This window comes from Lytechinus variegatus, chromosome 1, assembly GCF_018143015.1.
Source record: "Lytechinus variegatus isolate NC3 chromosome 1, Lvar_3.0, whole genome shotgun sequence".
Lineage (NCBI taxonomy): Eukaryota > Metazoa > Echinodermata > Echinoidea > Temnopleuroida > Toxopneustidae > Lytechinus > Lytechinus variegatus.
The window spans coordinates 22,062,662-22,170,532 of record NC_054740.1 but is presented as its reverse complement, the minus strand read 5'-3'; the positions used below and the strand labels follow the sequence as shown (position 1 = coordinate 22,170,532).

At 35.0% G+C, this 107,871-nt stretch overlaps 2 protein-coding genes and 1 non-coding gene across 7 annotated transcripts; all 3 read left to right on the top strand.

Moving 5' to 3' along the window:
- The first annotated feature begins 24,515 nt into the window (after positions 1 to 24,515).
- Positions 24,516 to 84,207, top strand: LOC121409286 (probable phospholipid-transporting ATPase IA). 5 transcript variants are annotated; one of them, XM_041601229.1, is made up of 36 exons: positions 24,516 to 24,711; positions 39,945 to 40,086; positions 42,789 to 42,888; positions 45,002 to 45,100; positions 46,520 to 46,565; positions 48,097 to 48,137; positions 51,331 to 51,404; positions 52,047 to 52,250; positions 53,693 to 53,804; positions 54,227 to 54,283; positions 55,201 to 55,309; positions 55,870 to 55,997; positions 56,468 to 56,634; positions 58,970 to 59,030; positions 59,726 to 59,834; positions 60,314 to 60,396; positions 62,861 to 62,910; positions 63,840 to 63,909; positions 64,208 to 64,292; positions 65,007 to 65,059; positions 65,637 to 65,771; positions 67,143 to 67,233; positions 67,697 to 67,851; positions 68,558 to 68,640; positions 69,513 to 69,807; positions 70,549 to 70,623; positions 71,469 to 71,591; positions 72,366 to 72,506; positions 73,064 to 73,120; positions 73,742 to 73,849; positions 74,142 to 74,230; positions 75,753 to 75,854; positions 78,954 to 78,995; positions 82,084 to 82,175; positions 82,583 to 82,626; positions 83,045 to 84,207. In XM_041601229.1, the coding sequence occupies exons 1-36, from the start codon at positions 24,687 to 24,689 to the stop codon at positions 83,120 to 83,122; spliced, it is 3,525 nt and encodes a 1,174-aa protein (XP_041457163.1). In that variant the 5' UTR covers positions 24,516 to 24,686; the 3' UTR covers positions 83,123 to 84,207. The 5 variants fall into 5 exon arrangements, with proteins under 5 accessions (XP_041457163.1, XP_041457128.1, XP_041457145.1 ...); XM_041601194.1 differs by lacking the exon at positions 24,516 to 24,711 and adding an exon at positions 35,902 to 37,162; XM_041601211.1 differs by lacking the exons at positions 24,516 to 24,711; positions 78,954 to 78,995 and adding exons at positions 35,902 to 37,162; positions 77,142 to 77,156.
- Positions 84,208 to 91,631: 7,424 nt separating this feature from the next.
- Positions 91,632 to 104,286, top strand: LOC121429771 (medium-chain acyl-CoA ligase ACSF2, mitochondrial-like). Its single transcript, XM_041626991.1, has 13 exons — positions 91,632 to 91,838; positions 92,855 to 93,068; positions 93,735 to 93,917; positions 94,461 to 94,582; positions 95,035 to 95,206; positions 95,870 to 95,968; positions 96,594 to 96,733; positions 97,248 to 97,419; positions 98,073 to 98,180; positions 99,981 to 100,132; positions 100,305 to 100,446; positions 101,116 to 101,226; positions 104,021 to 104,286. Exons 1-13 carry the CDS (start codon positions 91,735 to 91,737, stop codon positions 104,153 to 104,155), a joined length of 1,854 nt encoding a protein of 617 aa, XP_041482925.1. The 5' UTR covers positions 91,632 to 91,734; the 3' UTR covers positions 104,156 to 104,286.
- Positions 99,484 to 99,555, top strand: TRNAW-CCA. The gene has a single exon. It is a non-coding gene; the product is annotated as a tRNA-Trp (tRNA).
- Positions 104,287 to 107,871: the final 3,585 nt, after the last annotated feature.

The window sequence follows — 107,871 nt, the reverse complement described above, 5'->3', positions numbered from 1 at the left end:
CATATTTTCCCCGATCGGCCACTCGAATATGATATTTGCCGGGATTTTTGGTTTCTTTAAAGGGGTAGTCCTATTAGTCACTTCTTAGCTTTATTCTTATGAATAAACATAAATATATAATACCATAATCCTTATTTATATAATGCGAGCTATTTTTTTTGGAATCTTATGTACTTTTTTCTAAAAGTTTTGAACATTCTGGGCAATCCTGAAAAAAAAAGATGTGTATGCAAGTAAATAATTATTACAAACGTGAAGCGCGAGCAGAAATGAACTGATGGAAAAGGTACTGTTAAGGACTTGCTTGCAGTTAGCCATGAAGACGTTACATATTTTTAAAAATGAAATAATGCGAGCGCGAAGCGCGAACTGAATTTTTTTTTACATTTTTACCTATAAGGAATGGAAATTCTAAGCACTTTTTGTAACTTAACAGAATAGGTATATAACTAAACGATTGGTGCGAGCGCAAAGCGTGAGCAAAAAAATCGAGATTTAGACCTACTGAACAAGACACTCTATTTAAGTTTTGTAAATCATGAAAAGGATGAGGAAGTGGGGATCTTCCTTACATTAATAATGCGAGCGCAGGGCGCGAGCGGAAAATTTTTAAATACGTTTTGAGCTGATCGAAAACGTATCTGTTATGGACTGCTTGAACTTAGCCATGAAGACGTTACAAATTTCAACATTCAAATATTGCGAGCGCGAAGCGCGAGCTGAAAATTTTTGACATTTCTACCTGAATAATGGAAATTTTGGGCACTTTTTGTAATCGTGGAAAAGATAAGACAAAACTGAACATTATTTATCCAAGCGCGAAGCGCGAGCGGAAAAATTCTGGACGCTCTTCATGAAAAGGTTAAGCTATTGGAATTTTTCATACATTAATGATGCGAGCACAAAGCGCGAGCAGACAATTTTTATATTGTTATCTGAAACTGGATAATTATTTAAATGGAGAACAAGCTGCGTATCTGAATAAACGTGTCTTTCAGATATCGACCTAGAATTTAAGTATTCTAATACCTTTTTTTACCATAAAAATCAATAAAGTGAGCACAAAGCGCGAGCTAAAAATATATGATATTCAGATCTGAAAAGGGGTCACTTTAAGCTCTGTATTGCAAGCACTTTGTGGAAAAATTGTGAGGTGAAAAAGGATCACAGTTAAAACAGAGCTGATTTATTTCATTCTTGTTACTTTGAGTTTTGACATAGGACCGGGATATTCTATAAGGACATTATGTCATCATAAGAAAATGATGACTATCTTCCTAAGCATGAGAGCGCGAAATCTATTAACATTATGGCCTGAAAACTGGACATTCAAAGCACTTTTGTACTTATGCATAAGATGCATGAGTTTAATATCTATCAATGCGAGCGCAAATCGCGAGCAGAAATTTGTGATTAATTGTCATCAAATGGTGATTTTAAGTAGTTTGTTTTAGAATTAATATTGAGATATACATAACTCACTAATCAAAATGCAAGCGTGCAGCGCTAGCTGATACGTTTTGACAGTCTGACCTAAATAGGGATATTTTGAGAACTTCATGGAATACAGGAAAATAATAGGTACCTGACAAATTACATTTTAAGAGCGCGCAGCGCAAGCAGAAATTGTTAATATTCAGACCATAAAACAGAAATTTTTACACTTTTAAAAAATCAATTTGTAAATTAATGAAAGTTCAATTTCCCAGCTGAAATATGTTTTGTATATTGACTTAAGAATTTGATATTTTAAGGTCCATATTGAGCAAGATATCACCTAAAAGGCAATGCGAGCGCAAAGCGCGAGCGAAAATTTTATATCCCGACATGAAAGATTAAAAAAAAATATTTTCCAAGTCTTCCCCTTATCCTATTTTATTCACTCATCTTCCTCCTCTTATGCTTGCCTTCCTTCTTTTCTCCTCTCTTTTCCCTTTTTCTTTTTTTCTTTCTTTTCCCCTTTTTTCTTCTTTTTTTTGCTCCGCCAATAGGGGGGGGGGGGGCCCGGGCCCCTCGGCCCCCCCCCTGGATCCACCTATGGGTGAGTGAGTTTGAGCTTGAGAGGAGAGCGGTGAATGAGATGGAGAAAGAGAAGTGCTGTGTAAAAAGACGGAGGAGCTAGAGATGCGATCGTGAATTTACATAACATCACAAATATAATCTCTATTGCATGTATACCCGAACTATATTCACACTCGAGAATCTAATAACGAAATGCATTAATAACTTACACTGACATTTCAAAATCTCTTTATAACGTCATCTGATTTTTAAGGAAGGGGTTGCAATAGCTATACTTTTTTAGGCTTACGCTTGAAATATAGACATTTGACATCAATAAAGCGTGGGTGAATCAGGAATTTCCATGCACTATTTGACATGTTTGAAGATCAGGAAGGAAAGTGCCTGACATAGAGCCAACACCTATTCTGTATAGAAGGCTTCCAGTTATAACTCGAATGGAGATGGGGTAATGGGGGTAATGTCCAACCACCCCCACCCCCCCCCCCCTCAGGGGTTTTTGCAGCTGAGATTTTTTTCAGTGCTGTGCTTGCTTCGTGATATTCTATATTCAACTCAAGCCTGTTGCACATCTTAAATATTAAACAAAGTTCGTAAATTTCCAGTTACTTAGAACGACGTAATATTCATTTTTCAGCTCGATGAAGAAAGCAATATTAAGTCTATGGATACTTTCTTGATCAATAAAAGTTGAGCATAGCTTTTCAATCGACACCTAAGAGATTTTTTTTTACCACAGTTACTGTGGAAGTCCACTCCAAAAAATAATAGTTCATTTTGATAAATAGAGAAATATCAAAGAAGCATAGCGCTGCAAAAAATAAGAAAGTCGTGACATCTTAAAGTTTTGATCAATTTTACAAAACATTTAACAGCACAGGCCTGCAGTATGCAATGGGAGAAACAATGACGTCACCTAACCCACTTTTTTGTATGAAGTATCTTACAATTTTCGTCGGATATTACCCACACATCGGTGCCAGGTAAAAATGGCACAGAGGAAAAAATGGCAGAGGTAATAATGGCAAAGGTAAAAATGGCAGAAGTAAAAATGGCAGAGGAAAAAATGGCAGAGGTAAAAATGGCAGAGGTTAAATGGCAGAGGTAATAATGGCAAAGGTAAAAATGGCAGAGGTAAAAATGGCAGAGGTAATAATGGCAGAGGTAAAAATAGCAGAGGCAAAAATTACAGAGGTAAAGATCATGACATGCTAGATCAGCAAGGAAAAGAGCCTTTTTCCAGTTAATATCAGTCATAATTATTCACCTTGAATGGACTCCTATCGACAAAATGAGTATTATGAACAAATGAAATTTTTTGATTTTTTTCTTCATCATTTTAGGTCTATACTATATCGTTAATATGATTAAATTCAAACATCTTCAAGTAAAAATTATTTCAATTAGTGAATAATGAAATGATACATCTTGGCCAGGTCGTAAATTAGAACAGCACTTCATCCCATACATACTAAACGAATTGTAATATAAACACATCTGTGATGTCATATACTAGCAAGTACCCTGTATTTTATGCACCAAAATGTCTACTTTACAATTTTTTTAATCAGTGGTTCATGATTGCTAAAAAAAATCTTTCCGGGGCAGATGTGAAATTATTTGTATGGTAATATACTTAAGATACGATTAAAACCATTTTCATTTTTTTGGGAAAATGACATTTCATTGATATTTTTTTAATTACACCATATATGGGGAAACTGCTCACAAATGACGTCCCAATTAACATTTTAAAGCTTCTTTAATCTTTGATGGGTTCCCTAAAACCGTCACCAATATCATTTTAATAAACTTTATGTCAATGTGAATTTTCCCTGTAATGAATTAAGTATAATATTTGGAATCCAAAGTGTTCTTCAAATTAGAATATTAAAAGAGCGATTTGACATGAGAAGGTCATGCATGTAAGTCAAAGAATACCAACTCAAGTGTTTTCATTTTTACCTCAGCTATTTTTACCTCAGCCATTATTACTGCTGCTATTTATTCCTCTGCCATATTTACCTCTGCCATTTTTACACTCTAAAAACAAATCAGTCAAAAATGACTAGTTAATAGGGTCAGCTGGGAGCAACTGTTATTCCAGTCATATTTGACTATTTTCTAGTCATATTTTACTAGAACAGAGTTATTTCTGACTAGAATTTATGTCAGAAATGTAAATATCAGTGATTGCCATATCAGTTGCTCCCATGCAGCTGACTACTGGTCTAGTCAATTTGACTGATTTGTTTTAAGAGTGTACCTTTGCCATTTTACCTCTGCCATTTTTACCTTTGGCATTTTTACCTCTGCCCTTTTTACCTTTGGCATTTTTACCTCTGCCATTTTTATCTCTGCCATTTTTACCTCTGCCATTTTTATCTCTGCCATTTTTACCTCTGCCATTTTTATCTCTGCCATTTTTACCTCTGCCATTTTTACACCGAGCCCAAACATCATGTGGAAATGCTATTTTGCAATAGTGTTTTCACCTGCAACCACCTGTGTTGTGCAAAATATAGTAATAATGTAGCTTTTTAGTGAAAATAAGCAATTTTTCTCAGTCTTGTAACTGAAAGGGCTACCCTGTTAAAATAAAACTACAAATAAAAATAAAACAAATAAAGCAGAAGTGACTATATACATTTTTTTTAGATCGACTCGGAAGCGAAATGTTTTAGCAAATTTGCTTTCATATCTTGAATGTATTTCGCCTGAGACTATTCTATCTGAGTTTCCCGAAAAACTAATTTGTAATTTCCATTATAAGGTATTATGATATGGTGATTATAAGCATAGCAATATGATTAAATCATTTTTTTTGTCACAGGCCCATTACATTGGAATAAACTACCCGAACACCTGCGATTCATAGAAAACATTAAACAGTTCAAACGGGAAATTGCTACATGGGAAAATACCTTTAATATGTAATAGGGACTAATGGTGGAATCTATTCTATTTTTTCTCCTCATTTTGTACATATTTTACCTCTTTTCATGTGTATATATTATTTTCGTTTAGTTTTAAGTAACATCTGTACAGTATATCATATTTCATTTGTTCTGTTATTTTCTATAGTTAATTATGCTTATTTCATTTCATTTTTTCAATATTAGTATTTATGCTCTATTCTTTGTTTATATTTGAATATGTTACCATGTTTTATATTTGTGTTTGTTCACGAAGGGCCTCAACGAAAACCAGCTTGTTGCTGATTGACCTACCCTTCTTTTAAATATTTGAAATAAATAAATAAATAAATAAAATTGAAAAGTACAATTTATTGTAAAAAATGACAGAGGCGTTCTTTTTTATAAGAAGTGAACACTTTTAAGCCTAGATTTTAGATTTAGATTTATTCATTTTCCGTTCACAAAGCACAACAATGCCTAATGAGCAATCGAATAATTAATGACAGGGGAATCAGAGACAGAAAGTGCCAGCTTATAATGGGAAACTATTCCTAAGGCTCATTTTAACCATCGATTCTAGGACATTCTAAAAAAAATACTGGCATATCAGTGATCTGCCATTTTAAATTTTGATTATACCCTCTCCCACTCTTTTTCTATTTAAATCTCTCTCTATTTTTTTTTTGCTCTTTTGTTCTTACCTTTTCTTTTTTCTTACTCATCTTTACTTTTCTCAATTTCTTTCTCATTTTCTTTCTTTCTTCATTTCTTTCTTTCTTTCTCTTTCTTTCTTCCTTGCTTTCATTTTTTCTTTCTTTATCATACCTGCATGCCAAGGGCGGATCCAGCTTTCGCCAATAGGGGGGGGGCCGAAAAATATTTTGATCAACATTTTTTTGATTGGCCGCTACAATCTGGCTTCTTTTTTTTTTTTTTTTTTGGTTTTTCAGGGGGTAGTCCAAACTAAAGACTGAAGTTTTAAGTATATGTTAGTATTTATTGCTATAAACAATATAATGTATCTCATTTGGTCTTAATATATAATGCGAGCGAGAAGCGCGAGCTAAAAATCTTTGATATTTTATGTCTTTAGAACTGAAGATTCAGAGCAGTTTTTATAATCATGAACAAAGATAAGTATCCGACTAAACAATGCGAAGCGCGAGCCGAAATTTTATCATATAGTAACGTGAAAAGTGACTCAATTAGGACTGTTTTTATAGTGATGAATGAAGAGGATACAAGTATCACCAATTAAATAATGAGAGTGCGAAGCGCGAGTTCAAAATTTCTGATATTCCGACCTGAAAATAAGGAACAGTGTAAGCGCGTTTTTATTTAAATAAACAAGCTGTGTGTCTCAAACAATTAAATGCGAGCACGAAGCATGAGCTTAATTTTTTGATATACTGACATGATAAAGGAGCATTTTTACAAATTTTGGTAAGAATTTCCAAAGAGCATAGGTTTCTCACAAATCAAACAATGCGAGCGCGCAGGGCGAGCTGAACATTTTGATACACATTAACAATTTGTGTAAATCAAACAAAATAATGAAAGCTTGATGTGCGAGCTAAAAAATTGTGTGCAAATTTATATCAGAACTGAATATATTGTATATATATTGGTTATATATTAGTGTCATTTAACCCTCTTGAATGGGATTCATTACACAGGCAATGCGAGCGCGAAGCGCGAGCGAAAAATTTTATATAAAGTCTATTTTCCAATTCTTCCCCCCCTCACCTTTTTGGGGGTATCCTTTCGAGGTCGGGCCGGTCGTTACGAGGCTGTAAATTACACATCATGGGTAAAATACCTCTTTCTCACCTTTCTTTCTGTTTTTCGTAGTTTCTATCAAAGTAAAGAGTACACTTTTTTCTGCAGGTTGTCAACAAATAGGGGGGGGGGGGGGCGGGGCCGGCTCGGCCCCCTCCTGGATCCGCGCCTGCATGCATTGATTTGCGAATTATGTTTTTAAATGTCTTTAAGATTGTTATAATTCGTTCATAATATGGACTGCATTTTAATCTTCTCTCTTTTTATCAGCAGCTAATCGAGGACTCAGTCTGATGATCCACAGCACTGACTGGTGTTCTTTTGTTTGCATAGGCGGCGGAAGCGGGGGGACAGGTCCCCCCTAAAAATATGATCCCCTCTAAATGTTTTGTTGATAGGCCTAACCTTTTTTTTTTGCTTGTCAATTTTGCTTCCTGCGCCCCCCTAAATTCACGTGGACCCCCCTGAAATGTTTGTGGCCCCCCTCCTAAAATTTAGGTTGATGACCTTTTTTTTTTGGGGGGGGGGCTTGTCAAATTGTTTACTTATCTCATTATGTAGACAAGTAGCCTATTATTTTGACTTGACAATACAAAATATCTCGCAATGTTACATATTGCATCGCATATAATGGCATGATATATCTTGCCATCTATTTTTTTTTAAAGCAGGCATTTCTGCATTTATTCATAAATCAAAATTACAAATTTATAGCAATGATATAAACTCAAACATACATAATGATCAAGTTACAAAGGTGACAATTGTATAGTAGTTAAGTAGATATAGACATAATTCATGTTAACAATAACAAATAATTTAAATGCAGAGGCCAGCTATCGTAAGCTGAAAGCTTGAAATAATAGCAGCCATGGGGAAAATAGAAGGCTACATGTATGAAAACCATAATAAAAATACCGGGTCTTTATTATTTAAAGGACAAGTCCACCCCATCAAAAATTGTTTTTAATAAAGAGAGAAAATTCCAACAAGCACAACACTGAAAATTTCATCAAACTCTGAGGTAAAATAAGAAAGTTCTGGCAGTTTCAAGTTTCGCTTAATTTCTCAAAACAGTTCTATGCACATCCTGTTCGGTATGCAAATGAGGGGACCAATGACATCACCCACTCACTTTTCTTTTGTAAATGGAAAAAAAAAATTCCCGTCATTGTCATATGAAACAATGTTTTATTCCCCCCATCCGCGCCATATGCAGCTAGTACCACTGAGTACATGCACAGAGCAGACGCACCGACAAAATTCCGCGCGCCAGCACCGTCCGCGATCCACCAACCTGAAGCGAGCGGACATACTCAGCAGACACTTTGATATCGCGATATCACAGATTGTCCAATTTCCGCCGATGTGAACACACGGCGATTTCCCGTTCTAATCACGTGTAGTCTCTCTTTCGCAGACCCTTATTTCTATTTTCAATTGAAGTTGTCTCTTAACCCTTATAATACCAATATTGTTAGTTGCTACCTTTTTTTCTTTTATTAAAGATTCAAACATCCAACCAAACATGGCTTGTCGGCGAAATACCGGCAGGAAGAAGAAACATTTTGCCGTGAAAGAAGAAGCAATAAGTGGATGCCCGAACTTTTGGGAACTCTTCATGATTTAAGATTGATTTGTTTAGAGAATTACCAAAAAGTAGTTTCATCTTTGCATACTCGAATGAAAGCATCGTAGTAAGATTATTAATTTTAGTACTGAGGCTGGTAGCATTAAAAAAAATATGCCGTTAATGGGGAAATGTGTTGAAATCTCAACCCTTATAATATTAATATGTAAATGCGGATAAGCAGGATTTTCTTTTACTGTTATTTGGTAGATAAGAGAAGTTTAAAAAATGTATTGAATATGATGTGCTATTGAAATATTTATGTAATACGAATTAATTGGACCTACCCAGGAAAATGATATGAATAATGGAAGGCCCAATTACCACCCCTTCTAATCCATTTTTGCTACCTGATTTCAGTCCATTAATTTTACCAAAGACATTTTAAAATTGTGATTATGCTTGTGATTGTAATTGCAATAAAACTAATAAGCAATAATAAAGTAACGTGACCTCATAATTTTAATTGTCCGGTATAGTTGCACAATTTTCATAGGCGGATCTAAGGGGCGAGGAAACCCGAGGCCCCCCCCCCCCGAAAAAAAACAAAACAGGAAAAGAAAGAAAAAAAGAAAAGAAGGGGAAAGAAAGGAGGGAAGAAAGAAGGAGAAAAGAGAAGGAGACGAGTGAACAAGACACTGGCGTAAATCCCGGGGGATGGGGGATATACCCCCCCCCCCCACTTTTCGAGGAGGGGGGGGGTGGCTTGTACAAACATCCCCCACTTTTTACGAAAGAAAATGAAAAAAAAATCACAAGAGATTGTTGCTTTATTGGTAAAAATCCTTCCTAAAATACCGCTTAACAAATAAAACAATATTATTGAATCATAAAATGCAAATAAAGAGCCAGTTCACCATTTCCAAACGAAATACTTATGCCCTTATTATAACATTGAAGAGAAGCCCTCGTTTCTTCCGTTTCATCAATGTTGGGGTCTTTGGGAAGGGATTAAGATGGAGAGTCATTTTTTTTAATGTAATCTCTAATAAAACCATTGAACCATCATGGGGTAAGAAAAATAATAATATTGGAGGGGTATTTGCCATATGGACATACAGTGGCGTAACTACGGGGGGCACATACCCCCCCCCCCTCTCCATCGGCTGAACTCCAAAAAAGGGGGAAATGAGAAGAGGGAGAAAGGAAGAGAAACGTAGTGGGAAAGAAAAAAATATTATTCATTATAATGTTATATTACATTATATTATAATTATGTGATGTTACATTACATAAGAAACATTTTTATCATAACTTTATGAAACATAATTTGCCCAGGGCCTACGTCTCCATTGTTCCTGGTGCTCGCATTGTCTGTTTAACGAGATATATAATCCTGAAGTACTAAAACATCCCGTTTTCAAGTCAATATAAACCAAATATATTTCCTAGCACTTGAGTTATCATTGTTTTATGTAGTGACATATGCTTCTTTTACATGACTCAAAAAGTGATTGCCCCATATTAAGATCTTCGTACATATGAAACATTTCCTGTCCCTGATTACGTTCGCATTAGTGGATTGGTGAGATATATCTGCTCTTCATGAATTTCTAAAATCAGTCCTTAAAATGTCCCTTCTTCTGATCTGAATATAAAAAATTGTCTAAATTTTCAGCTCGCGCTTCGCGCTCGCAATATCTGATTAGTGAGATGCGTATGATAATCATGATTGCAATGACTACAAAAAGTGTTTCATGTGTTCAGAATAGAATTACATCTGATGTAATTCTAATAAAATCAGCAAGCGCTTGGCACTCGCATTAGATGACTATGGTGAGATATGCATACTCTTAATGGATTTCTAAAATATATTCCTTAAAATCTCGCTGTTTGGGGTCAAAATATTTCAGCTCACGCTTCGCGCTCGCTTTATTTAACAAGACAGGTACCTATCGTGATGACCAAATTTGATTATAATGTCCCTTTTTAGGTGTGAATATAAAAAATTCAGCTCGCGCTTCGCGCTCGCATTATTTGATCAGTGAGATACATATCCGTTTAATGACATTGTCCTTAAAATTTCTCAATTAGGTCAGTATAACTGTCAAATGAGCGCCCTTCGCGCGCTCACTCAGTGAATCAAATATATTGCTGGTGCCCCCACAATGCCGTGACCCACGGTACACCACTGTGGACATATTAATGACAATTCCTTGCATATCTAAATACATGATTGCAAAAAATGTAAACAAGTTTCACTCGCGCTCGCATGGCCTGTTCGTTGAGATACATATCTTGCTAAATAGGCTGATATAATTGCTTTATCTGGTTTTGAAGTCAATATACGAAACATATTTCATCTTGGACATCGAGCTTTTATTAATTTGTTTAATTTACAATTGAATTTTGTCAAGAGTGCTCTGTAAAATGTCCTTTTTATGATGTGAATTTCATTTGCAACTTTTTGTGCTGTGTCCTGGTATTATTTGATTTGCCAAGTAGGCCTACATAATTGTCTTAGTTTATTTCAAAATATTATTTATATCAATTCTTTAACAAACTTCTTCAAATCACTTTTATTACGTTTATCAAAAGAAAATCATCTCGCAACTTGCGCTCGCGTTAATAGTTAGAAATATATCAACTCATGAATCTATTCATAATTTAAAAAGTGCTTAAAGCATCCAGTTGACCTGCCTCATAATAACTATCAACAAATTTCACTCAATCATAAGGCTTATTACATTTTCATTCATAAAATGTACATGAATGTCTAATAACTAAATTGTCCCCTCTTCAGAAAGGAATATCGACGCTTCGCGCTTAGAAAGGGAAAAGGAAGATAGTCATCATTTTCATAATGATGACCAAAATAATGTCCTTACGGCTAGGCCGTCCAGATCCTAGGTTTAAATAAATATAGAGATATCAGCTCGCGTTCCGCACTTGCTCCATTAACAATGATTAAGGGCTCTATCCACATACATTTAACAATTTGCAATTTCCCTACACAGTGCTTTAAATAGTGCTTAAATTCACCCTTTTCATACCGGAATATCAAATATTTTCCGCTCGCACTTTGGGCTTACAATATTTATTTTTATGGGGAAAAAATAAAATGTATGCAGAATTACCAGATGCTTTCTAACTCTAAAACACGCGCACACTAATGTCTTGTGATTTGAGTTACGCAGCTTCATTATTTATTCAAAACGTGCTAAAATAATATGCCGTTGGCGCTCGCATTAATGTTTGAACATCCCTTTTTATGATTTAACAAACATGAAGAAAGCGTCCCATTTTTAGATCTTAAATCACAAATTTTTCGCGCTCGCATCAATAATTAATAAAAACTCGATGTCCAAGATGAAATATGTTTCGTATATTGACTTCAAATCACAAATTTTTCGCGCTCGCATCAATAATTGTTGTATTTTTTGTTTTTTTTTTACCTAATTTACCGTTTATTTCTAAAATTGCTTAGAATGTCAATCTTTTAAGTCACAATGTCAAAAAAATTGAACTACAAGTTGAAAGATGTATCGTCTTATGACTAAGTGCAAATCGTCCTTCACAGGTTATTTTTCGATCAAGCCAGAACCCATATTAAAATAATGCCTGCTTGCGCTTCGCGCTCACAGTAATCATCTTTGTACATACGCATGTTCTTCAGGTTCGCAAACATTGCCCAATTATTATATTCAATTTTGAGAACAACAATCATGAAGGTCACAAAATAAATCAGCTCGTGCTTCGTGCTCTCACTTTTTAAATAGGGCTATGATATTATTACATGTTTTTTCAAGTTGTTTTTTAAGAACAAAGCTAAGAAATTACTCTTATGACATCGGCGTTTTGCCCCCCCCCCCAAAGAAAATGGGGAGAAAAGAAAAGGAATAAGTAAAAAAATATAGGCCTATAATTTTTCAAATGTTACTTCAAAGTCACACAAACGTTGATTTTGTGATTGGAATGTCAAAATCTCGCTGCGCCCGCTCACAACTTTTTATCAAATTTAGGCAATATTCCATGTTGAACCCCCTCAAAATTTTTAGCTCATTACGCTACTAAGAAAACACCTTCCAAAAAGCAAACAAAAATCAAATTTGAGGGGCAGATCAGGGAAAATAATTTTATGGGTAAAAAAATCCAAACATGCTCCTGCCTTTTTATGATGGTATTTCACGTTTCCACTCAAATACCATTTTTTAAATTTTTTTACACGATTGTGGTATTTTGCTCCTTGTATTTTAATTTCCGTAGTGGCTCCTTTGTGGAATACCGCCGTCTACGTAGGGTCCTCATATTTAGGAAGCACGCGTCTAATGGGATCCAGGAATTTCGGGAATCCCCTTTAGACCCGTACCTAATGACGTAATGGTTGGAAAAATCAACACTGGATAAGACAGTAATGGACGCCTGACAATTAACCCCTGGATTAAAAATTTTTGTGCCACCTGTATCGCTTTGGATTGATTAGAACTTGGTATTCCTGGAGTTTGAGCCTCTTTAAAGGTGACTGAACTTATTGGGGGCACTTTGAAAATGGCATAAAACCCACATTTCGGCTTGATTATGGCTCGAGTGCCGCAATTTGCATGGGTCTTTAATGGACGCCTGACAATTAACCCCTGGATTAAAAATTTTTGTGCCACCTGTATCGCTTTGGATTGATTAGAACTTGGTATTCCTGGAGTTTGAGCCTCTTTAAAGGTGACTGAACTTATTGGGGGCACTTTGAAAATGGCATAAAACCCACATTTCGGCTTGATTATGGCTCGAGTGCCGCAATTTGCATGGGTCTTTAATGGACGCCTGACAATTAACCCCTGGATTAAAAATTTTTGTGCCACCTGTATCGCTTTGGATTAATTAGAACTTGGTATTCCTGGAGTTTGAGCCTCTTTAAAGGTGACTGAACTTATTGGGGGCACTTTGAAAATGGCATAAAACCCACATTTCGGCTTGATTATGGCTCGAGTGCCGCAATTTGCATGGGTCTTTAATGGACGCCTGACAATTAACCCCTGGATTTAAAAATTTTTGTGCCACCTGTATCGCTTTGGATTGATTAGAACTTGGTATTCCTGGAGTTTGAGCCTCTTTAAAGGTGAGCCATAATCGAGCCATAATCTGGACGAAATGGGGGTTTTATGCCATTTTCAAAGTGCCCCCAATAAGTTCAGTCACCTTTAAAGAGACTCAAACTCCAGGAATACCAAGTTCTAATCAATCCAAAGCGATACAGGTGGCACAAAAATTTTTAATCCAGGGGTTAATTGTCAGGCGTCCATTAAAGACCCATGTTAATTGCGGCACTCGAGCCATAATCTGGACGAAATGGGGGTTTTATGCCATTTTCAAAGTGCCCCCAATAAGTTCAGTCACCTTTAAAGAGACTCAAACTCCAGGAATACCAAGTTCTAATCAATCCAAAGCGATACAGGTGGCACAAAAATTTTTAGTCCAGGGGTTAATTGTCAGGCGTCCATTAAAGACCCATGTTAATTGCGGCACTCGAGCCATAATCTGGACGAAATGGGGGTTTTATGCCATTTTCAAAGTGCCCCCAATAAGTTCAGTCACCTTTAAAGAGACTCAAACTCCAGGAATACCAAGTTCTAATCAATCCAAAGCGATACAGGTGGCACAAAAATTTTTAATCCAGGGGTTAATTGTCAGGCGTCCATTAAAGACCCATGTTAATTGCGGCACTCGAGCCATAATCTGGACGAAATGGGGGTTTTATGCCATTTTCAAAGTGCCCCCAATAAGTTCAGTCACCTTTAAAGAGACTCAAACTCCAGGAATACCAAGTTCTAATCAATCCAAAGCGATACAGGTGGCACAAAAATTTTTAATCCAGGGGTTAATTGTCAGGCGTCCATTAAAGACCCATGTTAATTGCGGCACTCGAGCCATAATCTGGACGAAATGGGGGTTTTATGCCATTTTCAAAGTGCCCCCAATAAGTTCAGTCACCTTTAAAGAGACTCAAACTCCAGGAATACCAAGTTCTAATCAATCCAAAGCGATACAGGTGGCACAAAAATTTTTAATCCAGGGGTTAATTGTCAGGCGTCCATTAAAGACCCATGTTAATTGCGGCACTCGAGCCATAATCTGGACGAAATGGGGGTTTTATGCCATTTTCAAAGTGCCCCCAATAAGTTCAGTCACCTTTAAAGAGACTCAAACTCCAGGAATACCAAGTTCTAATCAATCCAAAGCGATACAGGTGGCACAAAAATTTTTAATCCAGGGGTTAATTGTCAGGCGTCCATTAAAGACCCATGTTAATTGCGGCACTCGAGCCATAATCTGGACGAAATGGGGGTTTTATGCCATTTTCAAAGTGCCCCCAATAAGTTCAGTCACCTTTAAAGAGACTCAAACTCCAGGAATACCAAGTTCTAATCAATCCAAAGCGATACAGGTGGCACAAAAATTTTTAATCCAGGGGTTAATTGTCAGGCGTCCATTAAAGACCCATGTTAATTGCGGCACTCGAGCCATAATCTGGACGAAATGGGGGTTTTATGCCATTTTCAAAGTGCCCCCAATAAGTTCAGTCACCTTTAAAGAGACTCAAACTCCAGGAATACCAAGTTCTAATCAATCCAAAGCGATACAGGTGGCACAAAAATTTTTAATCCAGGGGTTAATTGTCAGGCGTCCATTAAAGACCCATGTTAATTGCGGCACTCGAGCCATAATCTGGACGAAATGGGGGTTTTATGCCATTTTCAAAGTGCCCCCAATAAGTTCAGTCACCTTTAAAGAGACTCAAACTCCAGGAATACCAAGTTCTAATCAATCCAAAGCGATACAGGTGGCACAAAAATTTTTAATCCAGGGGTTAATTGTCAGGCGTCCATTAAAGACCCATGTTAATTGCGGCACTCGAGCCATAATCTGGACGAAATGGGGGTTTTATGCCATTTTCAAAGTGCCCCCAATAAGTTCAGTCACCTTTAAAGAGACTCAAACTCCAGGAATACCAAGTTCTAATCAATCCAAAGCGATACAGGTGGCACAAAAATTTTTAATCCAGGGGTTAATTGTCAGGCGTCCATTAAAGACCCATGTTAATTGCGGCACTCGAGCCATAATCTGGACGAAATGGGGGTTTTATGCCATTTTCAAAGTGCCCCCAATAAGTTCAGTCACCTTTAAAGAGACTCAAACTCCAGGAATACCAAGTTCTAATCAATCCAAAGCGATACAGGTGGCACAAAAATTTTTAATCCAGGGGTTAATTGTCAGGCGTCCATTAAAGACCCATGTTAATTGCGGCACTCGAGCCATAATCTGGACGAAATGGGGGTTTTATGCCATTTTCAAAGTGCCCCCAATAAGTTCAGTCACCTTTAAAGAGACTCAAACTCCAGGAATACCAAGTTCTAATCAATCCAAAGCGATACAGGTGGCACAAAAATTTTTAATCCAGGGGTTAATTGTCAGGCGTCCATTAAAGACCCATGTTAATTGCGGCACTCGAGCCATAATCTGGACGAAATGGGGGTTTTATGCCATTTTCAAAGTGCCCCCAATAAGTTCAGTCACCTTTAAAGAGACTCAAACTCCAGGAATACCAAGTTCTAATCAATCCAAAGCGATACAGGTGGCACAAAAATTTTTAATCCAGGGGTTAATTGTCAGGCGTCCATTAAAGACCCATGTTAATTGCGGCACTCGAGCCATAATCTGGACGAAATGGGGGTTTTATGCCATTTTCAAAGTGCCCCCAATAAGTTCAGTCACCTTTAAAGAGACTCAAACTCCAGGAATACCAAGTTCTAATCAATCCAAAGCGATACAGGTGGCACAAAAATTTTTAATCCAGGGGTTAATTGTCAGGCGTCCATTAAAGACCCATGTTAATTGCGGCACTCGAGCCATAATCTGGACGAAATGGGGGTTTTATGCCATTTTCAAAGTGCCCCCAATAAGTTCAGTCACCTTTAAAGAGACTCAAACTCCAGGAATACCAAGTTCTAATCAATCCAAAGCGATACAGGTGGCACAAAAATTTTTAATCCAGGGGTTAATTGTCAGGCGTCCATTAAAGACCCATGTTAATTGCGGCACTCGAGCCATAATCTGGACGAAATGGGGGTTTTATGCCATTTTCAAAGTGCCCCCAATAAGTTCAGTCACCTTTAAAGAGACTCAAACTCCAGGAATACCAAGTTCTAATCAATCCAAAGCGATACAGGTGGCACAAAAATTTTTAATCCAGGGGTTAATTGTCAGGCGTCCATTAAAGACCCATGTTAATTGCGGCACTCGAGCCATAATCTGGACGAAATGGGGGTTTTATGCCATTTTCAAAGTGCCCCCAATAAGTTCAGTCACCTTTAAAGAGACTCAAACTCCAGGAATACCAAGTTCTAATCAATCCAAAGCGATACAGGTGGCACAAAAATTTTTAATCCAGGGGTTAATTGTCAGGCGTCCATTAAAGACCCATGTTAATTGCGGCACTCGAGCCATAATCTGGACGAAATGGGGGTTTTATGCCATTTTCAAAGTGCCCCCAATAAGTTCAGTCACCTTTAAAGAGACTCAAACTCCAGGAATACCAAGTTCTAATCAATCCAAAGCGATACAGGTGGCACAAAAATTTTTAATCCAGGGGTTAATTGTCAGGCGTCCATTAAAGACCCATGTTAATTGCGGCACTCGAGCCATAATCTGGACGAAATGGGGGTTTTATGCCATTTTCAAAGTGCCCCCAATAAGTTCAGTCACCTTTAAAGAGACTCAAACTCCAGGAATACCAAGTTCTAATCAATCCAAAGCGATACAGGTGGCACAAAAATTTTTAATCCAGGGGTTAATTGTCAGGCGTCCATTAAAGACCCATGTTAATTGCGGCACTCGAGCCATAATCTGGACGAAATGGGGGTTTTATGCCATTTTCAAAGTGCCCCCAATAAGTTCAGTCACCTTTAAAGAGACTCAAACTCCAGGAATACCAAGTTCTAATCAATCCAAAGCGATACAGGTGGCACAAAAATTTTTAATCCAGGGGTTAATTGTCAGGCGTCCATTAAAGACCCATGTTAATTGCGGCACTCGAGCCATAATCTGGACGAAATGGGGGTTTTATGCCATTTTCAAAGTGCCCCCAATAAGTTCAGTCACCTTTAAAGAGACTCAAACTCCAGGAATACCAAGTTCTAATCAATCCAAAGCGATACAGGTGGCACAAAAATTTTTAATCCAGGGGTTAATTGTCAGGCGTCCATTAAAGACCCATGTTAATTGCGGCACTCGAGCCATAATCTGGACGAAATGGGGGTTTTATGCCATTTTCAAAGTGCCCCCAATAAGTTCAGTCACCTTTAAAGAGACTCAAACTCCAGGAATACCAAGTTCTAATCAATCCAAAGCGATACAGGTGGCACAAAAATTTTTAATCCAGGGGTTAATTGTCAGGCGTCCATTAAAGACCCATGTTAATTGCGGCACTCGAGCCATAATCTGGACGAAATGGGGGTTTTATGCCATTTTCAAAGTGCCCCCAATAAGTTCAGTCACCTTTAAAGAGACTCAAACTCCAGGAATACCAAGTTCTAATCAATCCAAAGCGATACAGGTGGCACAAAAATTTTTAATCCAGGGGTTAATTGTCAGGCGTCCATTAAAGACCCATGTTAATTGCGGCACTCGAGCCATAATCTGGACGAAATGGGGGTTTTATGCCATTTTCAAAGTGCCCCCAATAAGTTCAGTCACCTTTAAAGAGACTCAAACTCCAGGAATACCAAGTTCTAATCAATCCAAAGCGATACAGGTGGCACAAAAATTTTTAGTCCAGGGGTTAATTGTCAGGCGTCCATTAAAGACCCATGTTAATTGCGGCACTCGAGCCATAATCTGGACGAAATGGGGGTTTTATGCCATTTTCAAAGTGCCCCCAATAAGTTCAGTCACCTTTAAAGAGACTCAAACTCCAGGAATACCAAGTTCTAATCAATCCAAAGCGATACAGGTGGCACAAAAATTTTTAATCCAGGGGTTAATTGTCAGGCGTCCATTAAAGACCCATGTTAATTGCGGCACTCGAGCCATAATCTGGACGAAATGGGGGTTTTATGCCATTTTCAAAGTGCCCCCAATAAGTTCAGTCACCTTTAAAGAGACTCAAACTCCAGGAATACCAAGTTCTAATCAATCCAAAGCGATACAGGTGGCACAAAAATTTTTAATCCAGGGGTTAATTGTCAGGCGTCCATTAAAGACCCATGTTAATTGCGGCACTCGAGCCATAATCTGGACGAAATGGGGGTTTTATGCCATTTTCAAAGTGCCCCCAATAAGTTCAGTCACCTTTAAAGAGACTCAAACTCCAGGAATACCAAGTTCTAATCAATCCAAAGCGATACAGGTGGCACAAAAATTTTTAGTCCAGGGGTTAATTGTCAGGCGTCCATTAAAGACCCATGTTAATTGCGGCACTCGAGCCATAATCTGGACGAAATGGGGGTTTTATGCCATTTTCAAAGTGCCCCCAATAAGTTCAGTCACCTTTAAAGAGACTCAAACTCCAGGAATACCAAGTTCTAATCAATCCAAAGCGATACAGGTGGCACAAAAATTTTTAATCCAGGGGTTAATTGTCAGGCGTCCATTAAAGACCCATGTTAATTGCGGCACTCGAGCCATAATCTGGACGAAATGGGGGTTTTATGCCATTTTCAAAGTGCCCCCAATAAGTTCAGTCACCTTTAAAGAGACTCAAACTCCAGGAATACCAAGTTCTAATCAATCCAAAGCGATACAGGTGGCACAAAAATTTTTAATCCAGGGGTTAATTGTCAGGCGTCCATTAAAGACCCATGTTAATTGCGGCACTCGAGCCATAATCTGGACGAAATGGGGGTTTTATGCCATTTTCAAAGTGCCCCCAATAAGTTCAGTCACCTTTAAAGAGACTCAAACTCCAGGAATACCAAGTTCTAATCAATCCAAAGCGATACAGGTGGCACAAAAATTTTTAATCCAGGGGTTAATTGTCAGGCGTCCATTAAAGACCCATGTTAATTGCGGCACTCGAGCCATAATCTGGACGAAATGGGGGTTTTATGCCATTTTCAAAGTGCCCCCAATAAGTTCAGTCACCTTTAAAGAGACTCAAACTCCAGGAATACCAAGTTCTAATCAATCCAAAGCGATACAGGTGGCACAAAAATTTTTAGTCCAGGGGTTAATTGTCAGGCGTCCATTAAAGACCCATGTTAATTGCGGCACTCGAGCCATAATCTGGACGAAATGGGGGTTTTATGCCATTTTCAAAGTGCCCCCAATAAGTTCAGTCACCTTTAAAGAGACTCAAACTCCAGGAATACCAAGTTCTAATCAATCCAAAGCGATACAGGTGGCACAAAAATTTTTAATCCAGGGGTTAATTGTCAGGCGTCCATTAAAGACCCATGTTAATTGCGGCACTCGAGCCATAATCTGGACGAAATGGGGGTTTTATGCCATTTTCAAAGTGCCCCCAATAAGTTCAGTCACCTTTAAAGAGACTCAAACTCCAGGAATACCAAGTTCTAATCAATCCAAAGCGATACAGGTGGCACAAAAATTTTTAATCCAGGGGTTAATTGTCAGGCGTCCATTAAAGACCCATGTTAATTGCGGCACTCGAGCCATAATCTGGACGAAATGGGGGTTTTATGCCATTTTCAAAGTGCCCCCAATAAGTTCAGTCACCTTTAAAGAGACTCAAACTCCAGGAATACCAAGTTCTAATCAATCCAAAGCGATACAGGTGGCACAAAAATTTTTAATCCAGGGGTTAATTGTCAGGCGTCCATTAAAGACCCATGTTAATTGCGGCACTCGAGCCATAATCTGGACGAAATGGGGGTTTTATGCCATTTTCAAAGTGCCCCAATAAGTTCAGTCACCTTTAAAGAGACTCAAACTCCAGGAATACCAAGTTCTAATCAATCCAAAGCGATACAGGTGGCACAAAAATTTTTAATCCAGGGGTTAATTGTCAGGCGTCCATTAAAGACCCATGTTAATTGCGGCACTCGAGCCATAATCTGGACGAAATGGGGGTTTTATGCCATTTTCAAAGTGCCCCCAATAAGTTCAGTCACCTTTAAAGAGACTCAAACTCCAGGAATACCAAGTTCTAATCAATCCAAAGCGATACAGGTGGCACAAAAATTTTTAATCCAGGGGTTAATTGTCAGGCGTCCATTAAAGACCCATGTTAATTGCGGCACTCGAGCCATAATCTGGACGAAATGGGGGTTTTATGCCATTTTCAAAGTGCCCCCAATAAGTTCAGTCACCTTTAAAGAGACTCAAACTCCAGGAATACCAAGTTCTAATCAATCCAAAGCGATACAGGTGGCACAAAAATTTTTAATCCAGGGGTTAATTGTCAGGCGTCCATTAAAGACCCATGTTAATTGCGGCACTCGAGCCATAATCTGGACGAAATGGGGGTTTTATGCCATTTTCAAAGTGCCCCCAATAAGTTCAGTCACCTTTAAAGAGACTCAAACTCCAGGAATACCAAGTTCTAATCAATCCAAAGCGATACAGGTGGCACAAAAATTTTTAATCCAGGGGTTAATTGTCAGGCGTCCATTAAAGACCCATGTTAATTGCGGCACTCGAGCCATAATCTGGACGAAATGGGGGTTTTATGCCATTTTCAAAGTGCCCCCAATAAGTTCAGTCACCTTTAAAGAGACTCAAACTCCAGGAATACCAAGTTCTAATCAATCCAAAGCGATACAGGTGGCACAAAAATTTTTAATCCAGGGGTTAATTGTCAGGCGTCCATTAAAGACCCATGTTAATTGCGGCACTCGAGCCATAATCTGGACGAAATGGGGGTTTTATGCCATTTTCAAAGTGCCCCCAATAAGTTCAGTCACCTTTAAAGAGACTCAAACTCCAGGAATACCAAGTTCTAATCAATCCAAAGCGATACAGGTGGCACAAAAATTTTTAATCCAGGGGTTAATTGTCAGGCGTCCATTACTGTCTTATCCAGTGTTGATTTTTCCAACCATTACGTCATTTTAGGTACGGGTCTAAAGGGGATTCCCGAAATTCCTGGATCCCATTACACGCGTGCTTCCTAATACACGTAATATGAGGACCCTACGTAGACGGCGGTATTCCACAATGTTGCCACTACGGAAATTAAAATACAAGGAGCAAAATACCACAATCGTGTAAAAAAGTAAAAAAAGGTATTGAGTGGAAACGTGAAATACCATCATAAAAATGCAGGAGCGTGTTATGATTTTTTTTCACCCATAAAATTATTTTCCCCGATCTGCCCCTCAAATTTGATTTTTGTTTGCTTTTTGGAAGGTGTTTTCTTAGTAGCGTAATGAGCTAAAAATTTTGAGGGGGTTCAACATGGAATATTGCCTAAATTTGATAAAAAGTTGCGAGCGGGCGTAGCGAGATAGCGAAATTTTGACATTTCAATCACAAAATCAAAGTTTGTGTGACTTTGAAGTAACATTTGAAAAATTATAGGCCTATATTTTTTACTTATTCCTTTTCTTTTCTCCCATTTACTTTTTTGGGGGGCCGCAAAACGCCGATATCATAAGAGTAATTTCTTAGCTTTGTTCTTAAAAAACAACTTGAAAAAACATGTAATAATCTCATAGCCCTATTTAAAAAGTGCGAGCACGAAGCACGAGCTGAACATTTTGTGACCTTCATGATTGTTGTTCTCAAAATTGAATATAATAATTGGGCAATGTTTGCGAACCTGAAGAACATGCGTATGTAGAAAGATAATTACTGTGAGCTCGAAGCGGAAGCAGACATTATTTTAATATGGGTTCTGGCTTGATCGAAAAATAACCTGTGAAGGACGATTTGCACTTAGTCATAAGAAGATACATCTTTCAACTTGTAGTTCAAATTTTTGACATTGTGACTTAAAAGATTGACATTCTAAGCAATTTTAGAAATAAACGGTTTAGAAATAAACGGATATGTATCTCACTGATCGAATAATGCGAGCGCGAAGCGCGAGCTGAATTTTTTATATTCACACCTAAAAAGGGACATTATAATCAAATTTGGTCATCACGATAGGTACCTGTCTTGTTAAATAAAGCGAGCGCGAAGCGTGAGCTGAAATTTTCGCATATTTTGACCCCAAACAGCGAGATTTTAAGGAATATATTTTAGAAATCCATTAAGAGTATGCATATCTCACCATAGTCATCTAATGCGAGTGCCAAGCGCTTGCTGATTTTATTAGAATTACATCTGAACACATCAAACACTTTTTGTAGTCATTGCAATCATGATTATCATACGCATCTCACTAATCAAATATTGCGAGCGCGAAGCGCGAGCTGAAAATTTAGACAATTTTTGATATTCAGATCAGAAGAAGGGACATTTTAAGGACTGATTTTAGAAATTCATGAAGAGCAGACATATCTCACCAATCCACTAATGCGAACGTAATCAGGGACAGGAAATGTTTCATATGTTCGAAGATCTTAACATGGGGCAATCACTTTTTGAGGATTATATATCTCGTTAAACAGACAATGCGAGCACCAGGAACAATGGAGAAGTAGGCCCTGGGCAAATTATGTTTCATAAAGTTATGATAAAAATGTTTTTTATGTAATGTAACATAACATAATTATAATATAATGTAAAATAACATTATAATGAATAATATTTTCTTCTTTCCCACTACGTTTCTCTTCCTTTCTCCCTCTTTTCTCATTTCCCCCTTTTTTGGAGTTCAGCCGATGGAGAGGGGGGGGGGTATGTGCCCCCGTAGTTACGCCACTGTATGTCCATATGGCAAATACCCCTCCAATATTATTATTTTTCTTACCCCATGATGGTTCAATGGTTTTATTAGAGATTACATTAAAAAAAATGACTCTCCATCTTAATCCCTTCCCAAAGACCCCAACATTGATGAAACGGAAGAAACGAGGGCTTCTCTTCAATGTTATAATAAGGGCATAAGTATTTCGTTTGGAAATGGTGAACTGGCTCTTTATTGGCATTTTATGATTCAATAATATTGTTTTATTTGTTAAGCGGTATTTTAGGAAGGATTTTTACCAATAAAGCAACAATCTCTTGTGATTTTTTTTTTTCATTTTCTTTCGTAAAAAGTGGGGGGATGTTTGTACAAGCCATCCCCCCTCCTCAAAAAGTGGTGGGGGGATATATCCCCCCATCCCCCCGGGATTTATGCCAGTGTCTTATTCACTCGTCTCCTTTTCTTTTCTCCTTCTTGCTTCCCTCCTTTCTTTCCCTTTCTTTCTTTTCCTGTTTTGTTTCTTTTTTTCGGGGGGGGGGGCGCCTCGGGTTTCCTCGCCCCTTAGATCCGCCTATGAAAATTGTGCAACTATTTCGGACAATTAAAGTTATGAGGTCACGTTACTTTATTATTGCTTATTAGTTTTATTGCAATTACAATCACAAGCATAATCACAATTTTAAAATGTCTTTGGTAAAATTAATGGACTGAAATCAGGTCGCAAAAATGGATTAGAAGGGGTGGTAATTGGGCCTTCCATTATTCATATCATTTTCCTGGGTAGGTCCAATTAATTCGTATTACATACATATTTCATTAGCACATCATATTCCATACATTTTTTAAAATTCTCTTATCTACCAAATAACAGTAAAAGAAAATTCTGCTTATCCGCATTAGTATTTATCAGTATTATAAGGGTTGAGATTTCAACACATTTCCCTATTAACGGCATATTTTTTTTAATGCTAACAGCCTCAGTACTAAAATTAATAATCTAACTACGATGCTTTCATTATTAGAGTATGCAAAGATGAAACTACTTTTTGGTAATTCTCTAAACAAATCAATCTTAAGTCATGAAGAGTTCCCAAAAGTTCGGGCATCCACTTATTGCTTCTTCTTTCACGGCAAAATGTTTCTTCTTCTTGCCGGTATTTCGCCGACAAGCCATGTTCGGTTGGATGTTTGAATCTGTAATAAAAGAAAAAAAAGGTAGCAACTAACAATATTGGTATTAAGAGACAACTTCAATTGAAAATAGAAATAAGGGTCTGCGAAAGAGAGACTACACGTGATTAGAACGGGAAATCGCCGTGTGTTCACATCGGCGGAAATTGGACAATCTGTGATATCGCGATATCAAAGTGTCTGCTGAGTCTGTCCGCTCGCTTCAGGTTGGTCGCGATCCGCTGTACAGTGCAGTACGCATAGCTAGCTAGCTAGCTGCGGTGGGCTTGTGTTTATTTTGCGAAAACAGGTTTGAAAATGTTATTATAGTAAAGTTTTAATGAAGTTGCGTACATAACATATGGAATATATGCAGAGGCTCCATCACACTTGATTTATCATCGAGAAGACCAAGGAAATAATGACAGATTTTTCCCGTTTAGAAGGTTAGTCTGTTACTTTGAAGCTCCTTGCTCTAAATTATTGTGCTGAGCGGGTGTGTCTGTGCATGTGAATGGAGCTGTAACCGACGTCGATCGTGTCAGGTCAGAGCTGAGCTAGAGGCAGTGGGATGATGGGCGGTACACACGGTGCGGTTCGTTGCTTGTGCTCTGCGGCCTCCGCCTCTGCAATGCATAGCCAGGCGGCTTCTTGAGAGTTAAAATCATTTACTGACGACGTAGGCTTACTCTCAATGAAGCCTGGGGCCTGTTCCTCCTCATTCACCTACAAAAGTTTGAAAGGGTTTTGCCGTTCTCCATGTAGATGAATGAGAAGGAAGACCTGGGGCGGTATTCTGACTCTGAGCTGAGGCTGAGGTAATTTTTATCTTTAAAATATTTTATTTTATCTCTTAAAATGAAATAGGTATTCTGAGATGACATTTTATCTCTCAGATAAAATTTTTAATTTTATCTTGCGTACAAATTTTATCTTGCGTATCTACAGATGATACGCAACAGAACAATGCATTGTGCAATGCCTGCGTATAGACATACTCATCGCGTATTTGGCCATTGCAACGCGGATGATTTGCTTGTGCCTATGTTACTTTGAAGGAAAAATCCGGGGGGGGGGGGGGGGGGGGGGCCACTTCCATTCACGAGTGGATACCATGCGCAACCATGAAGTCTCAAAAAGCACCCTAAACACGTAATTTCCATATTCTGAAAATGCACCCCTTAACAAGTATTGGCGTGTGAAACCATACCCTTAACAAGTACATGTATTGGAAACAAAACAATACTCTTGGCAATATTCCCTGAAATGAACCCCTAAACAAGTACAGGAATGTTTTATTGTTACGGGTCCTTCTGTTGTTGGCTTTACCTTTTTTGGTTTAGTACGACCCCACCTTCTGCACCTCGCGCAAATCGGACTCTAAACACGAAGTGTTGGGGCAAAAAGGACATCCTTTATAAAACATTTTAATTTTGTTTTATCATCCCCGCAAATTCGACCCTAAACACGTGATTTTCCTTGCGAAATAGATACCCTTTTTTCATTATTTTTGTGTTTTTGACACCCTTATCATGTTACGTACGTAACGTGCCCTATTGTGAAAAAGACATCCTGTTTACGTGTTTTTTGGTCGCGCATGGTATCCACTCGTCAATGTAAGTGGCCCCCCCGGGGAAAAAATAAAATAAACTTAAAAGAGGGTAGGGGCTATTTTATCTCCTCGATGTTGATTTCATCATTATTTCTACGTGAATTAACTCCAAGTCCAAATGTTGACATAAAAATGAAGAAAAATTACATATTGAGAATAACGCCTCAACGTTATTCCTGTACAATCAGAAAGTATTTCATAATAGTCAGGCAGCATATGTCATCTACTTCGAAAAATTGGCTAAGTCTGATTTTTCACTTTTATGTGATTGGTGACATCATATTAAGGAACAACTTCCAACTTGGTGACAAATTTCTAATGGTCATCTTGACCATGTGAGGGGTCAAAATTGGTTCAATAGGGGTCAATTTTTGGAATTGCCCCTTCTTCTATAAGTATAAGTACAGGCCACCGTCTGGCGTATTGTCGTACTGTTGTGCAGGTGCAATGTATGTACAGTGTCTTAAATAAGGGGTCTAAAATGGACTCAAGAGTGTGCAGCTAAAAAGACATCCGTAGAAAGTTAACGGAGCTGGATTTTCTGTACCTATCTTTTGAAACTTGGAAGAGAGGTACATGAGACGGCGACCTGTGGAAGAGCGTTCCATAGCCTGGTTGCGTCAGGAAAGTAGCTTTTTTGCAGTGTCTGTGTCCTAGCAAATGGTACTTGTAATTTCTGGTTATGACCTCTTTGTGAGGAATGGAGAGATGGGATCAGAGTAGCCTCCGGGATGGATATTAAGGAGTTCTTAATACAGAATATCATCGCAACCTTTGCCTGGGCTCTCCTTTCTTACAGGGATGGCCATTGCAGTTGTTGGAGCATTGAGGTGACACTGCTTGTTCTGCGGCGGTCATTGCAAACAAAGCGAGCATACCTTCTCTGTATCATTTCAAGCCTCATGACGTTAGGTTGAGTGAAAGGATCCCAGATGATACTTCCATATTCCATGACTGGTCTAAGTAGACCAGCCCCGATTGTGTTGAGTCATATATCAAATTGTTTGTCTGGCTATACTGAACAAAAAAGTGTACACAACCATATACTCTTGACCTCCCATTAAAAAGTTATGCCCGGAAATGTCAAGAGGTCAACAAACTTTCGTTACATTGTATATTATATGGCAAATTACACCAAAGGTGATAAAAAGCTAATATTTTCGTTTTTTTCTGTTTTGCATGTGTGTACTTTTTTTATTTTTTGTTTTAATAAGTTCATCTTCAGAAGTCGTTATACAGAAGATATTAAGGGTCAAGACAAGGTCAGGGAAAGGTCAAGAGGTCAACAAACTTTCATTGGTAGCCAAAATACACTATAAAAGCGGTTTGAATTTAGAAGTAGGATCTTCATTTTAAAAAGTCTCTAAGAAGACATTATCACGAATTTCCCAGAAAGCCAGTGAACACTTTTTGCGAGAGTGATCACGAATTTCCTTGTTGACCATAGTAGATTGCGAGACAAATGAATACCCTATAACGATTAAGACATCCAATAGATAAAAAGGGGGTAAAATGTGCTCATTTAGGAACAAAATAGATAAACAGTGATAGACGTCGAATAGTTTGAGTGTGGTATCATGGTTTATTGCAGGAATACCTTGAAACGACTTGACAAAACCTATAAAAATTGTACCATCTTCATGACATTATACATGTAAGTGCAACCAGCTCTTTCTGAGTTGCTTGATTTACATGTAGGAACTCAATTCAAGTTCTTTTCATTTCCAATTTACCAATCTTTGATATGTAAAGAAGCATTTCATCCATTTGCTTTGTACAGAATATTTTAATCAACAGAAAATATTGTAATGTACTGGGGTATATGTGTAATACTACATGTATGCTAATAAACACATCGATTGATCAGTGCTCCCAACTCCAAAGAAAGATGCCCAATATCTTATTTGACTTAACTTACGAATAAGATAATGAGGTTAGGATTGAGGATGATATGATAAGTTGGGCTCCAATGATTTTATTGTTCCTTGATTAATTGGAACGAGTGACGGTTATAATATTTCTAACAAAGAGGCAACATTTTTCAGGCATGCTCATTGTAGTCGTTAGTGTCCATTATGCTGATGTGATATATTCTGACCATTTCTGGAGCCAAAAAGGACTGCACAATATTTCTGATTGTGCTGTCATTAACATGGCTTTTAGGCCTACTATTTTATCAAGTGTTTATCAAGTTTTTTTTTTCCAGAGCATATAACGTGAATCTAAACTTAATACCTGTTCTCATGATAATGATATGCATACTGCATAGATGCTGATTGTTCTTTTGTCATTTTTTTTTCTCCTACTTTGTGAACTACCTGGATGTTGCCAGAAAGAATAATCACATCAAATTTCATTGAAGTAAACCACGGCCATGCCGCAGCGGGCGGAGGTGGTAGCGGCCCCCAGAAATTGTGAAAACTTGCATATTTTTTTTTACTGAAAGATACATAATAATTGACCAAAATTATGCACGAAATCTATAAATTTCCTTTACAATATGCAAAAGCGGCCCCGATGATTAGCTCAGAGCAGCACAACACCAGAATTGTGTAGCCCTTCTTGGCTCCATAGATCGAGTAATGGTCAAAATATATCACATCAGCATAATTGACATACACTTCTACAATATGCATGCCTGCATGATGTTGCCTCTTTGTCAGAAATAATATAACCGTCACACATTTTGAATTAATTAAGGAGCAATTGGAGGATATCATCTTCAATCCAAACCACATAATATTATTCTTAAGTTACACATGTAATCCAAATGAAATGTTATGCATCTTTCTTAGGAGCTGGGGCACTGGTCAATCGATGTTTATTCTGTTAACATAGTATTATACTTATACCCTACTACAATACAATAATTTCTGTTGATTGAAATATTCTGACAAAGCAATGAAGGAAATGTTTCTTTAAATATCAAAGACTAGTAAATTGAAAATGAATTGAACTTAAATTGATTTCCTTAAAAAAAGAAACTCGGAAAGAGCTGGTTGCACTTATTACATCATGAAGATGATAAGATTTTAAGGGCATAAGGGTTTGTCAAGTTGTTTCAAGGTATTCCTGCAATACCATGATACCACACTAAACGCATTCGACGTCTATCTCTGTTAATCTATTTTGTTCCTAAATAAGCATCTTAATTTATTTAATGTTATAGATACAGACTTTTCAAAATAATGAACCCATAAAAAATGAGACCTCTATGATTCTAGTCACTTTTAGTGTATTTTAGCTACATGTTAGCCTTTTGACCTTTCCCTAACCTTGTCTTGACCCTAATATCTTCTGGATAAGGATCTCTGAAAGTGAACTTATTAAAATCGAAAATAAAAAAAAGTACAAACATGAAAAAGAAAAGAAAGAACCCCCCGGAAAATAGCTTTCTTAACACCTTCAGTGTAATTTGTATATATATATATATATATATATATATATATATACAATGTAACGAAAGTTCGTTGACCTTTTGCTATTTCCGGTAATATCTTTTTTTACGGGAGGTCAAGAGTATATGACTGTGTACACTTTTTTGTTCAGTATAACCAGACAAACAATTTGATATTTAACTCGACACAATCGGGGCAATTCCAAAAATTGACCCCATTTTGACCCCTCACATGGTCAAGATGACCATTAGAAATTTGTCACCAAGTTGAAAGTTGATCCTTGTGATGTCACCAATCACATAAGAGTGAAAAATCAGACTTAGCCAATTTGTCGAAGTAGCCGGTAAATCATGACATATGCTGCATGACTATAAGACTTTTCTTGACTTATATTGTCTTTGAAATGATGCTTGAAAAGATGCGATGTAGACTTCGAAAAAAAGATTAGAGTATTGTAATTCTTGAAAGAGAAATCTCTGTAACAGACGCGCAAGCGTATTTGAAGTCAATAAATTGACGCAACCCACTCCTTTGCCACACCTGGCGGAATGGATTTCCATTGGTTGAGTGATGTGAGAGAGAGCGCGTTTCTAATTGGATATTGATTTAAAAATAGGTGTGTCTTACAGAGATAAAATGAAGATAAAATTGTTCTCAGAATACCAACTCGGAGAGATTTTTCTGATTTTAACGGAGATAAAATATTTTATTTTATCTGAGATAAAATGGATCTCAGAATACCACCCCTGGCTTTTTTTAGAGTAAGCCCCCCCCCCGGGGTGGGGGCACTCAGTATATTATGCATTGTGGGTATGTGCCGCGGAGGGGACCCCCACTTTTACACTCAAATTTCCGTTCCAAGGCATAGCATTTTTGTCTTATTGAGAAAAAGAACAAAGAAAGCCGCTCCAAGGCATAACATTTTCTTCTTATCGAGAAAAAAAAAGAAGAAAGAAATCCGCTCCAAAGCTTCCCATATTTTTCGTTACGCCGTTCTGGTCACATTGATCTCCTGCAGTTAGCTGCATTTTTGGTGAAAAGCGGCCGCAGAGCACTATCTGACCATCGCCTCTGCGCAAGCGCACCCCGTGGAGGCCGCGCAAGCTGCATTATGCACGCATTCCCGTTCCATGGGGATGCATACTCACTCGGCGATCCGTTCCAAGGACCCCTGTTTTCACAAACATTTGTAGTTCCGAAGGCCCCCGTTTTTTTGTCTCGCCCGCGGGACACCCCTACCACTTTATCGATTAAATCATTTTACTATTTCAAAATGAATGGTTTTGTGACGTTTAACAACAGTTTTTTATAGTTTATTAATATTTGTATTACAATTATCATTGAATGCATTATCCCACTTGTTTTGTGATGTCATTTCAACCTCTATGGTTGATTATGTAAGATTATAATTTTAAAATTTCTAAGCACTTTTGCATGTCATAGTCTACCCACGTGATGCCACTACGTCATTAAGAAAGAAGTTAGGACAGGTTTCGGAGGTGTCATAAATATTTAGTGAGGTTGTTGTACCCGATCTTGGTAAAGAGGGCTTCATGAAACGGTTAGCGGACAAGTAGCTCACTATCTCCGATTTAGTCAAGAAGTTAGACTTATGACGGTGTTGAGAAATGGGCCCCTGGCTACCTCTGCAGAGGCCATAGCCAGGACTGAGGAGGCTCCTGGACCTAGTGCAGGGCTCCACATAGCTTTGCCTTTGAGGACTCCATGATGATATTTTTAAAAATATATATACTTCATCATGGATCCTTGAACTAGACCAAAAACTTTGGTCTCTGTTACATGTAAGTGTTATGATTGGTTATTCCCACTCATTCAATGAACAAGGTTATTCTCAGTTACATCTCTATGTGTGCCAAAATAAGGTTGACAATATTTGGATTATTTTCTCTTTTTCTTTTGGACAAATGCTTGATTTTTTTACACTGTCAGTTTCCATTTCGGCTTTTCATTATATAACTTGATTCTGCAGATTATTTTTTCTATATTAAAACAAAGGTCACAGCTCATTAAATGTGTGAGTTGGTTTCTGCATGATAACTTGTGACATATTCAACAGATTAAAAAAAATTTGGATGTGTAGGTAGATGACACTGAAATACAGGCTAAGTTCAAATTCAGAGTCCGCAGGTCAAAGGCCACAGCTCATACGCAAGGTTGTTTTCCGCATGATAACTTTGGAAATATTCACCAGATATTAAAAATGTTTCATGTCTGGGAAGATGACACCAAAATACAGTCCAGGAGTCCAGGACTACAGTCAAGTCACATCAAATGACCTGACTGTAATATCTTCTGTCAGAGATTATTATGGAAAGGTTGAGTCTTAAGGTCAAAGGTCAAAATTTGTTCATTATGTATATGCATATTGGTTTCTGCATGATATTTAGTTCAATCAAATTGAATGAATTTCTGATCGCCTCAAGTGGGGACATCTGTGTCTTTTGGAGATGTCAAATTTCTATACTTTTGTTGTCTCATAGACTTTAGATTTCTGGTAGCTCTGTATAAAGATGATACCAAAGAAAAGTTGAAATTCCCATTAAAAAGTGAACAAAAATGGCAAAGAATTTTTTTTTTCAAAGGGGTTAGGTCCACAAAGAATATTTTGGAAAAGATTACTTAAGAAAACATGAAGACAGGTAGATTTCTTTAGTTTTATTCCCAATTTTATGTTCACATGGTATGGTATCATATGAAACTTTAGTTTCGCAAAAGAATATTGCAATATGGGAGAATAAGGAAATAATATTTTCTTGGAGTAAACCTACAACCTCTTTTTCAAATAAACTCCTCTAAAGAGCTCATTTGTCAAAAAGGGTTAGGTCCATTTTTCATAATTTTTTTGTTTTTTGTCTTAAAACCTATAGATTTTAGTCACTCTGAATATACCAAAGGAAATAAGAAATTCAAATTTAAGTGTCAATAAAAGTGGGGGAAAAAATCACTTTTTATTCAAAAGAGATTGGATTCATTTCAGTTTGCTTGCAAAAGGGGTTTAGGTCACATCCCCACTTGTTCTTTTGTACTTTATTATATGAAATTAGGTTTATTCAAAATTTTTCCTCCAAGAACTAGAAAAATTGGATTGACAACTTAAAGTGCATTACTGGTAGATATTTATTGTTGCAACTTATTTCATTATAAGGGAGACATATTATTCACACAAGTATGAAATAATGAAAAAGTTATGATTTTATGCAATAACATTAAGAAAACGGAAAGTTGGGATGTGACATGTGACATTATCAGCCCACCTAATTAATATTCATGATGACTGTTTTCACAAAATATTGCTAAACTTTAAACTTCAATAACTTTGTTTCTTATCTGATCATTTTGATGAAATTTTTGGCATTTTGCTCAGTGAATTCTACATGTACTCTACATGTATATCTTAAGATATAAATATTTTCAGCCCGGACCACGAATTCTGTAATGAAGGATGGGTGTACTTGTCTAAAAAAATATATATCGTGTCAGGATTGATTTTCAAACATCATCGTTGCAGAAGCTTTTATCACAATCGTAATAACACCTTACACTGTAGAATACAATTTTACATGACAAGGCATAGAAAATTACGTTTGATATTTATTCCCATCAATTTGAAGCTTGTTTGTGACTTTGTGCCCAACTCCGCATTCGAATTCATGAATAGAATATTATGTTGTCAATCGCGCCTGCGCAAATTGTTTCTTTATCTCGGAGATGTCCAGAGTACTTCCATATTCCAACATAACATAACTTCATTGCTGACATTGCCAATATTTTTACTATGGCTATAGAATGTTATTAAATCATACTAATTTGATAATAGTTTACATCCAATAATCATTCATATAAATTTAGAGCTCAATTTATCCTGAGTCTAAAGATGGATTATCAAACATATCATTATCAGGATTAATTCTCAAACATCGTCATGACTCATACTGGTATTCCACCAACTTTTATCACAACTGTTATAATCAGCATAGAATTCCAATTCAAATGACCATCCTGAGAAAATTACATATACCTAAAATTACATATGATATCTATTCCCATCAATTTGCAGCTCATTTTGGATCCAACTACATGTACATCTCCGCGGGGAACAGTCTCTGCTAGAATAGCACTTGTTGGGCGGCAAGCGCGTCTGTCGTTTCGGGAGAGTGAGAGTAGTATTAGGGGCTTTAGTGTGTGTGCGAGTCTGGACTGTGACTGTGAGTTGACCGAGAATCGTTCGGATAGACTTGTTTCTGTCTTCCATATTAGTATATTTCAAACGTAAGGCCTATATGTTGTCATCTGCAAATACCATTGTTTTAGATATTTTGGGAAGAATTCTGCTTGAATACCTTTTTTTAGGTCTTGTTTTGTGATCATGGAAAAAATGGATGATCTTTATTGCATGCTCTTCATCCGGCCACTTGTTCAATGCTTACCCTGGCCCTCAGCGCATATCAGTGCGGTCATGACGGAGCAAAAAAAAGTATTGACTAGATTTTCCCTCCTTCAAATTTCGATGCATCGATATTCGATCGAATTAGCAGTGTAGAAAATAATCTATATGAATAAGCCTAACCCAAGTTATCATGTTATGTACATGTAACATAACTGGCTCTCAGTGTTTACAGCGTGAACACAACCGAAAAACAGGCCATGTACACGTGCATCAAAAATTGACTTTCAAAATGGGCCTAGTTTACAAAATATCGGCTCCTGCTTTAAAAAAAACTTTACAAAAAATTGACAAAAATTTCACATTTTACATACACATCTTTAAATCTGTGAAATGGCCATCTATTTTCCATAATTCCTAGAAATTATTTTGATTTAGTTGAAAACTATCAGGAAAATAAAGAATATTCATCTCTTTTTTGACTCTGTCAATGTTACAATCGGTAAATATTATAGTCCCACATGTAGACTTCTATGGCGTTGCAAACATGAACTGAAAATGTTGTTGATCATTTGATTGTTTTACACTTGGTCAACACCATGAAAATCTTCCTATGTGACTACAATATTTACCTAGTTTAACATAAATCAGAGTCAGGAAATGGGTGAATATTCTTCTTTTTGGTAGTTTCCAACAAAATAAAAATTATTGCAAGGAATAACGGAAAATAGATGTCTATTTTATGAATGTGTAAAATATGAAATTTCAGCAACTTTTGGTGAAGTTTTTTTTTTATTTTTTAAGGAGCGCAATATTTTATTCTCCTTGCTTTTTTTTTTAGGAGTGCCGGCGCGGTCACGTTCCTTCCTCAAAATTGAAGCTCTGAGTCGATGATATCCCTCATTCACTATTTCTTTTGTCTTTTATTGTTTGAATTATACATGTACAATATTTCAATTTTTACTGATGTGACAATAAGGACCAACTTGACTGAACCATGACATGTAAAAACAATGGTAATACTACATGTACCTGTTCAGGGAGGAACAAAACTTTGTTTCACAACACAATGAGGAGAAAAATAGGATATTTCATATAATAAAATAAAAACAGAAACAGTGACATCATCAGTCATTATTTGCAGACAGACCAGGATACATGTACATTACTACATGTATTCAGTGAAATAATTGAAACCTCAAAATATCATAACTTTCTTATTTTACATCCAATTTCGATGAAATCTTCATTGTTATGCTTTTTGGATTTTTCTCTTTTTATTCAAATAAACATTTTGTTTGGGTGGACTTGTCCTTTAAACCTTCACCAATGTTTTTTTTATATATTTTCTGCTACTTTTACAACAAACTTTTCTTCAGGGTGAACTTCCCATATAAAACTGAAATTGTCATCAAAATCGATGTAAAATAAGAAAGTTTTGGACATTTTGAAGTTTTGCTTAATCTCACAAAATGTACATCCTGGTCGACATGTAAATGAGGAGACTGATGACGTCATCCAATCACTGTTTCTTTTTGTATTTTATTATATGAAATATTCTAATTTTCTCATTGTCAAGTGAAGCAACAATTAATTCCTCCCTGAACATTTAGCATTGCCTTAAATAATACGACATTTATACATGTATGTACAATATGGTGCAGTCCACTTGGTCCTTATTGTCAAATCTGTAAAAAATGAAATATTGTATAATTCAAACAAAAAACAAAAGAAATAGTGATTGAGGGATATCGTCTCCTCGGCTGTCTCATTTCCATGTAATTGAGTGTTGCATATCACTGTTTTGTGAAAAATAAGTGAAACTTTGAAATGTCAGTGTTATGCTCATTTTGTTTTTCTCTATTTATTCAAATCAACTTTTTTCTGGGGTGGACTTGACCTTTAAGGTTTGGCTTTATGTTGTCAGTTGAGCATAAACGGCGGCGGCGTGTGTGTGTTGGGGTCTCATGGTCTGTAGTGGCTGTCGATCGAATGACTTTCAGAGTTCAAGTTAAACAGCCCCCTCATGTAACCTGAGCCTACTTCACTCCAGTCAGGCATATAGAGTTAATACAGTATGTGTAGCAGCCACCCCCCCTCCCCCTCTCTCTCTCTCTGCAGGCAGAGTAGAGATGAATCATACCCAAACCATCCATGCCTCAACCATAGACCTAGTCGCTCCATGCCCAAACTATCCCTGCAGGGTCTCGGTGGTTAATTCACTGTACCTTGGTAGCGCTTGCAGCAGCGCTGCTATGTGGTAGTCACTCTACCAGTTTGTAGCAGAAAAGCCAGTTGGAAGGAAAGTACATGCCTATTGGATAGTGAGGATGGATGTAATGTCATGATTTAATTTGATGTCCATTGTCATGTATTGTGATCATCACTGATCAGAGAGGCCACAGATGCTGTCCGTTTTGCATTCATCACAGTACTTGACCTGTCTGGATTTATTGTGCTTATAAAGTGAATCTGATTCCAGAGGTGTGAAATACAGCAGGGGAACAAATGACAGATTTATTTCAGAGGAAAATTCACTCAATATTGCTTGATTTTTTTCAGATCAAGTTTACAATTTAATCCATATTTTCAATGTAATAGGTCACCCGGATATTCAGTAAACATTATAAAGGCATCTGGTTAATGCTGAATGGACGATCATCATCTACTGATGTATTGCTTCAAAGAGAGTTTGCATTAAAGCAATTTGAACAGAGTTGTGGACATTCTAAACTAATGCTACCTGGCTAGTTTCTAAATTGAGGATTTACTTTGATTAAATACATGTACATGTAGATGTCTCCAATCTTCTATCATTCTGTTGTATTTATTCTATCAAAGTGTAAATCCTGTTTGAAGGTAACAGATCTTGTGGATGATATTCATATAAATTCAATAAATGACGTCAACATTTGTATGCTACTGCATATTGTGAGGAAGGAGTGTCATACAGGAAAATAGGAATTAAATTCATTGGTTCTTGAAGCTTGAAGCCATCTGTTTAGAGGATCCAGTTGATTAAGATATGATGCTCTGCTGCACAGTCTGCCTCTAGCGTACCAATATCACCTCAGACACAAATCTACGTCAGACTGTGCACGTGTTTGTGCATTTTCTTCTTTTTGTGGCAATTCAGCGCAAGTCGTTTCTGTTCATAAGTAATATACAATCAGGGGAATATTTCATAAAACGATCAATGAATATTGTGAATATTGTTCTTTGAGCCAATCAGATGTAAGGATGTCTGTACATGTAGCTTATAACAATTAGATTGATGTGCCTTCTTTGAGAAATTTATTTTTGTAAATGCAGGAAATATATTTTATAATACATTTGAGGATTAAACACTTCATATGTGAATGTGAAACACAAAGAAACAGTTAACATTTTGGAATCAAGAAGGATTACAATGGGATCATTACAGGAAACAAACAAGTGTCTACCTGGACAAAACAATGCTCAAGAGAGTCAAGATGTTATTGGTAGGTTGGATTTAGGGTGTGTTTATGCTTCCATTGCAAGGACAGAATCAATGTTTTAAAACGTCGTTTCAGAATGCCGATCGTAAACATGGTTCTGGGAGTGCTGTTTATGCTTAATTTTTCAGAGGCAAAATCTCCAGTTGGCTTCGCATCGTAATTTTTGTTGAGCAGGAAAGCGAGGTCAAATTGGGTGCGCCCTTTTAAAATATGCATATCAAATTTTTCTGAATGAAATTTTAAAATTCAACATTTGGGCTTTCTTACCCCACCAAAGATAAGTTCATATTTAAAATTACCGTAAGTAACGGTCTATTAACTGCACCTTTTTCTCGGCGGGATACAAGCAAAAGTCAGGGGTGAGGTTTATACACGGTGATAGGTCTGAGTCGGCCTGAAAAAAAAAAACAAGTCCATTTCCCCCTGAACGAAGGTTATTCACAGGGAAATCGGTTTTGGTTTATTTTATAACTATAGCTAACATGATACATGTATTTGATGTCTGTTATGGTTCAGTGTGTATCTAGAGAAAATAAAACTGATAAAGAGAGATGAATATGTAGGATTAGAGAGATCATGGGCCTTTAGATAGAAATAATGTGTGAAGTACAATGTGCATTTATGGTAGTGCAATTGCTCACAGTCTTAACATGTACAGTGTCTGTTATTGATTGTACCTTGATTGGTGATTGAAATTGATGAGTATGGAAGAGAAACTAAATTGGAAGCTCTCGCTCAAGTTGCTTATTAATCAGGATATGGCGCAGAGAGAAAATTGTAACGTCCTGCTTTCTATCGTTGATTAACTCTCCTTCTTCTCTCTCTAGGAGGTATCTATGACTTGTTTTCTGGATACGAGACTGAGAGGGAATCTAAGATGAGTGTACCTATGATGTACTATTCTACATGCATACCTGTCCAGTGTGTATTTCACAGTTGAACTAAATTTTATTTAGTATACATGTAGGCCTGTATTAGGAAATTAAATGTCTACAAGTACAACATGAACTGTTACAGTAGGCCTACATGTACATGTAACTGGTGATGATGATCACCTGTTTTTATAGAAATGTAAAGCTTCAAGGATATTAGTGGTTTAAACCTTGAAGAATATCGAGCTTAACATACATATAATAATGGTGACTGCAATGATGATGATAATGATGATACGTACATGTACAAAGTAACAATGATGAAAGAAATTTATATATCTTTAAGGCTTAAATTACTTCGGCTGCCTCTTCTGACAGCAAGCTTTGATAGTGCATTCTAAATCTAGCATTGGATAACAATTCTCCTCACCTGGGTTGAGTGCAGCAGTGTGTAGACACATTACATCCTACACTGTACAGTCTATTACAATGCTGCAATCACAATCATACGGGATGGAAGCATTGGGAGCAACAATGATGGCAGTATCATGTTTGAAATTGATCCATTTAATAAATTTTTATAATTTTACCAATACATGTAGATCATGTTGCTCGGATCTTATTACAAACATCACAAGATATTACCACATAGCTGTTTCATACCAGTACAATTATTATCATTCATTTATGATGGAGGAGTAAATTATCATTTTACACTTTATAAGGAAGCATGCAATTGACAATGGAAATCTTCTACATGTAGATCTTCAAGACAGGACGTACATGTACATGTATTTTGGTATCATGCTCGGTGTCCGTCCGTCTGTCTGTTAACTTTTCCTTGTAAATGCGATAACTTCAGTTTTGATTAACCTAGGCTCATGTAATTTGGTGTGTATGATACTAGCATGGATCCCAAGAAGCTGATTGATTTTAAGGTCAAAAGGTCGAAGGTCAAGGTCACAGTGACATGTTTACATCTTACCCTTCTGCAGTCCTTGTAAACATGTTAACTTTTATTGAACTTAACCTAGGCTCATATAATTTGGTGTGTATGATACTAGCATGGATCCCAGGAAGCTTATTGATTTTGAGGTTAAAGGTAAAGGTCACAGTGACATTTTTTCATCTTCCCTTTTGAAGTCCTTGTAAACACAATTACCTAATATAGTTTGACTTAACCTAGGCTCATATTATTTGGTTGTATGATACTAGCATGGATCCCAGAAAGCCTATTGATTTTTAGGTCAGAAGGTCAAAGTTCAAGTCACCACCTTCCACTTCTACATGTATATAACTCCATTTTCCGTGTTACACGTGGGTTTATTACATGTATGTGCTGATCAGTAATTTTGCCTTGATCTACCCCGGTCAGAAAATACCAGGTAGTTTTGGCAGTATGAAAGCAAGTTATACATAATATCCCCCAAAACAAAATACCAGCTGTGTACTTTCTCTGAAGGGTGTATTCAGGTGATGTACATGTAAATGTTGGAATAATAATTGGGTATTGTTTAGCCTGATTTTTTTTCCTAATTTAAGATTAGATAGATTTAGATAGATAAATGGATTAGATAAATGGATTTTATTAAAAACATCATGTCTCGCAGTAAAAACTGAAATGAACATGAATTACAGATTAAAACAATTACAAAGACAAAAAGCAATATAAAGTATTAACATAGGAATTTAAATTAAAATTAAGGGGTCACTCTCGCAGTGCACTTAATTTCGGCAAGGAGGAATACATTTCCAGGCACCCCAAATGGGGTACCTGTAGGGATTCTTGTGATTGAGGTGGTTTGAAACCATCTATAGAGTCTGTTATTATTTTGGTGATGGAATCCATACAGTCTCTTCCCCTTTTTTATAGTAAGATGAATAAATCATTATTGTTTGTCTTTTTTTTTCAGAAATGGAAGACCGCTCCTCATTTCCTGGGAGTTCTGGTCCCCCTCTGACTCAGACTGACTGTGGGATAGCACAAGATCCCGATATACGTCTCATTAATATCAATCAAGTACAACCTATTAAATACTGCTCCAATGAAGTAGAGTAAGTATCAGAATGAGACCTACTCCATCAAATCTTCTCCACCCATCTCCTTCACTATCTCCTCCTACCTGTTTCAACCATTGCCATCATCTAGACAATTTTCATTGTAGGGACAGTGGTTTTCCATGAAACAAAAACTGGCCTCTTCCATTTATGAAACCAAAGAATATTTCCATTTTAAATTTGATCTAAAATGAAAATTCTGTTTTGTCAAAGTAGGAAGTGTGCACAAGATATGAATTCCATTTTGCAAAGGTAACTTCAGTGAATTTTGCACAAAAAGTAGGGAACCAAAATTGATTTTCCATTTTGATTACCGGTATTGAATGAAATTCACTGCCCTTTATACTGGGTGATTAATTAATGTTGAGTTTCTGATACGATCAGTCATAGTAGGCTGGCAGATAGTCTTGAAACATATCAAATTACATTCAGATATGGGAAATCTTTCAGCACATGGTTTTTAGTCTATTGATATCATTCTTTCTGCGATAACAGGAAATTAGTTTCCTGCATAAGAGTTCTTACTCCCTCCTACTTACTACAAAAATCTAATAATCCTAATGAAATTTAGCGTCATTTGGCTGACAAAATTTAAAGGACTTGACAAAACCATTCACAATCAAAGTTAGAAGATGTTTTTCATTACGATCTACACTGTTTAGGACCATACTCGAATGTGTTTGAAAGCATGAACAAATCAGTCCATTCCCTTTTATAATGTGATACAGAAAATAGACCATTCCCTTTTATGATGTGATACAGAAATTAAAATATTATCCAGTGATAGCAAAGACACTATTGTAGTTTGAAGTGATCTTTCAGTGCTTGTCATTCAAATGAAGACTGACACAGTTGACCATCACCCAGTTTCTTCATACAACTACAACTCAAACCCTTGATCTTGATCTTGACCTTTTACAAACTCCCACCTGACCTAGAATGACATAATGAAATGGATGTTATACACCAAACCTTCCCCTAAACACACCCTAATTACAGCGTCCTGTATCCGTAAGTCATTCATGTCATAGGAAGGCCTATGGGTCCGGTGAAGAATCATTAGGATTTCCTTTTGCTGATTTAGGTTTTGATTTGTGACGTGCCTCAGGTTTATCATGAACGTCATACCAAGCGGTCTTGAAAACCACATCGCGAGGTGGTTTGCTGAACTAGGTTGGAATAACGCTGAAAAATCACTTCCAAGACCGCTTTGAGTGTCCCTATTACACATTAAACTGGTTTCCACTAAACTAGTTTAAATAATGAAGTAGATGAGAAGAGGGTCAATAAAAATTATGATAATGGGAATAATAGGAATTTCTTCCAATCAGGTACCCATTCACCTCACCTGGGTTGACGCAGCAAAATATGGGTTAATTTCTTGCTGAAGGAAAACACAACATGGCTTGGAATTGGACTCCTGTCCCTCAGACGAGTGTCATGACTACTATCACGATGTCCCCTGAGCATGCAATTCATTCTTTGTTCAAATCAGTCGACAAGGGGTTTGATGTATGTAGTATTAAACAATCTGAGGAAGATTAAATGAATATGAAAATTAAAAAAAATGATATTTTGTACATCAAACATAATGTATGTACATGTAGAATAAATTGAGATATTGAACAGATCTATTCTTGGGTCTGACTAGATTTTTTGATCATATCTTGATCCATGTTTGATTGCAGTGTAGATGAGAGACCCTTGTCCATAGTAATCATTGAAGACGAGGTTTGATGAATATTTCATGCTTTCATCTCCTGATGGAGATGACTCTCAAATATACTGGCAGATTGACCTTTACGTTTAAACAACAATCACAATTTTAGGTAGGACTGAAAAAAAACCATTATAGGTTCTGTTTCCAGCTGGTCAAGAGAAGATATAAGGATAAAATAAGGATGAATTCTGGTTTAAGATGTGAAACTTAGACCTCAAACAAACGTTAAAACATTATAAATGAAAATACACATTTCAAAGCTGCTACATGTACATGGGAATTAGAATTCTGCCTTGCCAAAGGACGCTGGTCCTGCGGTTGGATTTGAACTCTTGACCTGGTGGTTAAAGGTCCAGAGAATGATCCACTGAGCCATCACACCTATAAAATGTATTGTAGTAATCTTACCATTGAAAGAAATAAATTAAAAATTGTGCAACTATTATTTATCCTTCTTGTAAAGCGATTTGAAGTGTGATGATTGAAAATATATTTTTGAATGTATCCATGCACATTTGCCTATTAATTGTCAATGGTCTAGTCTTGCCTGTGAAGTGGCAGGAGGGGGGGGGTGTTTTGTATTAAAGAAGGAATGGACCATTCATTTAATATTTCTTTATTTAATAATAATAATAATATAGGATATTTACATGTATATTGCGCACATTTCCACCTTGTTAGGTGCTCAAGGCACTCCTACATGTATATTACCCGGCTAAGCTAGGCGTTCATAGCGCACACAGCTTCTTAAGGAATTACTTCCTACTGGTAGATAAACTTGGTTTATTTTAATCTGCTTTATTAGATATGAATGTATTTTATTGTATTCTCTTTCCTGTATTTATTCATGAGCTCAACAAATTGATAAGAAAATGTGGTCATGCTGCATTATTTGCCCTCATACTTTTATAATACTGAATTTAAATAAATAAAAAGATATACATGTACTGTCTTTTTATTGTTTTCCTCTTTACTACAGCACTGGAAAGTATACCTTCATCACTTTCTTCCCAAAGTTTCTGTTTGAGCAATTCCGTCGCTATGCCAATGTCTTCTTCCTCTTCATTGCTTTACTACAGGTAAATTGAATCATGTTTAAAAGTGAATTGAATTTCAAGACAATAATGGGAAAAAAAAACATATAGGCCTACATGTATGTAGGGCCTACATGTATACAATTTTTTACAAATGAGGCATATTTGCCAATACAAGGGTTTGGAGAACTTAAGTCAGTCATCCTGAATTATTTTATCAAGGATGTTATAAAATTTCCCCTTCATTTGCCCCATCCAATTATCACCAGAGGTCAGTAATATCCACAGAACCGAAATCCCTCTCTACCTTTGCCAATTTGACGTCAAAACTGTCTTTCCATCACGTACAGGTGCAGTAATAATTCAGCTTGTCTCGCTGTAACTCGAGAAAACATGTTAAAGGATGTTATGGATCATTAGAAAACGGATTGGTGTTCTGCACAATTTAGTGTTTACTATGTTAGGGGAATGATTGGGGGAAAAACAGGAGCGGTGCCAATTTAAGGAGTGTGAATCAGTCATCAATCAAGAATTTAAAAAAACAAGGAATAATTGTAGGCCCCTTGGGCCCTTGCCAAGTTTGAGCCCTTTCCAATTTTGAGCAAGTCATGCACCACACGAGTGCTATTTATTGTGGAGAGTTTTTTATGATAATGCATTTCTATGTAGGCCTAAATATACATGTGATTAAATTTAAATTAAATTAGTTTCAGTTTCAAATTATTTCAGTCATTAAAATAATGAAAAATAAAAAACGATATAATATAAATAGTCCCAATTAAAAAGGAATATAAATTTAGAATATTTTCATCAATTGTACAATTGAGTGAATGCCTTTTGTCTGAAGCTGCTATGCTTACATATATGGTGACATACGTGTAGAGTACACTCTAGTGTACAGTGTACATGAAACAAAGTGAAAGAAAAAGGTGAGTGAAAGGGGAATTGATAAGGAAAGTCATTTGCTCAGTTCTTGACACTGATTCAGATATTAAAGTGGAAAGCAAAGTGAACTCCTGTTAAATTGAACATATGGTATTCCAATATTGATGATGAAAAGAGAGTTCATTAAATCTGGATTGATCTGACAGCACTTGTACATGAGATATACATTACACTCTGGACAGTGTGTTTATAATGCTCTTCTTGTACTGTTCTTTTTTCATTGTGCAGTGATAGGCCTACAATGAACATGAAGTGGCTTTTTGTCCTGTTTATAATTTTGTTCACAGTAGAATTGGAGTGTAAATTTATATTTGAAATTTGAACGTTATTACATGTATGATTTCAGCATTACATGAAGATAGCAAAAGCAACAATCAATTGAACACGGTGAAGCAAATTGGGGTACATGTATATTGTAGGTCACAGTCCAGGACTTTGTATTTACACCATTTTTTCTCTCTAATGTCATGTTCAAGTACATGTATGGTATTGTCTACTGTTCATATTGTCAGAAGCGTGTCTTTGAACTTCTGGTCCTTATCTTGCAATGAGTTGTGATAGTTTCTAATTAAAGGGATACTCCAGGCTGAAGATATTCATATAGAAATAAAGACAAAAAAAATCAGCATTTTGCTCTGAATTTTACTCTATATTTATTTAGATATAAATATTTTTTAGCCCAAAGTATCCCTTTAAGGGAGCACAAAGTTATTTTTTGTCCCGACGTGTTGCGGGCGGGACGATCCAGTTTTTTCCTGTCCAAAAGTTGACGAGGAAAAAACCTAGTATTGCGCCCCGCCGCGGTTGGGACGATACTCGCGAGCTGGCCGGGTCCTCGTCTGATTTGTGCTCACATGTAAAACTTAGAGGCCTGTATTCTTAAAACATGTTTACAAGACAATAAATCATGCAGATTTCAATCACTTTTCTTTTTTGCACCTTTAAACAAAAGCGCACATTCTATTAGTGTACGTGATGAAAAACATGTAGGCCCCCTATATAAAAAAATAAATCTGTATAGTCCATGGTACAATTGAAACCAAGTGAGATTGATTTGTGCAATTAAATGATAGGAATTTAGATCAGTCACAATTTGATTTAAAACTATTACAACTCTTTGTAAGATGGGGCCCTCATACATGTATGGAAATATATTCTATCAAAAATGATGTTTTGATTGCTAAAAATCTTCATCTTTTATTTTGTTTAACAGCAAATCCCGAGTGTATCCCCTACTGGCCATTATACTACCCTCCTCCCACTTATCTTCATTCTATTAGTATCAGCAGTCAAGGAGATCGTTGAAGATATCGTAAGTATATAAAACAACATATTTGTAATTTGATACTTAAAGCATGCTATCAACATTTCCTATACCTTTTCATGAAACAAAAACAATGGTATATTGCAATGAGAAAAATAATGATAATAATTGTTTTAAGCATCAGTTATGGTGCACTATAATTATATTCTTTCAGCTTTAGCTCCAGCTGCTAAAGGCACTTGGTGCATTCAAGGATTTAATCTTGCTTGACACAAAAGTAGTTGTGGAAAAAAAAATTCTGCTAGAATGTGAAATATTTTGGTACAAACATACAATATGTGGCTGATTTACCCACACAATATTTTATTGTAACTTAAAAATGTTTCTGTCAAAAATAATAATTGCACTGGCAATAATAATTTCCATTTTCATAATTGTACAAATCTGAATCGCTATATTTTATAAACCCTTAGAAGTAATCCCTCATTTCCCTCATCATGGCCCCAGTAATTGTCAGAATAATGATAGCTTGTCCATCATACCTGTCTTATCATCTGATCCTGATGATAAATCAATCATTACCTCAGTGCTTCAAGTAACCTTGCCTGGTATAGGTCAAAACCATCATCACCATCATCTAATAGATCCTTTTACTCCACTACATTCATACCACTCCCTCTTATAGTTGATATTAATTCATCACTGTCTTCATTGATTTAATTACCTTGAGATTATGTACATAGTTTTTGTGGCTCAACTTACCCCAGAAGGTGGCTCAAACTTACCCCATATATGGGGCAAGTTGTGCCATTTGACATCGTTTTTTTCAAAGGTCACGATGACTTTCAGTGTGGGGATAGAAAGTTATATATAGGTGGAAAATATTTCAGAAGAATTAAATTTCAAGGCAAGGTACTTATTTCGACAAGATTATTAATCGTATCAATTCTAACATGCAAAAAGCAAAAACTGTCACAACTTACCCCGCCTTCCCCTACATGTAGATGGTCCTTTTATTGTGTGAGCTTTATTGTAGGCCTACTATTAAGTGATGATCAAATTTCATGCAATGGATTGTAAAAAAAAATGTGGTTTCCTTTCTTCAACATGTAGAATGGTTTATAGATGATAGTTTGGGATTATTTTAGGGGTTCATGTACATGTATACAGGTAATAAATGATTCAAACAATTATAGGTAGTCACATTCAATTTCAAACTACAATAAAGATTGAAACCCTTCTCATGTATGTCCGCTAATTGATAAAACATTATTGTTGACACTTCATTTTGTGAATAAACCCTGATGATGTACAGTATGTCTATGACATTGGGTTTTATTTTCATTTGATTTTTTTTAGGTACTAGTCTCTTATTGTTTGTGCTATGAACAAGACAGTGAATTCTGATATCCCTTATTCAATTATTGATTAAATTCATAATGCTAATTTCCTTTCTTTTTCTTGCAGAAAAGACACAGAGCAGATGACGAAGTAAACAATAGGAAAGTTTTAGGTGAGTCTGCGCAAATTTTACCACTAATACTGTTGTTATTCCATATATTCCTTTATTTAATACCATTGTCTTTTTTTGCAACAAATAATTTCTTTTGTGGGACAAGGTCCATTCTGGTTTAGAATATTTAAACAAAAGCAGATACATTAAAGCTAATCATTTCTCTCTCTCTCTCACTCTGAATTGGCAATGCAAGAAAAAAAAGAAAGAAAATTACCGTTTGCAAAAGTAAATTGGGATTTTCTTCTCAAATTATATTTTTATACTCATCCATTTCTTTTTCCAAAGTGGGTAACAATTGAAAAATTGCATCCAATTTGCTTTGAAAAAATTAAAATCCCAGATAAATCTAGAGCTAAATTTGCATTACACAATATACACATTAATGTATAATTACAATGTATTAATGTATAATGTATACACATTACACAATATAATGTATTGTAAATGTAGCAATGTTGTAGACAATTCCATACTACGTGTATTCAGCGTATGGCTCCCAGACATAGTCGATTACTTTACAAGATCACCTGTAATATATCCAAAAAGTCATCTTGCTAAAATAGGTACAACAGCTGTGACTAGTCATCAGATAAGACCTAATCCTGACTTGCGGGTTGCTAGGCAACAACATCTACTAGAATGATGTCACGGTGAGAAGGGGGAGAGTCTGAAATTTCATTCTAATAATAGTAAAGGAATGAAATTTATAAATGAATGAGGGTAAGTGCCCAATTTGAGATCCATAGGATGATAATGCGCATCCAAGAATCTATACAACAGTGTATATGCATACATTGTTGTACAGATGTTTGGAAGCCGTTTATACCCCTTTCATAATCAGCTCTTTTTTGTTTCCCATTGAAGTTTATCAGCATGCATTCCTCACTTAAAAGCAGTAAACACTGATGATGTTTTTTTTTTAGTACAGGCTACAAGACCATTCTCTGGATGTTTTTAAAAGCATGAAATACCAGACTTCCTATTTAGAAAATAAACACTATTCTTTCATACTTGCTTCCTATCACTGGTAAATGTGTATGTAGCTCTTCCTGTACAGCAAGCTTGGATCATTAAGGATTTGCATTTCTTAATTTTCTGATAACATTATGGAGCATTTGACCTCTGATATCATTACATGAAGGCAACAAAACTTATAATATCCCATTCACGCCGCCAGGCCAAAGTGGTCAAACCAATTTTCTGCTTTACTGCACCACCTCTTCTCTACCTTGTAATGTGGAGAAGTTTACCGCTTTTAAAGATCAATGGAATTTTTCATCTGTGTATTTCATACTGCGCCTTAATACTGCCTTTCACTGCCTATTTGGTTTTATATTCGATTGGGAAGAATACTATGAAAGGGTGTATGATAAATGTTCATAAAATATTGAGGAAAACTTGGTGTCTGGTTTAATGCAATTTTAAAGATTCATAATCCTTGTGCACCATGAATGTCGTTTCCATCAAATATTTGCAATTTAAAAATTATTATAATTATTATTATTATTATGGTTTTCTTGCTCTTTAGTTCTGAGGGATCATATGTGGATTCCATTGAGATGGAGAGAGGTAAGTGTCATTCACAGTTTTTGTCTCACCTGCGAAGCAGAGTGAGACTATAGGCGCCGCTTTTCCGACGGCGGCGGCGTCAACATCAAATCTTAACCTGAGGTTAAGTTTTTGAAATGACGTCATAACTTAGAAAGTATATGGACCTAGTTAATAAAACTTGGCCATAAGGTTAATCAAGTATTACTGAACATCCTATTAGAGTTTCATGTCACATGACCAAGGTCAAAGGTCATTTAGGGTCAATGAACTTAGACCATGTTGGAGGGATCAACATCGAAATCTTAACCTGAGGTTAAGTTTTTGAAATGTCATCATAACTTAGAAAATATATGGACCTAGTTCATGAAACTTGGACATAAGGTTAATCAAGTATCGCTGAACATCCTGCACGAGTTTCACGTCACATGACCAAGGTCAAAGGTCATTTAGGGTCAATGAACTTTGGCCGAATTGCAGATATCTGTTGAATTCCCATCATAACTTTGAAAGTTTATGGATCTGATTCATGAAACTTGGACATAATAGTAATCAAGCATCACTGAACATTTTGTGCAAGTTTCAGGTCTCATGATTAAGGTCAAAGGTCATTTAGGGTCAATGAACTTTGGCCGAATGGGGTATCTGTTGAATTACCATCATAACTTTGAAAGTTTATTGGTCTAGTTCATTAAACTTGGACATTATAGTAATCAAGTATCTCTGAACATCCTGTGCGCGTTTCAGGTCACATGACCAAGGTCAAAGGTCAATGAACTTTGGCCGAACTGGGTGTATCTGTTGAATTACCATCATAACTTTGAAAGTTTATGGATCTGATTCATGAAACTTGTACATAAGAGTAATCAAGTATCACTGAACATCCTGTGCGAGTTTCAGGTCACATGATCAAGGTCACAGGTCATGTAAGGTCAATGAACTTTGGCCATGTTGGGGTTTTTGTTGAATAACCATCATATCTCTGTAAGTTTATTGGTCTAGTTCATAAAAAGTGGACATAAGAGTAATCATGTATCGCTGAACATCTTGTGCGAGTTAGAGTAGTATTCAAAGTCAGCACTGCTGCTATATTGAACCGCATGATGCAGGTGAGACGGCCAGAGGCATTCCACTTGTTATTTATTAATATTTATTTTTTTCTTTGTTCAATACTACTCTTCCCACTCCTCTATTTTCCACAGCAACATTTTTTTTCCATAAGTATAGACTTCTCTCTTTCTTCATCCTCTCTCCTTTAATTGTATTTTGCTTTCTTTTCTCTCTTTCCCATTTCTTTTCCTTATTTTCCTTTCTCTTTTTTTTTATTATAACCTATCCTGATTGTGATATCATGCTGTGTGAGATCAGTGTACAATTCTACCTTTTATCTTTAAGCTCATAAACCATGAATTATTATAATTCAACTCACTAAAGTTACATGTCAATAATGAATGTTCTATCACCTTCTCTGGGTTTGAGAAATAACCATAAACAATGCATCAGTGCAGTTCCGTGACTAAGAGCAACATTTATTCACAAAATTTTCTGCTCTTTGAATATGCAGTCCAATACATACTCTATTTGCAAACTGTACATTTATACATTGTATCATGTTCAGATTGAAGAAGGCATACAGTAGTAGTACATAAATGTAACATCTATGGATCCATTAAGGGGGAAAGGGGCACTTCTTTTTTTCCTCTTTTATTTTACTATTTTTTTTTACTGTAAAAAAAAATTATGTCCAGTTACGAGAAGATTTTCCTTTACAACAATTTTAATTTTTGCCAGAAAAAAAAGAAAGAAATAAAGGAGAAAGTAGGTTTTCATTAACATGGTCATTAAAACACTGGCATCTGATCACCTGCTGTAAAGTGCATGGACCAAGGGTTGATGTGCTTGATCAGTCATTCATTACAAACAAAGCAATAAATATACCAACTGCTCTCACCACTACTTTGATATGAAGTATTAATATGATTGCTACTAAATGATCGTACTCAGCTAAGTAAACCACAGCTGGACAGCGCTCTGTTAAGAGTGTAATTAAAGTCACCATGGATCCATGGTATTCACATCAGATACCATGGTGATATATACAGGGTATATCATAAAAACAGACTCACCCCCTGATACATCATGTTTAGACCCTTGCAGGGGTTCTAAATGTACAGCATGCTTTATAAAAAAAAATATAGGGGGTCACTGTTTAAATCAATCTCTTTCTCTTTTTGAAATGATATATTTTCTGAACAAATATTGGTGAATTCCTTTTCTGCAAATTTGAGAACCCTGTTTCTAATATATTTTGATAAAGTTTGTAATGACAGGAGATGTTATCTTATTTAAATTACAATACGTATTAGGTGTCATAATTTATTTCAAATGAATTGTCATTACACATTCTTATCATATACTTGACATTTAATAGGATGTTGGGATCAATGATCCAGTTTCATATCAGGAAAATATAAATGTGCTGGTACTGTACTGTGTTAGTGTCCACACCCCTGTTTTAATTAATTGGTCTCCCTGGAAACGTACTCCAAAGAGAAATTCACTCTGTTTATTTGGTTCAAAGAAAAGGAAAAAAATATATAGAACGTGCCATGAACCATAACAAAATATTAAACACAGTTGGAAATTTCTATTTTTAGTTTTGATATCTGTTTATTGTTTTGGGGCTGGTTTTCTGTATGTTTATGATTTGCCATCATTTTATGGCTGTAATATGAATAAACATATTCTTTTATAGAAGGGTGTACACAGTTTTGTATTCATGTCCAGGTAAATTCCATTTGATTTAATAATTAAAAAAGTCTATATTTTATGAAATTTTATACTATATGACAAAGAGAAGAGCAGCACACACATGACATTTCAATAAGAATAAAGTTTAAATGATTGTTGTAAAATGGATATTAAACTTCATTCATATTCTCTAATACTTGTATTGAAACCAATTTGACATCAGAGTTGATATCCTCTTTAAGAAACAAATCTATTGACACTGCCAAGCACTATTAGAGACCTGTTATTTATTTTCAGGAAGCCAACAATTTGTACTTTGTTCCAAGTATTGAAGTGGTAAATATTTTGTACAGTGATTGTTTTCCCGAGAAGACCCTCTAAAAACCTAAAAAAGAAACAAAAATTTGAAGGACATATTCATTTAATCTTCACTTTTTTCTCCCTTTTATTGATTTTTTTTCAGTTGGGTGTAGGTGATGTGGTACAGGTAAAGAGAGGAGAATTCTTCCCAGCTGATCTTGTTCTTTTAGCATCAAGGTAAAAACATTCATTGCTCAACCCTCCTGAATTTTATTTAATTTTAAAATTTTGAAAAAAATGACCTTCTTGACATGCAATGGAAAGTCTTTTTGACAAGAAAAATGAAAGGATTTATTATCATTATTTTGTTTGCAATATTCATGATGTAGAAGTAAATTTGGTTCAATCCAATCCATGAGTTTGTTAAGCACCAATATCTGTATGTAGTACACAACCCTAAGACATTGATTCTTATGGAGATAGTTTTATTCTACTTGACTATAAGCCCGCATGTATTTTAATTTGATATATGTGAATGAATTTTGACTTATGTCAGGGAGCAATCTGCTATGCAATCATCTGGAAGATGGTGTCTTTCAAGGATAGTAATAATCACAAATCCATCTCCATCTTTTGCACTCATATTGTTATTTTTAAAAGTGTCCCTCAGATGTTGTTTTACATTGCAATAGATTTATAGCAAGATGGGGAGACAAACATCAGACAGGGTATTATATGTATATGTACATGTACAGTATACAGGATAGCTAACCACTTGAGTGATGCTTATCTTTCTTATGTTAGATCAATTAGGGTTAGGATTTTTTTTATGATCACAACACCAGCCCCAATTTTCATTCTGTCTACCTTTTACATCAGTGCCCCACAAGCTTTGTGTTACATCGAGACGGCTCAGCTAGATGGAGAGACAAACCTGAAAATCAGACAAGGTTTATCTCAGACGGCTAATCTCTGCTCAGAAGCTGATCTTATGACTGTAGATGGAACTGTTGAGTGTGAACTACCAAACAGACATCTATATGAGTTTGTTGGAAACATCAAACTAAAGCGCAATCAGACAATGTAAGTCTTATCACAGATTCCTTACAGAGTTTGTGTCGCTTGATTAATTCTAAATTCAATTCTTTTTGTAAGTGCATTAAAGCTTTCGAAATCAGTGTGTCTTGTAAAACTTGTTATTATACCTTAAAACACATCAGTGAATATACATATTGTACAACTGATATGAATTGTTAATCACCACACACTATTTGAGTTGTTAGTGGGATCAAGTTTATAATGTAGAGCTTGGAGAGAGATAATGGAAAGAAAGTTTCAATATATCACCAAATGAACCCTTTATCTTGTGTACAGTGCGTATCAAAAAAAAGTTTACACTTAGAAAAAGTCCTGTAAAATTATGCATTTGTAATAGCCTGAAGATTTTTCCACATTTTAATATTGGTACAGGTCCATTTAAGCAAATGACAATGTAACTGTCAAAAAATATTTCCGCTTGAGTGAGCACCACTTACTTTTGAAAAGTTGGTGAAAAATGATTTGCGCAAAAGCCGCAGAACTTTGAAAAAGTTATGCGAATAAAAGTAGACCTAAATCATGAAGAACACAAGGAATTTAGCTAGTAAAATTGACTTGAAGATATCTTTTACTTTTTTAGACCTAAATCATGAAGAACACAAGGAATTTAGCTAGTAAAATTGACTTGAAGATATCTTTTACCTTTTTAAACTTGTTTCCTTGCCAAAAACACTTCGAAGAGTGCATTGAGCCCCACCCCACTCCCCCACACACCGAGGCAATCGTGACAATATTTTCTTTACATTGAGCTGTGATTTACATGAAAAGGCTTAGGCTTCATTTTCGTTTAATTTATCATTGTTAAGCTTGTGAAAAGTGTGGAGAAACAAGTATTATTAAATGAAAAATAAAATGTAAATCCACTTCAAATGATAAAAACTTAGTGAAAAAATTCTGGAGGTGTCTGATATAAAGTTTTGTTCAGATTCAGTTATGTCCTCAGATCCAGCTGGCACAGAAAGGGTAAAGGTTGTGCTTACTAAGTGTTGAAACTTCAATTTCGGTGGCAAAATTGTTACAAAATGCTTAAATGTATGTTTTATTTCAATTGACTAAAAGTGGAAAGGAAATGTATGAGAAATGTATCACAGGGTAAGTTTGATTTCACCCTTTCTCCTCGACAGAGCATGAAAACAAGCATTTCTGCGCAAACATATTTCTGCGAGCTTTACAAAAATGGACTCTGCTCACTCAAGTGTAACATTCTGTCAAAACTTTTACTTTCATTGGATAGATGAGACCAAAACCCAAGATTATATGTGAAAAATTATCCATATGTTGGATATATTTTAATTCCCAGGGCTTTTTCAAAGTGTAAACTTTTTTTGATATGCACTGTATAATGACATCTGATTGTATGTATGTGTTACAGCTTAATCAGCTATCCCCAATGGGTTCAAAAATCAAAAGTCATAATTTTCTTCCAGGGCTGTACCCCTGAGTACGGATCAGATTCTTCTAAGAGGAGCTACTCTAAGAAACACAAAATGGATTCATGGTATCGTCATCTATACAGGACATGAGAGCAAGCTATTACTGGTAAGATTGTCTGAAGTTTTAATCAATATTGTCAACTAACATTTGGTATAACATTCATATCATACAAAAAACATTGTGACTTGTGTACCCAATTCATAAATAGATACCTTGCGAAAATTTCGAATTTGGCAGTTGAACTGATTTATAATTTTTATACAAATTATATTGTGTCTGAAGTTGTGTACAGCAAGTCGTGGCACAAAAAATAATAGAAATCTCTTTTCTTCATCAGTATTAGTAAATATGTATATGCAATGAAATTTTTTGACATTTTCCACTGCTCAAAATTTTAGCACAAAAATATGGCATGGTCTAAACAGGACTTCAGAATGTATACAAGAATGAGCAATTGCTTTTATATACTTTGAAGTATGTTGTATAGGTAGACATTCTTCAATTATTTCTTGTTTATATTTTTATAGAATTCTAAGACTGCTCCATTGAAGAGATCAACCGTAGATAGAACAACCAACATCCAGGTAACACACGCCTTAGGAATCGATCTTGCAGTTGATTCTTACTACTGATTGATGATAATTATCAATACAATCAATAATAAAAATCACCCCTATGATTGATCACTAAGCTTTGTGCAATGAGATCCTTGTTTGATTCAGGGAGATCACTGTGTGTCGTTTGTTTTACAAATATGTAACTATTTTTGTATTCTTTATTTCTCATAATCTAGATTTGATTGTAACAGTAAAACAACAAAATTCTAATTCACATTTAAGTAATGTGTATTCATTAAAGAATCTGAGATGTAAATTGTTGATTAGGCATTTAAAGTTAACCCTCAGACTCCAGGGACCTGTCTTACAAAGAGACAAAGAGTTGCGATTGATCCAATCAATCGCAACTATGGAAAGCCAGCAAAGTCCACATATAAAATGCATGTTGTCAAAAAAATTCTGGATAAAAAGTCTATCCATAAATTCATTGATTTCTTGACAATTTGGTGTGTTCTCCTTTGTTTAAAAAGGACATTTTGCAAATTTCCTGTAGAAAAAATATGACATGGATTTCCATAGTTACAATTGACTGGATCAATCGTAACTTTTTGTAAGATAGAGCCCTGAATTCTGTGATTTTAATTAATATACAGGGATTGCTAGGTTCAATTATGCACCAGTTCAGTAGGTCATGTAAAGAATGCCTTGAGAATATGGCCTTGAAATGAAAATTGGAGTTGGGGAGTGGTGGAAAAGGGAAGAACTGGGATACTTTGTATGGCTAGTCTGTACAAACTTACAGAAGAGGAGGAGGGGAGGGTGAAAGAAGTGGGCATTGCTATATAGATAAGAATAGGAGCAGTGTTTATATTTACATATCTACCAACTTGCTTGCTGATATTGATGGAAACAAAGTAATAAGTCTTGGTCCTCTTTTCTTTTAGATCTTGTTCTTGTTCCTGATCTTAATGGTCCTGGCCCTAATCAGTGCCATAGCAGCGGAGATCTGGAACAAGAAACATTTTCACAAGGATTGGTATTTGGGATTTGAAGGTGAGTTCTTTATCATTAAGATGACATTGTGTATCTAAGAAATGCTGAGTATTGGAAACAATGTTTTCAGATTTTATGAAATTATGTTTCTACCAGTTTGTTGGTAAAGAGAACTGCACTCTAAATCTCTAGTTTCTTCTGGTGCCTAAAAATGATGTATTGTAATTTGTATGCTGAATAGAATTATGATATTTATTCTATTTTCCAAGTATTAGTTGTAGATTGTAATGCTTGTCATTTCAAAACATGGTTGGAATGATCAATCGAATGATTGAAAGAAATAACTGAAGTCAAGGTAAATATTTTCGTCAAGATTTGATATATTGTGTTTCTTGCTTTTACATATTAATTCATAAAATATTTGTGTGCTATTGGTATAGAATTACTGAATATGGGTGCCAAAAGCAGAAGGTTCTTTACAAATAGAAAAAGATATATGATTCCTGTATTTCCACAACATAAAGTTTGATAAATATGTCACAGTCTCTTGCTGTGTAATGTCTAATGGTCATACGATATCTATTAATCTTCATCTTGTTCATTTCTTTATTTTATTTCAGATAAAACTCCTAATTCTTTCTTCTTCAACTTCTTGACGTTCATCATTCTATATAACAACCTCATCCCAATCAGTCTTCCTGTTACATTGGAACTAGTCAAGTTTGGTCAGGCTCTATTCATCAACTTTGTAAGTTTTTGCTTCATTGCATTATCTCTTTAAATGCTTCATTCAAATCTTTACAGGTTTAGGGTTGATTGAGTGGTTGAGTGGTGTAGCATGTTGGTAGACTGAGAATACCAGAGTATGATTTGATTTTGTCATATTTTATTAAGATAAGCCACTTGGAATCCATATTCAAAAGAAATACAAGACATTTTTGTTATCTAATTATTAGATTTGATATCAGGATTTCTCTCACTGTAGTTTTGGTTAAGTGTTCCTTTTTTTAAAAAATATGTATGTGTATATTTGGTTTTGTTATTGGCTGTTCTCCTACAAGTTGTTTTTCCTGTTTGGCTATAGCCTTCCTCAATTTCTATGAACCATTTTATGTGCATTGCCACACTATTGTACTTTCTATGTATTTTTATCTGTTGATTTATTGTGTAGAATTGAAATGAACTTGATTTGAATGAAATTTGTTTTCTATTACTTAGGACCTTGATATGTACCATGCAGAGACAGACACACCAGCAGCAGCTAGGACATCTAATCTCAATGATGAACTAGGTCAGGTCAAATATGTCTTCTCAGACAAGACAGGAACTCTCACACAGAACATCATGGAATTCAAGATATGTACCATTGCTGGTATCGTCTATGGGTATGATCAGTCTTCCAATCCAAATCCATGATATATACCAGGGCGATACATTCTCCTTTGGAAAATTTGCAAAAAAAAAATCAGAAATGAATTTCAACACCATATTTAAATTTATTTCATTTCATTACAAGGGAAACATGTTTTTACTATAATTTAGTTCTAAGCTTGTAACCGATTTTGCAATCGGCAACCAATTCCATTCGATTACACAACAATCGGCGATCACCTGCCGATCTTCGATCATGCCCCTTGAAGGAAAAAATCGGATATAAAAAATCGGCATAGATCTAGTTACAGTGCAGTCAGAACATATTTCAAGATTGTTCTATTTAGAGCTTGTTAACAATGGAATAGTTCGAACAATCAGATTCCTGGAATGTCAGAAAAGAGTCGCAACAATTTGACCTACTTATGACCTACCGGTAGCTGCGCTGACTGGTATGGTGGGAGTGGAGCTTTAGATGAATGTATTGTATAATACAAAAAAGGAACATGTACTTGTACTGGGATTGTCATTTATCCCGCCCATGAGTGCACACAAAGGCCAATAGCAATGAAGTTTGAGAGCTGTGTGTGACCGCATGGGTGCATGAATATTACATGCATTATGTATGCTAGTGCTTATGCTGATAAATCCCGCCCATGAGTGCACACAATGGCCAATAGCAATGGAGTTTGAGAGCTGTGTGTGACTGCATGGGTGTATGACTGCATGAATGTGTTGGAGGCATTATGTATGCTAGTGCTTACGCAAATCCCGCCCATGATGAGTGTATACAATGGACAAATAGCAAGGGAGTTTGAGAGCTGTGTGTGACTTCGTGAGTGCGTGAATGTGTTGTAGTATTATGTACGCTAGTGCTTATGCTGATAAATCCCACCCATGAGTGTATACAATGGACGAATAGCAAGGGAGTTTGAGAAAAGTGTATGATTGAATGCTGTGTTGTATAAATGCTAATAGGTCCATGATGCTAGTGATTGCCCTGCTTAAATCTCGCCCATAAATGCACACACGACCACGGGACGAATACGGTAATTGCAAGGGAATTTGAGAGCTGTGTGTGTGCATGGACGAGTTGCGTGTTGTACGTGCCAAAAGGTATAAAGTAAAGAATTTTGCGCTAGCCCGTTCATGTCTGGGCGGTACCAGTTTTCGGCTCTGCCCCAAAACTATCTTGTATTGTGTGCTTGTGCACATTTGGTAATTCACTGATATTGTTGAGAGGGTGGGTATACAGAAAGATCGATACTGAGGCGTGACTTAACTTTTTCGAGGACTGATTCGGAGAAATGATATACAAGTAAGCTATTTTCACAAAATGGGTGTACTTTGGAATGGATTTTGGGCGTGGCTGTATCACATATTATAATGAGCGAACTCAGCTGAGCTCAGCTTAAAAATACTTTAAAAAGATGTCCCGCCGATCGTTCATTGACCTGTGATCTATGAGAATTATTTTCCTTTGCTCGGAAGATGCGTCATTCAGTTTTCTTTCTAATAACAATCACTCATTTTGTTGTAAAGCAGTAACACCTCAAAACCCTTTTAAAACATGTTCCAAATGATTGCGCATGTCGGCGACTTCCATTCCTAAACATTAGTCTTTGTGACTTTGTCAAGAAGATGCGTGCGACCGAGAACAAAAGTTCTATGTATTCCTTTATTTTTAAACATCGTCGATTCGATTTTCGATTCGATTTCGATTTTAGAAGCTTAACTGCCGATCCGATTTTCGATCTGATTTTTGATCCGATTTACAACATTATTTAGTTCTATTCACTATTGAAATTCAATTTAATTCACATGTATGCTTTGAAATAGCTTTTATTTCATGTAAAAAAAAATAATAATGAATTCGGGATATGATATCATCAGCCTACCTAATTGCATACTCATGATGATATGGGTTACCTGCATTACAAAATATTGCTATACATTTGAAATTCAATAACTTTTGATCCACTTTAACAGATTTTGATGAAATTTTCATCATTTTACAGGCCTGTTTTGCCTTCTATTTTTGCTCTTCTTATTCAGGTGGATGTTTCATAAAGCTGTTCGTAAGTTAAAAGCGACTTTAAGAATGACTGGTGATCCCTTCTTTTGATGAATGGTATGTTCATTAGCAATGGTTTTGCGCGTAAGAAAGGATCACCAGTCACTCTTAAAGTCGCTCCTGACTTACGAATAGCTGTATGAAACAGTCCCCAGGTATTATAATCTTCAGCCTTGAGTACCCCTTTCACTTCTACATGTAAACACTTTTTTAAATAATTTTATCAATGCTTAATGTCCACTAAGTTTCTATCTTATTGATGTTGTTCTTTTCAGTGATAATCCTGATGTTGACATATTCAGAGATAGCAAGATGGCAGACAATCTGGAAACACATGTAAGATCTTAGGAGTATTTCATAAAACAATCATCAGTGATTATATTCACTGAAAACTGTTACAAGCTAACAAAACCCTTGCATGTGATTTGCTCAGAGCAAGTTTGCAGCGAAAATCACAGACAAATTGTATCATGAAACACTGTCACAGAGTATATTCTCTTATTTTCTTTGAAGACAAGTTAAATCAAACAACTCATATCTGTATTTTATCAGGTATCTCTTATATTTATGCAAATAATTACTTTAGTCTCAAGTACATCTGACCGACAAGATCAAACAAGGGGCATATCAAGTACATTTTGATAAATAGTTTATCTGCTGTGCTGCTCCTGTTTGCTAACACTCTAAGTGGCAAGATGTTTTATACAACGATGATGGTGATGATGATGATGATGATGGTGATGATGATGATGATGATGATGTTGGTGTCAGTCTCGATTTAAGTTTCAAAATGCTCCAGTTTGCACATTTTACCAGGTTTTGTAAATGAATATTACTCTTTCATTAGAGCTTTTAATACTTCCTTCTGCCATTGTGATACAAACAATGTTTATTCTTACCTAGTGTAAGTGAGACTATATAAATACTACTGTATTCAACTCTTTGAATTTTAGTAAATCATGCCCTATACAATATCTCTATTTATGTTCATCCATCCCCATGTATATGATTGTTTATGTTTGTATATTTAGTCCACAGCCCCACATATACGAATGTTTGTTACCATGATGGCTGTCTGCCATACAGTGGTTCCAGAGAAAGATTTGAATGATCAAATCATCTATCAAGCATCATCACCGGGTAAATAAATTAATAACTTTGTGAGAAACCATATGCTTTTATGTCTACATTGATGATTATTACCAGTTAATCACTTCATTGTATTTAGAAGACCTTGCTTCCATCACAGAGAATTGCTTCTTACATAAAAAGAGATGTAGATTCTTTTTCTCTTTTAGAAAAATTCTAGGGAGTATAAGTGCCAACCTGTACATGGTATTTAACATTTGATCTAATATGCAATAGTGCAAACTCTATGAGCATCAGGTAATCAGTGCAGTAATGCTTGATATATCACAGGCAACAGGAAGATCATGTGCGATCTTTAGCCAATTAAAACATCATTGACTAGTATTTTAAGGAAAGTGATAGTTCTGGCTTTTTAATGTAATAGTTTTACTGATTTTTATCAACTTGAAATATTCTTATCCATTCTTCTAAGATAATGAAGTGCTTCTTATTGTATTATTTATCTCTTATGTTTTGTTTTGTTTTATTAGATGAGGGAGCCCTTGTAGAAGCAGCAGCTAAACTTGGATTCAGATTCATAGAGAGAACCCCAGACAGTGTAGAGATAGTAGTGGTAAGTGTCTCCTCCACATTTTTGTAATACAGTCTAATGTACCTTAATGATAGAGGAACTAACCCAGGGCAATGGGCATGTTTTTTGTCTCACCTGCATAGCAGAGTGAGACTATAGCAGAGCTGCCAAGTAGTACGATTTTTCCGTATTTCATACGGAATCAATTTAAAATACGGCAGTACGCTTTTTCATGATAAAATACGGGAAAAAAACAAATTAGAGAAGAAAAGGTATTCCGTGTGTTGCTGCCCTCTACGTTCAATGAGTTATGCTTTCATCAAGGCTTTCCGATTAGAATTTTTTCGATATCCTGGCGAATCAATGCGGGTGACAAGTTCCGAGCGCACGCACGTAGTTTACAAGCGCAAAGCAGCGGCTCAAATCGCGATATTTTGCAACTGGTAAATACGTCTGTAAGGATGATGACGTCATCCACGATGGCAACTTACGTTGACCGACGGAAGGATCGAAGATGACGATGTTTCGATCATAAATCGAAACGAATTAGCCGTAACTGCGGTCTAAGGTACGATATTTCTGAATTTCATACATTTTCCCGTAAATATGGATGCAATTTCTTTTTCATAATGTGACATTTTATGATTTTATGTGCAAAAAAACGATCGGAAAAAAACCAGGTTTCCGTCGAATGTTAGATCTATCGTTACTGCTAATACGTTGTCTGTACGTACGGGCCTCCAAATTCTTCAGTCTATGTATTGGTGAGTCAGCCAACGCTGTTCAGCGGAACAACCAAAATCTAGAGTGAAGCTTTCGGTCTCGTGTGCGACGGTGTGGGGCACAAAATAATGTAAGAAGTGATCGAACTTTACCATTATGCATGCATATTTATCTCATGGTAAAAATACGGATTTTTGGGTCAAAATACTGATTTTGGGGGATAAGAATACTGAAAATGCAAAATACAACTTGGCAGCTCTGCTATAGGCACCGCTTTTCCGACGGCGGCGGCATCAACATCAAATCTTAACCTGAGGTTAAGTTTTTGAAATGACATCATAACTTAGAAAGTATATGGACCTATTAAATGAAACTTGGCCATAATGTTAATCAAGTATTACTGAACATCCTATTAGAGTTTCATGTCACATGACCAAGGTCAAAGGTCATTTAGGGTCAATGAACTAAGACCATGTTGGGGGAATCAACATCAAAATCTTAACCTGAGGTTAAGTTTTTGAAATGTCATCATAACTTAGAAATATATGGACCTAGGTCGTTAAACTTGGACATAAGGTTGATCAAGTATCACCAAACATCCTGCATGAGTTTCATGTCACATGACCATGGTCAAAGGTCATTTGGGGTCAATGAACTTTGGCCTATTTGGGGGTATCTATTGAATAACAATCAAAACTTTAAAAGTTTTTGGATCTGATTAATGAAACTTGGACATGATAGTAATCAAGTATCACTCAACATCCTGTGCAAGTTTCAGGTCACATGATCAAGGTCAAAGGTCATTTAGGGTCAATAAAGACTTGCCGAATTGGGGTATTTGTTAAATTACCATCAAAACTTTGACAGTATGTTGATCTAGTTCATAAAACTTGGACATAAGAGTAATCAAGTATCACTGAACATCCTGTGTGCATTTTAGGTCACATCACCAAGGTCAAAGTTCAATGAACTTTGACCAGAATGGGGGTATCTGTTGAATTACCATCATAACTTCGCAAGTTTATTGATCTGACTTTGAAACTTGGACATAAGAGTAATCAAGTATCACTGAATATCCTGTGCAAGTTTCAGGTCACATGATCAAGGTCAAAGGTCATGTGAGGTCAATGAATTTTGGCAACATTGGGGGTATTTGTTGAATTACCATCCTATCTCTGTAAGTGTATTGGTCTAGTTGATAAAACGTGGAAATAAGAGTAACCAAGTATCACTGAACATCTTGTGCGAGTTATAGTAGTTTTCAAAGTCAGCACTGCTGCTATGTTGAATCGCGTGATGCAGGTGAGATGGCCAGAGGCATTCCACTTGTTACAGATTAAACCCCCAAATTGCCCCTAAGTACCCCCAATATCATATTGGGGCAACTAATTTTTTTTCTTCAAAAATTGTCCCATAGCTACTGCAAATATTTTTTATTTGTTTTGTTTCTTGAATTATTTCCAAACACCATGATTTGTTAAAAACCTAATAAGAAAGTCAATTTAACATGCTTGTACAACTTTACGAAGTCTAATGTTGTTATATTAAGCATTACCTTTAGTGTGACATGTGCCCCAAAATAGTCCCCAGAAATGGAAGAATAGTTTCAATTAGGTTAGCAATGGCCCTAACTAAGGCTGAGCAGTATATAGCCCTTAAAAAAGATGAATATCTACCTTATAAAATGTAAATGTACTTTATGATATTTTCTTCCGTTTTCCCCATAATAATCATTTTTATCGAAAATTCATTTCTTTATATTCTTTGACCTTTTGCATTTCAGATGGGAAAGCAGGAAAAATATGAAATTCTGAATGTTCTTGATTTTACAAGGTAAGGGATCAAATCTAAATCATTGGCACATATGAAGTGTCATAAAGAAATATTATATTTTACATTGGTTTTATTCTCTTGTGCCAAGTTCCCTAATTGACTTCCTTAAAATTCAATCATTTTAGAGGAGAGGACTCTACTGATATCATCCTCTCCACAGTTCATACATTGATTACCTCTTTAAGTCTTTGTGTAACTGAGAAAACTTGCACTTATTTTCAGGGAATTTATTCCTGTGGTTAATATTAAAGTTTTAGCTGTCAGATGGGGTGTTGTGATTGATAGGAAAAAAAAACGAGTGGAAGGATAGGAAAATAATTGTAAGAATATTATGAAACATTTACATTGTGCTTGATACAAATGTTTCTTAGGGGTGTTACCAGAAAATATTCGCAATCTATTGCAGATTTCAGATGGAAATTTACTAGTGATTGATCAATTTTAACTACAGCAAATTGATTTGAACTTGTTAATGCAAGAAGGAGATAAAGCAATCAATTACAAATTTTCAATTAATCAAAAGATTTTTGATTGATTTTTTTTCCACCTAAATTTGACTTATAATCATTTAAAAGTACATGTATCTTGTAACACCCCATAAGAACTGCTTATGTCATTTTACTTTCTAAGTTCTTGAATGAATATAATCCTTATTCAAGGGCAGAAAGCTGTATACACAGAACATTGTAAAATAAACATAGTCTTTATGCATGTACAATATGCTGCACTCGTCCTTAGTGAAGTAAAAATGGTTCCCTGTAGGATTTATTCTTTGAAAGCTTCAGTACATGCAATGCTAGCTAAAGGTATTAATATTGTATATTAATAGAGTATGTAAGGCCATCAGAGGCCCATAGATAACGGAGCTTTATAAATGAACAATTTTACTATTATAATCATTGAATGCATTTGGCTTTTCTTTTTGGTAGTGATCGTAAAAGGATGTCTGTGATAGTTAGAACCAGTAACGGAACTATTCTACTATTTTGCAAAGGAGCGGTAAGTTTATAGTTTTCTTATTATCCATTCCGTATAGTTAAAGAATACCCCTATGATATACACATATTCTGCTCTTAGACATTTAAAAATTATTCTTCTCTTGATCAGCTTAAAATCCTCTCTAACTTTCTAAAACATTGTAGTGGCTATCATTAATTGATTGCTCTTTACTGTATAACCATGATCAAAGTACACTTGATATTTCAATATTCACTGAAATCATGCATTTATTACTGCATTAACCAAGAATAAGGAATGAGCAATACAAACAATGTGTAATCCTTGTTTTGTTCTCTAGGACAATGTGATATATGACAGACTAGCATCAGACCAAGAATTCACATCAGATACTGTCAGACATCTTGAAGAATTTGCTTCAGAAGGTAAATGTCACACCGTACAACTCCCTCATTACTTTAGCACTTATATCACTCATATTCTCACTTTGATAGACTCTATCACAAGGTGAGGTGTTCTCTTTATGATAATACAAGTACAGAGGTTACACAACATATCATTGATAAATCGTTTGTCATATGATTAGAATGAGCAAAAAGAGATGTTTTGGGGTATATTTTCAGTGTCCAAAAGGGAGAGTTGTTCATCTGTGACATCATAGATCTTGGTTGCATTGCCAATAGGAGGATCTCAATAGCATTAGTGATCTCTACATTCAAATGCTCATAACTCTTCTATCGCTAGTCTTATTATACTCAAACTTTTGTTGATCTTATTCTTTGATTTTTCTGCTTTCACAAAAGCTAACTTGCTCCAAGAGTTTCATTCTCCTTTAATACAGTAGAGTTGTACAAGTGTTTATACTTCCTGTATTTATACATTTACTAGACAAGTATAAAGTTGTATAATTCAATAAATGTTAGAATCGCCTGGCTGAAGTAGATGATACTCATCTAATTTGTATTACATGAAGTAATACTGTAGAATATCATGATAATTTCTATATTTATAAAACTACTCACAGATATCATTTTACTTGTGGTTTGGGTTTCTATTTTGCTTTCAATGCTTTAGATGTTATTGCCCATTGAGAACATTTATATAGTTTTAATTGTTTTTATGTTATCCTTTTTCTTTAGGTCTCAGGACTTTATGCTTTGCATTCAGGGAGATTTCAAAAGAAGAATACGAGGTCAGTTTATTATTTAACATACTTCTCATTTCAGAAATCAATGTAGAAAATTCCTGAGTGTTTTTGAATGCATTGTAGTTTCCCTACTTTACTTTTTCATTCTCATTCCTGAAAAAAAGCATATAAAAATATGAACATAAAAATTTGTATGTTTCCACAATTGAACTTGTCTGAGCTTTCAAATCAGCAGCGAAATGATAGATATTGAATATCAGAGCTCAAGACCCAGATCTTGACACAGTCAAGTTGATATGTCCTAGGACTAAAAATCTCAGAGATTGAGATTTAGATCCTACCGCCACACTAACGTTCTTTGGCTAAGTGTTGATTGTCACACTAGACTCACATGAGGTAAATGCTACCTGTCACGAATTTATTCCTAGAAATGCTCAAGCTAATATTAGCAACTGTGCTATGATGTAGTAATTGTATCTTACTGACAAACATGAAAACTATATAATGCCTCTACTGTTTCTGTGTGACTATCTTCTAATAAGAGTATGCTACTCACTACAAGGATATTACAGCAATCCAGAACACAACATTAGTTAGCTCGAATGTTCTTTATCTCTTTTAGGAATGGAGTGCTACCTACTACAAGGCTAGTACAGCGATTCAGAACAGAGATGAGAAGTTAGCTGAGGCAGCTGAGCTTATTGAAATGAACTTTACTCTGATTGGTGCATCAGCTATTGAAGACAAACTACAAGATGTAAATATACTGAGGGGGTTGGGGTCACAAACAGTTATGTATGTCGTAAAGTACTGCTTAGATACCAATTTTCACACAGTAGTTATCTTGTTATCTCAGTGGTGAATACACAGTAATATGTGTCTGTTGAGCATACTATGACCAATGCGATGTGTGTCTTATGCTGCACACAAACTAGACTTTAAGTGTGACTTCAAGCCACTGAATGAAAGGTAATGTAACAGAGACTTAATGACATCAAGAAGAATTTGCTCATTAAACTTTTCTTTCATATTACTGTTTTTATTTTCATTATACAGTGTGTCCTACAAAACAAAACCGAGATTTATCGATGATTTATCGATGATTTATCATAATTTAATCACAAATACAAATACAATAGACAAATGACCTCCCATTGTAAAGTTTAGAATCTCCTCTTTCATCTGAAATTACATAGATTATTTCTCATTCAAGCATGAGTGAGCAAAAACAATTTGAAGAGGGGATACTAAAAAGTCACTTGGTGGGCTGTATCTGGGTTTCAAAAAGAAGACCACATTTTGAAAAAGTTCAATATCTGCTCTTTAATTTGATACCTCAATTACAGAAAATGGTCAAGAAGTAATAAAGTTCTGGTTATTTGAAATAAGGCTTAAATTTCAATAATTTCATATAATGAAGAGGTTTTACAGGCTAGCGTTCAAACTCACTCGACAGCTTCTGTGGGAAACCGGTGAAAACACGTTTATTGTATTATGGAAATACAAGCATTGTTTCGAGGGAACATAAACTTTTTTACTTCTGGACCATTTTCTGTGATTAAGATATCAAATAAAAGAGCAGATATTAAAATTTTTAGGCATGTGATTTCCTTTTGAAATTCAAATACCCCCCGTCAAATGAGTTTTTGATCTCCTTTTTTCACTCATGCGTGAATGAGGAATAATCTAAGTAATATCACATGAAAGAGGAGATTCTAAGCTTTACATTGGTAGGTCATTTGTCTATTGTATTTATGATTGAGTTATGATAAATCATCGCTAAATCTCGGTTTCGTTTTTTGTGGGACGCACTGTATAGTTCCTCAAATTCACACGGACATTTGGTGAGCAACATAAATAATTATAATTCATCACTGCAAAATCTCAAATGCCATTTACTATCTAGAGGAAGTGTGTATACTCCAATGAAAACTAGAAAAAATGAAAACTGAAAATAAGAATTGATTGTAGCTGGTAATGAACCACTGCCCAAGACATGTATTGAGTGAAAATTATACATTTACAATGTAAATAAAGATGCATGAAAGCGATCATGATGATCATGTGAGAGAAGAGACTTGACTTGTGCTTTCTAATGATGATAAGAATTATTTAAATTTATTTACAGGGAGTTCCTGAGACGATAGATACCCTACTGAAGGCTGATGTCAAGATATGGGTTTTGACTGGAGACAAGCAGGAGACCGCTATCAATGTTGGTGAGTATTAGTACCCTTCATCTTCATATCCTTAAATCCTGTTCAAATAGCATTATGTGACCAAATATAACATAGATATATTATTATGTTGAAAAAAAAATGCCTTTGAAGATTTTCTTACTGTGAGAGAGGATACTAGTACTACATTAATACACTAATAGTTTTCTGTACAGTTGATAAATATTATTCAAATTTTACAGGATTAAGTTTCTGAACCCAGCAATACAACTGTAGATTATTAATGAGAGAGCCATTACAGAGACATTTCATTGCATGAATATATTACCAGGTTTCTTTATAGCAGTTCATCATGTCATTTTGTTACAGGATATTCCTGTAAGCTTCTGAACCCAGCGATGCCACTGTAGATTATTAATGAGAGAGACATTTCAAAGACACCTCATTGCATGAATATATTACCAGATTACTGTATAGTTGATCAACATTATTCTATTTGTTTCAGGATATTCCTGTAAGCTTCTGAACCCAGCGATGCCATTGTTGATTATAAATGAGACTAGTCATGATGAGATTAGAGAGACATTACAAAGACATATCACAGCATTTGGTGATCAGATCGGCAAGGAAAATGATGTAGCACTCATTATCAATGGAGAGGTATGTCTTAGTCTGGTTGAAAAATGATCTCTATTGTTAATTGTATTTTATTCCCATATTTATGTCTTTTCACTATCATACCAAATAAATGGAATGAAAGCTATTGTACTTGAAGAATTGATTATTAATCATCATGAGCATTGATTCATGGATAAGTTGTTGTAAGCAATATTTCAAGGAAATGGTCTTGAACTATTAAAATGACAAAAAAAATTGAAGTAGTTGTCATGAGCAATATTTTGAGGAAAGGTCATTTTATCAATAAAGGTAAACTGTCCAGCTGATTTTTACAGCAACTTGTGACATTGTTTAAGCAAGCCAAACATTGTGAAATAATGAAAATAAAATTGAAAACATACAGGCTTAAGACTGAGCAATCAACACTAATAAGCACACATGAACATGTATTATGTCATGGCATATCTTTAACAAACTTAATTAGTCCAAGTTTACAATTTGAATTTTTAGGTAATTTTCTATAAATATGGGGTGAAAAATCTTCAAGCTTGATTCTTAAGAGCTGTATGTAAACATAGAACCATTAGAATATTAAATATACTGAGTGATCAGCAATGCATACCTACTTATACTCTTTCAACATAATTTGTATAGTTTTTCAAGATGTGTTTGTCAGCTTTCAAAAATTAATTTAAAAAAAAAAGTAAAATCAATCAAAAAGTTACTATTTTCTCCAATTCTGCTCTAGGCTCTGAAGTTTGCTTTATCTTTTGATCTACGCAAAGACTTCTTGGAACTGGCTATGTCATGCAAGTCGGTCATTTGCTGCAGGTAAGATATCTACCTTTTTCTTACATGTAATCAACTATAGATTCTCCGGCTCATAACATGATTATTTTGCTTATACATACGGCCTATGTTTTGCATGAGAGCCATCTCAATGGTGTTAATTGAAGATCATACATACCTCATTATAATACATAGCATTCATGAGGCGCTGATCATCTAATTGTCTTTTCAGTGGCACACTCTATATTATCCCCATCTTTACCTCCAATTGCAAGGCACTCTGTGCATTCAAGGAATTAATCATGCCAGGTAAACATTTACCTCACCTGGGTCGAGTGCAGCACAACATACATTGAGATGTTGTAGCAGAGAAGATAAGTCTTTGAAGTGATAACCACAGGGTCTGCTGTTCACATCTTACTAAAGCACTCACACCGTTTGGCAAGACATTTTTCTTTATTTGCCACTCTCCACCCAAGTGTAGTAAATAGGAACCCTGTTGAAATGAATTCCTTGACTGCTCATTCACCTGATCAGGATAGATGTACTAAAGCCAGGGTACGCAGCACTTAAAAGCATTATATGTATAAATGTTGCTTACTGTTATTATTACAATTGTATATAAAGAATGCTCTATTCTTCTTCTCTGAGTGTCTGGTGGGTGTTTCATAAAGCTGTTTGTAAGATATGAATGACTTTACGCATGACTGGTGATCCCTTCTTATGCCAGTAGGTCCATGCTTATGCTATGCGAGATCTCTTTATGTAATTGAGTTATGACCTAAGAACATGTTCCAGTCGTGCGTAAAGTCGTGCGTAAAGTCGTTCGTAACTTTATGAACAGCTTTATGAAACACCAACCTGGTTAGTTTAGTTGGTGACATTTGCATGATCTGCATTTCTTTCTTGAATAGAGTGACCCCTCTTCAGAAGGCAGAGCTTGTTGACCTTGTAAAGCAGAATGTCAAAGCCGTAACCCTTGCCATAGGAGATGGTGCTAATGATGTAGGAATGATACAAGCTGCTGATGTTGGTATTGGTATCAGCGGTCGTGAAGGACTTCAAGCAGCTAATTCATCTGATTACTCCATTGCTCAGTTTAGGTTCCTTCATAAACTCATGTTAGTCCATGGAGTCTGGAGTTATAATCGTATCTCAAAGGTCATCTTATATTCATTCTACAAGAATATCTGTCTCTATATCATGGAGGTATGTACACTCTCAAATTGTCAAAAAAAATATAATGTTTCAAAGGGTGTATTTGAGAATAGATGCCAGTAGCACCAAATGATAAACTAATCATGTTGCAGGCATTACAGAGGACAGTGATCAATAAAGAGTGGAGTAAAGGTTAATGGTCAATAGTATTTACATAATTGTTAGTCCATTGAGTTGGAAGTTATATCTTGAATATTCATTCTAAACATGAACATATGTCTCTGTATTTTAGAGGGTTGTACACTTTCAAAATAATTTAGATATTTACCCCTAAAACAGTTTATTTTCACCATTTATAAGAAAAAATAATACATAACAAGATTAAGGAGACAATTGATAGAGGAGAAAACACACAAAAAAACAGTGCTGTGTAAAGAGCTGCCAACTGGTTACAATGCAAGTCAAAAAGGGTACATGGTGAATAGTGTGAATAACATATTAATCCTGAACAATGTGATGTATTTGCAAATATAACAATTGAAAGAATATGTTAATATTGTTCAGATATCAAAAGGTACTTATGAGAAGAAATGATTAGCACATCATTTTGTTAAAATATTCATGTTGCAGTCAGTGTACAGGAAAGTGAAATTAAAGGGACAAATGGTTAAAGAAATTTTAATATTGGGATCTTCTATACTCTTCATATCTTCCGAATAATTACCTATGAGTGGTACAGTTCTGTGACTGACTATGAGTTTGATAATTATTTCTAAATTCTTATTTTTAAAGTTCTGGTTTGCAATAGTGAATGGTTGGTCAGGGCAAATCCTCTTCAATAGATGGGCAATTGGTATCTACAACCTGGTAAGTAGTGAGTTATTCTTAACCAATTCTAAACAATAGAAGTTGATATACAGATGAGCATGTTTCAGCCAAATGTTTTGGGATTACGGGAACCTTCTCAACGTTTGGCAACTTTTACTTGACGTACATAAATAAGCCAGTTCACGGTTGTAAACTGCGCACGAGCAGAAAAAGGTCATTTGAGATAAACCATGAAGGTGGCTTTCAAATTCACTGACATAGGCATTTGTGATTTAATGATTATTCATGTATTCCTTTCAAAATATTCATTTTATCACATCCAAGCTGAAGAGTAATAAATAGAGCCTTCATAATCACTGGTATTTGACAGTAGCCTAAACAATATTCAAATGTGCCAAAGGCAGACAATAAAACAGATTTCCAAACTTTATCCCTGATGTACTATACTAGTCACCTGGTCTATACAATGCCTTTTGTTCTAAGAATTTGAATACTCTACCAGTAAAGCTTACGCAACATCTACATAAAATGATACTTATCCTAATGAAAAATCACAAAGGTCATTTGAGAAAAGTTGATCATGAGCTAACCGTGAACTGGCTTATTACACATGCTTTGAACAATGTGGTCATTAAGTCTTACTCCATAGTTCAACTTTGAGTTGATCAACATATACTCACTTGACTGCAAAATGATAATTTTAGATCTCCTTCATTGATGCATTCGCATGAACGTTTTATTCAAGTATCAAAAATTGATAATTTCTTTATGAAATGAGATGAATGTTACAATAGCTTGATACTTCACAGCTTAGGATGATGTTCATATTCAAATATATCCTTGTTTTGAGTATTACCAGTAATATGATGATATCTTTTATACAGGTATTCACAGCTTTGCCACCCTTCGCCATTGGTTTGTTTGATCGTAATATCAGTGTAGAGAGTATGAAGAGATTCCCTCAGCTTTACAAATCATCTCAGAATGCAGAGTACTTCAATTCTAAAGTAAGATTCATCGACTTGATAGGGCTTGACTACAGTCTAAGTTATGTGTTGATGATCATGGTGATAGTGATCAAGGATTGACTATGATGTTGATGATGAACGAGATGATAACAGTGAAGATGATAGTGAGGGTGATGATGATGATGATGGTGCTGATGATGATGATGTTGATGATGATGATGGTGGTAGTGATGATGATGATTATGATGATGATGATGGTGATGATGATGATGATGATGATGATGATGGTGGTGGTGGTGGTGGTGGTGATGATGATGATTGAGACGAAATTGATATGTCAAGTTTGTATTAACAGTCACAAAGTCAACAATATTTGCATTATATAAAGCATATTTGTCAAGTTTTAAAAAGTTGTTAAAGGGAACAACTGGTATGTTGATTAAAGAAAAAAATCATCTGGCATCATGTTAGTGATAACTAACAAGTTAAGGATACTGTTTATACACATGTACCAGTTACTTAAAGAATTGCAATAAAAAACTACTCAAATAATCAAACGCAACTTGATTTTTGACCAATGAAACGCAAGCATTAGAACCTGATTTCTTTAGTTATGTTTAGGTGCATCTCTTTCAGCAACAAGCCCCAGATTAGGCAAATATACTATGACAACACACAACATGATGGACTGTACTTTATGAGAAAAAGATGAAGTTCCAATGACTTTATTTTGTTTAGTGCCCCTATGATTATACAATGGACGTTCTGAGATCGGAGAATGAGAGATTTGTTATTATTCTCTTTTATTTTTAGGTATTTTGGATGTGGACTCTTAATTCTGTATTTCATTCTATTCTCATCTACTGGTTTGTGGTAGCCTCAATGCAACAAGATGTTGCCTGGGGTAATGGCAAGGCAGGAGATTATCTTGTTGCTGGCAACATGGCATATACGGTAAGTTCAGACTATCTACTTGTTTGTGGTAGCCTCAATGCAACAAGATGTTGCCTGGGGTAATGGAAGGCACAAGACTATCTTGTTGCTGGCAACATGTCATGGCATATATGGTAAGTTCACACTGGTAAACTTGGAGTACCTGACAAGACTGATGTATAATTGTCCTTTCTTTGAAATTAAGAGTAAATAAAAGAATACGTTGATTAACAATTTTGAGCACGCCTTTAGCCAATTGGTTTCAAATCAAAGCTGATTATGAGACATAAATGATTTTAGGAAATTACTCCCCATTTATACCTGCATAGAAAAAATAACAGAAATACACATCACTCCACCATAAGCTTGTCATTTTCTTTGTCAGTAGTACATTTTGGGGAAATAAAATAATTGTTTGTCTCCCTAAATTAATAGTATAGATTTTCCCCTTTAACAAATTCTTAAATAAGTTTCATATCAGAATGTGAATTATGATGATGAAAATACTATAAGAGTAAGCTTTGATGGCTTTCCTATTGAAGTGCATTAATTTACTTAATACTTGTCATGTCTTGCAGTGTGTTCTGGTTGTTGTAACTCTAAAGGCTGGTCTAGAGATGGATACTTGGACATGGGTAATTATTTCATTCATTTTATAGGATTAATAAATATTGTATAAGATTAATAAATATTTTATAAGATTAATAAATATTGTATAAGATTGATAAATATTGTATAGGATTAATACATATTGTATAGGATTAATAAATATTGTATAGGATTAATGAATATAGATGATTTTTTTTATATACTGAAATCCTATTTAACAGTATAAATCTCATGAAGAGCAGCATGATGGCTGCTCTGTGAAAATCCAGACTAATTATACTTCATTACTGTAGAGCACTCTATTTGCTAGCGAATTTTCATCTCACCGCAAGCATATACCAAGTGATGTCATTTAAAGACGTTTACGATTGTGGTCCTGTTTATACTCTTCCAGAAACCCTCTGGTCAAACCATGTTTTGAAACACATCTTTTTGTAAGTTTTACGATCGGCGTTCTGAAATGTCGTTTAAATGAAAGTAAGCATGGATGCAACCATGTTTTGGACTAACCACATATGAAAACGCTGATTCTGACCAGGAAAAGTGGAAGCATAAACACACCCCAAGATGCTTTGGATAAGTGTTACTCGCAATGTTAGCAAGTGTTATTCTTATTATTAATTTTTTTTTCATTTGTTTTGTTTCAGCCTGTTCATGTCTCATTATGGTTTGGTTTGATAGCTTGGGTAGTATTCTTTGGTGTCTACTCAGTTCTCTTTCCTCTCATCTCATTTGCATCTGATATGTTCAATGAGGTAAGCATATCTTTCTCCAGAAAATGTTACATTTCAATGTGAAATTTGGTATAACAATCTCAAACTTGCTGAACAACGGGATGGTGTTAACTAAAGTTGTTTGTAAAGAAACACATAACTTTAATTACAGTCATTGTTACTTAAGAACAGCTTTATGAGATTGCCCCCTACATTCTAATGAAATGACCACCCATATATTTGTATGTGCAAATGATTTTTGTAAAATTCATTAGATATCATATTATCTTATCCAAGCTAATATACTGCTGTATCATGATATTTCTTTTTCCAGGCTCAAATGGTATTCTCCAGTACTATCTTCTGGATGTTATTACTTCTTATTCCTGTAGCAGCTCTCATACGAGATGTAGCTTGGAAAGCGTAAGTCTTTTAAATCTTTTACCTGGGTATGACAGAATTTCCTTTTGTTGAGACGAAAGGGAGTTTCTTTATATAAAATGCCCCATATTTTATCAGCCACCTACAAGCATTCTAGATTTACGCATTTACACTATTTCTGTACTTATTTAAAAACAAAAAGAAAAAAATAAATATAAAGTGAATAATAAGTATTCCTAATGTGCACTTTCTACTAAATTATTACTCAAGACGCTACATATAAAGCAAACATTGAAAACATGACCAAACAACACCAGAAAGATGTACACTGTGTGAGTATTATGACATTGATTTCTATGAGATACGGGTTCCAGTTCCCATTAGTAAAGATATGATCAAAATGTTATTGCTGATTCAGCCCCCCCCCCCTGCCATTTAGCGATAAATTTGCAATGGGAAAATCTTGTTACTATGGGTTTTTTCCTTTTGTTCGAGCATTGTGTGTTGATTTTCATTGCAGTCATATGGTCAAGATTGTCAGGCATCGAAATAGCACAGTCATTTAACGGTCAAAACTATGCATGGCCTCTTGTCCTTACAAGGTCTTATGACTGTATGGTATTAAGTCCTTGCCATTTTTGCTTTAAAATTGAAAGGTTTCATAGTTAAAAGTAACCTCTCTCGAGACTCATTAATCACTAATTGAAGTTTGTAGAGTCTGTTCATACATATAGGTAATACACTCCCCAGCCCCCCCCCCCCCCCCCGAGTAAATTAATGATATGATGAAAAGCTGCTTCATACTGTAGACGTGTTTGCAAGAATATAAAATACATATATTATAATGCCTGTTTTGAGCCACTAGTTAACACAGATAGTACCTCTTGGTATGCATTTGTTTAATAATGAATGCAATACTATTTATGTCAAAAGCAACATGCAATGTTGATACTGGCTCATGGTGGAATAAAAAGAAAAATATCTTTACCCAAATATACACACCTTATGAATACATCAAATTAAACATGTATATTGTGTTCTCTTGTAAATGAGTAAACATTATAAAACTTACGATGTTAGGCGAGACAGTAGATTGTACCCTGTTTAACTAGTCTCATTTGTACTGTGATATGGAAATGTGCTGTATAGCAAAGTCACCTTGCCATAAAATCATTTAAATATAATGCCTAATAATATCAATATTTCTCTTTATTTTTATTCTTATGTGATGTTATTTATTATTTTACTTTTATTTGTTTTGGTGTCACCTATGCCTGGGAGGTGAAAAGCGAACTGAATCACTGTGACCCGCAGGTCTCTCCTCCCAATAGAACTTATTGGAGGAGTGCAGGTGGACCACTACATCTCTTCAGCCATGAGACTTCTTTACCATTTCAAATTAAATCAAAACAATACATGATATGAAAGGAGCTTGGCTGTCTCACCATGAGAAATATCAGTATGCAAATTTACCTTCATTTATTGACAGTACATAGGTACATAGTGATAATGCATTATATTGTGTGACCTCAAATGTAAATGAAAATGTCTGATTTATCAACAGTTTTAGGCGAACAATGTACAAGACTCTTGCAGAAGAAGTTCAAGAAGCAGAGGTTCAGCATATTGATCCTACAGCCATCATACAGAAATCTGTAAAGAAGAGGTGGGTCAAAGGTCGTAAAAAGAGTCGTAATGTTGAATCATAACATATTTCATATAAACCTTTGTATTGCTTGTAGGATACATGTTGTATTTATCCTTTTGTATTGTTTTGTTTTGTTATACCTTAGTGTTTTTGTGCATGAGTTTTCTACCTATGAATGAAGATTCTTATATATTGTGTCTTCATCTATCAGTCATTCTGTTACATAGATATCTTTGTTGACCCAAACCACTTCAAATGCATTATGTTTAAGATCTATTCATGTAGTAAAATATAAATATATGTAATGCTTGTATGTGCAGGCATCATCAAAACCCCTCTTCATTGCTTCAGGAAATATTTCATCGTAGATTTTTTGCGGGATTTGCATGAAGGACTTTCATGACCAGTCTCCCCGAAACCAACAATAGTCGCCAAGGGAGGTTCTCTGTAGATAGCAAAAATAGCAATTTAGTCTTCAAAAAGCAAAAAAAGAAAAAAAATTATACATTGTCTAAAAGATTGATTCTTTCAAAGTATCAAAATTTCAAGTTGTAAAGTGGAAAAGAAAACAAGATACAGAGTTCCTTTGACACAAGTTTTTGCAGCCTGCTTGGAAGTTTTTATTGAGATTGTACAGTGTGCACATATCATGCTTGAGTGAACCTGGGAACTGTTGTTTTCTCCTTGTTTTTTTTAAGCTCTTGCGTAGTTTCTTCTGCATTCAATCAAGTACTTGTTTGGGTTATAACTGATTTTAACAATTTATATATTTTGAAGATTAGGATGTGCTCAATCGAAATCTCAAAATACATTTTAGGCGACTTATACTAGTAGTTGGTTTGGGGTGGCCAGAGCTGCCAAGTAGTACGGATTTTCAGTATTTAGTACTGAAAAATGAGAAGAATACTGATGGTTTCATGCAAAATACTGATTTCTCAAGTTTCAGTTTTATGTGTTGTCCTATGGTATTTTTTTGAAAATACTGATTTCCTTGCCAAAATACTGATTTTCAGCTTTAAAAATACTGAAATGTTCTTGTTCAGGTTGGCAGCTCTGGGTGGCTGGTCAAATTTGCTGATTTGTGACAAATCACAAAAAAATCTGCACCTTAGATGCCTTTATACCCCCGAATGTTATTCCAAGCTTGATATAAATTATGAATGTTGAGCTGGTCAGAGTATTGATGTTTGAAAGAGCATGATCTTTGTATTTTATTTTTGTCTTTTATAGATTGCATGTATACATGTAGGTATTCAATGTCATTTCCTTTGTTATTCTCTTTTGCATGCTTTATATCCTTATCAGCCCAAAACCTGTAAAGTATGTTGGGATCTTTTAGTGTGGGAAAAGTGTTGAGTGTATCTAACTCTCTTAAACCAGTCCCTTTGTGTTGTCTTTGATTGATTCACTAATACAGGGCCCTGCCTTACAAAGAGTTACGATTGATCCAATCAATCACAACTCTTTGTAAGACGTGGCCTTGGTTTCTATACAGAGGATCTAGATTATGTATGAACAGTGAGGTATTTTTGTGCCAATCAGCGACTTTGGAATATTGATAATTAACCTTCCTCACCAATTATTGTGCAGAAAGACTTTGATCATGGATGAATAACAAAATTTTGACAAAAATTCTTAGGTTCATGAGACATGATATAATCTGTAACATAGCATAATGCAAGAAAGTAACACATGATGTTATTATAAATTATAGTCTAAAATTGCTTCAACATAGAATACAGAGCAATATAATAGAATGTGGAAATAACAAAATATACATCCAAAATGAGAAAAAAGATCAATATGTTGGGTAATATCTATAGAGTGCTAGGATTTGTTGGGAGAATGAAGAAGATAACAGAAAAGACTAATTTTTCTTGAAACAATTATACAGTACTTGTAGGCATTGACCTTAGTTTGGTTTTGTGCTAACTAGACTTTTTATGTTTACTTCTTTAACATTCGTTAACAGAAGAGTGAATATTATGTGTTTGATATTTGAATAGATATAGGTGCACAAATTAACATTTTTTTTTACATGAAAGAAAACAGAACTACTAAATGTTTACATTTCAAGTCCTTTCCATTTATTACTTCATATCATTTGAGATTCTTTTCTGGAGGATTTCTATTTTATCTGTGGATATTCCTATTTGAACTTTTTTTATTAATAATTGTAAGTTCTTGTTCATCTAGTTTATTGCTGAAGATATTACTATTTCTTTATAACCTGTTGTTTGTGCTATGTATGTACTGTATTATGTTCTGAACTATGAATTTGATTACTGACCTAAGTTTCTTGATTTTGTTATTACTATTATTATGTTATTACTGTTTTCTTATTCACAAGTTCATTGTAAATTTCTAAATGTACACAGGTCACTTTCTCTCTCTCTCCACTTCACATGTACACTGCTTCAGATGTGTTTAATTTCTCTTCTGTAAATGTCATTCTTTGTGGAATTTCAAATCATTTTGTTCCTCTTTTTGTCATTGTGTATTGCTTATTATCATTTCAGTACTATCTCTCAGTCAGTGTCACTCTTATAATTGTTTGGAGTTTATTGTGTGTTATAGCATTTTTGACATATATGTATAGATTTTATTTCTGGATCAAATTCATAATCTTTGGTGAATTAAGCTGAAAATGCACAAACTTGCAACTTTAAATATCATTATGATTTAATTTTTAAGGCATATCTATGAACATAAAAGTTGAAACACATTAATAGTGTTTCATAAGCTTTCATAATTTCAATAATAAATGTGATTAGAAAGGAGCCATATCCATTGTCATCAACACTTTGATCTGACAAATTGTCCAACTACTTGTATCTGAAACGTTCTTCTGGTTATTAGAATATAATGTGAATCTTTCTTCATTATTATAGAAATAAGACTTGAAAATCATCAGTTTTGTTTGCTAGATTATTCATTATTCATGCCACGTCATTTTTCTATATTTATGTTTTGTCTTGTTTTGTGATATTATGTTGTGTTGTTCTCTCTATTGTGATGACATGTTGAGTTTTGCATTGTTAATTTTGTGATGTTAGTGTACATTGTTCTCTTTATTATGATATCATGTTGATTGTTATATCATTTTCTTTATTGAAGTGTTGAATACATTGGCAATCGAGCTTTGAGAGCTAGGAATGGGTAAGATGTCAGCATGGCTTCAAAAAGGAATGAAATAAAAACAAGCTTTATATCACAAGCATGTATTCATATTGTTTGCTTCTTAATATGATTTGAATGTTACTGCGCATCAATCACCCCCCCCCCCCCCACAACTACCCTTATTATGAAACAATGAAATCATTAAGTAATTACAGAAGTTATTTCTTCATGATATGATTTTTATGTTATTGCATATATCCCTTTTTCAACAGGAGCTTCATAAAGAATATAAAGTTATGTTCACTAGTGGAGCTACCCTATATAAAATGAAATCAAGTTAATCTTGTTGTTCAATAAGTGATCAATAGATTGTGTATTCAATGTCTTCATCCAACATTGTAATACAAGAGTCAAATTCTCACACAGCATCCTTATTCAAAATATCATTCCTGGGCCTCGTCTTACAAAACTATGGACGGCCATCTTCATCAACATCTATTATGCATGTTTGTTCAACATATTTTCAAACGATGATGGATATTCATGCATTCATTGTTTTCTGGAAAATTCACTGTGCTTATCTTTGTTTACGAAGGACACTGCATATTTCCTGTAGAAAAATTATGACACTGGTGGATTTTCATAGAGTTATGATTGATTAGATCAATCCCAACTCTTTGTAAGACGGGGGCCCTGGTATTCATTTAGAGACTTAACTCATCATCAGAGAGTCACCAATATTCAATTCAAATAAAAACAAATATTGATCAGTGATTCATTTGGTAAATATTAGTTAGGTAGATATTCTTTTATTCTAAGCTCAATGACATGAAGTCATAAAAGAGTTATAAAACAAGGAGGGAGGGGTACAAATCCCCCTCCTAAATTAACGTAATCAAACAAATATAAGTGCATAAAGCGCACACTTAAGCTATTAATATGCATGCTGTCAAGATTTAAATTCCCTCAAGGTAAAAATACATTTGTGATTTAGGGCCAATATGATTTGTGTCATTTTCCTGTCAAATGTTTTATTGAGCATCTAGTCAGTAATTTATACTGACTAATTTGTTCTTAGCCAATCAAATACAAGGATTTCAGTAGCTTTTAACAGTTGTCAATCAAAACTACTGACTATGCCCCCCTTGTCATTTTGAATTTAATTTGTTCTGAAAATTATTTTTAAAGATTATTTAAAGAGAAATGCCAGTAGTTGCAGTAAACACTGATTTCATGAGAAAGTCTGTAAAACAAGGCTTAATTGTCAGAATATCATCGAGGATCTAGATCTGGTACAGTTACATTAACTGAACTTTGTGAAATCTGGAAATCTACGCTCAAAATGTTCAAACCGAAGATCCCCAACACAGATAAGCGCACGTGGGACAATGTATAATTATTGCTTAGAGCGTCGGGCCCGACGCTCTACCCAAATCCTGTGCTTATTTGCTGATTTCTCAGCAATTACACAATTTCTTCCAGAATCCTTTGACACTTTGGTGGTCATTTCATTGGATTCTGTACGAACTCATTTTGATATTTTTACCAAAACTAGCATTTACCTTTAACATGCCATTTTGCTTTTTTTTTCATGTGTTCTAACATGATTCTTTTCACTTTCTAGTTTATGTCATCAAGAATTGCTGCTTCAAATTACTATTTTATAATATTTATGAGGAATGTTATGTTTATTTTGATACTTTTGGGCCCAGTAACATAATGTTTAGTGATTGATCATTTGGCTAATTTTAAGGCCACCGCACACCTTATGACCCGACCAGTCGCCGACTGGCTTGCGACTGAGTGAGGGGAGATGTGACGTCACAGCGCTTGTCAGCTAAACAGTCGCAGACCGGTCAGAGACAAGTCGCAAGGAAAATCAGAAGGATTTGACATGTCGAATACTTATGACTGGATCGCAAGCTCAATCCAACCTCCAGCCAATCAGACATCAGAGTTGCATAACGCGTATTATGATAAACAATGCGCATACGCAGTGGTAAGCGCAATTTCTCAGATGCTATGCCAAAAAGCAAAAAGCGCATGCGTGATTCGCAGATCGGATCGCAAGGTGTGCGGTGTCGAGGCTTATGACTGCCTTGCGACTCCTCTTCCCTCACCCAGTCGCAAGCCACTCGGCGACCGGTCAGGTCGTAAGGTGTGCGGTGGCCTTTACAATCATAATCATCAAAGCTATCAATTGTATAAATTAGCCCTTTGATCATTCACATTCATTTTGTTATGGGGACCCTGATTGAGCTTATTTATTGTCACTAATCTATATCTAACTCATAACTTTTTTATCAGATTCACTTTCAGCTACAGCTAACTGCAATTGAATCATTTAATTTCAATAATTTTGCAATAATCATTGCATTAAGCTTAACTTACACATTAACTTTTTGCTGAATTGCCGTTTCTAAGTATAGATGTTGAATGAACACCTTGGTGTGTTTAATTATTCTTACTTTTTTCATTTTACATTTTACAGAATAATACTTTAAAAAATGCACTGCCACCAAGAACTATGAATATCATTCAAAAAAATAAAATGGAATTAGTAAGCTTTCAGGGCTTATATTTATGTTTGAAGAAACTATGATAATTCATCAAATAAAGTTACGGTAATATAAAGGGTTATATCTGCTTCATTTATTGTATATTCATCACATAAGAGGAAAATAAGAGGAGTTTCAAAACAAATTATTGTAGGAGTAAAAAGTCATCACCTTAGAAGCAGAAAGGCTTATGATTGGATGTAGGCTTATTGCCCTCCTGGCTCTCAGGATTACGCCAATTCAGCTACATACTGATATTAGCAGGATTCATCATTTAGTAATGACCAGATATTCCAATAATATGAAGTTTTAGCTTTTTATACTTTTAGTTAATTGTTCATTAGCCTACTACTAATATTCTTTTAAACAAATATGACTGAAATGCAGGAATTTTTTCATAGTATCTCTCTGCTACATATCTGAATGTGAATAGGAATAAAAACTTACAATTGAGCCCCCCCCCCCCCCCCCCCCCCCGTTGCCATTTGGTGGTTTCCATAATTGTTGATGAACTATCTTGCACAGAATCAATATATGTTTTTGTTTATGTCACCTTCGCTGTTTTGTAGTTTTAGTGAAACTTCTCGGCTTCTAACAAGATTGTTCAAACGATCGCCCAGTAGCACCAGACATCTAGCAGAGGAGGAAGGTACACCAAGACGTAAGTTATTTCTATTAGGATTTTATCTTCTCTTACACCATACATCAACTGTTTGTCTTGCCTATGTATATGTGTAGCAGTCTCATTACACATGTACATTGAAAGTCAATCCAAAGCTCTGGTAAAATTGTAATAATGCATATTAAATTCTAGTATCATCTTGAATTGTGTATTGTTCATCAATGACCAGTGGTTTGAAAGATAAGAACAACTTTAATAAACATAATGACTTGTCATCTTGTTCATGTTATCAAGTAATTTTCTTCAAACTTCCTTTTTATGATCATGATTTTTTTATTTTTTTTATTATGATTTACCAATGTGCCTTCTACTAACAATCATACTGTGAAGCTGATAATATTGAATGTTTGTCTGTTATCTATCAGTAACTGTTGTTTTTCCTTTAGATGGATTTGCATTTTCACAAGAGGAACATGGTGTCATTACTCAGGTAAGAATATTTAAAAACAAATACCTCCAAAATCACCAAACCAGCTCCCAAAGGGTCAAATTAGACCCTCAGATGACTTCAAATCAGCCCTATACAATGATCAAGAAGCCACGGAAGTGACCAAAATATCCCTTAAAAGAAGAAAAAAAACCCTCAAAATGACAGAAATGGTCCCAAATGGCAAAATAGGCACATGTGTCCCAAACAAACCCTAATATGACACCTTCTGCCCCCATGACAAAATTATCCCTTAATCCCCCCCCCAAGAAAAAAATGAATAAATAAATAACTCGAAATGACCAATTAGTCCTCGATATCATTAAATTACATGTCGCCCTAAAAAAATTTAAAATAGCCTGTCAAAAATTACCTGAATACCCCCAAATAATGATTTATTTCTCTGAAATTTCTTTTTCAGGCTGAAGTGATCCGAGCATATGACACAACCAAGAGACCGACAGGTGCTGTGGTTATCCATGAAGAACCAAACAAGTGATATACATGCTTGTTTAATGGTAATCAGAGGCTGATTGATATCACTTTCTTTCAACCACTATGTATATTCCATTTGTTATCATTGGATCCGTTGATAGACAGAAGGATGCTAACTATTTTCGGTAATATCGTTTGTGCTCTAATCTGGCATGCTGGAAGACAGGGATCTATTATAAACCTCTAGATTTTGATTAATGATATTCTATCTAACTCGGGAAGTTGAATAAGGAATATAACTTTGGCACCTCAAGTAGACCAAGACTAGGACTTGGACCAGGGTCATTCAAGTACTGCAATGGATATGGCCTAGCTATTGAAGTATCCCCATCATAAACATAGTCCACCTCTGTACATAATGATCATGATTCATACTTAGTAAAGGATTAGGAGTATATTTTTTTTACAATCCAAGTCATATGCATGAGGTTTTCTTCTCAGAATCCTCCAACTCTCTCTCTCTGCCCCCTCCCTTACAGTTCTCTCTTCCTCTCTCCTCTCTTTCTCTTTCTGTCTACCAATAAAACAGGGTTAAATCTCAAGTACTATGAACCATCCCCCCCCCCATCTCGGCTTTCATGCATAAACAGGGTTAAACGTGTTCCCCCAACCCCAGTGTAATGATTGCTTGCCGTTCTTTGTCTGTATACCCCATGATTTGAGGGAATTCTTCAAGTCCAGTTGTTGAAGATACAATGCTGTTCGTTCATTGGTTCTGTCTCGTATTGATTATTGCAATGGGCTCCTTTCTACAATTCCCTCTAATCAATTAGTCCGTGTTCAACGACTACAAAATTGGGCAGCACGATTAATTCTACAGGTTTCCCGGGATCATCCTTCCCAACCACTCTTTAATTCTCTTCACTGGCTTCCTTTTAAACAGAGAATTACATTCAAATTACTCGTGATTGTCTACAAAACACTGAATAAACAGGCTCCACAGTATTTAAGTAACTGCTTGAATCTGTATAGACCAACTAGAGCTCTTAGATCGGCCAGTGATCACCTTCGCCTCACATATTCATTAACTCGTACATTAGCTGGTGACAGAACTTTTACGGTGTCGGCTTCAAAATCCTGGAACAACCTCCCACTAATAATTAGACAGTCTCCATCATTAGCAATCTTCAAAAAGTCATTAAAAACTCATCTCTTTCATACTTTGTAGTTTTTAAAATATTACATCTTATTCATTGTAACCGCTTTGGGCCTAATGGGAAAAGCGCAGTACAAATAATAAGTAATAATAATAATAATACTGAACATTGTACACGTATACTATGAGGCCAGTATTCATTTCATTTAAGTAATTTTATCTGATAAAAACTTGTTTAGGGATTGAAGTTTTGACCATTAATTAACAGTTAACTGACCCCTATTTTAATTGATTTCATGGTATCATGCCAAAAGATTTAATCTCATATGGGTATGTTGAGAGCAAAGATGATAAGGCATATTGATGTTAGATATCTAAATGAATCATCTTTTAAAGTATTGTATGATAATTCTAATACAAAAATTTAAATAATTTTAATTGCCATGACGACATCGAATTGTAGGTTGTTTGAGGAATTATAAACATGATACAAGTGGAATATCAGCCAACAGAATGCGGTAGAAAAGATGCAATATTCTAAATTTAGGAAGAAAGGTATAATTAAGAATAAACATCTGAGTGAAGGAGAGGAGTGATGTCTTCTTTATAATAATCCATCCAGCATTGTTCATATATAAATATAAATAAATATTCTTTCGTATTAGATGATAGTCATCTTTGTGGATGTCAGTGTCTTGTTAGCTGTATGATATGCTTCAATACAGAATTGTGATAGAATTACTTGCTCAATAGATGGAATGAAAGGTATAGGTTTAGTCTGCTTAAGTTGACCTCCTCTGTGTTAAATATTCACCAAAGGCCAAGCAATTTATCAGACCAGGGTAGCATTTAAAAAAGAAATAAGATGACTTAATGTAGGTTAGGCACCAAAATGCACAAATAATGGGTATTTTGAATGAAGGATACACTGTAGCATGCGTCCCCAGTGCATGATCTAACCAATAACATAATACATTATATACTGTACCAAATGCATCTGGAAATGCAATTAGATTCTTAGTCAAAATTGTTGTTTATGACTACCCTGATTGTTCAAAGAATTTGTTGTTTACATCTTTTTAGTCAAATGTTGATCAAGTCAAACAAATTTCTATTTTTCCCAAGAGATTATGACCTACGCATATTCATGTGTATGTCTAATTGATGTATATTGCTTATTGTTATCAATATCATCTAAGATCTTGTATTGAAATCAATTCAAACAAATTATCTGTATCAACAGTAATAGCTGATGAATATTTATTTTGGGGGCATACAGCTGTAATTCGGGCTACTAGTACTCTTTTTTTTGTAAATGGTGAAATAATAAGCACTTTAATTGACGATGAGTGAGGATCATGAATATTCATAAGTGTCTTTGCTTGCCTAATAATGTTTAATGAAGATGTATGTATATATCGCTATATCAGTAAACCTGTTGCAATGAGATATTCATTTTTTTCATGAATTTGCCAAAAAAAAACTGGCTTAAAAAGTTCAAATATATCATATGAAAAATGTAGTGGCATGCATTGAAACTAATGTACTTCAGAGCTTTATAATAGATTGTCTATATGGTAATTGTTATGAGCTAAAGCTTTAATGTTTTGTATTTACATGTTTTATAGTGCAGTAAGCAATATTTCGAAGCAATGTGATTTGTTCTTACAGACTACATAATTTAGTATTCATGTTGTTATAAATCCTTTGACAGCTTGCACTACCCTGTATTTAATCTATAAATAAAGCTGCATGATAGGGATAATAAAACCATACAATCAATGTATAAGAGCTCTGTAGACTTGGGCGCCATTCAACTACATTTATGTACACATGCACAACCCCTCAAATGGGTAGTTTTTATCTGGTAAAGATGTCACAGTGATGTTATGTGGTTGCCTTTATAGAGTCAAACATGCAACAGAAGAAAAAATAGAGAGAAAAAAATATATTCCTGAAAATGAGGTGAAAAAAAAAGAAAAAGGGTATTTTTATACTTTGTAGAATATATTTACTTTTGTTCAAGGCATCTTTTTCCTCTCATATTGGTATATAAAGATGTTTGCATGACTATAAGGGGCTTGTTTTAGCTCTAAGGTTTTGAGTATAAAGCATACACAGAGCAAATGGAAATAACATAGAGTATTATTTTGACAAATGAAAACCATATTAATTGATGGTTTTTGGTAACGGTTGGTTACGCGAGTACACTGATGTAGTTGAGTGGCATCCCAATCTATTGCTGATTTTTTTTTTTGCGGTAAATGTAATTGCTAATAAAGTCTAGCCAGTATTGATCAAATACTTGCAATATTTGTATATCCTTTTATCTATAATCTGTTATAATTGAAATTATATTTCCTTTCAAAGTATTTTTGTCATGTGCAAAGTGATATGTTTCTTGGATGTATCTTTGTTTGTTTATTGCCTGGCAACATTTCACTAGAATACAGCATTGATTAACGGGTTGTTAACCCATTACATGTTAATAAGAAACCAATTAAGGGGTGATATTATGTACGTATTACTACCCTAATTTAGTGTTCATTTATGATTGTGTTTTTATGTTTGTAAATTATGAACTTGAATTTAGTTTTGTAAAGAAGATCACGTTATTGTCATTCATTGTATAGTAAAGAGAGGCTTATCAAGAAACATGCAAATTTTGAGGAAAAACAATGCTTACCGTATGTCTTTACAGAATATTATTTATCCATTAAGTATCTATTCTATCCTACTTATTAATGATATTACTATTTAATTTGAATCTTCAGTCTTGCCTGCTATCTCACCAAAAATCAACCAATCACATTAAGCATTGATTAGCGCAATATATATAATGTTTGAGATATCCACGTAAGATCTGTTATGTTGGTAGTGTTTCATCTTTCCATTGATTTTCATTGACAAATTTCCTGTCAGCCAATCAGATGCAAGGTTTTTAGTAGCTTGTAACATCTGTAAGTGAAATTTACTTAGAAAATTTTTCTTGAAATTCTCCCAATGTTTCAAGTGTGCAAATTAAAATCCATTTTCTTGTTTGTTGTGCTTCACTATGCATATATTTTCTTAATGAGCACACGTATATGTCATTCTCTGGGCTAGAAAAATCTACCAGTTAAGTCTTATGTTACAATTATCAGAACATCAATTTGAAGGTTTATTAGGTTTTATAAGGAAATGCCCAATCCTATACTACCCATTGTCAAAGTAAGGTTACTTTGACTAAAGGAAACAAGCAACTTCAGCATAATTTTAGTGTCTGGCATCTGCCAATACATAGGTGTGATAGATAAACAAGATGTGATGGCGCTATTATGCAATTTTGGTCAATCCTGACCCCCACCCCTTCTACCACATACAGTGTATATTGATAATATAAGATTAACCTCATAAAGCCCCCCCCCCCCTCCATAATGTTCTACCTTGTATTGACAACTGGTAAGATTAATAAAATGACATTTATTCATAAAATTGATAACATGTGGTATGTATATATATTGATCAAATAACATTGATTCTTTACTAATATTTATACAAAGTCTGTTATATAGAAGTTATCTTGTTTTATATTTTGCATATTTGTTTCTACATTTTTACAAAATATGTAGTGAACTCACAACTTTATATTTATTGAAAATTAGACGTTTTTTATATCTTGTGAGATGGGAAGAATGAGAATTAAAATCGGTATGAGAAAGGGTTCTATTAAAATGCCAGCATTTGGTAAAATCAATTTCTTTTAACTATGCAGAATTTGAGATTGAATTTAATTGATCAAAATTCCTTTGTCTTTGTAACACACACCCATAGTAAGAGGGTCGTCTAATGCTGAAGTCCCCCTCCGAACATCCGCCCCCCCTCCTTCCTCTAGTAAATCTTGGTTCCTATCCTGGCTGAGGAATCACAGTAATTTAATAAGATTTGTTCTGAACACTTAACCTTTAAGTTCTTAAAGTGCAATACATGTATTCAGTTTAACAATACTGACAATAACCCCATCGTGCATGCAATTATTTACAAGATTAAAACACTCCTCGCTCGTATGTGATCATCATTGAAGCATTAGTCATCTTTTATGTTCAGTTTTAACCTGAATAGTATCCAAGTTTGCACTTGGATTGACTTTTAATTTCCAAAATCCATGACCACTTGTGGATGTGGTTACATTTTTTTTTTCTCAGTAATCATAGATGCATATTCCATATATACAATATGGCATGGAATTATTTATTTGTTATGAATAATACGAGATTTAAATCATATATGATTCAAATTTGTATTACTAATTCATATTTTGATGAAATGTATTTGAGTACAATAAACATGGACCTAATAGGACCATGGCTAAACTAAAGCTTAACATATACCTCTATTTTACGTTTAACTTTATATGTTGTAATAATTATTTCATATTTTATTAATTTGAGATGTGCAGTGACAGGATAATAAATATAATGTTACTATTTTATAACATAACATTATTTGAATGTACTTACCCCTCTAGGTATATCCTGATGTAATCTTCTTTTCTGTAAAATGAAAGAAATGTATCGCTTCACAGATAGTTTGTGTTAATGAGACAAATATATAGAGCAACAGACTAAAGATACTATGTGTGGGACTATGGCTAAGGTACTTGTACCTTAGTGCTATAGTGCTATGGATATCGGAACATGTATCTTTTGAACTCTGCAATTTTAAGTTTTTAGTATTTTTCATGTTTGTAGATGAGTACATTTGCCTGGAAAACAACATTCATCTTGCTTGTAGAATCCACATATATTATGTGTCAGAATATCTTGTTCATTGCTAAGCAGAGCAATGCTGCCATCAATGTTCAAATTGTCTTCTGAAAGATCTGTACATTAGTCTCAAATGCTTTCAAATGATATGTAATGTTGTCTGACTTGTCAACGAATCAGTGTCAAATCTGTGCTCTGTGAAGAAAAAAAAAGGTTCTGTAATAAATTGCTACTGAATATGTAAATGGTTTATTTGATTTTGTTGTCCTATCTTTTTTTTGGTCTTGTATGATAAACACAATTCTATAAACAAGTTTACTCTCAGCTAATCAAATCAAATGATTTTATTAGCTTTAAACTGTTATTTCAAATTTGTTTTTATGATAAGAGAGTTGGATTAAACAATCCATATCGTTACTCACGAGAAGTCTCTGGAAGTCAGTAAATTCAAGAATACTTTTTTCAGAAGCAAAAAGTAAATACAAGACATGGAATTTCCTCTGGAAAGTAGTGGGAAAATTGGTTAATGATGAAACATAATTCTCTTACATTTAGACTTCAGCTATCCCAACATACATATTTGGATCTGGCAATACAATCAGCTGAGAATTTCAAACAACGCTGGTTGGTTATTGGTCAGTCTTATGACTGAAATTTGTATGATATAATGATTTTGATTGGGCATCACAAAGTTTGCGATTGGTCGCTTCTTTCTTGTAACAGGGCCTGTTTTATAGAGACATGTGATTATTGTAACTCGCTATTATGGTAACTTCCATCAAAAATTTGAATCTGGATGTATACATGCAGGGCCCTCCTGGGCATAAACGCATCGGGTGAGAGAGGGCGCAGTGAGGATTAGAAGGTTCTGTTAATGGCATTCTTGAATGAGCTAGTTGATGACAGCATCACTCAGGTGACTCCACTCAACGATGGTGGATGGGTAGAAAGAGTTCCTTTATTGTTCAGTTCATGCTCTGATTGGATTTTAGCACTTGTTATTTGACACTTGCATATCTATAATATTTGTAGTGTCACATTTTTTTAATTGACTTTTGAGCCCTGTTAGTTTCCATCATAACAATTTAACATATTTTAATAATAATACTACTACTAATGATAATGATAGTAATAATAATTATGACAATAATAATCAAAATAATAGTGGCAGCTATTATGTGCAAGAGCCTATCCTAAGGCACTCACTATTCACTTTACATAAATCAATACTTTATCACTCCAGAAGAAATGTAAATCATTTAATAACATGTTATGTCAAAATAAAAGCTCTACAGGGTGTTTAAAAAGATAACCAATGGTCAGCTATACCAAGAAGACATGTTTTATTCTTGTGATTTGTTTTGTTCATTACTGAGTAAGTCATCAATTTAAATTTGACAACTTGCTTGCATCAAAATTGTAACTCGGTCTTTCGAAGGCGAAGTATTACAAAACCTACTTTGTCCAAGTTTTGGTGTGTAATCATACGAAAAGAACTCTTTTGTAAGATTTTGGTTCATCATAGTTTCTCATAGCAAGTTTCACTGAAATGTTATTTCTTCTGCAAACTTTTTCGCGGGTGAATGCAATGTTGAGCAAATCCTTTGTGAATTGCAGGCACATATTAGGCATGATATTGATGTTTTTCATATTGTTCCCGTAACGGTTAGAAGAACAGTGCAAGACATTATTAGCGGGAGTATATATGCGTCGAAGATGTATTGGTGCTTAAGTTAGGGATGAATGATGTGCTCACTAGAGATTGAAGCTCCACAGTGAATATATAAATAATAGTCACTCATTCACAAAAAGAAAAAAAAAACACGATGCAACCCAAAGCTTACAGAAAAGATGCTTTCAGAAAACTTGGAAAAAGTAGGACTGATTCGTACTCCGTTCGTACTCTTCAAATTCCAAGGACCATTACTGTGATATGTGACAGTGGTGATGAGTGAATTAGTCATGATGGTGATATTTCAAATTAAATTAGATGAGTTATTCTGTATATTAGAATAGAAAAGCAAGAATGAACTATGATTACTTGATATACATGTAGATTTTTTAGAAACACCCTGGATATGCTCTGAAATGGGAGACAATTTTTATGTCCTCGAGTCCGCCTGTAAGGTTTTTTTAATGGACACTACAGCTTATTAATGATTTACATTTTCTTCTGATCTTAAAAGACTTGTATTTATGAAAATATGTGAAGCATTATGGTAATGCGACAAATCAAACTTATTAATTAATTTTAATCATCGCTATTTCTATTTCTATTATTATTCATACCCCTCCCCCCCCAAAAAAAATGATAATAATAATGATAAAAAATAGGGTTTTTTTGTATGCCATCACTAACCCCACTCTCACTATATTTTCTGCCTCATTCGTCTTCTTGTTGAACACGATTCATTCTTCATCACCCCCCCCCCCCCGTCCACCTCAGTAATGCCCCTGAACCATATATACTCACATGTCAACTCTGTATACCAGCATGGACAGGTCCATGATACCAGCGAAGTGTGAGTTCTCCTGAGTAAACTGTCTGTGAACATCATCTGGAGTGGACGATGAGTGTCCTTAAAATGAGCCACGGTACAAAGTTCGATTTTAGGTATATCAAATTTGTTGACACAAATCTCACCGATTGGTAAATCTTTCGCAGGGTGCATTTTGAAGTAGAAACAGACGTCCAGTTTGAATGCATATTGAAATATTATTTCATATTGCTGCCAACATGAACTAGAGAAGAGAAACGTTACTGCTGATGTCAAAATGAATGTTTCTTGTATTCTACCGAGGTATTTAATGTCTGGTTTAAGAAGCAAGTTTTCTCGATTGCTCGTCAGAACCAGTACCTTCAACCCACCTGTCGTAGAGTAAGTCTTTTTCAGTGATTATCCTTATAGACTAAGCATATAGTAAAGGAGTTAATAAGATAAATAGTTGTGACGTATAGCCGGATTTTTTTAATTTTTGAAGAGCATCATGTGTATGCAAGACAGGCACAGGGGCTGATATTGATGGTTTAACACTATTAAAAACTAAAAAGGTGTGTATTTTCAGTTTTGGACGCGGTCCACGCGTAGACTCGTTAAGGGTATGAAAAACAATTTTCAAGAAAAAGGGTGGTTTTGAAAGACTGGTCAATCGCGGGGTCAAACGTATTTAGGGTATGTTTCTTTCCCCAAAGCTTTTTTTTTTCTTTAAGACTAGCCAAACATGTTTAGGGTATTTTTTTTCCCAGGCTTTTTCCCCGGGGTCATATTTTGGCGACAACTTGTTTAGGGGCCAAAATGTGTAAATAAAGGCAGCAAAAAACATGTTTAGTGTGTTATTTTGCACACAGAGAAAAACTCGTTTAGGGGGTGTTTGGAAATTACTTTGTCACGCGGTGTATAGCAATATATTTGACTCCCCCCCCCCCCCCCGTATCAAAGTGAAGTCCACTTCATTTTAGTCATGTTCACAAACTTTGCAGGGAATCAATTTGGTCCGTTAGGAGGTCAAATTTATGCAGAAAAGTATGTACAATATGTTGGTTCATTGTTAACTTGTTTTTCAATGGGACTTTCCGGGGGGGGGTCAATATTCACATTATGTGTTACATGATATGTCGGGGGACATCGAAAGGGACTACTTAAAGACCTCAATTCTGAGTCGTCGACGTTTTCCTTAGGCATGTTAAAGTTAATTTCTAGCTTCAAGTGCCGTTTTCGAAGTTTAGAACAACAAGAAGAATGACACGCCCTATAGTGACCTTCGTTGATTCGATCCCTCTTTCTCTTACACAAAATGTTCTTCAACATTTTACCTAGACCAAGGGACGTAAGAGTTCTTCCTCTGACCCAAAATAAGACTTAAAAGAGTATACCATTATTTCATTTATCTTAAGGACTGTTCCACGTTACCATGACTACTCGTCAGTAAGGACGAAATACACCTTAAGTTACATCCATGGTCATGACGTCATTTCCAATTCACCTGTTCCTCCCATGAAGACTATTGGTGAGTTTATTGATGAGAGTGCTGAGAAGTATCCTGATAACGATTGTGTCGTCTTCTCAGAAACTGGTCAGAGGCAAACATTTCAACAAATCAGAGATAAGGTAAAAATATAATAAAACTTATAGAATATATCATAAAGTTTACATGATCATTAATGCAACCGTATACCTCTAAGCAGATGCATATCGGCTGATTTTAGGAAAGGGGCATGGGCGGGATCGAAATTTGGGATAAGGATCGAGAAGAATGTTTGTTTTTGTCATTATTTTAATATGTTCATAACTTTTTCATTATGTTTACCTTATTGGGACGGGTGATTAGGTAGGATTGGTATGTGAGTATGACTCTTACTTTTTTATTTTGCTAACTTTTTTCATATCTATCGATCAAAGATAATATGCGTAACATACATGCTTACAGATAAATATTGGCATCCAGAGACTTAATGTTTTTTTCCTTGTCATATTTTTGTTGTTGACCCCCCTACCCCCCCCCCTTCTTGGTAATTCCTGATATCAAAACAGATGTCGAGGTATAACGTACTCTACCTGGAGACCAAACAGGATTATTTGGGGTGTTTTTTTTTTTTTTTTACATATATACATTTACTTCATAATTATGATGTTTAATTTTCTTCCCGAGTGGTGTCAATTACCTTTTTATGTAGGTAGATCTTAGAGATATATACTATACATCTCTATGAGGTAGATTCAGTCACTTCATACTGCCCCCATCGTCTGAAAACCATGTTTATTCTTTTATTTCAGGTTGATCGTTTAGCTGCTGGTTTAGTCTCTCTTGGAGTAGTAAAAGGTGATAGAGTTGGTATCTGGAGTCCAAACACCTTAGAATGGATCTTAACTCAGTATGCTACAGCTAGGATTGGTGCAATCCTTGTTAATCTAAACCCAGCTTATCAGATCACTGAGATTGAATACACACTCAAAAAGGTTAAGTCCTTTATCACTTTCATGAGACGCCTTCTAATTATTTGTCGTTTAACTGAAATATGTACACATATTTTTTCCATGATTAATATGATTAATACCGATCGTAATTAATATAATGTGTCTATCGCTTCCATTCCTTTAAATCAAATTTTTTAAGATATATCAATTTTGCTCTTCTCTTGTTTTCGTAAGATCGCCGTCAGTTTCAAGCTTAACCACTCACAATTGCGGTCTCCCGTGTTCGTTAATTACATATTTATTTTATTTTTATAAGACATGTAAGAGTAAAGTCAGTATTCACATTGTTATTTTTAATTCATTATATATTATGACTCTATTGTTTATATAATGGAACCTCTTCTTAAATGTATTTTTATACTATGAATTTTATCATTTTAAACACAGAAATAAAAACAGATAAGTAGAAAATAAAAGAGTAATTGTTTTACTTCATTTATTTTTACTTGGTTGATTATATTGCCCATATTTCGTATAAAAATCTATCCATCAAAGGGTAAAATATTCTCAATATCATTTGTACAGGTTGGTCTTAAGGTTCTGATAGCGCCTGAGAATTTTAAGACCCAACATTATTATAAGATGGTAACAAACCTCTGCCCCGAGATGACGTCCATGAATGGAGCTGGTAAAATCAAAAGCAAATGGTAAATTAGCTTAATCTGCAAGTAAATAGTTGCTCTGTCTGACAGTAAATAACATGGTATAGCTGGATGAAATCATGATAATTGTTGAGTGTTGGATTTTGTTTTTCTTTCAATTCAACACTAAATTATTTTGTGTATTATCTCAAATCAAAACATGAGATGACGGTGTGAAATGTTATTGATTCTATTGGAGATGGAAGGAGTGCATGCTTGCAGTGGGTAATTTACTCTTTTGATATCTAATTCATTCACTTTTTTGGGGGGGGTCGAGATGCATTCAAACTTCTAAAAAGTTCATCCATTGATTTTTCTTACTATGGATAAAATTGTTTTAAAAAAAGTATATATGAATATTCATTAAATTAATGATAATGTTAACAATTTTTTTTAATTGAAAGTATCTTCATAGACCTAATTTACAAAATCACCTGTTCAATTGATATTTCTACTAGCCTCCCTGATCTAGAGTCTGTAATCGTCTTTGACAGCGAGAGTGTAAGTTTACCAGGGGCTTATGCTATCAATGACGTCATGGATATGGGACGAACTGAGCATTATGACAGCATTGATCGCTTAAGGAAAAGTCTCCAATCTGATGACGTCATCAATATCCAGTTCACTTCGGTAAAACACTGATTTTCATTTCGGGAAGGGGGTGGGGTGAAGGTAATTACGATGTAATAATGTAGTAAGCGACTTATACTACTCTTAAAATACTTTAAACAAATCTCAGATTATGAAAGGTAAGCCAGGGTGTGCTGGCGAGAGATTCCGTTCTATGAACTAGCCGTTATTACAGAGTTTAAAACTGTCTGTCGTATTTTTATGATTTTCCAATTCACAAAACTTTTGTCAAAATTTTGGTTGGTATTGATGACACGTTCTCAAAAACATGACAGCCAATATGATATCCCTATACCGAGTACACAGTGAGCTAACAACTCCATGTCTTAATAGCAATTTTAAAAGAGGAAGATAAATATTTCATATGGCTTGATAAAGTTACCATGCTTATTAAACTTTTAAAAGCACCATAATCTCGTTGTCCTTATGACTGTCCATCTTGTCATCTATACAGTTTGTTCCTATTCCATCATATATGATATTCATTTTATATAACATCATAATTTTGTTGAGCGTCTCTTTCCTCATGCATTCAATTCCTCCATTGCTCTGTCTCTGCTTTAATTTCACAATTAGATAACATCTCGTAAAGGGATGATACACTTAATAGAGTGTGACTTTCATTATTGTTTATGAAATACTAATTCTTCTTTAATTTTGAAGGGTACCACAGGGATGCCTAAAGCCACCTGTTTGACTCATTACAATCTGATAAGTAATCTCAGCATTCAATCATTCGTTCATTCGGTGAAATGTGAACAGGTAAGAAGATTATGATGATCATTATTGTAATGATTGAGGCGATGATGATGATGATGATGGTGGCGATAATAATGATAACAGGAGGGAGAATACAAATAATGATCATAAAAATAGTAAAAGGCCTAATAACACCAACAGCAGTCATATACTACTACTACTACTACTACTACTACTACTACTACTACTACTACTACTACTACTACTACTACTACTACTACTACTACTACTACTACTACTACTACTACTACTACTATCACTACTACTACTACTGCTACTACTACTATACTACTACTATCACTACTACTACTACTACTACTACTACTACTACTACTACTACTACTACTACTACTACTACTACTACCACTACCACCACTACTACTACTACTACTACTACTACTACTACTACTACTACTACTACTACTTCTATACTACTACTACTACTACTACTACTACTACTACTACCATTACTACTTCTACTACTCGAGGTTTTGTACAACAGTAAGGAAATTAATATTTCAGTGGAGTTCTGAACTACCTCTCTGGATATTAGGCAATAGAGGTATGATACTTCCAGTTTTGATCGTACCATATTTTGTTGGCATGTTTTTATGAATATCTCTAACAGGTCAATTGTTTGCCTTCTCCCTTGTTTCATACCCTTGGTATGTCGACATCGCTCTTCGGTATGATGAGGGGTATGACCACGGTGTACCCATCAGCTGGTTATAATAGTGGAGATATACTTCGTGCTATTCAAGATGAGAAGTGAGTACATTATGTGTAGGCTTATTAAAAAAGCTGACTCCATACAATGAAGAGGTAGTTTCAAAATAATGTCATGAGCTTTTAATAAATAAAAACTTATGAACCAATGATGAAACATTGTGACTTCAGAAACGGCGGATCACCGCTAAATTTTGGAAATCACCATGTCACCCATCGATCATAGTTGAACTATGTCACTGAGCAAGCGACGCGATGCCCCCACTATTTTCAGTTTTAACAGCAGACTTCATGCGACATCTTTCGGGGATCTTAACTCCCTCATTACTTATGTACATTTAGGGTCCATGATTTTACTAAAACTTAACCAGAAACGTACAAAAAATATTCAAGGGACGCGCATTGTAAAGTGGGTTAACAATAATACGGAACAGGCTATTATCGGTTCTTTTGTTGCAAATGAAATTTCAATTTTAAATAACAAATATTTACATTATCGTATTGTGACGGAAAATACAAATATATACATATCCATAATCTTGTTTCTTTTAAAAAGATGTTCACATTTCTTCGGCCCTCCTACCATGCTGATTGACATGTTACATCATCCAGACTTTGTGACCTTTGACCTTAGTAGTTGGAAGACTGTGTATACTGGTGGTAGCCATATACCAATTGAGATTATTAGACGAGTAGCTGAAGAAGTACCCTCCATCAACGAATTACTTGTAAGATTTATTTCCTTGTCACCTAAACGTGTGTTTAACGTAGAAAATTTGGACTTCAAAAAAAAATGTATATATATATATATATATATATATATATATATATATATACATTTTTTTGAAGTCCAAATTTTATGATTTATTCAACAAAGAATGGTTTTAAAAACTTTCATATTTTTATCCTAAATGGGACACGAAAATGCACAAATTATTATTATATATTAAACTCCTGCTATTTACAAGCTTTTTTTTAAAAAAAGGCTTTCTACAGGTGTTCCTTTTTCCATTTATTTCTTTCACTTACGATATTAATTTACTATGCTTATGTATTTTATTTTTTTTTGTATATACCTGTGTATTTCAAATGTACATTATTATTTTTATTGTTTTTTAATGAAAAAGAATAAATGAATTGAAGTGAATTGAATTATATTCTCCCACTTTTAAATTGTAGCTTGATATAGTCATTATATGTGAGCAAACGTTTAAGAACAGTATAAACACTTTCCCCTTGAAATGTGTATATATTTCTAGTTATTTCATGAGTTTTGAATGTTGATTTCTGGATGAAAAGCATACTCTACATGTGGGCCGTCATTTAACATTTTGAGAACAGCATCATATTCATTAATAATATATTTATATATTTTGGTCAGTTGGTTTATGGAATGACTGAGTCTACAGGAGCCACATGCTCGACCCTTAATAGTGACCCGGAAGAAGTTCGTTACTCCACTGTTGGAAGACCCATGCCATGGAGTGAGGTATTTTACACATTGTAATATTTTGAGTCACTTTAGATTGTCTGATCTTCCAAGAATTCGTTTAAAAGTGTTCCGCTAGACATCCAAATGTTAAATTTGTTTTGGACTTCTACACATTTAATTGGTTTTAAGCATGGGTGTCGATCTATACGGGGTTGACTGTTTTTATTCATTTTAGTTTAAAGGGAGCAGTGGCTTTAATAGTCTAAAAAAATGGGGTAGACATGGCGTAAAACGGCAAAATTTATAAAACAACTGCGAGCGATCGAGCAAAATTTTGACCCTTCAATTCAAAATTTTGACATCATAAAATATTAGAATGTTTATCACATTTCATCCTCTTTATTTTACTCCTTTTTTTCTTGATCGTAAAACTTTTTGGGTCCATCCCCCCCCCATCTGTCTGATAGCTGTATTCTATACAACAAGGCTAGGTAAGGGCTAGATCAATATTGTGAGCGCGAAGAGTACGTGAGCCGAATTAAAAAAAAATACCTGAAAATGATCCATTTTGAGGACTCTTTACGGTTTTCATTGTGATATACATTTTATACACTATTAATTTTCAATTTTCGCTTTTGTTTTATGTACGTTCTCCACTTAGCATGATGAAATAAAGCAAACTAACAAAAATGAAGTGATATTCAAAAGGGTGGTAAATGTACAAGGCATACCATGCGCTTGGTTGCGGGGAATCGAGGGACAAAATTTCAAAAAGATAATACCATGTATTAAAAACCTAAACAAGAAAATGTTGTGATATTTCATCCTGTAATTTCATCTTTCTCCATCCATCTGTTTGTAACAGTTTCTGAAAATAATGATTTCATTTCAGAGCGATGAACATAAGAAATGACAAAACCGTATCAATTGTCATACCGCGTAACTACGATAGCCATCATCATCATTATTATTACTATCATTATTATAGTAATTATAATGAGTATTACTATTAATATCAATATTCATCTTCTTTCTCTGCCGCGTCATTCACATTTGTTATTTTCCTTCTCCCATTTCCAATGGTTTTAAAACATAATTACGATTTTCAAGGACCGCCACTCTTCAATGATCTTATCAGACAAACATATTTTGGTAGAAGGATTAAAACAAGATTATGAATTATTGTTCTATGGGAAATGACAGTTTTAAAACTATAAAAGATTATTTTCAAAAAATCACTCATACATTGTATTGGACTTTTGGTACAGGTGTATTGTACAAAATCACTTATGAAAGAATGACAAATATTGCATCATGTCAATGTTTGATGTAGATATTGTAATTGAAGTGTAATTGTAATGATTCCGTGGCGCAACGGTAGCGCGTCTGACTCCAGATCAGAAGGTTGCGTGTTCAAATCACGTCGGGATCAATCATAGGTTTTTTTTTCTAAATCGTTTTATCATTTCTTCTTCTTTTCCTTCTTGTTCTTCTTCTTCTTGTCCTTCTTTTATTTCTTTCTCTTCTTCTTCCTACTATTACTACTACTACTATACTACTACTACTACTACTCCTACTATTATTAGTAGTATCATATTCGTTGTATTGAAATATTATGATGCTTAGATTATTTTGGGTGGGTTATAACACCGGCCATCCCCCACCTGAAATATTGGGGGGACATTCACCCACCCCCCCCCCCGGATCGACAATCATCAATCATCCCCACCACTACCCTCGTCTACCACCACCGTCATCTAATGATCACCACCATCATCGTCATCATCATCATTCATCCACTACAACAACCGTCATCGTCGTCCTCATCAACAACATTATCACTGATTCTATTTTCAGATGAAAATATCGAATCCATCAACTGGTGATGTAGTCTCTGTAGGAGAGCAAGGTGAACTTTGCATCCGGGCTCCTTGGGTGATGGTTGGTTACTGGGGTGATGAAGAGAAAACAAAAGAAACATTAGATGATAAAAGATGGCTCCATACAGGGTAAGAAAAGTTCGTTTAGAAAATATGAAATAGTTGTACGCTTCTTACCATGTCAATCTAAGCATCACACATAGATTTGTACATTCATAGATTTGCCAATTCATTTTCTTTATTTTTTTCAATCTCTCACCATAACTTTCTTCTTTTTTTTCCCTTGTCATTTGTTAATCAGAGATTTAGCCAAAATGGATTCTAATGGTTACATCAGTATTGTAGGTAGAATCAAAGATGTTGTAATCAGAGGAGCAGAAAATATATCAACTATCCAGATTGAACAATGTCTTCATACCCATCCTAAAGTAGAAAATGTTCAGGTAACCATGACAACCATCCCTACAGTTGAGTGTGATCACAGTGTGTTCATATATGTGAACATATTTTCACACTGTAAAAGTGCTTAAATTCAACAGTGTGAAGAACACCTCGACAGTGTGACTGTTCACAGCGTGTCCGCATGGTCAGGGGCGGAAATCTCTCCCAAAAGGTAGGGGGACGAGGGGCTGGAAAATTTGACAAGCAAAAACAGGAGAGTTATCACCCCAATAAATTTGACAAGCAAAAAAAAAGGTTATCATCCCAAAATACATGTTTTTATTTCGATTTTGAATGATGTATTTCTTACCATCATGAAAGACCAAAAATATTAGGGGGGACATTTGATATTGTGTCCCCCCTACTATTTTGAGTTGGGGGGACACGTCCCCCTGTCCCCCCTGATGGGATTTCAGCAAATTGAACAGTGTGAAGGTGATTCATATTGTGTTCAACATTGTGAACACACTTATACTGTGTTTTTTTCAGATATGAATATCAGTATACTTAAACATGCCACTCTCCCTTGAGAGAACCTGACTTTGCATTTTAAATACTATAGACACAAAGTTATTTAAAGCTATTGAAAACAAAAAGTTATTTATAATATGTAGAACCTGGCATCTGGGTGTTGTCTTTTCAATTTCATATTCTTTTAACCGTATGTGTAGGTTGTGGGTGTACCTGATGAGAGAATGATTGAAGAACTCTGCGCATGCGTAAAGCTGAAGGCTGGAGAATCCTGCACAAAAGAAGAAATTCAAGAGTTTTGCCGAGGGAAGGTATGTATATGAATCTAAGATTTCATCTTCGTTTACTTCATTTATAACCACGATAACAGCATGCGAGAACGTGTTCGTTTAAAAATTCCAAAGCCTTGGTCCAGAAGATACGGGATTAAAACAATCTTAGATGCATCTATCTTTATTTTACGACCTTCGAAGAGAGTATAAAGCCATCAATTCCTGTTTGCTGACCTCTGATTACTTTCTTATTTTCTTATAAAAAATAATTATAGAAGTAGCCAATTAAACAGCGTGACATAACTGTCATGAAATTATATTTCATAATAATTGCGATATATATATATACATGTATATATATTCATGTCCTACGTATTTGGCCTGTATAAAGCAGCCTTCATGGCCTGAAATGTTAAGATTACTGCAGGCCTATATCCCGAACCTGATAAAGTGTAACACCATTTTCTTCTTCGAGCATAAAGAAGAATATTTGGCTATTATTTTATAATTTAAAGTACAAGAAGAAACAAGGCTTTTTCGCAATTACTTTACCTTGCAAGTTTGTCAAAAATCCCAGATTATTATATAAAAGAAGTTAATAAGTTAGTTTTGGGGTTCATTTGGAACGGCCCTGACAGGATCAAAAGGGAGATACTTGTTAAGCACTATGAAGATGGGGGGCTCAAAATGATATGTTTAAAATCTCTTTTACAAGTGCAAAAAGTCAAGTGGATACAAAGAGTTTTTACATCCAATTCAAAGGGATGGAAGATTATTCTGTTGACACTGCTTCAAAATGTAGGTGGTGACTTTATATTCCATTGTAATTATGACCTTAATATTTTAAACTTGACAATTCCTGAATGGTATAAAGATGTCATGATTAGTTGGAGCACAGTATTTCAAAAAAACATTAAAATATGTGACCAAATACTATGGAATAACAGATGTATATTACAAAATGGAAAATCTTTTTATAAGCCAGAGATAAAAAACAAAGGTTTTGTTAAGGTGTCACATATGTTGGATGAGTATGGCAGACCATCAAGATGGAAAGATGCCAAAAATAAAGGCTTAACATTTGTTGAATACTTTCTGCTTCTCGACTGTTACAAGTTTATGCCATCAAAATGGAAATTATTTTTTCTATCTCAAAACTTTCATCCCATTGTCGACAACATTTCATTGATTCCAACTTTAACTATTGATGACATCACTAGAGAAGTAACAGGTGTACCAAAGTATATTTTTTACACATTTTTTATGAAGGAAAATAACCCATCAATTTCAAATATATTTACACGTTTAAAAGACACCTATGGGTTTCAACAAGAAGAAGTAAGAGAACTCTTAAAACTACCTCTACGTACTACTATAGATACGAGACTTCGAGCTTTACAATTCAAGATTCTTAATAATTTGATTCCTACCAAGGTTTGGTTATTCCGTATTAAAAAGGTAACGGATACACTTTGTACATTTTGTAAAGTATCACCAGAAACTCTAGTGCATCTTTTTTATTCTTGCCATGTCGTTAACCAATTTTGGAATAATGTTGGTACACTTTTTGCTTCCCTAGATCTTCCTGATTTCCTCTCAGAAAGTTATGTTCTTTTTGGTATCTGTAAGCCCCAAATTCCCAGAAATATATTTATATTGATCTGTCTGCTCCTGTCAGGTAAACAATATATTTTTAGATGTCGATGTGACGAAACAAAACCTACTCTCTCTCTCATTTTTGTAACTTTCTTTTATCATTTGAAACTGTTGAACATATAGCACAAAGGAAATGCAAATTAGAAAAACATGATGGCAAGTGGGCTATCATTCTGAACACTTTAAAGAGGCGATAAAGCAGAAGGCTATTTTTGTTATGTTTATTTTTTTACAGGCCAAGTGCCTGATTTTTTGTTGTTGTTGTAGTAAACAATATGTTTTCTTATCTTATACTATTTTGTATGTTAGACATGTTATTTTATATGCCAACGTCACCTGAACTTTAATATTTGATCCATTATACCATGAATGTTTTGTTATGTATATTTTGATGAAAAGGATCAATAAAACATGAATTACAAAAAAATAAAGAAGAATATTGTCAACCAGGTGTTTTTACAGTACAGATTACATTCAATGAAAATAAAATATATACGAACATGAATACGTCCCGGGGGGCCACTTCCATTCACGAGTGGATACCATGCGCGACCATGGGGTCTCGAAAAGCACCCTAAACACGTAATTTCCATATTCTGAAAATGCACCCTTTAACACGTATTGGCGTGTGAAACCCTACCCTTAACAAGTATTGGGAACAAAACGATACTCTTTGCAAATATTTCTGAAATGAACCCCTAAACAAGTACAGGAATGTTTTATTGTTACGGGTCCTTCGGTCGTCGGCTTTACCTTATTTTGTTTAGTACGACCCCACCTTCTACACCTCGCGCAAATCAGACTCTAAACACGAAGTGTTGGGGCAAAAAGGACATCCTTTTATAAAACATTTTAATTTTGTTTTATCATCCCCGCAAATTCGACCCTAAACACGTAATTTTCCTAGCGAAATAGATACCCTTTTTTCATTATTTTTGTGTTTTTGACACCCTTATCACGTTACGTACGTAACGTGCCCTATCGTGAAAAAGACAACCTTTTTACGTGTTTTTTGGTCGCGCATGGTATCCACTCGTCAATGTAAGTGGCCCCTCCGGGGAATACGTACGTGATCAGGAACATAGTCTATCATATTCTGTCGATGTTTAATTATAGATTATGCCTATCAAGATAAAATTAACCCCCTCTCTCTCTCTTTCTTATTTTGTTTGTTCAGCTATCTCATTACATGGTTCCACGATATGTTGAGTTTGTGAAGACGTTTCCCCTGACCACATCTGGAAAGGTAAAAAAGTTTCAGCTCAAAGAAGAAATGAAACAAAAACTCAACCTTGAGGAGAATAGAGACTGAAGAAAACGTAAAGCTTATATACGCGTTTGTTATCTACCATAAGACTGGATAAGGTATTATTTTCAATAAACGGCACTATCAAAGAATAGGAATTAATGAATAAAGAAAAGGAGCTGAAATATATCAGTAAATAAATAAAAGAAATGAAATAGGCACTAATTATACAACCCGGGACCTTGAAATCGTGAAGTAAAAAACTCAGATAAAAATAGATAAGAGGAAAGGGGAATTTTCTCTGCTTAATTTTATTTCCATATTCATTTCTTACCCAGGGGCGTCTGACCCGTCCATGTGATATTTCAAGTATTGAAAAAGGGGGAAGAACACAAAAATGCACAAAATATAACGTCATATTCAGATACGGCCCCTCCCATTTCAAAATACCCTGTTGCTGTCCTTGGGTCCATTAATCGTGAATAGGGGTTATTGTTTGTATATAAAAATGCCATTTGTGACAATGAAAATTCTTGTTTATCTCTGTGAAACGCAAAAAAGATAGCGCCGCAAAATGTTATGACTTCTTTCTTTGAAGTCTCGCACAACTGTTAACCATACGGGTGTAGCATCGCTACATGGAGACAATATTGTCATGCCGAAAATGGCTAATTTTTTATACTTTGTGTACAAAGTCTATAATAGATGAAATTCATAAAAGGGTGATGATTTTTCATTCTAATTGGTCTGCTCAATTAATTTAGGGGTTAATTTAATTGTTAATGGTCAAGAATAATTTCCATAAAAAGCAATGAAAAACAAAAAACAGAGAAATACATAAGAATTGCCCACCCCCCATTCCTCAATACATTTCAAATATCCCAGTCCTTTAAAGGTCAAGTCCACCCCAGAAAAATGTTGCTTTAAATCAATAGAGAAAAATTAGACAAGCACAATGCTGAAAATTTCATCAAAATCGGATGTAAAATAAGAAAGTTATGACATTTCAAAGTTTCGCTTATTTTAAACAAAATAGTTATATGAACGAGCCAGTTACATCCAAATGTGAGAGTCAATGATGTCACTCACTCACTATTTCTTTTGTTTTTTATTGTTTGAATTATACAATATTTCAATTTTTACGAATTTGACGATTAGGACCTCCTTGCCTGAAGCACAAAATGTTAAAATAATGGAATTCCACGTGTTCAGGGAGGAATGAAACTTCATTTCACATGACAATGACGAGAAAATAAAAATATTTCATATAATAAAATACAAAAGAAATAGTGAGTGATGTCATCAACTCTCTCATTTGGATGTAACTGGCTCGTTCATATAACTATTTTGTTGAAAATAAGTGAAACTTTAAAATGCCATTACTTTCTTATTTCACACCCGATTTTGATGAAATTTTCAGTGTTATGCTTGTTGAATTTTTCTCTTTTTATTCAAATCAAGTTTTTGTTGGGGTGGACTTGTCCTTTAAGCTTAATGTGGTTTAGTTACTCAAATTCTTGAATGTCAAACCAACTGGGTCTAATTTTGAATACCCAAATTGTCCTTAATTCGATGACTATTCAAAAAATGCATTGAGAATCAGGATAAAGGAATACATTTTGTTTGTTTTTATCGGATAAACGGAATGAATTATGGACATTATTGGTCCGCCAGGACATAGGTCTGATGAACGAAAACAATGAAATATTGTTTTAAAAGGTCCTAACAATTCTCTCTTTCTCCTATCCTATACACTCCTTCAATTTTGTCTTCACACTCATAGAAGGAAGGGATTCTTTGCTTGCCCCGTAATTGGAACCTATGTGAATTACCTTAACAGCAACTTTGAGGATCTTTCAAAGCCTTCCAATGTTCTTGAGTATGTATAGAACCTTTATATGTTTATTGGGAACACTATCTCGAGGGTTCCAAATACGGGATAAAATACCAATTCGCATAAAGTATTTTTTGTGAGTGTATTTTCCCCTTTTCTCCCTTCCTTTCTCAATTTATCCATTCTTTCCTCTGCTTCTTTCTTTCCATTTTTTTTACATCAATCTTACATCCTTGGAGAAAAAAACAGAATAAATATGATTTCATACCATGAAATAACAAAAATAAGAGGGAATATGAATGCTTATTTAGAGAATCATTGAAATGTCAAAACTTTAATATTCCTAGACAAAATTTAATGATTATCTCAGTGTTTTGTTTGTGAGATTTTACTCTATCCTTTCCATATAGGGACCCCGGGGAAGAACAGGTTGGTTATTAATAGCCAATCTGAAGCGGGTCTATCCCTACGATTCTGTATTACATGCATTGTAAGCTTCATTTCTGTTATATTGTGAATTTGTTATATTGTTTTTAAAATTATTTGATTATGTGATGTTATTTTGTTTATATTTATGCATTTTAATCGTGAATAAAACCAACCACTATAATTTGAAATGATTAGATTCTTTTGAAAATAAATATATTCTATTACTGAAAATTAAATGGTATTTTCTTTTCATTTTGACAAGAAAAAATGTCTTCTATTAGTGTCTCTCTGATTAATCAAAATTTGAGCAGATTCTTTTTAGAGTATACATTATCATCATCAAACACTACTTTCAGTACAATCAACACATGAATATCTCTGTAAACCACCTATTATAACAGAAAGACAAAAAAAATAAGATTTTATCTGTGAATAAATAACATTTAATGATTTTTACCTCCAAATAGATCATCCACAAGGTGTACTAAAAATAGATTCTTCAAAAACAAGTCCTGTTGATCAAATTGATTAATAATCAAAATGGATGGTCAGGAATGTCATATCTGACAGATGTAGGGGTATTTCATTAAACAAAATAGTAAATGAATTTCAATGACTATTTGTTATAAGCTACTGAATTGCTTGCATCTGATTGGCCGAGAGTAAATTTGTCAATGAAAATCACTGACAAAATGCTTTATGAAACATTACCAATCTTGAACAAATATAAAACTTCTAAAAACAAAGAGTAGATAGGGCAGAAACGGACTGAGGGTTGACAGCATTTTCCAATTTTATCAACATGCTGTCACCTCTCAGCCCTTTCAACAGATGACTTACCCCCTCCCATCCTCAGTGTATTAATATCATTCTCTTGATTGGCTTTAGCTATAACCCCTACAGTCCTGTAAACATAATTATTATCGGAGCACATGATGAACAATAGATGTATAGTAACCCGCATTCGCCCACGATCAGTATTCATAAAACAATAATTGATATAACATCAGAAATAAAAAGAATTATGCTAACTACTTAAAAAAAGAAAATTTTCAAAATATTAATTAAATAAATCAACCAAGAATTTCAAATAAAAATAATCTCATTTTATATTCTAATTCATGGGAACTATTTTTTGAGAGCAACAATGACATATTGGAATCTTTACAATGACTTAAAATCATAATGGAGTCTACATTTTCATTCCACGATGAAATTATTTAACTTTGCATATTGTATTAAGCCTTATCATAAGACCAAATAATACAAAAACTCAAATTTGAAGGGTACATATATCCATTTTCGAAGAAATAAAATGAGAAATGGTTTCCTTGCCTTTACCAAATGTTCTAATAAAATATTCTTGACTTTTGCAACCAGTTTATATTAAAGCAATGGACACACATTTTAGATGCTAGTTCTGTTTCTAAATTTGTATATAAAATATTAATACAAATACACTGAACTCCTGTGCAGTACAAAAAGTGGTACAAAAAGTATATATTTCCATATCACTAAA

Coding starts and splice junctions, on each gene's coding strand:
- LOC121409286 (XM_041601194.1), top strand. CDS start 37,090: ATGGGATCATTACAGGAAACAAACAAGTGTCTACCTGGACAAAACAAT. Junction 45,101..46,519: donor AGGAGATCGTTGAAGATATC/GTAAGTATATAA, acceptor TTTTTCTTGCAG/AAAAGACACAGAGCAGATGA. Junction 59,835..60,313: donor CTATCAAGCATCATCACCGG/GTAAATAAATTA, acceptor TTGTTTTATTAG/ATGAGGGAGCCCTTGTAGAA.
- LOC121429771 (XM_041626991.1), top strand. CDS start 91,735: ATGAATGTTTCTTGTATTCTACCGAGGTATTTAATGTCTGGTTTAAGA. Junction 95,207..95,869: donor TCAATATCCAGTTCACTTCG/GTAAAACACTGA, acceptor TTAATTTTGAAG/GGTACCACAGGGATGCCTAA. Junction 101,227..104,020: donor AAGAGTTTTGCCGAGGGAAG/GTATGTATATGA, acceptor TTGTTTGTTCAG/CTATCTCATTACATGGTTCC.